Source organism: Megalobrama amblycephala, linkage group LG18, assembly GCF_018812025.1.
Source record: "Megalobrama amblycephala isolate DHTTF-2021 linkage group LG18, ASM1881202v1, whole genome shotgun sequence".
Classification (NCBI taxonomy): Eukaryota; Metazoa; Chordata; class Actinopteri; order Cypriniformes; family Xenocyprididae; genus Megalobrama; species Megalobrama amblycephala.
This window is the reverse complement of record NC_063061.1, coordinates 31,790,667-31,934,845: the sequence shown is the minus strand read 5'-3', so window position 1 is coordinate 31,934,845 and position 144,179 is coordinate 31,790,667. Positions and strand designations below refer to the sequence as shown.

The following is a 144,179-nucleotide window of genomic DNA, read 5'->3' as shown; positions in this document are numbered from 1 at the left end:
AGGAGGCCGGCAAATACTCTGGGTAGCACAGGTAGCACGCCAGGCAGAAGACCCTCCCATGACGCGAATTTGTGTCTGAACACACTTTGTTTAGACGCACGAATAGAGCAAATTTGAGGCTTGTCTGACTTCAAAATGTTCAGGCGTCCAACTAGACGCGTCTGACGCGATTCGCGTTCGGTGTGAACGCAGCATTAAACTGAAGTGACTGACGTCCAATAATATTTTAAAACAATTTTGAATTTAAACAAGAAAAAATGAAAAATTACTTTAATATCTATATCAAATGTGATTATATATATATATATATATATATATATATATATATATATAAAAACAAAAAACAAAAAAAAAAACAGAGATCACTGGGAAACCCAAGAAACAAGGTAGCAGAGACAGCAGAACCAAAGTCCCTTTCAAGGAAAGTCTGTTCACTCAGTGGCCATATTTGCAACACCTCCAGGCAGCTATTTCAGGCATCCAAGACCAAGTCCTATCTTTTTGAACGGGGGAATCCTGAAATCTCAAAAACTGCTTGGCAAACTCACAATTAAATAACATATTTCAAATAAGCAACAAAATCTGACACAAACTGTCCCATAAATGTTGTTTCTTATGCTCAAATAGCAATAACAATTTATTATTCAGAATAGATGAGCCAATGCACGTGCACACCTAAGCGCAAGTCTCAGGTTTCTATGGGAACCGGAAACTTCTATGGCAAGACACCAGACAATGATCACAAGAAAACTAGTAAGCTACATTTGACACCGAAGCTCAAAGTTTGTGTCAAAAAACAACACATTTCACTTTAAAGCACTGTATCAGAGCTTGATCTGTTTTGCCAAAAGCATGTGTTCTTTGTCTTAAGCTTTGTTAACCTGAAAACCTCTGCACTGATTCAGTACCTGGTTCACAAAAAGTGAATCCCAGTGAAGTTTTCCTTAAAGCTGCAGTCCGCCACTTTTCCTCTTTGTCACCTTCTCAGTTTGAAACCTGCAATTGCAGTCATATGCGGAATAGTTTAATGATGCAAAGACGAACTTCTGCATGCTCGAATTTCCTGCAGAAATCCACCTGGTCGCTCTTATTATAAAACATTATTACAAGCTTACTGTTGTAAATCGAGCTAAGATAATAAGATAGTTTTGAACACTGGCTGGTTATTCACTTGCTTAAAAATTGATTTTGATCATTTTTAACCAAAAAAAGTTACGGACTGCAGCTTTAATATAGTATTATGTTTTTTCCCCCAAATATCAATTTTTATATGAAGCCCAAATGAAATTGAATGAAAGTAAACCTCACTCCTCTGATCTCAAGAGATGCTCTAGCGACTGACATTAGAGGTTGCAGCTTTTAGCCTCCTTGAGCATCCAGCTCCCACACCAGAGACCCAGGTTCGAGGCCCGCACAGTGTGGGGCGAATAGGACCTGGGTAGAGGAGGTTACACCTACAAGCTGCAGGAGAGCAGTGATCACCCTTTAAAGGTGCCCTCGAATGAAAAATTGAATTTATCTTGGCATTGTTAAATAACAAGAGTTCAGTACATGGAAATGACATACAGTGAGTCTCAAACTCCATTGTTTCCTCCTTTCTTATATAAATCTCATTTGTTTAAAAGACCTCCGAAGAACAGGCGAATCTCAACATAACACCGACTGTTACGTAACAGACGGGGTGTACGCCCCCAATATTTGCATATGCCAGCCCACGTTTCCAACATTATAAAAGGCATTAGACAAGGGCAGCCAGTATTAACGTCTGGATGTGCACAACCAAATCATCAGACTAGGTAAGCAAGCAAGAACAATAGCGAAAAATGGCAGATGGAGCAATAATAACTGACATGATCCATGATAACATGATATTTTTAGTGATATTTGTAAACTGTTTTTCTAAATGTTTCGTTAGCATGTTGCTAATGTACTGTTAAATGTGGTTAAAGTTACCATTCGTTTCTTACTGTATTCACGGAGACAAGAGAGCCGTCGCTATTTTCATTTTTAAACACTTGCAGTCTGTATAATTCATAAACACAACTTCATTCTTTATAAATCTCTCCAACAGAGTAGCATTAGCCGTTAGCCACGGAGCACTATCAAACTCATTCAAAATCAGAAGTAAACAACATAACAGTATACAATACTCACATAATCCGACGCATGCATGACGAACATACATGAACACGAAGATCCATTTTGAGGGTTATATTAGCTGTGTAAACTTTGTTAAGGCACTGTTCAAGGCAAGCGCAAGCTCTGTGGGCGTGGACCACGGGATTTATAGGGGCCGCAGCATAAAATCGGTGCGTTCATAATGATGCCCCAAATAGGCAGTTAAAAAAATTAATTTAAAAAAATCTATGGGGTATTTTGATCTGAAACTTCACAGACACATTCAGGGGATACCTTAGACTTATATTACATCTTTTAAAAACATAATCTAGGGCACCTTTAAATGAAGAAAGATGACCTCAGAAACATAAAAAACTGATGACCTGTCACTCCTATGCTCTGATTTAAAAATTCTATCCAAAGCCTTAAAGAAAACTATTCATTTGTGTTTATCCAGGTCCATATCTCATGTTCTCACTGTGAGAATACATACCTTTTTGTTTGATTCATATATTTAATTTTGATTTGTTAATTTCTATATATCAACAAGATTTTCCCTTTCATCAGTTTGGGGTTGTGTTGAAGTCTTTTCACAGATGGAAGTGTTTGTGTGGTATTGATGTAATGTGGACCGAGAGTGAAAGTGAACTTAACAGAGTCAAATTTATACTGCTGGCTGTGCCTGAGGTCTCGCTCTGGTCACTCTATTGCAGAAACCATAAACTAGAACAATAAAAGGACAGTTTCCAGGAAAACTATTGGCGGCTCTTTGCAGTATTTTGTATTAAAATATTAGTTCACTTTAGGCTCCGGTGGGTTAATTAAGGTCTTCTGAAGCAAAGCAATACGTTTGTGTAAGAAAAATATCTATATTTAACAAGTAAAATATCTAGCTTCCGCCAGACTGCCTTTTCTGTCTTTTTTTCTGTCTGTAAGATTATGGGAAGGATCATTTAGTTAACGTGACAATAATTACAGGTAAAATATCATTTATTTCCAGTTTCTGTGGTTTCCAATTGGAATAAATCTTTGTGTGATATGAATCAGTGTGTGTTCAGGGTTTGATCTGAAGCTTTTACTGCAGGTCTGTTTAACAGCCTGAATGTCATTTTTGCAGTAACACTTTATTTTTATGGTCCCTTTTATACATTCTGTTGGTTGACTGTAAGTAACTATGCAACTACATGTCAACTAACTCTCATTAGAGTATTAGTAGACTGTCTGCTTAATACCTGCTGTTTATTTTAGATGGTCCCCCAACAGACTATAAGTAACTTTGCAAGAACATGTCAACTTATTCTAACCCTGCCAGTTTACGAAATTCTCTACTAACCCTCTAATGAGAGTTAGTAGACTAATAGGTACAATATAGGTACAATATTACTTAATATTAAAGGGACCATCAAAAAAAGTGAACTCATTTTTGCTTCTGCATGTGTCAAAAATATACTTTCATTATTGATTTACCACTATATACTTTATGGGGGTTTATGATTTACCACTATAACCACTATATGGTGGTTTACACACCCTGGCAGCACCTATGATGAAGCAAAACAAATAAAAAAAGTCAACAAGATCTAGGCTATATCCAGATCAGATGAAGGACCTGCGCCTAGACAGGACCACAGTGCAGCCCTGAAGTGTAAACCGAGATTGTGTCAACTAGACTCTTTCCAGTGGAGGCATGATTGACATGACAGCCAGTGGCACAGATCCTCAACAAACCTGTCTCCATACCGGCATGATGAATCTTCAACCAGATGGAACTGAAATAAATATTTTGAATATTCTGATCCCAATCTGATTTGCAACGGAAATGAATCAACACTGAACTGACTCAAGCTAAACAATGACACTATTTTTTTTTTTTATAATGAAAGTTACAATCACTTTAACTTTCAACATTATCAGTGGTAAAAGTAAAGATTCTCAAAGCTTTTAAAGTAGGCAAAGTTATTTATTAAGTTACATGTTTAAAAATACAGACAGTAGAATGGAACAACAGAAAAACTTAGCTGTAACAAATAATGCACTGCTGTGAAGGAGAGGCTGTAAAAGCCTTTCTTGTAATATGAGGTTATGCACTAGTGTGCAAGATCAGTCTGGTCTCATTGTTAATACGCAGGTATTAATATGTAACTTTCAAAGACACAAAATGTACATTTTTGTACGTTCAGAAAGGTGCTAAATTGACGTATTTATCATTAAAACAATATTAAGACGTATTTATAGCATTAAAACGTAAAAATAAACTAGTTGCTTTTTAACATCATTAGGATATTGACTGTTTATTAGCAAACATAATAAGCAGTAATTATGAGTTTATTGAGGCAAAAGTCATAGTTAATAGTTAGTTAATAGTGAAAATTGGACTCTAAAGTGTGACTGAAAAACCTAGCTGTAACAAATTGTGTATATATATATATATATATATATATATATATATATATATATATATATATATGTGTGTGTGTGTGTGTGTGTGTGTGTGTGTGTGTGTGTGTGTGGCAACCCCAAGTATAGTTTTACACATCAGCCCAGTCTATTCTGTAACGTGAGTGATACAAGTCTGGGTTTTTTGCACATTAATCTGAAAATAAATGTGGCACACCCATTTTTTTTTATGAACACCCAGAGTCCTTTTTACACAATAAAACTGGCACCCAGTGTCTGACTGGCACATATGTAAAGATGTGGGCAAGTATGCATGAAGAGAAAAAAGGACACATAAGGAGGAGTGATACACTCTTGTACCTAATATGGGCCAATCAAAGGCGTCTGCTGTCAGAAAGAACCAATCACATTTGGGCTGATTCTTGTTATTTGATCCTTCACATTCAAGGAAATCGAAACCAAAAGTAATTCCTTTTCTGATAAGACGCTATTTAAGATTGCTGTTACCAAAGCTTACAAGTTCAAATTGGTAAGTCCAGTAATGTCATTCTTATTTCATTTAACTTACTTTATATATTATATTACTTATTTAACTTACTTTCATAACGTTGCCATAGAAATGTCTTGACATTAGTTGTGTGGGTATGACTTTACTTGTGAGGTCGAAAATGTCCTCACTATTAAAAAATGACCTCACTAATACCGTGAAAACTGTTGAACACTGACTAGTGAGCCAGACCTCACTTGATAAAAATACTTCTTGATAAAAGATACTTTTCTTGTCCAAATCATGTTTCTATTTACATTGTATTTTACACGGGTTTATGTGAGGGTTTTGTTTCAGGGTTGGGTGAGAACAACTTCTTCTTTTATGGCGCATTCCCCTTATACGAGTTCCACCAATGACATAGAAAATATAATTTACCTGATATAAAAAACAAAAGAAATCTATGAGACACCCTCATTAATATAGTCAAACAAACGTTCACATGCCCGTGTGTTTCCGTGTGTGTATTTGGTGTATATTTACAAGGTAGTGCAAGGTATACTTGAGGCATTGGGCACAATTAATGAATAGATCATGTTTATTATATAATGTATTATATACATCTCTGTGAAATTTGAATATATACAGGTTTTAATTATATTGTCAACATTCATATCGAGGTCAACACTTATTCATTACCCATTTCCCCCAGTGTTGTAGCAACAGGCTTTTTGCGTTCTTCCCAGGAAACATGGGCGTAGATACGATCCGTCATCATGTTTTCTCCCCTGCTTAGCAGTGATGGGAAGTTCGGATCATTTTACCGACTCGGACTTTTGAGTCTCGTTCAGCAAAATGAACGAATCTTTTTTCGGTTCATTTCGTTCATTTTAGCAAAATGTAATTAAAACGTTACGTGTTACTTCCCCAACACATATACTACATATGCAAACGTTGATCACACTACAAACAATACAAAACTACAATGCTATAAGATTCAGAAATGATTAATTCATTCTTTACCTGGGTCTTCAGTTTATGATAAGCTGATTAAGCTCACCTCACCTCTTGTCTGACAAGTCTTCGGGTTTAAGTCATTCCTTAATGACGTGACAGGCAGTGCTAAACCAATGCATTCTGAGCCGGTAAGAGAATTGATTAGTTCGTTTCATGAGTCTTTCAGGTTTTTGAGTCGTTCCTTAATCACGTGACAGACCCATACCCTACGCTATTTCTGACATTTCTGTCACTGTTTTTGTTACTGTTTCTTGAGGATCTGTGGTGTGTTATTATTTTATAAATAAATAAAGCCCTGTTATAAATAAAATATTGATTAATTTATCTTTTTGTCTATCTTTAAATAAACACTAGGCTATATAATAATATAATAATCCAAGTTTACAATACAAAGTATTTATAGCCTATTGTTTATTTTTACAATTTTGAGTTTGCTGGTATAATTGCTTTTCCTAGGCAGACTTGACATATTGGTCTAATATATAAGAAGATTGCTCAAAAAGGACATAATGACATAAATTAAAAGCAAATAACATTTTGAATTTGAATTATTAATGTTAGTTTAAAACATTAAGGTTATGATAACTTCAGCTACAGTTGTAACCCAAACTGAAATAAAACTGGAGAGTTAAAGTTATTTACTTAGAAATATAATGTGCTTGGGTCACACAGCCTGACTGTATTGACTGCATTGGTTTAGCGTATGGGTCTGTCACGTGATTAAGGAATGACTCAAAAACCCGAAAGACTCACGAAAAGAACTAATCAATTCTCTTTCCGGCTCAGGCTGCATTGACTGAAACAGGTGAACTACTACTAGCAGTACAGAACCTATAGAATATTGCGCATGCGCGACTGAACGAATCACCCCCCGAGATGACTCGTTCTTCCCGAGTCACATTAAAGATTCGTTCAAAATGAACGAATCGTTCAAGAACGACACATCACTACTGCTTAGTGGTGAAGAGTACAATAGATGAGGTTACTGTTTACAAACAAATGCACAATGATGGCACTTCTGTATTCTTTTCACAACCCTAAAAATACCTGTGCAATATAGTCAACTATGGGCACTTTATTCAAATTATTTTGAAAATGAACTGTGGTGCATGTATCAGGTTTTAATGACTACACAAGTAAGTTTGAGTTTAGTTTGAGCAAACTTGTTTCAAAAAGGTATTTAGTGGTGTTCACCGCCATTATAACTTACATTACAATCAGCTGTGAGCAAAGTGACATATATCTGATGCAATAAAGTCACTGTTAATTATATAGTATATTTAAATAATTAGCACACTACACATAAGCAATTAATATTAAACTTAATTTACAACTATATTCAAGCTTCAGATTTTAAATTTTGATTTTAAATGGCTAAACTTAAATGTTTTCTGTTAACATTTAAATTATATTAATGCAATTGTATCAACTGAATTTATTTAATGGGGGGGTATGGGGGGAACAGTGGACTAAAGGTGCTATAGAGGATGTTTTGTTTTATACATTTTTGCAATATTACTTGAAACTGTCTTTACTAACTGATAAAAGACTATTTATTAGGTGCACTGACAGGAATAATATCAATATACATCATCTGTGCATGAGGTAGGGCCTTAAAAACATCAGCCAATCGTTTGTGTGATCATCCCTCTGGCTTGTCAATCACTGCCATGACGTTCCTTGTGCGAGACGTGCGCGGCTGCGCGCTCCAGTAACTTTCCACACTCCACAGGCGCCGCATGCAATGTTTTTGTCAGGAGTAATAACTGCAGATTATGAGTTACCTGCGGTGAATCCGACATAATGAATCCACTAACACGACGCAGCGAATGCCGGTGGTAAACACTTGTGTTCCAATACTCGTGCATGGGTTTTGGGAGGCGTTCCCTCGAAATGAGCTGTGAAGGAGGGGGGTTGTTCTTACGCATGCGCTCATTTCAAAAACTCAGTAACAGTCTTTGGTTTCTCAGTCATCGAAAACATCCTCTATAGAACCTTAAGCCGTTGGTTGCAATTTGCAACCTCACTGCTAGCTGCCGCTAAAACTTACACACTGATCCTTTAATACCACATTTTACAGATGTATTTAGCAATCAAACGTTTGGTATGGTAGCGCTTTTAGGCAAGTCACCTTTATTTATATAGCACTTTATCCAATACAGATTGTTAAAAGTAGCTTTACAGGGATAAACATGAAAATAACGATCCAATGATGCAAGCAGAATTTAGACTCCATTTGTAACACTGGGTGAACTTACAAACAAAGGGAGAGCTGGATCCAAACGGAATAAAGTTTAATAACAAAATAAACATAAGACCACAGAGACCAGAGAACTACTGAACAGATAACAGAATGAGCAGCACAGAACACAAAAAAACACAGGGGTTTAAATACACAGGGGCAAACAAGACACATACAGATACAATGAGAACAGAGAATTTATTACAACATAAAATTCCATACAAAACAAAAAATACAGAACGAGGATCATGACACCTCTGATTTAGAAGGCAAAATAATATTACATTAATGTACATAACTCTTTACTCCTAGAATTATATTCTATTGGGTTTCATATGTTATCTATGAGCAGATTTCACACTTAATTTTGCATTGTCTTGTTATGCGGGAGAGCATGGCAACACTGCATTACAGAATGAAATTGTTTATTAGAATTTATTATTTTTTTTGTTTTTCTTTTATGTCATTTATATTGTCAGTGTTTCTAATTTTTTTTTTTTTACTGATAATCACATTTAAATCACAGGAGAATGAGTGGCTATGAGGAGAGAGAGGAGGAGAATGTTGTTCACTACCAGAACCAGAGAGAAGCATCTCCAAAGCCCAGCCATATATCTATGAAGAGTGATGGATCCATGGGAGAACCCCATAACTTCAATGATGGATCCATGGGAGAACCCCATAACTTCAATGATGGATCCATGGGAGAACCTCATAACTTCAATGATGGATCCATAGGAGTACCCCATAACTTTAGTGATGAAACAATGAATTTTAACCTCAGGTGAGACAAAAACCAGTACTGGGGACAAGGGAAAGAATTATAACTTAAACATCAGTGATAAAGGGAGATCACCTTATTTATTGAGGTCAGTTTCTCAGTACCAGACCAAAGGAACATCAGACAGTGTTAAGTATCTAGCTGTGTGTCTATGAAGGGTGACAGTGACTTGAGTCTTTTGAATCCTTTCACCTAAATTGTTTGTTTTGTTCTCAGGGAACTATGGTCACAGTTGTTCCCTTTCAAGTGAATTCCATGCTGCATCTAACATTGATGTTACGGGGAATGAATACCCACTGCACTATACTGACAAATCCCTGTCCTAATGTGAATCTTTTCAGGTGACCTTGGTATATAGTTCAGGTCCAGGCTATAAATCCTTATAACGGTGATGATCAAAGCAAAACAAAGGTGTCTCTCTGTAGCCACCAGTGCTGATATGGAGCGATGGCACAGGCTGTCTCTTTGGTGGCCCGGAGAGACAGGTCTGTGGCCCAGCGCGGCTGTCATTAGCAGTGGTGGAAAGAGTACTGAAAAACTGTACTTAAATAAAAGTATTGCTACTTAAGAAGTTATTTATTTGAGTACAAGTAGAAGTACTGAAAAATAATTACTCAAGTAAGAGTAAACAATTAGTTTGCTGAAAAACTATTCAAGTTAATATGTTACAAAGTACTATTTTTCTTTACTTTATTATTTTTCTATTTTTACCCAACATGAGGTGATGTGAACGTTATGGAGCTCTAAACACTGAAACACACATTATACACTGATGTATAATGTGTTTCATTCATACTGGAAGCCAGAGGGTTATAATTTATCTTATAAACTGTCACGTTTGATGCTATGCTAAGCAAACATAGCTATCCCTGTTAACAGGAGCAATTGTTTTATAACTAATTTACAAAAAAATTAAGTCCATGTAAGAATGTTTTTTTAAGAAGGGAAAAAGCAAAGAAGGGTACTGAGAGGTTTGATCAAAGAAATAAGGGATTAAAACAGATAATAAGAAAAAAAAATTGGGGTACAAGTTAAAGCTGCAGTCCGTAAGTTTTGCCTCTTTGTCGCCATCTCTGTTTGAAACTTGCAATTGTTTTACCATTTTACGGGGGTAGTGCATCGGCATGGCTCCTCAGCGCAGATAAATCTAATGTTTTAAGGAGCAGAGAAGTATGTGTAGGCTGTCAGTCACCACACCAGAGTGGATACTGTACTTCAGAATAACAGATACTACGTCTTGGAAGTACGACCAAAATAATACGTTTCATCTGAAAATGTCATCTGAACAAGTAACATTTGTTCTGACCGACTGAAAAAAATTTTCTACAATCAATCTAATGGTGATTAAATGTAATTTAATCACTCTCTGGCTCTGAAGGATCTGAGCAATTTATAGATTATCATGACAGAATATGCCAATTAATGACTTTAAGATAGTTAACTCCACATCAGCTACATAAATTCATCAACTAACCGTTCAGAAATGTCCTGTTGCATTCTACATGTTGTCACTTCTTGTTGAGTCTCTCCATTATTGTTTGACTCTGGTTTGAACATAAAAGTTGGAACAGTTTCTGACATTTTCAGTGAGTCTGCATGAGGTAACATTAAAGGTCCCGTTTTTCGTGTTTTTTTGAAGCTTTGATTGTGTTTATAGTGTGCAATATAACATGTGTTCATGTTTTGCGTGTAAAAAAACACAGTATTTTTCACATAATTTACTTATCTGTATACCGCTGTTTCCACTGTCATAAAAACGGGCTGATGACTTCCTTGTTCTATGAAGTCCCTCCTTCAGAAATACGTAACGAGTTCTGATTGTGCCAGCGGTTCCTGTGTTGTGATTCGACAGCAGCTCTTAGCGCACCGTTCCCGGAAAGGTCACGCCTCTTACCATAACGTGGAGATGCACGCGCTCAGTGTTATTGTAAACATGTCTTTAGTTTTACCCTATCAATTTGAGCTGGAATCACACCCGGTGATTGGACTGCGGGATGAAAATAACAGCGTTTCTGTTTTCAAAAAACTGTTTTAGTGACGTCATTAAAGAAGGAAGTAGAGGGATGTAGTCCAAACTGGGCGTTCGATGTAGGCGACTTCTGTTAAATAAAATATCTCGCTTGGCATTGAACTTTGAGCTTTAAAATTTTACAGATTTTATTTATACTCTAACAACAACATTACACACTAACTAAAGTTTGAAACATGGGATCACGAAGAACGGGACCTTTAAAGGTGCTGTAGAATGTGTTTTCAAAAGATGTAATATAAGTCTAAGGTGTCCCCTGAATGTGTCTGTGAAGTTTCAGCTCAAAATACCCCATAGATTTTTTTTTATTCATTTTTTTCATTTTGGGGCATCATTAAATATGCGCTGATTCAGGCTGCGGCCCCTTTAAATTCTCGTGCTCCCCGCCCCCGAGCTCGTGACTGCCTTAAACAGCATAAACAAAGTTCACACAGCTAATATAACCTTCAAAATGGATCTTTACAAAGTGTTTGTCATGCAGCATGTCTAATCGCGCAAGTATGGTATTTATTTGGATGCTTACATTTGATTCTGAATGAGTTTGATAGTGCTCCGTGGCTAAAGCTAACATTACACACTGTTGAAGAGATTTATAAAGAATGAAGTTGTGTTTATGAATTATACAAACTGCAAGTGTTTAAAAAATGAAAATAACGACAGTCTTGTCTCCGTGAATACAGTAAGAAACGATGGTAACTTTAACCACATTTAACAGTACATTAGCAACATGCTAATGAAACATTTAGAAAGACAATTTACAAATATCACTAAAAATATCATGGATCATGTCAGTTATTATCGCTCCATCTGCCATTTTTCACTATTGTCCTTGCTTGCTTACCTAGTCTGATGATTCAGCTGTGCACAGATCCAGACGTTAATACTGCCTTGTCTAATGCCTTGAACATGGGCTGGCCTATACAAATATTGGGGGCGTACATATTAATGATCCCGATTGTTACGTAACAGTCTGTGTTATGTTGAGATTCGCCTGTTCTTCGGAGGTCTTTTAAACAAATGAGATTTATATAAGAAGGAGGAAACAATGGTGTTTGAGACTCACTGTATGTCATTTCAATGTACTGAACACTTGTTATTCAAATATGCCAAGGTAAATTCAATTTTTAATTCTAGGGCACTTTTAATTGGAGCTCCTGAAACTCCGCCCTCTTCTTGAGAGTAGCAGCTCATTTGCATTTAAAGGGACACAGTCACAAACAGCGTTTTTGCTCACCCTCAAAAAGTGACAAATTAACATGCTATTAAAAAAATTATCTTTAGGGTATTTTGAGCTAAAACTTCACATACACACTCTGGGGACATCAGAGACTTATTTTACATCTTGTAAAAGTGGCATTAAAATTACCCCTTTAATGTTAACAACATCAAAATTGCATGACTGTGTATTAGTGTTATCTAATTAGCATTATCTACCCAATAAATCATTAAAATGTCTTTCCTGTCCAGCAGAAAAAAGCAATCTCTGAATCCATTTTAAACCCATTCAAAACTCACAGTTCACGCCACATTTCAAAAGCCCTGCAGATATTTTTATTCTTGTTTTCGCATGGACCTGGTCGCATTCCTTTTTTTGCTGTAAGCCACTCCGCAGTCCGAAGTCTTTTTGCGAACGACACTGATTGAATGTCAAAGTGTAGTTTGAACGCCCCGCCCCCATCTGAACTGGATGTTTTGATTGGTTTTGCACTCGGGTCAGACCTGTCAGTTATTGACTGAAGTGCAGTGCTCCACCACAGTATAATGATTTGATCTGAGAGGGCAAGGAAGGGAGTGAAGCATCCATAGTAGGAGACGTTCAAAGTGATCAAAGTCATCATGCATCATGGGCTGATGTTGTGCCAATCAGGATTGGAATAGTTTCACACATTACACTGAGGCTTTCCTCATAGCATTGACCTCAGACTCAGCATGGAGTTCCCTCAAAAGAGAACTGATACTAGACCAGCAGTTATGGGCAGGTTACTCTGTAAAAAAAAAAAAAAAAACTCCTAAAAGCAATCAGAAGCAGGCAGGCCTTGCCCAGCTTTACACATGCTCTGCCTATGCTTGCGCCTGTAAATAATTTTTATTTTATTTTATTTGTTCTTGTTGTTTTTAGTCTCCCGCAACCCGCACACACACAAGTGTCTAACCACCCGAACGTGCACTCGCCCATCAAATTTGTCACATGGAGCACCTCTGTTCCTGCAGGAGCAAAGGTCGCTAGAATATAAGAGCTCATTAGTGGGTCATAATTTTTATGAACACACGCTTCACAGTTGAAACAAACATGATGAGATGTAATTTGAAGAATAAAGCTCATTCTTGCTTATCTAGGATAGTTTCTGCATAAAGAAGTTTGTTTTTTAATGGTTTTACTTCATGGCTTTACTAGAAGATCTTGCTTTCATTTATTCTTTGTGTTGTTGTTCTTGTGTCTGCTTTGTGAATAGAGATGATCAGCCTGGAGACCTTCAGGAGAATTCTCACCAAACAGTAATTAATGAACTAGACAAAGTAAAAGATCTACATAAAACCAGCATGAAGAACAAGTATGAGAGCTTATTTGAGGGAATCAAACTTAAAGAGAATCAAACCCTCCTGAACAGGATCTATACACAGCTCTACATCATAGAGGGAGAGAGAGAAGGAGTGAATGAAGAACATGAGGTTTTACAGATGGAGAAAACACCCACAACAAAGAACTCACATAACACTCAAATCTTCTGCAATGACATTTTTAACTCCTTACCTGAGCCAGGATGTGGTGAGAAAGACAAAATAAAAGTTGTTCTTACTAAAGGCATCGCAGGAATTGGAAAAACCGTCTCTGTGCAGAAGTTTGTTTTGGACTGGGCTGAGGGAAAAGCCAATCAGGATATAGATTTCATGTTTGTGCTTCCATTTCGAGATCTCAACTTGATTGGAGATCATCAGTACAGTCTTCACAGACTTCTACTGGACTTTCATTCTGAACTTAAAGATCTGGACTCAAAGATTTATGAGGAGTGTAAAGTTGTGTTCATCTTTGATGGTCTGGATGAAAGCAGAATGACACTGATGTTTAAAGACAGTGGGAAAGTTTCTGATGTGACTGAGACTTCATCAGTGAGTGTATTGATGTCGAACCTCATGAAAGGAGAACTGCTTCCTTCTGCTCTCATCTGGATCACCACCAGACCAGCAGCAGCCAATCAGATCCCCTCCAAATACATCAACCGTCTGACAGAAATTCAGGGATTCAATGAGCTTCAGAAGGAGGAGTATTTCAGGAAGAGAATCAGTGACGAGCATCAAGCCAGCAGAATCATCTCACACATCAGAAGAGCAAGAAGCCTCCACATCATGTGCCATATTCCTGTCTTCTGCTGGATCTCAGCCACTGTGCTTCAAAAGCTCCTGAAAGAAGATCAGAGAAAAGAAATCCCTAAAACTCTGACTGAAATGTACATTCACTTCCTCCTGATTCAGATCAACAAGAAGAATGAGAAGTATGAAGAGAGAGATCCAGAGAAACGCCTGCAGTCCAACAGAGAAGTGATTGTAAAACTTGCTGAACTGGCTTTAAAACAACTGATGAAGGGCAATGTCATGTTCTATGAGGAAGACCTGAGAGAGAGTGGCATAGACGTCACTGATGCCTCAGTGTATTCTGGGATTTGCACTGAGATCTTTAAGGAGGAATCTGCGATTCATCAGAGGAAAGTCTACTGCTTCATACATCTGAGCATTCAGGAGTTTCTCGCTGCATTCTATGTGTTTTACTGCCATCTGACAAAGAACATGGAGCCATTGCAGTTGTTTCTGAAAGATAAACATGAGAAGTACAGCTCTATGAAAAACATGTCTGCACTACTATCATCAGCAGTCGATAAAACCCTTCAGACTGAAAATGGACATCTGGATCTTTTTCTGCGGTTCCTGCTGGGTGTCTCACTGGAGTCCAGTCAGAAACTCTTACAGGATCTACTGACACACACAGAGAACAGCACAGAGAGCATCAGAGAAACCACACAGTACATTAAAGATGAACTTAAAGGAAGTTACGGTCTATCGGCTGACAGATCCATTAATCTGTTCCTCTGTCTGCTGGAAGTGAATGATCAGACTCTGTACAGGGAGATTCAGGAATTTGTGAAATCAGACAAACACTCAGAGAAGAAACTCTCTCCTGCTCACTGCTCAGCAATTGCCTACATGCTTCAGATGTTAGAAGAGGTGCTGGATGAGTTTGACCTCATGAAATACAACACATCTGATGAGGGTAGATGGAGACTGATACCAGCTGTGATGAACTGCAGAAAAGCCCTGTGAGTATTCATTCATAGCATCACAAAATAAACATTTGTATGTAGTTAAGATTCAAACTAATTTATCTATGGAACCATAACACAATTTTTATTCATAGAACACAAATGTGGAAATTATTGTATACTTTTTTTTTATATATATATGGGTATTGAAAAAGAAAGGATATAAATAGTTGAAGCCTCACTAAAGAGTAGGCAGTAGAAGCACAGTCGTGTGGAAACTGTTTATAATCTCATGGTCAGAATTCAAAGCACACAATTTTATATCCAAAACAAAGTTTTTTTTTGTTTTTTTGTTTTTTGTTTTATATATTTTATTTAGAGTTTTGAAGTTATATTAACAAACACAAAGGTATAAAACAATAACCAACATGAGACAACAAGGACACACATTTTCACACAATAAAGGGGGAAAAGAAAAAAAGAAAAAAATATATATCTGGATTGCCTCAGTCAGCAAATGTATACAAAATAATTATTGAGAAAAAAACATAATTGACAATATTCACAGTTGTTTTTGTAGATCAGTTATATCACCAAAGGAGAAGAGAATTAAAACTGATACAAAATCAAAAAAAAAATAAAAAAATAAAAATAAATAAATAAATAAATAGAAGGGGATGATTACAGAGTATATTATTTTTAAACTTCCAAAAGTCTCAAGAGAGGTCCCCATGTGGCTTCAAATCTTTTTTGTGAGCCAAGCTCACCAAAACGTAACTGTTCCATTTGGATAATATAAAGCATCTCATTTAACCATCTTTGAAAACAAGGAGCTTGTGAAGTTTTCCAATTGAGGAGTATTACCTTTTTGGCTGCGATTAAGCCTACCATTAGAGCGTGCTGATGAGTATGAGGGATAGTATCCATAACATTAGAATAGCCGAAAATAGCCAGATTGTGGTCAGGCTGAATGTTAATTCTGTATGCGCTTGAAAACAATTAAAAAATGTTAGACCAGAAATCATACAGAGTAAGGCAAAACCAAAATAAATGTGCCAATGTCCCCTCCGCCATCTTGCACCAATCACACTGAGCAGAAATGGAAGGAAATATTTTATTCAGTCTTGTTTTGGAGTAATGAATGCGATGCATAACTTTAAACTGGATTAATTTATATCTCGAATTAACAGAACAGCTCTTTATTCTCGACAGGCCTTCTTCCCAGATCTCATCAGACACGTCATCGTTCACGTCAGTAGACCAGGCTATTTTAAGGTGTTTGGTGCACATAGGTGTTGTAAAAGCATGAACAAAACGAGATACCAAATGTCTAGTTTCAGGATTAGAAGATAAAAGTTCATAAATAATATGGTTTTCAGGTTTATTTATAAAGTGTGGAATATTTTTCTTAACATAATTTCTAATTTGCAAATAACAGAAGAAGTGAGACTGTGGGAGTACAAATGTATTTTTAAGTTGCAAAAAGGACGCAAATTGATCTTCTATATAGAGATCTCCTATACAGCATAAACCTTTTTTTCTCCATCCTGAGAAAGCTCCATCAATCCGAGAAGGCTCAAACAAAGGATTGCATGATATTGGTGTATTGATTGAGACTTTTGGTAGTTTATAACATTTTTTGATCTGATTCAAAATCTTCAAAGAATTTCTCAACACAAAATTACTACTGCCTAATTTGCAGATGGATTTAAACTCTGTAAAAAGTAAAGTTGGGAGAGAAGACTCTGGCACTGACATAGCCTCTGCACGAACCCATAGAGGTAGCATATCATCCAGAATACCCATTTGCCACAAAGTGAGAGCCCTGGCATTTGCTGCCTAGTAATAATGCTTAAAATTGGGAAGCCCGAGGCCTCCACAATCAGTAGTGTTTTACAGTTCCATACAAATGAAAGAATAACTGAATCAAGTTGCTTAAAAAAGGTTGCAGGCAAATAAATAGGGAGATTTTGAAAAAGATATAGAAACTTAGGAAGAGTAACCATCTTTATCACATTTACACGGCCAATTAGTGATAAAGGGAGCAATTTCCAGCTTTCAATGCTTAGTTTTATTAATCATATCTAAAAAATTTAATTTAAACAACTGTTTAGGGTTCTTTGGAATTTTTAGACCGAGATATGTAAAGTGATCATCCACTATTTTAAATGGTATACTGCTCAAAAAGGTATCACTTAAGTTATTTGTTAGGGGCATAAATTCACTTTTACTCCAATTTATTGAGTATCCTGAAAGTTTACTAAAAGTGTCTATGTAATCTAAAATTTTTGGGACAGAAACCACAGGATCTGTCAGACACAGTAAAAGATCATCTGTATATAAACTTATCAGACTTTCAGCATTGCCCAATGAAATACCATGGATATGTGGATGGGTTCTAATTCCTACAGCTAATGGCTCGAGTGCAATGTTAAAAAGTAGAGGTGATAGAGAATCACCTTGTCGTAAACCCCGGTTCAGTTCAAAAGAACTGGATCTAATACCATTGGTCAAAACAGATGAGGACGGATGGAAGTAAACAATTTTGATCCAGTTGATAAACTTGTCACCAAATCCAAACTGTTTCAAAACCTCAAACATATATGGCCACTCAATCTGATCGAAGGATTTTTGGGCGTCTAGTGAAATAATGGCTGCAGAATTGTTAGCTAACTTACGATCTGCATATAAAATATTAAGAAGTAGGCGGACATTACAGAATGAAAACCTTCCTGGAATAAACCCAGTTTGGTCAGGATGGATAATCGTTGAGATGTGTTGTGCTAATCTGGAAGCCAATATTTTAGTCAAAATTTAAGAGGGCAATGGGTCTATAATTGGCTGGATCTGTCTCAGGTTTTCCTTTTTTTAGAACTACACAAATATTTGCTTCATACAAAGAATCAGGAAGTTTTTTCCCTTTAATTGAATCCTGTAGCATTCTCAGCATATAAGGGGCCAGCCTCTTACTAAAAGCTTTAAAAAATTCACAGCCAAACCCATCCGGGCCGGCAGCTTTCCCAGATGGAAAAGCATGAATTGCCTTTAATAAATCCTCAATTGAGAGTTCTAGGTCAGACCTAGAGGATTCACTAAGTTTTGGAAGACTTAATTTAGAAAAAAAAACTATCAATTTTAGAAGTATATAATTCAGAATAAAATTCCCTGAAACATTAATTTATCTCATTGGGATTAGTTATTAAAACGCCTGTTTTTGATTTAATCATGTGAATTGCCTTCTTAGCTTGTTCTCCCCTCAGTTGCCTTGCAAGCAACCTTCCAGGTTTATCCCCTAACTCAAAATTCTTCTGCTTGAGTTTGAGGAGAAGGTTACCTATCTGGCCATTTAGGATAGAATTATACTCATACTTTAATTTTAAGATTTTATTATAATCAGACTTTGAGAGTGACACTCTATATGCAGCACTGGCAATGTTTCCTCTATTTTCCTAAGTCTACTATTTAAAGCCCGCTTTTTAGATGACTCAAATGATATGATATGGCCTCGGATTACGACTTTAAAAGTATCCCACAAAATTGAATCTGAAACCTCTCCATTGTCATTAGTCGTAAAAAAACTCATCCATTTGTCCAGTTAAATATGAAATAAAAGTTGAATCTTTGATTAGCATTGGGTTGAAATGCCACGAGTAATTTCATTTTGGCAAAACACTTTCAATTTGGAACGTAACTGGGCTATGATCAGATATTAATATATTATGATATTTAGTATTACTAATATTGGAAACCAATTCGGATGTAACCAAAAAGTAGTCAATTCTAGTGTATGATTTGTGAACATGAGAGTAAAAGGAATAATCCCTATCTGTCGGATGCTGAAGCCTCCAAATGTCGACCATATTTCTAGATTTGATTAGATTGCTAAGTGTTTGTATGGAGGTAATTGTAGGTGGACATTGAAATGAGGCAGTCCAGAAAAAAAAAAAAAAAAAAAAAAATTCACATAAGACAGAAACATGTAGAACTCTTTAGAACTTAGAACTTCAACCCACCCCCTCCCACATCTGGCTTCCCCAAAATGAAGCACTTTGTCCCCTATTCGACCCGAGAACACTACTCGCATGTGAGTAGTAGGAGGATCCATCACGTCACTTCGATCGCGGCAATCCCGCTCGACTCCACTTCCAAGTTACAAACATTTCAGTCTAGAATTATTGACAATAATGCCGTCCATAAAGATACAGTTTGTAAACACTCTTAATGAAAACAAAAACTATAACGTGTCAACAGTCAGTATAAAGTATTTTAAGAGTGATACCAGTGTTGCGCATATGTCTCTACTCCTGTCTCAGCCTGGTCTCCACCAATTTTGCAGCCTCTACAGGGTCAGTGAAGGTCTTGAACTGTCCGTTGTGCTGAACACGGAGACGCGCAGGAAAGCGAAGACTGTGTGTCACCTTTAGCTCTCTCAGCTCGCGCATCACGTCACTGAACGCCCTTCGCTGTTCCATAATTTCTGCAGTGTAGTCCGGAAAGATATAAACCTTGTGTCCGTTGTATTCCAGGGTACGATCACGGCGAAGTCGAAGAATTAATTCCTTTTCCTGAAAGAAATGCACTCGTGCAATAATGATGCAGGGCCTCTCCCCATCTGATGGCTTGAGCGCACGGTGAGCACGGTCAATGACCAGCAGTCCTTGAAAATGAGTCTCCCCCAGTAGTTTTGGAATTAACGCTGCAACAAACTCGGTCGGTCTCCCTTTCTCCTCTCCCTCAGGGATACCAATTATTTTTATATTGTTGCGTCAAGATCGCCCTTCTAAGTCGCTGACCTTCGCTCTAAGAACTTTATTGGTCTTCTGCAAATCAGTCAAAGTCGCTTCGAGAGAGCATAAATGGCCTTTGTGGTCTCGTGTTTGACCCTCAACAGTCTCCACTCTTTCCGCAAAATCCCGTACCGATGTCTGTAGAGACCTAAAGTCTTCCTCGAACTTGTCAAATCTTTCATTTATGGTTGAAAGAATCCTGTTTGATATCTTTTCCCACATTAACGGTGTATCATCGTCGGCAGAAGCTTGACTAACGGCGGGATTAGCTTCGTCACAACTAGCCAACAGCCGAGGTCCAGAATTTTATGAGGTTTTTGCTGATTTTTAAGGCATTTTCGTGCATCAAGGTGTTGATCAATTGAGAGATATAACTAAATAGAAGTTCACAACAAAGTATATGAAATAAAAAATAAAGACGGCGTCTTGTTTCACTAATTTAAAAACTTGGCGTGGAGGAGCTCGATGAAACACGTCTACTCCATGCACACCTCAACAGCGCCCCCCAAAACAAAGTTTTACTTAGTACAGTGTTTCCCAAAACTGTTTCTGGAGTCAAACCAATGTCATTTGAGTTTAATGGCAGCAGTGATGAAGAGTCTCCAGCTGTGCTTCATCACATACTTTCAGCTCACCTGACTCTAACTCACATGCTTTTGTTAGGGTTTTCACACATCTAATGAATGAATCAATTATGAAGTGTTTTTAGAGAGCTTCATGTCATACAGTGTATTAGCTTTGGCAGTGGTTTTTCAATCCTGGCCCTGGACTGCACTGCACATTTTGTATGTCTGTCTTATCTGACACACTCAGTTAAGTTCCCTGACCTGAAGATCTGAATCAGGTGTTTTAAAAAGAGGCCAAACTTAAGTTTGTGCTTCAAAATATCCACGATTTATAATAATGTAAAGTGGAAATGTTATTTTGGGGTCTATGCCCCCAAAATGGGACTGACAATTAAGAAGTTACATAAGGAAGACATTCTGTACAATGAGGCTTCTCAATTAGAAGGCTGTACAATATTGAGGCTGTGTCCTTCCTATATCAGTCCTTCTGAGGACTAAAGACTTGTGTAGCATTAAACACTAGAACAGGGCTGGGCAACTCTGGCCCTCAAGATCTACTGTCATGCTGTGTATAGTTCAGGGATGCTCAATCCTGTTTCTGGAGATCTATATCCCTGCAAAGTTCAGCTCCAACCCTGATCAAACACAACTAAAGCTAAAAATTAAGATCTTCAGGAGCACTTGAAAATTATAGACAAATGCATTTGATCAGGGTTGAATCTGAACTCAGCAGATCGGTAGATCTTCAGAAACAGGATTGGGTACACCTGGGCTATACCAGTGGTTCTCAACCTGCAGACCGTCAGAAATGTAAATGTAGCCCACAATATACCAATCACATTTAAATAATAAATCCCAGTTTTACAATTTATTTTTGTTTTTAAATGAAATGAAAATAGATTAAATGAATATAAGTTTGAACTATAATGTTTTTTGTCATATAAAATCATTTTGGTGATCATATATTATTTTCAAACATGCGCAGACCTACTATATACTGAGTACTCGTTTTCTATGACATACTGTATATCAGGGGGTTGTGTAACATGAGTATATTGAACAAGAAATTTTCACTTTGATATGAATAAGTGACACTGCCAGCCATTTTAACACACTGTGAAACAAAAACAAATTTTTTATAGTATTTGTTGATTTTTGAGTGTGCCGTATCTGCCACCAGAAAAGACCACCTCTTCTGTGTGTGCAACATCTAGGCATAATAATAATATTATCTGATAATACCGTAACATTAAATCTGATTGGTTTTCATTGGAGACGTCATATGTAAATGATATGCAGCCCGTGACACTTGCACTTGGACCATAGTCTGGCCCACTGAGAAAAAATTTACCCTATACCCTTAAATAGGGCACTATTTGAGGGTAAAGCCATTTGTAGTGGTGTCCAAAAACATAGTGGACATTACCGAGTGCACTCATTCATTCAAAATAACGAGTGTACAACCAATGTACACTCAAAGGCGAGATAATACCCATAATGCACTGCGCCACGTGTAGAATGAATTCCATTGTCTGACTAGAGGATGGCGCCCTCAGCTAAATCATCAATCCACTTCCCAATGTGGTTATAACGTAATATCATACAGATATAAATTCACTTTTACTTGATTATTAAATTGTTTAATTAAGGGTCCATGCATGAAATCTGTTCTATTTTCTGTTCATAATTTTATATTTATATTTTCTGTTAAATATTTATATTTATATTTTTTGTTCATAAGTTTATATTTACACTTATGGAGTTATGGAGGGGTGGGACATTTCCTGAACACACGCTAAGCAGTGCCAATCACAACACATTGGGCCAGCTAAACTCAGCCTTTTTTCATGGCCACTCCTCAAGCCCCAGTTGGCCTGCTATTCTGTGGACCAAAAACCTTGGCCAGTGGCCCCAAGAAGGCTTGGTCAAGCCCCAGAAGTGACAGTGGAAACGATACTGGCCCTTGCATGCACTAACATGCTTGCTTGTGGCTCAACAATGGAAATTCGGCTAATTAGACTGTGCATTAAGGGTGCATGGCTGTGTCGTAAATGTTTCCTCCCCCACACAGCATAAAAAATACTTTTAAATTAAATTGTGGAAAAATACTTTATATTATATAATAATACTTTATATTATTGTTTTTCTATTAATGCAATATAGTAAATGACAGTTGTCTGTGGTATCCCAGTGGTAATGTGATAAATTTACAACAGAAAATGTAATACCTTTATATCCAAAGTCATTTTTTCTTGCATTATGAAATGAAATTGGGTGAGGACAGTGCCGATTCATTTTCCACTAATTCTTTTTGTGATTTGGAATATGCGAAGGATTGTGAGTTAGTGGAGGAAGTGAAGGATACCACTTGATGTGGATGCAGCCTTAGAATTGAGAAGCAACCAAAATATGCAGTGCTGTGGGCCCCCAGGACTGTTGAAAGACATGGTCATGTGCAGAATATAGAAAACATTTTTAACATCCATCTCCTCTTTGCACTGTTATCTTCTTTAATAGACTTGTTGGATGTGGTCTCTCTGATCAGTGCTGTGAAAGTTTGTCTTCAGCTCTACAATCATCAAGTACCTATTTGAGAGAGCTGGACCTGAGTAACAATGACATCCAGGATTCAGGAGTGAGGCTGCTCTCCGTTGGACTGATGAGTTCACATTGTCAACTGAACAAACTGAGGTTTAACCTTCACATTCACGATTAGACATGGACAATCTATGAGCAATCAATGTATTACTGGCTGATAACTGGGAATATTCAATTATTATTGTGTCAGTAATGGAGAGTTATTTTGTTATATTTTAACTGTTCTGGTGTATTTGCATTCTCACTACTTATAGATTATCTTATTTGTCAGGTGGTTTCAAAATATATATAGTATAATGTGAGACCTGTCATGTAGCAAATCTATTCAGTGTGGAAAACACTATCCTTTATAAATCAAATATAAATTGTTATTGCTTGGTTGCTATAGATACAAGGGTTCCAATACAATAGTATTGGTGGCTTATTGATAGTACAAGGTTTACTTAACATGGAAAGTATGTAAATGGTAAATGACAGTCAGATGTCAATTAATTTTGAAATTTTAATTACTGAATCCTTTGTTTTGTTCAGACTGGCAGGTTGTCGATTGACTACTCAGTGCTGTGAAAGTTTGTCTTCAGCTCTAGAATCGTCTAACTCACCTCTGAGAGAGTTGGACCTGAGTAACAATGACCTGCAGGATTCTGGAGTGAATCTGCTCTCTACTGGACTGAAGAGTTCAAACTGTCAACTAAACATACTGAGGTGTGACTTTCACATATTCACTATATACTCGTCTGTGTATGAACAGATGTTTTGTAGTAATCAAATTTCATTTTAAATTAGCATCATCTGATAGCTGTGAAGATTTTTAATAGTGTTTTTGTAACAAATACAAATTTGTGAGATGAGTAAAGAACCCTAGTGACTGAGCAGGTAGCTAAAAAAGAAGGCAGTGAACCAAACTGGGTATGGGACTCGCAGCACGGTAGACAGGAAGAGACAGACTTGAGGTAGGATTGCTGACAGAGAGTCGGAGATCCCTGGGACCGGAGGGATGCTGTCACTGGAACCAAATGAGCTGGAGAAAGGGAGCAGTCACACAGAGCAAAATACAAAAAATAACACAAACAATAGGTAAATGTAAGTTAAGAGCAGACAAAGTGAAATCAAGGCAAGTGGAACAGCCTAGGGCAGCATTTCTCAAAGTGTGGGGCACGCCCCACTGGTGGGGAATAGAGACATGACAAGTGAATCGTGACAAACGGGAGGAAATTTGGTCACTTTTGTGCCCATCTCTATTACCTTTGAGCGGTACGGTCCCACATAGCCTATGGGATTTTTATTTCTGTGCCCCTGAGAGTACGGTCCCACATACAGGATTTAGAATGTCCAGAGTTCAGAGACGTCACTTAACTGCAAGATTCAAACTATGCTTTCACGTTTTGCTGGCGCTGAGCCAGAGACTGACGCGCGCTCCACTTCTCATATATCACAACTATGCAGTGTTTTCAATAACATAATGTTTATTTTAAGTTTCAGACATAAGTGCTAGTAAAATCCATAAACATAAATATAGACATAAAATCCATAAGTACTAGAAAAACAATAAATATAGAGCTTGTAAAATACACACTGATGTCTATGGAAGCAGCATTAACAATCAATTCAAATTAGGGCTGTCAAATGATTAAAATTTTTAATCAAATTAATCAGAATTTTCAGTGGATTAATCAGGATTAATCACTATTTGCAATTACACCTGAATCCTAACCATTTTTTTTTTCTGAAATGCATACCAAAAGATAAATAACATAAATAACAGTTAATTTAGTCTTAGTCTTAGTCTTGTGCCAAATGTCCTTGTTAGTTTTAGTCATATTTAGTCATTCACATATCTTTTTTTGTTAGTTTCTTGATAACAGACCGCTGCTAACTATAACAGAGCGTTGCCATGAACACACAGGATTCTAACCGTAGAGACGGAGCGCACTATTTTCTTTAGCGGAAGCAATACAATCGTTTTTAAATCAATAAACTCCTTTTTAAATCATAATTTTGTGTCAAATTATTGATTTATTTGGTAGGTAGCAATGTAATAAGCGGGATCCGAACTCGTTCTGAATATTTTAAAGGTGTAACAGCTGATGAAAAAGCAGAGACGATTGTAGATGAAAATTAAGAGAGATTTTATCTTAGTTTTCATTTTATGCAAAACATTTTCGTCTCGTCTTTTTTCGTCAAATTCATGTTAATTTAGTCTTAGTGAGCGTTTTTGGACAGTGGTGCAGTCTTGCCATCGTCTCGTTTTAGTCATGAAAAAAAAGGTCGTTGACGAACATATTTCATCTTGTCTGACGAAATTAACACATTGATATTTGACTTGGTTTAATTCATTCCAGAAAATAATCAAAGCAATGTTATTTGATAAGTTACAGACTGATTTACCTGCATGGGTAGGATTTACCATACAAGCTTGAACAGCTCCAGTGAAATTGAAACTCCTTGTTACAAATCTTGCAAATAACCTTGTACTTGTTAACTGTACCATCATCATTCTTTTTATATTTGAATCCGTCAATAGGCCCACTTTGCTCACCTTGCTCCATCTCGCCTCTAGCTCCCAACCACTTCCCTGACTTTCCTGACCTGAATAATCTGTCATACTGCGCATGCGTGAAATGCGTAAAAAAAATTGACGTAATTAACAACAAACAACTAATTAACGTCGTTAACGCGCTATTTTTGACAGCCCTAATTCAAATATAATTTGCCGAGGTGTTTTATTCATATCAGATACATATAGTGTAACTATAAAGTTTACTCTATTTTTCTCCCAGATCACCGGCTACTTACTTACATGTATTTCAGGAGAAATTGATGAATTCACATGCTGTAAATCCGACTGACAGGACTTTGAACACTGCACAAACTAAGATGGCGGCACCCATCTCGCGTTATAAATCAAGATCATTTATAAAGGTTTTTAAACAACAAAACACACTCACTTACACATATTTGAGAATCGGAATATCAGATAGTTTATGACATGGTAAGCAAGCTTGTGAATATTTTTAATAAAAATGAGAAACGAAATAAAAGCCATATATCTGTCATACAGTGTTGGGGCCATTCACACAGAACATGTCTTTGCATCTAAAAACGTGAGAAGCAGTGCTCAGGAATGATTTTAAAAAAAAGTGCAGGGTAGAACGTGAGGGTCTTGAGACGTGCTTTTAAGACGTAATGCAATAATGACAATAATGGAAATAATAGAAAGAGGCAAATAGCAGAATTGATAGATACCAGTTTTGACATGGAAAAAAGGAAAATAAGATAATAATGAGCAGTGCCTCTGCCATGTTACAGTCAAATAAAACATTTGTCTTGCCAACTTGCTACTGTAAACAGAAGCTCACAACGCTTGCCCTGCCTCCGAGTTCTTCTGATTGGTCCACTGTTTTGGAACTGACATTGATGAGCGGCGCTACTTGTAAAAGTTTAAATTTTTTTAACTTGACATGGCGTCTTAAAAATGCGGCGCTCATGTGCGAGGCGCTGCAAAAGAAGCGAGACTCAAGCGTAAAGGTCATGCACGTCTATCAAGCGCGTGTTCACATAGAAAAACAATGGTAAAGTAACGAATTGGAATAGAAAAACGCGTTCTGTGTGAACGGCCCCTTATTGTGGCTGCGGTGTGTGACGTGAAAAGTAGGGGAAACGTTCTAAAAAGTTTGCATTAAAAAAACTCTGAATATCTTAATTTAAACTCATGCATGAAAGGGTTCATTACTAATTCAATTGAATTATTATTTTTATTTACTTTTGAACAAAGTCTTTTCATACAAAATGATAATATAATTGCACTTTTTTTTATTTGAACATTTCTAATGCTGCTATTTGAGGTTGTTTTTAAAATGTGATGTTAATAAAATAAATTGTAATAAATTTTAACAGATAAACTAAAAGCCTACTTTATTACCATTTTGTTGGGGCGATTGGGGACATGTGGGGCTCGTGGGGAATGGCAGAAAAAGTTTGAGAAACACTGGCCTAGGGTGACAAAAATAAAAACTAGGTATACTGGGCAAAGCACTAGACCAACTGAGAAAGCACATGGCAAACCAAGGCCATGTGCTTGCAGACATGACAAACAAAACAAACCTGGGAGATGGAATTAGGATTGTACAAACATTACATTTCAATTTTTTGTGAACAACCTTAGTTGTCAAAAATGTAAAATTCTCATTGATTCAGATTAAAAGACCAGAATATATTGTTGTGTATACATCTTTTAAAATTTTTCCCTAAATGTTAATCTTCTGTAGCATGTTCTTTTCTAGCTAGTAATGGGTTTATTATCTTAAAATCACACTGTTAAGGTCCTCCTTAGGTCAGGATTATTAGGTTATAATAGCATGAGCTTGACCAATTTGTTTTTATGATTGACATACATTTTCTCCCTCTGACAAGACAAATTTATTTTTAATTTTTTCAACAAACCTGCTCAGTTGAAAATCCACAACACTAAAGAACATGGGTAGGCAACTCTGGCCCTCGGGATCTACTTTTCTGTAGTGCTTGGCTCCAACAATAATCAAACACAACTAAACAAGCTAATCAAGGTCTTCAGGATTACCAGAATGCTAGGAGCATGTAAGTTTTATCAGGGTTAGAGTTAAACTCTACAAAAAAGTGGATCTTGAGAGCCAGAGTTGCCCAGCCCTGCTGTAGAATATACAGTGTTTTTAATTGTTTTCAAAGATCTGTGTGAATAGGGATCATTTTGAAAACATTTTTGTCATCTGTGTGCGAATAACGCAAACTTTTTTTTTTTTTTCATTTTTATTACATTGTTCAGGTAAACATATCTATTATCTCATCTTTCTGACATTGGTGTTGATTAGTTCCTCCTTTGTTTTTGTCTAGACTGGCCATCTGTAATCTCACTGCTCAGTGCTGTGAAAGTTTGTCTTCAGTTCTACAATTATTAAACTCTCATCTGAGAGAGCTGGACCTGAGTAACAATGCCTTGATGGATTCAGGAGTGAAGCTGCTCTCTTTTGGACTGAAGATTTTGCATTGTCATCTGAACACACTTGGGTAATTAAGGACGCAGATAAATATTTAATCTGATCAAATTAAATATGTAACTTGCTCTTGATTTCTTGAGAGCTTGTAACGTCACATCAGTAGATAGTTGCTTTATTTTCTGTAGTCTTTCACTGAAAACTTTTGGTCTTGGTTTTTAATAAATTATTATTAAATTATAAATTATAAAATTATTTTTACTCTGGGATGACACAGTACATGAATGAGGTGCAAAAATTTCACCATAACGTCTCTAAACACAAAATGAGGACTTGAACAGCTGGAGGGTATTGTGTGTGATGAAGACATAACAGTGAATTTGAATAGTAATGCCAATCAGAAGATAATTAGAGATTAGCCCTCAGAGATCCATCATAGCAGAATTGCAACTTTTGTATTAAGGTTATTAAATAATGCCTTATTATCAAAAGAAAAAGAAAAAAAAAAGGTGGGAATATTGAACACATTAACTTCCATAGCTTGTTAAAGTAATATTAAAAGGTGCCAAATAGCTGATGAATGAGGAATACATTAACCCTTTAGAACCTTCAGCTAAAATATTTTGGGATTTTTTTCAGAAAACAATTGGCTTTCAATAAATTACAATTCTTGACAATTTATATGTATAGCAAGGTTGTAAATAGAATTTAAATAGACAAAAAAACAAACAAAAAAAAAAAAAACAGGAATACATTTTCTGATTTTTATTTAAACTTGAAACTCCAACTATATTACATATCTTCCAGTATTTTTGTGACACTGGGTTGCACAGTTTTCATTTAGGTGACCTTTTTTTATACACGCACACATAAACATATGCACATATACATATGCTCATACATTTACACGCACGGATACGTTATAAAAATGCATAGAACACATGCGAAAGAGTCTCACTCATCCTCCTCCCAAGTCTCATCAAATATCATCCTAATTGCCCCTTGTGCTGTGCATTCATTCTTCGTCATGTTTTTGTTTGTTTCTTTTATTAATTATGCGATCCAAATCTCCCAAAACTGCACTCCATATCTCTCCATTAAAATCCTCCTTTCACTTGCTCTCCCTGAAAGCAGCTGCCATTTGCTGACAGAAAGCACAAAATCATGTTCCTGCTTCCAGTCAGTGATCTCACCATCATATTCATGCAGAATGTCCAATCTAGGCCAATATCTGGTCACGATGATTCTCAAATCTGTGAGTTAAAAGAAAATATAATCTGTGAGCATGCTCATATCAACTATTGTATTAACATTAATATAATCTCCACTCTTAAATAAAAACATGATTTTTGTGATCTCATGCATGTACATATCATTGCACATCACGTGAAGAAAATGTTGTATAGGCATTTTATATTTTAAAGTATAAACAGTACCAGTCAAAAGATTGGACACATTACTATTTTTAATGTTTTTGGAAGAAGTCTTATGCTTATCAACCCTGCATTTATTTGATTGAAAATACAGAAAACACAATTGTGAGATATTATTACAATTTAAAATAATGGTTTTCAATTTTAATATACTTCAAATATAATTTATTTCTGTGATGCAAAGGTGAATTTTCATCATGTTAACAAAAGCTTAATTGATGTGAAACTAGGCTATTTTACAGTAAACACCTCATAATCTGTCAAAAACAGTCCAAAGAAATCTTGCCTAACCTTTCATATTATTCAGAAACAATTGACATCTCTCTTTTCAAACAGATTATATAAACAGAATATTTACCTTACATTATTTAAAACCTGGCATTGTAACATTTCTTTAGTCATGTCTCATGTTTGTGTGATAAGTATTCACTAAGTTACAGTTCATTTTTTAACAAATATCAGAATGAACTTTTATTGAGATAGAGGCGGTAGATCATGCATCTTTATTTTGCAAAAAGCACATTTTGTTCTTACTGTGAGTACACTCAAATAAAAGTAGACATTCTGTAGTTTCAATTGATGTATTACATTTATCTGCTTGACAAAAATGAAAGCGTATTTAACTAGATTTTTCTGCTATGTGAGGAAAATCCAGCAACCCCAGAGTGTTGCAGAGTGCAGTAGAGGCTGTAATTATGCAGAACAATTAGGCTTATTAACAAAACATGCATACACACAAATAGTTTGGGCATGTTGCAGTGATAACAGCAATCTGACTGCAGCCCATATTTGAAACAGATAGAATGAGTGATGCACATTCAGAGGACAGTCTTAAAACTGAAACCAGAGAAATAGTGGAGTAATTATATCAAACACTATTTCCTTGCCCTTATATTCAAATTGAGTTTGGAAACAGTTGAACTGTTTTTATTCTGTTTGATTTCAGTAAAACATAGTGATAAGTGATTAACAAACTAATGTCATGTAAGTCCTTATTGCTGTGTGTGTTTGTAGATTGTCTGGCTGTATGGTGACAGAAGAAGGCTGTGGTTATCTGTCTTCAGCTCTGAGTTCAAACCCCTCACACCTGAGAGAGCTGGATCTGAGCTACAATTACCCAGGGGATTCAGGAGTCAAGCTGCTCACTGATAAACTCAACCATCCAAAATACCGACTAGAAAAACTCAAGTATGTGTGTGTGTGTGTGTGTGTGTGTGTGTGTGTTTACTGATAGCATCATACATGCAAAACGTGACACTTTGTGTTTTACAGTGTGGATCATGGAGGAGAATTCAGGATTACAGCAGGACTACCCAAATGTATGTCTACAATTACACACACTTGCACCTTTAGTGACTGTTGTTGTTGTGTTATAATGTTTCTCTCTTTTTTGTGTTCAGATGCCTGTAATCTCACACTGGATCCAAACACAGTAAACAATGAACTTGTTCTTTTTGATGAGAACAAAAAGGTGATATGTTTGGAAGAGTATCAGTCATATCCTGACCATCCAGAGAGATTTGATGAGTGTCCTCAGGTTCTGTGTAGAGAGGGTCTGTCTGGACGCTGTTACTGGGAGGCTGAATGGAGAGGAGAGGTTGATGTATCAGTGACATATAAAGGAATCAACAGGAAAGGCTGGAGTGACTGTCAGTTTGGACTCAATGAGTACTCCTGGAGTCTGAACTGCTCTGATAACAGATTCACTGTCTGGCACGATAAAAAGTCAACTGACATACGTGTCCCATCAGGCTGCATTAAAAGAGTTGGAGTGTATGTGGATATGTCAGCCGGTACTCTGTCCTTCTACAGCGTCTCCGACACACACACACTCACACACTTACACACATTCACCTCCCCATTTACTGAGTCTCTCTATGCTGGATTTTGGGTTTATCGTCGCAACTCCTCAGTGTCTCTGAGTTTGAAAAGCTTGTAAGCAAAAGCAGAGATGTTGCACATAAATAAATTAAATACTTTATACTTAATACTTTATACTAAATACTTTATATTTTTAACACACAAAAACTCACACAAGTTGGGTTTCTGTGTTTTATGGGGACTTTTCTATAGACATGATTTTTTATATTGTACAAACTATATATTTTATCCCCTAACCCTAAACACAACCCTCTCAGATGTCTTTTATTGTATTAAAACAAAACTTAACTTAGTATGATTTATAAGATGTTTTTCTCATGGGGACTAAGGTGTCATAACAAAATCAAACATTTCTAACCTTTTGGGGACATTTTATCCCCACAACGTATGGGGAATAACTGAAACGCACATATAAACTGAATAAATATATAATAATTCCACATACACACTAGCTACAATTGTACATGTATCTAGAATTTGTAACATTTCAATGTAACATTCTGATGCAGTGCTCTTAATCGTATGTGTAAATATGAGAATGTTAAAGTACTGAGCAGAACCAAAAATTATGAATATATCGTACCACTCCTCAGGTCCTTGCACTGGCTTCCAGTTACATTTAGAATTGATTTTAAGCACTGTTACTTAAGGTTATGATGGAATTTTTTAATTAATCATAACTAACATTTCTTTTTCCTGGCAGGAATAACATTTATATGCTTTTGAAACCTAAATGTCTTCAGACCTTGCATGGGACTAAGTCAGTGTGTGTCTGAATCATGTCTAAAAATAAGAAAAGTGACACTTAGGGACAGCTAGACAACTATCTAAATATAATAGCCCCATGATATTGAGTAATAACGAACTAATAAACACATGATTTGGGCAGATCTTGCTTTACCTAGTAACATGAGGGTTTGACATAATGAAGAACCAGTCATATTGTAGAATGCTTTACCATGTTCCGATCCTATATAAACTGTTGTGTTCTTGCTGGTGGGATTCTCTTTGATTGATACGATGTCCTACGGCCGTGAATAAAGCTTATTCTAAGGCATTGTCTGGAGTCTATTGGGTTATTGCTGCGCAGCAAGTTAGGGAGCACTAGGTTTAAAAGGGTCAAGACGTTGACTGATATATTATTGGGTGTCGATTAGGAGACGCCCCGGAGGATCAGGTATATTATTGGGTGTCGATTAGTAGACGCCCCAGGTAATGGGATTATTGAGTGTCGCCAGTAGGTAAACAGGTAAACTTAAGTCAGGTGCATAGGGGAAATCTACCACAAGGTACTGTTTATAAATCACTCAATGGCCTAGGAATATAAACCAGATCAGATCACTCAGATCATCAGGATCAAGTCAGTTAGATATAACAAATACCAATACTCAAAGCAAAGAGAGTCTGCCTTTAGCTATTATGCCAGCCACAGCTGGAACCAGTTTCCAGAAGAGTTTAGATTTGCTTCAACAGTAGTCAAGCCAGACTCAAAACACATCTGTTTAGCAGTGCACTTTAACACTATATGTCCGACTAATTGCATTTTATCTTAACTAAGTATCATCTTTTTTATCTTTTCAATATTTTTTTTTTTTATAATTGTTTTATTTATCCTTGTTTTTATTTTGGACTAGGAATGTCTGGTTGGAAGAGTTGAGAGAATTGGGAAGTGAAATGGTGAGAACACACCAATTTAAACTGGGTGTGTCTGCGCCGACATATCCAACCAAGCTGTCTTAATCTTACCATAACTGGTAACACTTTACAATAAGGTTGTATTAGTTAACATTAGTTAATGCATTAGTTAACGTTAACTAACCATGAACAACAACTCTGTTCAGCATTAGTTAATGTTTGTTAACGTTAACTCACACCCATATTAATGCATTAATTCACGTTAACAATGCAATTAGTTAACATTAGTTAATGCATTAGTTAACATGAACGAACCATGAACAACACCTCTGTTCAGCATTAGTTAATGTTTGTTAACGTTAATTCACGCCCATATTAATGCATTAATTCACGTTAACAATGCAATTAGTTAACATTAGTTAATGCATTAGTTAACATGAACTAACCATGAACAACACCTCTGTTCAGCATTAGTTAATGTTTGTTAACGTTAATTCATGCACATATTAATGCATTAATTCACGTTAACAAAGCAATTAGTTAACATTAGTTAATGCATTAGTTAACATGAACTAACCATGAACACCAACTCTGTTCAGCATTAGTTATTATTTATTTACGTTAATTCACGCACATATATCAATGCTTCTATTTACGTTAATAGCGCAAGTAGTTAACGTTAGTTAATGCATTAAACATTAGTTCAACTTTGTTAACGTTAACTCACGCATATATTAATGCACCTATTCATGTTAACAGCGCAATTAGTTAACATTAGTTAATGCATTAGTTAACTTGAACTAATCACGAACAATCTCTGTAAATAGCCTTAATGTTTTAAGGTTAACTTAGTGTACATATTTAGCTACATTAATTAATGTAGCAGTTGACAAACTAAGGGTGAACATTTCTAACTCACCATCTTACCTGAACATTAACAGATATGTTGTTCATGTTTATATGCACTTTACTATCATTACTTAACCTTAACAAAGCATTTATTAATGAATTTGTGAACCTTATTGTAAAGTGTACACTATTTCATCATTAACTGATGAGTTACTAACATTTGTAGACCCTTTATTAATATGACTTACCATTAACAAAGCATTTATTAATGAATTTGTGAACCTTATTGTAAAGTGTACACTATTTCATCATTAACTGATGAGTTACTAACATTTGTAGACCCTTTATTAACATGACTTACCATTAACAAAGCATTTATTAATGGAATTTGTGAACCTTATTGTAAAGTGTACACTAGTTCATCATTAACTAATGTGTTACTAACATTTGTAGACCCTTTATTAACATGACTTACCATTAACAAAGCATTTATTAATGAATTTGTGAACCTTATTGTAAAGTGTACACTAGTTCAACATTAACTGATGAGTTACTAACATTTGTAGATCCTTTATTAACATGACTTACCATTAACAAAGCATTTATTAATGAATTTGTGAACCTTATTGATTTCACGGAACCTTAAATGAGTGAAAGCCTTTCATCGCTTACTTTTTCAGAACCTTTATTACTAACATAACTTGTAAACATAGGCAATCTTTGCCAGCACAAAAAAAATGAAAATAAAAATACATTTTTTAAGAACAAAAACTTGTTTCTACACAGAAACATACCATGTGCAGCACTATCAATTCAGGCTTAAACAAAGGAAAAATACATTCCTGAAATCAAACATGGGGAAGAATGTATTTGGATTTTTTTATCTTAGTATTTTAAAGTCCTTCTTTGACTTTTTTTTTGTTTGTTTTTTTTACATGGAAATGAACTATTTTTTTATTGGAAGCAACTTCCCATCGGTTTTCATTGTTTGTATTTTGTCCGCAATTTTTTCGTCTGTCACAATTGCGTCTTGACATTTCTGCACAATGCTTGATAATTTCTCTCCCTTTCCATGTTTTTCATTAATTTCCTCATATATTTCTGGTGCAGCAATTGCCAGTTCAGCAATAGCTGCACTCTGCACGATCGTGTTCCGGTCCACACCGTATTTTCTGAAAGCCTCAGCCATGTTGCTTCCTCTTTTGAAAATCTCCAACACTGATTTGTACCGCTTTACCACCTGCCATGGTTCGGTAACTAAAATAGACAGTAAAAAAAGATTTTAAAAAGATTAAAAAATAAATAAAAATAAATGTCTGCAATTGTTAGCTTTCTAGTAATCACATTAAGAAGATGTTAATGTGTCAATGAGTATTTAATGGTGAACTACACAACAAATATACCAAGTTTCACATTCCTGATATAAAAACAATTATTAAATGATTTTAGTTTGCACAACCTACACCTTTGACAGAATTTACTCATCTGCTTGTTTTTCTTCTGTTTTTTTACTCTTTTCTTTACTTTCTTTGCCTTCTTCTTTCTTTTCTTCTTCTCCTCCCTTGAAGAGTCTGAACTAGATGACTCAGAGTCAGAAGAGTCAGAAGAGTCAGAACCAGAAGGGTCACTTCCTGAATACTCTTGAGAGATTTTCATTCTTTTGGCAATGTCTACAGGCTTATCCTTATTTTTGTCAGGCATGTTGTCCACTTTGATGGCTTTAAAAAAAAGAAAAGAAAAAAAAGAAAAAAAGAACAGTTAATACTCATATACTGCATGCCAGCATTTGTGACTAGTTCACATGTTAACTTCACTTCAAATGTCAAAAAAGTCTATATCAACATCACCACCACTTCCTGTTACATCTTCTTAATTCAGATTAAAAACATTTTAACACTAAAACAACACAAAACTTTCACAACAACTACCTTCTGACAATTGTTGTCTAAGGAAATCTCGTTCTTTTGTCAAATCTTCTATTTTCTCCTGCAGATACTGACATTTCACCCTCAAGGTGTCAGTCTCTGCCTTGGCTTTAGCCAAAGCTATTGAAACAGTTGGCGCTGTTTCAGTTGGTTTATCTAGAAAATAAAAGGATCTTAGTATTAATATAAAGAGCATGTTTCACTTGCTTTATTTATAGCAGAAAATCATCCTGAACACATTATGTAACATGACGTTACGAGAGAGAGAGAGAGAGAGAGAGAACATGTCACTCCATGAAACTGACAAACTGAGAATATTACTTGGTGAAGGACCTTCTTCCTCTTTAGTAGCACAACATATTTATAAGTGCCACAAACTAAGAGGTACTGAGTGAACACATCCATATTATAATACTATCAATATGTGTATAAAACATATATATACATATATACATATATATATATATATATATATATATATATATATATATATGAATGCATTTTATATATGTTCTTGTTTGCATGTTTATTTGTTTTTGTTTTGCTTTATGCAATGCTTTGGCAATATGTATCTAAATGTCATGCCAATAAAGCGAATTGAATTGAAAAAATTTAAATTGAGAGAGAGAGAGAGAGAGTTTTCATAGTTCAAAGTTGTTAAAATTTTAAGTTAAATTTTTCGTTTCGTTTCGTTTTCTCAGTTGTTGCTAACATTCAAACCAGGATCAACAATTTCTCAGTAGTTTCGTTTGAAAAACATATCCAGTAAGGTAGCTGATAAAACGTGCATAATTTACCGGATTTTTCTGTGCGTTCATCCCGAGACTGTTTCTTCTTCTGTCTCCCTCTGGTCTGATGACAAGAGTCTAAAATGTCATCTGTCTGTACACTCGCCATCATCAAACTTGCTTTGGCCTTCAACCGCCTTCAACACCTGCAAAGTCTACCAGTATCCACTAGATAACCTCTGGCCGCTCTTTTTTTGGAACGTGCTTAAGGATTGTGGGTAGTGTAGTTTTTCTTTTCTTATTTTATTTTATTTTTTTTTTTTAAACGAAGCTGAAATCACAATGACTGGTGGCTTCTATACAACTACATATAATCACTCAACAATTTCAAAGTTAATGAGAAGTTTGTCTTGTAGGATATTAAAATGTTATAGAGAGATTTTCCCGAGGGATTTTTAGTTCCGGTCCGGAACGTCACTTCCTGATAAAAAGCCTGCGCCGATTACAGATGCAACGGGGGGAAATTACGAACAATCCAGAGAAACATCATGTAAGATTTTTTTTTTATTATTATTATTATTATTATTATTATTATTTATTACAGCTTTTAACATGAAATGCATATATGGTACAACACTGTTACTGTTATTTATAGCTACTGATACCTTGCCCATAATACAAAAACTGCATAACATATCTTAATATAGCTAATAATGATAATATTTATTAAAATTGGAAATTACAGTTTTCAGTCATTAATGTATTTGTTCTGCATGTTGAGTATGTATAAATCATTTGTTGCATGCATACTAAATATACATTTATTTGTTAATATTATTATTATTTTAAATACTTTTACATTTTTTTTAAATGTATTTCTAAGGTGACATGGGTCGGTCATTAAATAAAAAACTGCTGTCAATGATTGAAGGACGTCAAACAAAGAGGAAGAAATTGAAGTTGATTAAATGGCTCCAGAAAAAAAAATTGCTTAAAGCAAAAATAAAGTGCAATTTATGTCAACATACAATGAAGCTGACTCATAAACCCAACAAAGCCGACAACTATGTTTGGTATGTATTATTATTATTATTTAAACTAACGTTTTAACCAGAGCTTGCTTGATTAAATTATCTTTTTAATCATTCATAATGTTATTGTCCAAACATATGGACAATTTTAAATGTCTGCTATAGTATTAGGAAAATTTTAACAAATATGACACAGGGTCTCACTAGAATGTTTATTATGATTAAAGGTCTTGTGCACGGAAGGGACATAAGGGAAGATTCAAATCAGTGAGATGTGGATCACTTTTTGCCAAGTCAAAGTGTAATTTATTCTCCTGGATGAAGTTCATATATCGGTATGTTTAAATAAAAAAAACATGCTATAGTCTAATTTAAAAAAAAACATGTTATAGTCTGTTATGTTTATAATTTTGAAGTTGACCAGAAATACCAACAGTTCATTTTTGTCTCTTTTGTTAACAAAGGTTTGCTCAAGGCCTTCAGTTGAGACAAATCGACATGATTGAAGACGGCATTGCTGGAAGCTCACGTACACTCAGCAGCATGGCCAAAAAGGTTCGAGCTATTTGTAAAGATTCTATACAGTCGTATGCCAGAAGGAAGGGCCTAACGATAGGACACCCCAGGGAGTTCGTTATGATTGATGAAAGCAACTTTCGTCACAAGCGTGTGAAGTTGTGTTTTACATTGTTCTCTGTAGCAAGTTCTCTAGGTAGCACACTGTTTTCTAATCGTGGTCCTGGTCTGGAGTACCCCAAACACTGTACATTTTGCAAAATTTGCCATTTTGCAAAAAAAAAAGAAAAAAAAAAGAAAAAAAAAGAAGATGCCTCCCTTATTTGATACCCCAAGATAAGGGCATAATGGTTGGACTAACAAACTGATGAGTTTAAAGTGTGTTAGAATGAGTAATAGACTGATGAGTGTTAGAATGTATAGAATAATTGCATTTTTTGTGAATCCATTTTGAATGACCTAAAAATGATTTTGAAAGGTTTGTATTTTTAAATATTGTATACTTGTATACTTGTTTTCCAGTATGGACGTGGAAGGTTCGCAAAGACTTGGCGTAGAAGAAAGTGGGTCTTTGGGATGCTGGGGGTTGCACCAGGAAATAGCAAGCCCATTCTAAAACTTGTTCATCAAAGGTCCCGAAATCACCTTATCCCACTTATTGTACAACATGTGCATCCTGGAAGTTCCATACTTAGTGATGAATGGCGTGCTTACAGAGGGGTCCTAACCAATCTTGGCTATAATCACTTTCCTGTGAAGCATAATCAGTGTTTTGTAGATCCAAGAACAGGCAGCCATACACAGAATCTGGAAAGAGCATGGTTAACTTACAAAGGAAAAATATGGCGTCTTAGAGGAAATAGGACAGAGGACCTACTAAAACAACATCTAAAGCTGATAGAGTGGACTTATTGGCTAGGAAACCGACACAGAAATGGTCCTCTTGGAAGACTGCTGAAGGACATTAATCGAAAATATCACCTTTAAAACACAAAGCTGAATAAATTCCAAAGGTGATTACTCACTATTTGTCCAGCCTAACTTGACCATGCTTGCTCACTCCCAGATCCTCCTTATTTTACTCTTTTGAAACACTCATTATTTTTTTCTTATTTTAAATAAATCAAAAACACTTTTACACAGTTGTGTAAATTAATTTCCAGTTGTCTTTTTATTGATTTGTAATACATCTAAATTGTTATACCACTGTTATGTATTGTAATAAAGATTATGAAAATTTAAGCTTTCACTCATTTAGAGTTCAATAAAATCAATAATGACTGCTTTGTAATGAACCTACAAATGTTAGTAACACATCAGTTAATGTTGAACTAGTGTACACTTTACAATAAGGTTCACAAATTCATTAATAAATGCTTTGTTAATGGTAAGTCATGTTAATAAAGGGTCTACAAATGTTAGTAACACATCAGTTAATGTTGAACTAGTGTACACTTTACAATAAGGTTCACAAATTCATTAATAAATGCTTTGTTAATGGTAAGTCATATTAATAAAGGATCTACAAATGTTAGTAACTCATCAGTTAATGTTGAACTAGTGTACACTTTACAATAAGGTTCACAAATTCATTAATAAATGCTTTGTTAATGGTAAGTCATGTTAATAAAGGGTCTACAAATGTTAGTAACACATCAGTTAATGTTGAACTAGTGTACACTTTACAATAAGGTTCACAAATTCATTAATAAATGCTTTGTTAATGGTAAGTCATGTTAATAAAGGGTCTACAAATGTTAGTAACTCATCAGTTAATGTTGAAACTAGTGTACACTTTACAATAAGGTTCACAAATTCATTAATAAATGCTTTGTTAAGGTTAAGTAATGATAGTAAAGTGCATATAAACATGAACAACATATCTGTTAATGTTCAGGTAAGATGGTGAGTTAGAAATGTTCACCCTTAGTTTGTCAACTGCTACATTAACTAATGTAGCTAAATATGTACACTAAGTTAACCTTAAAACATTAAGGCTATTTACAGAGATTGTTCGTGATTAGTTCAAGTTAACTAATGCATTAACTAATGTTAACTAATTGCGCTGTTAACATGAATAGGTGCATTCATATATGCGTGAGTTAACGTTAACAAAGTTGAACTAATGTTTAATGCATTAACTAACGTTAACTACTTGCACTATTAACGTAAATAGAAGCATTGATATATGTGCGTGAATTAACGTAAATAAATAATAACTAATGCTGAACAGAGGTGTTGTTATGGTTAGTTCATGTTACTAATGCATTAACTAATGTTAACTAATTGCGCGTTAACGTGAATAGCATTAAATGGGCGTGAATTAACGTTAACAAACATTAACTAATGCTGAACAGAGGTGTTGTTATGGTTGTTCATGTTAACTAATGCATTAACTAATGTTAACTAATTGCGTTGTTAACGTGAATTAATGCATTAAATGGGCGTGAATTAACGTTAACAAAATAACTAATGCTGAACAGAGGTGTTGTTCATGGTTAGTTCATGTTAATTAATGCATTAACTAATGTTAACTAATACAACCTTATTGTAAAGTGTTACCCCATAACTTAACTTTTCAACCGTTCACGCTATTGTAATAATACAACATGGGCTTTTATATATAGGTTATTATGGTAATTATGTGCCTTTCGACAGCACTTTCGGGGAGAGCGGTTGAAAGGAGGATTTGAATGGAGAGATATAGAGTGTGGCAGTTTAGGGAGTTCTGCATCGCATAAATAATAGAAGAAACAAACATAAACATGGCGAAAGAGTACAGAGGTGATTGGGATGATTTTTGATAAGACTTGGGAGGAGGCTAAGTTAGACTCCTTTGCATTTGGTGTGTGTATCTGTATAATGTGTCTGTGCGGCATATGTATGCGTGCATATGTGGTATATGTGTGCATGTATGAAAAAATTTCTCCTGAATGAAAACTGTGCAATCCAGTGTCACAAAAAGACTTTGAAGTTTGAAGTGTTAGATTCTTTTGATCAACATTTTCTTTTTTTTTCTAAATAAAAATGAAAAAATGTTTTTTTTGTGTGTGTATTTACAAACACACCATACATATTAATGGTCAATAACTAATTTATTGAAAGCCATTTGTTTTCTGAAAAAAAAAAAAAAGATACCTTGCACTGTGCTAATTTGTATTTTTTTTAAACAGAAGGGTCTCAATATCTCAAATAACTCAATATCTCAAAACTGCTCAGAATGCAAATAGAAACTTATAAGTCCAAGGTGGTGACTGGAAGCCATCAGAGGCAGACAGTGTGGTGATCACTAGGAAGCCGAGAGTTGCTTTTAGTGTGAACTCTTGCCTTGCCTACTGTCTAATAAATATTTGAGATATTCTAATAATATTTTTTAATATATAAAGTATTCTTTAAATTAAGAGAAATGCTTGTACTCTTACATCACATCCTCTTTTAGCTTTTCAATACTGTTTTTTATACCATTGTTACATATATTGTTTTTATGGTGGAGATGGTCCAATGGAAATGTTGTTAAATTATAATGTCAGAAATTGCAGGTAGCAAAAAAACAAGATGTTTTGGTCACTTTGATTCAAAAAATGCTATTTTTGCAGTGAGGAGGATTTTTTTTGAGGTTTGAAAATTACAATATTTTTATAGCAGAATATTCTCTTATGCAGGGGTGGTCAACTCTGGCCCTTAAGGTTCGCTGTCCTGCAGAGTTTAGCTCTAACCCTAATAGGGCTGCCCTCGACTAAAGATTTTTCTAGTCGACCAGTAGTCGTTCATTTAAGCCATTAGTCGACTAATCGCGCATTTATATTAATAAGCCATAAATCATAATAATGAGTCTTTAATCTTATGTATACATAGCCTAATCAGTGCTCAAACACATGCATAAAGCTTGCCACAGTGCACCGGCAAACGTAACGATTATGAAAGTGTCGTGAAAAAACAGCAAGGAGACTGTCTAAACATTTTAATAATTTATTGATAATGTTTTCTGTGTTTTCGGCTGCAGAGATTAAGTCAACAATGCTGACTCATCTCTCATCTCCGCAGTAGTGGACGCGCCTATATGCAAGTTTCATATGGATTACATAATCTGAGAATATTTATTTTCCATTTGAATTGGCTCGTTTAAAAGTAGACATTCCAAGCTATAGATATATTTATTGTGTCTGTGAGGAAAGCAGCCTATACGATGAGTTTCGGTTCATGCTTGTTACGAGCTCAAGTTCACCGAGACCGAGATCAGAAAACGCATCCTGATTGCTTTCATTGTTTTACAAAAGCACAACGTTTTGCTGTTATTGTGAGTTTACAGAAATAAAAGTAGACCCTTTACATTTGCATTACTCTTATGACCAAAAATGACGGAGTATTTTAAGTTAAGTGCAGTGATCACACCGGCGCCTCCATGTCATGCAGTAAACACGCTCTCCACACAAACACTTGGATATGCGCCAAATAATAGCGCAACATTTATCTATAGGCAAACATTAAAGAGAATGGACTAAAGTTGCGACTTACATGTTTCAAGTGATAAGCCATATTTGAGGTTGATAAATGAAAGGTGAATGTTTGGATTTCCTGCAGTTAATGATCTGTGCCTCTAGGACTGCGTGACCTCGCCACTTCCTGTGGAGATTTTTTTTTTCTGCGACTAACCGATTAATAAAATCTTGGTCGACCAAGCCTCTTCAAGTTGACTAACGGTTAGTCAACTATTAGGGGGCAGCCCTAAACCCTAATAAAATACACCCGACTCTAATCCTATAGAACAGGGATGGGCAACTCCGGTCCTGGAGGGCCAGTGTCCTGCAGAGTTTATCTCCATCCCTGATAAAAACACACTTGCCTATAACTTTCTACTAATCCTAAAGACCTTGATTAGCTGGTTCAGGTGTGTTTGATTAGGGTTGGAGCTAAACTCTGCTGGGCAGTGGCCCTCCAGGACTGAAGTTGCCCATCCCTGCTATAGAATTTGTTTAGTTGGAGTTATGGCTGTGGGAACTAGGGGTGCTGCAGCACCACCTGCTGACAGCTGCCTCACTGCACTGGAATTTAAGATGACTCAACTTAAAATAGTTGTTTTTTATTTTCCAATTTTATTTTAAAAATGATTAAGGCCCTATCCCAATTCTATTTTATACCCCTTCCCCTTCCCCTTCCCCCTACGCCTACCCCTTCACCTTACCCCTTGAAACAGAGTGTCAAGGGGTAGGGCTGAAAATATTCCCCTAAAAAATGGGACACCACTACTAGACCGTTACACGTCATCACACGTTTTGCTGTGCATTTCGATTTCAAGAAACGCTGCTCGTTTTCTGCACGAAAACGTATGAGTCTGCGTGTTTCCTCAGGAGACCCTGGTTGATACAGAACATACAATACTGATGAATAAGCACGCAAACTGAATGCACTTTTTGTTTACATCATGTAACATACACGTATTTATGGACGTAACACAACAAAACAATACATTAATCAGGTATGCGGCAAAAAGACAAGTTATCTGCCACCGGATTTGAATTTATGTTGTCAAATCAACGCGGGTTTCAATAAAATATAAAAAAATATGTTGTGGAACTATCATAAAGTAAAAAACATTAGCGAACTTTTTTCATAGCGATTTTAACAAATCTTTTTTCGGAGAACATAACCGTATACATGAACACAAGATTAAAGGCAACATAAAACAAGTGATTACTTATTACTAAAATACTGTTTACCATAAAAAAAAAATACTTACATTTATGGGTCTCTCTGCTCGCTCGGTCGGCCATGTTGGAAATTTATCATACCCCTTCATCTGAAGTGTGGTCCCGAAAAATCATCGTTTGAAGGGCTACCTGGCCCTTCCCCCTACCCCTTCCCCTCCAACCAAATGAGAATTGGGACACCCCTACCCCTTCACGTGAACGCGCGAAACAAAGGGGAAAGGGAAAGGGGAAGGGGTAGAATTGGGATTGGGCCTAAATATCAAATGTGATTTGTGACTTTGAGAAATAAATATAATTCATTGTGTCAGTGATCTCACTGTTAAAATTAGATTATTCAAATGAGAAAATAATAAGTAGTTCAAATGGTAGTCAAAGACAAATATCCGATTTCTTTAAAAATGCTCCAGATTATAAAAAAGCAAATTATGAAAGCAAATTCGTGTCTGATAACAACAGCACTTCAGTTGATGATGGTCTCACTCTTAGCATATCATGAATCTGCTTAATATGATCAGCAAATGTGTGTGATGTTAATGTTTACAGCAGCACTATATGAACACATGAGCCTAAGCACTCTGCCCTCTAAACTTTACAACTTTGAAGAAAATCAGGAAGGTGTCACATTGGGTGCAGGCAATGAGAGTTGAAGTGTGGATCTACTTGCAAACCTGTATGTATTAAATCAGTGGTTTTCAACCCTGGGTCATAGCGCCTTCCAACACAGAAGGGGAGTAGATTTCCGCTCAATGGCAGTGAAGACCACATTGGAGCCAGCAGATGAGATGACCATGGTGAAGGAGGAGTCCACCATGGAGCAGCTGGTTATGAAAGAGACCCCTGTGAAGTAGGTGGAGTGAAAAAGGAAAACCTCGGCAGACCTGGAGGGAGGAAAATCCACAACAGAGCCAAAGGTATGAAGATCCACAGCAGACCCAAAGGAACCTATCACTGTGCTGGACCTGGTGGATTGAAAAAACGAAGGCAGAGCCAGAGAAAGTGGAGACCAAGGTGGAGCCAGAAGAAAGAAGGGTAACACTTTATTTTAAGGGTTCAGAATAATGTATTAGTTATTTCTATTCTATTACGTTAATTGAACAATAAGCTAGTAATTATGTTTAATTACTGCTGGTTTTGTAGTTATAAATTGCTAAAATAGTGTAATAAAGACAATTTGACCCTATTCTAAAGTGAAAATTATATCCTCATTAATTATGGCATTATTGAGTAATATTTAAGTTTATTGATCAGAACAAGACAATAATTAATGCTAAACTGTCATTAATACATTACTAATAAAGATAATTTGACCCCTTGTTCTAAAGATAGGTTCTTATTTACACTATTTGTTTTAGTTATTCTGCAATGTGATCTCATGAGAATGTGTATTTTTACGTAAAGTGTGGTTCTACAACACGTACATTTACTTTCATTTTCATACACTGGAACGTATAATGTTGACAGCACTAAAAACTTTTTTGTGCAGGAGTGGCAGAGCCTTTCTCCCATCAATAGTTCCAATAACAATATCAATAACATTTCCTTATTATATCCTGAGCAACACATTGTTAAACATGAGTGGAATACGAACACTAAAACCAGCTGACAGGAAAATGAAAGATAAGGCAAATGGGTAGAGATAAATACACTAACACATTCACCTATAATCATACACCCTATAAAAACACATTTTTTTCCAATCTTTATCAAGATAAATGCTTACCATAGGCCATAATAAACTCACTGCATCAATGAAGTTCCACCAAAGGATATGTGCACACATTTATTTACATAGCTAATGCTGACCACAATAACTAAATTTGAAAAAATATTAATTTTATAAAAGTCTTAAAGGGTTAGTTCACCCAAAAATTTTATTTCTGCCATCAAGTACTCACTCTCATGTCATTCCAAACCCACAAGACCTTCGTTCATCTTCAGAACACAAATTAAGATATTTTTGATGAGATTTATTTATCTCCCAATAAATTACCCCCGAAATTACCACATTCAAGGTCCAGAGAAGTAGTAAAGACATTGTTAAAATAGTCCATGTGAACCTTAAAGGTGCCCTAGAATCAGAATTTGAATTTACCTCGGCATAGTTAAATAACAAGAGTTCAGTACATGGAAAAGACATACATTGAGTTTCAAACCCCATTGTTTCCTCCTTCTTATGTAAATCTCATTTGTTTAAAAGACTTCCGGAAAACACTCGGATCTCAACATAACACCGACTGTTACGTAACAGTCGGGATCATTAATATGTACGCCCCCAATATTTGCATAATGCCAGCCCATTCAACGCATTAGACAAGGAAAGGCAGTATTAACGGCTGGATCTGTGCACAGACAAGGTAAGCAAGCAAGAACAACAGCGAAAAATGGCAGATGGAGCAATAATAACTGACATGATCCATGATATCATGATATTTTTAGTGATATTTGTAAATTGTTTTTCTAAATGTTTCATTAGCATGTTGCTAATGTACTGTTAAATGTGGATAAAGTTACCATCGTTTCTTACTGTATTCACGGAGACAAGAGAGCCGTCGCTATTTTCATTTTTAAACACGTGCAGTCTGTATAATGCATAAACACAACTTCATTCTTTATAAATCTCTCCAACAGTGTGTAATGCTAGCTTTAGCCACAGAGCACAGCCTCAAACTCACACAGAATCAAACGTAACCATCTAAATAAATACTTTACTCACATAATTCGAAGCATGCATACAGCATGCATGACGAACATCTTGTAAAGATCCATTTGAGGGTTATATTAGCTGTGTGAACTTTGATTATGCGATGTATATATAGTCGAGAGCTCGTGGGCAGAGGAAGCGCATCTCTTAAAGGGGCGGCGCGCTGAAAAATCAGTGCATAGTTAATGATGCCCCAAAATAGGCAGTTAAAAAAATTAATTAAAAAAAATCTATGGGGTATTTTGAGCTGAAACTTCACAGACACATTCAGGGGACACCTAGGACTTATATTACATCTTGTAAAAAAACAATCTAGGGCACCTTTAATGTAATGAAGCAACAAGAAAAAACTTTATTCAACCTTTTTCTTCTTCCTTGTTGTTACGCAGTGTTTACGTCAGAACGTGGGTCAGTGTTGGCCAGCTCCTGTGCCAGCATCACACGCATGCGTCGTGGTGTTCACGTGAACAGGCATCGGCCAGTACAAGGCCAGAAGTAAACACAGAAGCGAGAAGACTGACAGAGAAGAGGAAAATTTGATGAATAAAGTCATTATTTTAGTTTTGTTTTGGCACACAAAAAGTATTCTCATTGCTTCATAAGATTAAGGTTGAACCACTGTAGTCATGTCGACAATTTTAACGTTGTCTTTACTCATTTTCTGGACCTTAAATGTGGTCATTTAGATGTTTTCTATGGGAGTTAAAAAACCTCTTGGATTTCATATAAAATATCTTAATTTGTGTTCTGACGATGAACAATGGTCTTATGGGTGTGGAACACAAGGGTGAGTAATTAATGACAGAAATTTCATTTTTGGGTGAACTAACCCTTTAAGGAATTTCCTTGGCACTTTTTCATTTGGCTGCTTTTGTTTTAAAAGACTATTTCCTTTTCTTTATGTATTCTTCTCTGTGTTCTGTAAAGATGTGCAACAAAATGCGTTATAAAGGCTATTTACAAATAAATTGAAATTAAATTGTAATATAATTTTTGGATTAAAGCATCTTGGAAAAAGTGTAAATGTAAAATTGATTGAACTCTCTAACAGATCCTATGAGTGAGTAATAATTAACAAAGGCAATACCGTAAAACAAGTCAATGTCAACATTATCATGAGTGCATGAATCCACTTTCCCTTGATCTAGGGCATTCTTTTACATGACAAGTAGTAAATCAGGTTAATAATTATATTTAATGTTTTTATACATGTCATTAAGTGTTGACACGTTTTGTGAATTTATTCAGTTTTACATCTGTTGACACAGGATGTTGTTGCACGTGGAGGAAAAATAACATTTAAAGGGAAATTTTGTGGATTCAACAAGTTGAACTCTATTGGCAACATTTGTGGCATGACATCAGTCACCACATAAAAAATTGTTATTTAATTTTAAAAATAAATGTAAGGCACTTACAATGGAAATAAATTGGCCAAACAGTAAATATTAAAACACAAACCCCCCGGTTTCACAGACGAGGCTTAAGCTAGTCCTAGACTAAAATGCACATTGTAGCCATTGTAACTGAAAGCAACTTGTACTGACATATCTTAAAATATGTCATAGCCATTGTTTTGTTTCAAGATGCACACCATTGATGTTTTTTTTTTTTCTTGGTCACATTAATAAAAGCTACTTAAATGCTGAACTAACCCTAATCCTGGCTTAGTCTAAGCCCTGTCTGTGAAAACAGGCCAAAGTTTCAATAGTATAGTCACAAGGCTTAAACATTATATATGTAAACATGTGGCGATAGGTAATGTATTTAATTTAAATAAAGTCACTCAAACATGCAAACAGACGTACATTTTGAGGTAATCTTTCCTCATAATCACACAGCCTGTTTTATTGCAATACATCCATTAAATACTATTAAAGTGTGAGATTTTAACCTGCACTAGACAGGGGCATGTCTAGAGGGGTGGCAACGTAATAGCATTATAAACACTGAATTAATACCAACATATGAAATTAAATTAGGGGGGTTCCATGTATGGACACTTCTCCTGGAAGAGTGCGCACACACATCAACCAGAGCGAGAGCAAGAGCACACCCATCAACATGCTTCTTTCAAGTTAAAGGAAGTCATCACCAGCACTGCAAAAGTCTTGCTCAAGAAAGATTTGTCACTTTGTATTTAGACCACGAAATAGTCACCAAAAATAGTGTGTTTTTGGTTATGAGTAAAGATAACCTTGCTTCCCAAAGAACCCAGTTTTAAATATGCAGTAAGTAGATTTTGAACAACACTGTTGGACATTGCTGATATTTGAAATCAACCCAACAATCCCACCCCTCTCTTCACTGCTCCGCCTCCAAAACTCACACTCAAATCCTAACCACCCTGCTCAGAGTCGGTCTTGAACCCTGGCCCAATCACTGCTGGCATGCGAGGCGAGTGCGCTACCACTACCAAGCTAGTGAACTGACACATTCTCTAGCGGTTGTCAGTGTGTAGTGCAGCATCAAGTAAAGACATTAATAATATAAATGTCCAGAATTCAGAATTCAGAATGAATTCAAAAAAGACATTGTAGTTATTACAGCAAAAATTTCAGTTAAGTTTTATTATATAAAATATTTTAAGTTGTGTTAAAAAGTATAATTGCATAAACTTATGTTATTAGCACAAAATCTACTGTTTTCCACAATGCAGTGCAATCCCTGATCAAAATTAAATAAATAAATAAACTGTATAGGGTTTGTTATCCTGAAAGTTTTTTTAAAACATGATTGGAAGGATTTTAGGATTTTAGGATAATTATTGGGTTGAAAATGTTGTTCATGGCGATCGTGTGTAGCAGCCTATAAAGTCTGCAGCCTATAATGATAAAGTACATAAGTGGGTCTCTACTCTGTACCATTTTATTTTGCATGGGAAAGGCTGGCATAGTAAAATGGAGTAAATCTGATCAAACAATGCATCTGATTCTGTTTGAATTCTTCAGTCATTGAATAATGAAATATTTAGCAATTAATAAAGTTTATGACAGAAATACTATGACATATAAATGATTTAGGCTAATTCCTTCATTATCTATACACTTTAAAATATTAGGTTAATAGAATAGCGATTTAAGTCTGAATTTATCTTTTGCAACTTCTCTTTTTATTAGTCAGTCTCAGATGCTCAGATATGGGGGTTGGGAGAGTTCAGTAGCTTCAACGGTGGGGGTGCAAGAATTCACCGGCCCATCGTCAATTATTCTTTACTTAAAGATGCCCTAGATTCAAAATTTGAATTTATCTTGGCATAGTTGAATAACAAGAGTTCAGTACATGGAAAAGACATACATTGAGTTTCAAACTCCATTGCTTTCTCTAACTTATGTAAATCTCATTTGTTTAAAAGACTTCCGGAAAACACGCGGATCTCAATATAACACCGACTGTTACGTAACAGTCGGGGTTTACGCCCCAATATTTGCATATGCCAGCCCATGTTCCCAACATTATGAAAGGCATTAGACAAGGGAAGCCAGTAACGTCTGGATCTGCACAGGTGAATCAACAGACTAGGTAAGCAAGAACAACAGCGAAAATGGCAGATGGAGCAATAATAACTGACATGATCCATGATAGCATGATATTTTTAGTGATATTTGTAAATTGTCTATCTAAATGTTTCGTTAGCATGTTGCTAATGTACTGTTAAATGAGGTTAAAGTTACCATCGTTTCTTACTGAATTCACGGAGACATTTTCATTTTTAAACACTTGCAGTCTGTATAATTCATAAACACAACTTCATTCTTTATAAATCTCTCCAACAGTGTAGCATTAGCCGTTAGCCACGGATCACAGCCTCAAACTCATAGAGAATCAAATATAAACATCAAAATAAATACTTTACTCACATAATTCGAAGCATGCATACAGCATGCATGACGAACATCTTGTAAAGATCCATTTGAGGGTTATATTAGCTGTGTGAACTTTGTAAATGTGCTGTAATATAATCGAGAGCTCGTGTGGCAGGGAGCACGCGAATTAAAGGGGCGGTGCGCTGAAAAAATCAGTACATAGTTAATGATGCCCCAAAATAGGCAGTTAAAAAATTAATTTAAAAAAATCTACGGGGTATTTTGAGCTGAAACTTCACAGACACATTCAGGAGACACCTTAGACTTATATTACATCTTGTGAAAAAGCATTCTTGGGCACCTTTAAAGTGCAGTCCAAGAAAAAAGTTAACACAATTATGACATTGACATTAATATATATACTAATTGCATTAGTACACACAAGGGCATTGCACAAGATTTTGGAAAATTGTGCTTAATGTTTTCTAAGCCAGTATTTATTTCCAATGCAATTTTCTGAAATAGACCCCCCACCCCCCTGCCCCCCATTTAAAAAATCCTGGAATCGCCCCTGACGTTAGCGTGCAGATCAGACAAGCCATTCACGTGACTGGAGGTTTCTGTGATTTTCCCTTCACGTGCTGTAAGGTTACCGACTGCTGAGAGAGAGAGACAAATCAGATACAGAGATAAACTTCTACTGATCCTGGAACATCCCTTTGTTTATGATTAACAATTAACACATTACTTTTCTTTATCTGAAGCAATATAAGTCATGTATAAAAGTCTTACAGGAAACTTGCAGGATATTCTTATAATATGACCTCTTATAAATCAAAAGCTCAAGGAAAAGTTGATTTCTCAATTCATGACCCCTTTAATTATGATTAACAATTAACTTGAATTACTTGTTTTACTGAAGCAATATAAATCAAGTACAAAAGACAGTAAATCAGGACACTATAAAAGGAGCATGAGAGGTGTAGGGATGACAGAGCAAGAGCTGGAAACAAACATCAGTGAAGAATGAAGGCTTTAGTATGTATACTGCTGCTGTTGGAAACCTTTGTATTTGTCATTCAGCAGCAGGTAAATGGAGGACTCAATGAGAATGAGATCAGTCAACAGATCAGCTCTGAGGACGGAAGACAGAATCCACCTCAAACAGACACTTTGAGAGCTGAAGCTTCAACTGACAGACAACAATACTGTGATCTGGGCATTCCTGACATCCATGCAGTACTGAGAGAACTGACCGCCACCGTTACAGAGCAGAAAGCAAACATCAGAGAACTGACCGCCACGTTCACAGAGCAGAAAGAAAACATCAGAGAACTGACCGCCACCGTTACAGAGCAGAAAGAAATTAACAGAGCTTTAGAGATGCAACTGAGAGATGAGATGAACAAGAAAAATGAAGGTACTTCACCAAAACGTTCACTCTTTTATCAATGATCCTCAAAGTAAAACAACAATGCAATACATTTTATAGTGTAAATGTTAGTGTAAAGTTGAGTGTATACTGTGTAAACTGTTTAGTCTGTCTATTACAATTAGTAGTATAAATGTCAATTAACAGAATCTTTATTCCTTCACAGAAATGTCAAATCTTACTCTGAGTCAAGTGGAGGAGTTGAGAAAGGAAAATAGAGGTGAAAGTGTGCCTGAATGATGTTAAATTCAGTGTATTCATTCTCAGTGTAATAGAGTAATATATCACAATATTGCTTATCGTTAGCCTCATAGCATAATTGCCTAAGTCATTTTTTGGCCAAATTGTGATATCTACCTATTGAAATATGATCTGGCCAATTATGCTATGAGGCTAACGTTATGTTTTTCATTAACAGACAGAGAAATAGCTTTTTCAGCTGGACTGATGCAATCTGGCAGTGGATATGTTGGACCTTTTACCACTGAAATCACACTAACCTACAAGAAAGTCTTCACAAACATAGGGAACGCCTACAACCCAGTTACAGGTAATTATCTATGAAATGGAGTCAAAATCTTCTGCTCCGTTCAGACCTCTCTGCAGTTGTGTAATGTGTTTAAGAGAATTAAATGATCTGCCATTTTTCAAAACTATTACACAGTGTGTTTGGTAATTGAACAATCATACAGGAAATGGCTGATTCTGTATCTTTTGTTATTTGATTCAGGTATTTTCACAGCCCCACTGAAAGGAGCGTACATGTTCAGAATCACAGTATTTGGTCATGGTGGAACTACAGCAATTGTATCCATTTATAAAAATGGAGAGCATGTGGTTGTAGCTCAGGATGCGGTAAACTCCTCTAATGGAGTTGTGTTGATCCTGGAGGTTGGAGATGTTGTCTATGTGAGGCTTTGGTCTGGCAGGAGGATATATGATAACCAGAATAATCTCAACACTTTCAGTGGTTTCCTACTGTTTCCCTTAAGAGAACAAGAGCTTTGCAGAGTGTGATTCCAATAATTCTGAACCTTCAGTGTATGAATTAAGATGAAGCTCATGAAGAATCATTAACAAATGAACCTGTATTAAAAAGGACTAATGTGTGTTTGAAATTTGCAATAGATTACTGTATAAGAGTCTGAGTCTATAAATGTAACTTTATATAAAGTTTCAGCACTGAGACAGACAGGATCCAAGAATCTCACATGTGACTCAAAAATGTTTTTGTTAAAGTAGTAAAAATACCTTTTTAAGTGTAGTTTGTTAGTGATCCTTGATCACTTTATCCTACAGAAATAAAAAAAGAGAATAAAGAGACATCTTGACATTTCTTTTTCCTCATATTTTTATGAATATTTCCCCAACAATGCTTGCTTTACTTTCGTTGTGCAAAAGTATTTTTTCTGTTTGTATATTCTAGTCCTTTTTTAATCTCCCACCATGTGACTATTTTTTCCAACATCAGCAAATCATTTGGGATACTCCTCCACAATACACTGAACGACACTGTGACACAAAGCTCTGGTAGGGTTAGGATCATGATGTAACATCTGATCCACAACTGCCCAGTGACTGAGCTGTTGTCTAAAAAAAACAATTGAATTGAGGAAGAGGGACAGCATATTGTCTTAAATTGTGAAAGATTCCTTTGCCATATCTCTAATTGTTTTGACAGATTAACCCTAATTATGGGACATTTACAATGTAACAATTAGTTGAAAAAAAAAATTCTTATTTTCTAAAGTTGTAGTCAGATTGAATTTTACCTTCATTTTTAAATGCTTTAAGTAACTTTCTGCAATGGATTGGTCTTAAAGGGGTGGTAGATTATGATTTCACTTTTTTAACTTTAGTTAGTGTGTAATGTTGCTGTTTGAGCTTAAACAATGTTTGCACAGTAATGATGCTCTAAGTTCAATGCAAAGGGAGATATTTTCTTTTACAGAATTCACTGTTTGAGTACTAAAACTAAAACGACTGGTAGGGACTACAACAAGCTTCAACAGGGTACAACAGGGTCAATTCAACTGGATTTGCACATAGATTAACATGACGGCACATGCTAGTCGATGAGTTGAATCAACTCCACAGCAACTACATACATTTATTCACTAGCCATTCCAAAATGTCCAGTTTCATTCTAAAAGTTGTAACTTCTTCCTGAGTCTCTCCATCAGTGTCTGACTGAAACACTTTAACCCTCTGGAGTCTGAGGCTGATTTGGGGCTTGGAGAAGTTTTGACATGCCCTGACATTTGTGCTTTTTTCAGTTGTTCATAAACATATTAATGACAAAAGTGTCATTACACTGTATTCAGCACAAACTAGGCTACCATAATATGTGAGGAATATGTATGTACATGTTTGTATTTTTTAAGGAATAATGTTTATGCGTGGTTATTGAAAAAACAAAAAACTTAAGTCACTGAAATAAGGCCAAAAAAAGTATATTAAATCTGTGTTCACAAGACTTCTGGGTATTGGAGGTTGTAGACTAGAGTTTTTGCTTCAAAATTATGTAAAAATTATAATGCCTACGTGTTCATATAAAACAATATATTGATTTAGTTTTTGTAAGACACTTTTTGTCAAGAAACACAGTATGCGTGGAGGCGTGAATCATCATGAATAATGGGTCATTTACACCTGAGAAGACAAAAGAATCACATAATGACCTGAAATGACTTGCATATTAATGAGGCCTTTCAGTCAGGTAGGCTGTGAAAAAACCCTCTGTAGTCATGTCTCAGCTCAATTTAAAATAATGGTATTCTATTATATTCTTTAAAATATCATGTATTTCTGTGATGCAAAGTGTCTGAACAATTATGTAACCTCTATGGCATTTCATATAGGCTTTTAGCTTAAAAGCATGCACATTTGGAGACATATTGATGGTTTCTTATATGTTTATGTCAATTTTCTATATTGAGGAGTAATATTTATTCAATATTTATTATCATCACTATGAGTGCTTGATACTGTGTTTTCAGTTCATACTTGCAGCCGGAGGACGCTCTGTACACCTTTAGTCCACAAATTATTCTAAAGAAGAAGAGGACATTTCAGGAATGGTGTTTTCAATTCATACTTGCAGCCGGAGGGCGCTCTCTGTACACCTTTAGGCCACAAATTCATATAAAGAAGAAAAGGAACCAGGAACTAATGGCATGTCTTCTAGAGATCGCTAACCATGGCTTTAACATCCAGATAAACACTTTTCAAGACAATAAATACACGATTGAGACAATGTATACAAGTATTGCCTCTGAATTTGCGTCTGAATAGCGCTGGCTCCGTGGGCGTGGCCGCATTAGCGGATAATGAGCTGAATCACAGACTTCTGACATGGCTCTCTTTTCATACAGATTACATAAACACAGAATGTTTGTTTTCGATTTGAATTGCATGATTTAAAACCTGACATTTCAAGGTTTTTTTAGACATAAGTGTCATTTTTTTTGTCATTAGTATTCATAAGTTACAGTTCATTTTCTGAGAACTATCAGATTGGACATCGTGCAGAGGGAGACGAGAGATCACGCATCATGTTAGTTTTCTTTATTTTACAAAAAGCACAACATTGTGTTTTTACTCTGAGTGTACACAAATAAAAGAAGACATTCTATGGTTTCAATTGATATATTACTTATGTCTCTATGACAAGAAATGACGGAGTATTTTAAGTCTGTTTTGCTGCAATGTGAAAAAAATCCTGCAAAATGCGCCGGCGCGTTTTCAGACCTCAGGGAGTTAAGGCTGAAAACCATTACTGACAATCATCATTTTGGCTGCGTGAGATTCTTCAGCTTTGTTGTTGTTGAGCAACTGATGGAAGTAGGGCTCGCTGCAGCCTACGGTGGATATCCAACTATGCCCACATCCAAGTGTAACATCAGAAACCACGCCTGTGATGGGAAATTTTAGCGAAGATGTCCTCCCCAACATCATCTCTCCTGATCAGAGTTTATAAAGAAGCATCAGTCATTTTTTTATTGTCCGCCGTTTGCTTAATGTGGTATATTCTCAGCATCAGGCCATTCCAGAATGTGTTTCTTTGGACACTGAGAAGGCGTTTGACAGGGTGGAGTGGGAGTACCTTTTTTTCCCTTCCAGCACTTCTTGCAACTAAATTACAATTAATCTCTTATACTCCGGTTGATTGCCCAGTGGTGAAACACATGTTGAGGATTTGGACCCAATTCAGGAAATAATTTGAATACTTCTCTTCTTAGCCCTGTTGCTCATAATCTTTTTTTTTTTCACCTTCAATGCAGAGTTGTTCCGACAAGGGTATAAAACGTTTCAAGGATTTATTTATTGATAATTACATTAACCCTTTAGAACCTAAAGCTAAAGCTAAAATAGCCCGTTTTTTTACATATGTGTTTTTTATTATAATTCTTGAAAATTATATGTATTATATATTATATGTTAAATTATTGACATTAATTATATCTGCATATGTTGGTTCTGTTCTGTTTAACCTAAGGAGGTTATTGCCGCTCTCACTGCTCTTATCTATGCTAGGCTGCATGGATGCACAGGGAGTTCTTGCCCAGAACAGAATCATACCGCCAATACAAACTCTATGCAGTTATCGGTAACACTTTATAATAACTCGCCCTATGAAGCATTAGTTAAGCACTAGTAAATATTCAATTCATCATTTATAAAACATTAAAGGTGCCCAAGAATGCTTTTTCACAAGATGTAATATAAGTCTAAGGTGTCTCCTGAATGTGTCTGTGAAGTTTCAGCTCAAAATACCCCATAGATTTTTTTAAATTAATTTTTTTAACTGCCTATTTTGGGGCATCATTAACAATGCACTGATTTACACTCGGCACCGCCCCCTTAAAACGCGTGCTCCCTGCCACACGAGCTCTCGACTATATTACAGCGCATTTACAAAGTTCACACAGCTAATATAAACCTCAAATGGATCTTTACAAGATGTTCGTCATGCATGCTGTATGCATGCTTCGAATTATGTGAGTAAAGTATTTATTTGGATGTTAAAGTTTTATTCTGAGTGAATTTGAGGCTGTCCTCCGTGGCTAACGGCTAATGCTACACTGTTGGAGAGATTTATAAAGAATGAAGTTGTGTTTATGAATTGTACAGACTGCAAGTGTTTAAAAAATGAAAATAGCGACGGCTCTTGTCTCCGTGAATACAGTAAGAAACAATGGTAACTTTAACCACATTTAACAGTACATTAGCAACATGCTAACGAAACATTTAGAAAAGACAATTTACAAATATCAGTAAAAATATCATGCTATCATGGATTATGTCAGTTATTATTGCTCCATCTGCCATTTTACGTAACAGTCGGTGTTGAGATTCGCCTGTTCTTCGGAGGTCGTTTAAACAAATGAGATTTATATAAGAAGGAGGAAACAATGGGGTTTGAGACTCACTGTATGTCTTTTCCATGTACTGAACTCTTGTTATTTAACTATGCCGAGGTAAATTCAATTTTTGAATCTAGGGCACCTTTAATAGACATTAGTAAGCCATTTATAAATACAGCTATAAATGCTTTGTTCTTGATTTATAAGCATATCTATAATGAGTTTAATAATTGTATTTTCATACTTTATTAATGATCAATCTATCATTTCTAAATTATGTATTACATTATTCACAAACCAGTTATTTATGAGTTGTCAGTGGTTCATAAGATCATTTAGGAAGTGTAAGTAAATGATTAATAAAATATTTAAACGTACATTTATGAATCTTATTATTTAGACATATAGTATTAGTTACTTAGTGTGTTAATAAATGCTGTATTAACACAAATTCCTAGTGTCAAAACTACCTCAGTATTAACTTGAAAACATTAGAGGACAGCATTGCAGAAGATCACTGAACCTTACAATCTCATTTATAAAAGCTTTACAAAGCATAAATAGTCCTCACTTTAGTTGAGCTCACAAAAATAGTTAACTGACCACTTCTAAATGTTTTATAATTACCTGAATTAATCATTAATTGCAGTACGAATATGTGTTAATAAAGCATTTAAGTAACTATTATTATGTCTAAATAATAAGATGTATAAATGAATGTTTAAATAGTTTATTAATCATTTACTTAAACTTCCTAAATGATCTTATGAACCACTGACAACTCCTAAATAACTGGTTTGTAAATAACGTAATACTTAATTTAGAAATGATAAATTGATTATTAATAAAGTATGAATATACAATTATTAAACACATTATAGATATACTTATAAATCAAGAATAAAGCATTTATAACTGTATTTATAAACTTAATACTAAGCTTACTAATGTCTATTAATGCTTTATAAGTGATGAATTAACTATTTACTAATGCTTCATAGTGTGCAATTATTATAAAGTGTTACCCAATTATCAATCATATTTGACGATAGTGGTCCTGACAAGAAGTGGAATAACTCGTGGCCAACGCATGGGATTTTGTTGTTCACAAAGGGTTAGTTCACCCAAAAATGTAATTTCTGTCATTAATTACTCACCCTCATGTCGTTCCACCTATAAGACCTTTGTTCATCTTCAGAACACAAATTAAGATATTTTTTACAAAATCCAGTTTATCTCCCAATAAATTACCCCCAAAAATACCACATTCAAGGTCCAGAGAAGCAGTAAAGACATCATTAAAATCAAAAAAATGAGACTACAGTGGTTGAATCTTAATGTTATTGTCACAGTTCCAGTCATTCTCGGACTCCATTTCCCATAATCCTCCCTGCCTATCACCTGCACTCACTCCACCAATCACTAATCACCACACCCAGCTGCTACGCATTACCTGGACTATATAAGCTGCTCTCTTCCTCACACACATCGCAAGGTCTTATATTACTACGGTTGCATTTCAGAGCGTTTGTCATTGGTTTTGTCTGCCTGTTATTGACCCAGTCTGTTTCCCGTGCACGATTCTCTGCTGCTTGCCCTCTCTCTTGGACTTGTGACTGATATCTGCCTGCCCTGACCTTCTGCCTGTTCTTTGACCACGTATTTGTCTATCCTCTGCCGTACCTGTTTGCCACTGTTTGACCATTGCCTGTTTGACCACGAGATCTGTTCAATAAAGCCTGCACATGGATCCCACGCCGTGTCCCGCCTCGTTACAGTTATGAAGCCATGAGAAAAAAAATGTCTTTATTCAACATTCTTCATTTTTGTTACGCAGTTGGCACATTGAACACAGTTCAGCACTTTCATGTTTACGTCAGAACTTGGCTCATTATTGGCCGGCTCCTGTGCCAGCATCACAAACATGCGTCGTGGTGTTCATGTGAACAGGCAATCAGCCAGTACAAGGCTGGCATTCTGACATAAACACGGAAGCGATTAACTGTGTAGAAGATTGACAGGGAAGAGGAAAAAAATTTGAATTGAAGTCATAATTTTTGTTTTGTTTTTGTGCCATAAAGTATTCTCGTTTCTTCATAACATTAAGGTTGAACCACTGCAGTCATGTTGACAATTTTAACATTGTCTTTACTACTTCTCTGGACCTTGAATGTGATAATTTAGATGCTTTCTATGGGAGATAAAAATCCTCTCAGATTTCATCAAAAATATATTCATTTGTGTTCTGAAGATGAACGAAGGTCTTACGGGTGTGGAAGAACACAAGGGTGAATAATTAATGACAGAAATTTTATTTTTGGGTGAACTAACCCTTTAAGGAATTTCCTTGGCACTTTCTCTCTTTGGCTGCTTGTGTTTAAAAGACTATTTTCTTTTCTTTATGTATTCTTCTCTGTGTTCTGTAAAGATATGCAACAAAGTGCATTATAAAGGTGATTTACAAATAAGATGAAGTTAAATTGTAATATAATTTGTTTTGGATTAAAGCATCTGCCAAAAGTGTAAATGTAAAATTGATTGAACTCTCTGACAGAACCAACCTACAAGTGATTAATAATTAACAAAGATAAAAACTCAGCTCATATTAGGGTACCATAAAACAAGTCAATGTCAACATTATCATTAGTGCATGAGTTCCCATAATCTATGGCATTCTTTTACATGACAAGTTATAAATCAGGTTAATAATTACTTTTAATGTTTTTATACACGTCATTTAAGTTGACAAGTTTTGTGTATTTATTCATATTTACATCTGTTGATACAGGATCTGTTGACACATGTAGAGGAAAAATAACATTGAAAGGGACATTTTGTGGATTCAACTAGTTTACCTCTATTTGCAACATTTGTGGCATGACATCAATCACCACAGAAAAAAACTTGTTCTTTAGTTAAAAAAAAAGTAAGGCACTTACAATGGAAATAAATGGGCCATATTATATAATATTTACAATGGAAGTAAATATTTAAACACAGTTTCAATAGTATAGCCACAAAGCTTAAAAATTATATCTGTAAACATGTGACAATAGCTAATGTATTTAATTTAAATAAAGTCAATCAAACTTGCATACGGACATACGTTTTGAGGTAATCATTCCTTAAAGTAGCACAGCCTGTTTTATTAAGTTAGGTCCAATAAATACTATTAAAATGTGAGATTTCAACTTGAGCCAGACAAGAGTGTCTAGAGGGGTGGCACGGGGATTATGATTGTGCCCCAACCAGACAATGCCCAGTGTCACTGGATCAGAGTGCTGTCAATCGCTGCTTGATTTGTGAAGTGTAAAAAAAAAAAAATCACATTTATGGAAACAAAATAACAAATGTAATATATAAAATATAATATTACAATTCTTTCTGCCAATAACACCTCAGCATACAAGCTTACCACAAGACAGCATGAACAATAAAATGCAAGATGTTTTTAATCTTGTCATGGTTCATGTTCACCATAAAAGCAGAAGAAATGGGATATTGTGTGTCTAATCTAAATCTAAAGGGCTGTAAAACATCTGATTACATCTGTTCATGGTTTCTATCTTAATCCTTGTTGTTTGTGTGCTTGTTTAGTGATTGTACTGTGGAACCGTCTCAAGGAAGTGTAGCAGAAGTTAATGGACAAGGAAGTGTACAAGAGGTTAGTAGTAAACATGGTTTGAACCCATTAGTCTAAATAAATGACCTGTGCATGTTTTTTGATAGCCACAATCCAATGACAGTATCTGTTGTGTGATGCCTTGTATAATATATATGCCTAATATAATATATGTATAATATATATGCCTTGTAGATACAGTTATATGTGTTGATGAAGCCTTATGTTTTAAAATAATGCTCTCAGACTCTGAGGATGACCGTTACAGGTTCGTTTTGTTTATTACACTTTTTTGTTTATTATTTTTTTAGTCATGGAATTTGTATATTTTTACATTCGTGCATAATGATCTCTTATTTGTAGAAAATGCATAGAAGTGTATGCACCTGTGATTAAAATGTACAGTATAGCCTATCTTTCTGACCTAGTGGAGAAATAGTAACTAATAATAGCAATTATTACTCCACTAGGTCTGAAATATATATTGTATGTTTTAATCCCCTGGATCACCCTAAAAAACATGATGATCTTAACTTTATTAATTATTAATTCACTATTAATAGTAAATATGTAAGGTTACATAAAATGTAACAAAGTAGGCTAACTATGTTACCTCAAATGTGTACTTAATGGTTGGATTCCACAACTGATAATATAAAACATGTAAATGACAATACAACATTTACTGTCGGTGTCATAATATTTACTAATGACTTAATTTGAGATTTTCTATTGCGCTTCTGATTTGGGTGTGAGATTCTCCAACTTTGGGTGCGCAAGATGTGATGGATTCAGTTGTCCAGTTGGCATTTTTACCCCAAAATGGCGTCCGTGCTACCAAAGCGCCACCTATTATCATGAAGTGCTTCGAGCGTCTGGTTCTAGCACACCTCAAAGACTGCCTCCCACCCACCCTGGACCCACACCAATTTCCTTACCGTAAAAATAGGAGCACAGAGGATGCAGTATGCACAGTGATGCACTATGTACTCACACACTTGGACAATAGCAACACGTATGTACGGATGTTGTTTGTTGACTTCAGCTCAGCGTTTAACACTGTCTTTCATTCCCTCCAAGCTGTCCACAAAACTTAAAGACCTGGACATTAACACCTCCCTTTGCAACTGGATTATGACCTTTCTGACCAACAGACCTCAGCATGTTAGGTCAGGCCACACCTGCTCCACCACCATCACACTCAACACTGGCGTGCCACAGGGCTGTGTGCTGAGCCCATTCCTCTACTCCCTCTACACCAATGACTGCAAGCCTGTGCATGGATTCAACTCCATCATTAAGTTTGCAGATGACACCACGGTGATTGGCCTCATCAGAGACAACAATGAGACTGCCTACAGGGAGGAGGTACAGCACCTTGCCGCATGGTGCACTGACAATAACCTGCTCCTTAACACCAGCAAGACAAAGGAGCTCATTGTGGATTTCAGGAAGAAAGCACGCATGACCCCATCCACATTAACGGGAGGGTTGTTGAACGTGTCTCCAGCTTCAAGTTCTTGGGAACCACCATCTCGGAGGACTTGTCGTGGACCACAAACATCTCTAGCCTGGTCAAGAAAGCTCACCAATGCCTCTTCTTCCTCAGGACACTGAAGAAGAACCAGCTGTCTTCAGCCATCCTGATGAACTTTTACCGGTGTGCGATCGAGAGCATCCTGACCAGCTGTATCACAGTCTGGTATGGGTACTGCTCAGTTGCTGACCGCAAGGCACTGCAGAGGGTGGTGAAAACTGCCCAACGCATCACAGGGACACCACTTTCTGCTATTGAGGACATACAGAGAAAACACTGTCTACGTCGAGCTTGCAGCATTCTTAAGGACTCCTCTGACCATGGGCTGTTTATCCTCTTGCCCTCTCAAAGGTGATTCAGGAGCCTCCGGACAAGGACCAGCATATTCAGGAACAGCTTTTTCCCTACAGCTGTCTCCTTACTGAACTCTGCCCTCTGACACCCCCCAACACCCCCCCTCCCACACATAGACTCCTCACCTCCTCCTCATCACTACATATGATTTACAAACAAGCAAAAACAACTGTAAACTTGCTATTACTTGCACTACTGTCTGTTCATCCAGAATCCTGAGTAATCCATTTGCACTGAAATATTTTCTATTTTCTATGCACTTTACTGTCCATTGCACTAGTGTAAACAATGTTCTATGTTCATAGTTTCTGCTTATAGTGTACATACACTTATACATAATCCATCTGTGTTCATAGTTCACTTATCTGTATATCATGCTGATAGTATTTAAAACCTGTAAATTATATCCATAATATTGCCTTATTTATATATTTATTGTACATTTGTAAATATTGTGAACACTGTATATTCTGTACTTACTGCTTATTGCACTTCTGGTTAGATGCTAACTGCATTTCGTTGCCTTGTACCTCACATGTGCAATGACAATAAAGTTGAATCTAATCTAATCTAATCTAGTGGGTGTTACCAAAAAAGCATCAGAGTGTCGCCTCTTGGCTTCTGTGCTCTGCCTTACGTAAACCTCACCCCAGACCAAGACGATATGTGTCTGCATCAGGTCAGTAACTAGTAGACATGTGTTCTTCCTATAGTACATAGTCAACCACAATGCCTATTACTGCCATATGTAATGTTGCTGCGAGGCCACAGCGTTAAATGTGACACGTGACACTTGTCGCAAAATCACCACCAGGTGGCACAAAGGGACGGTTTGCAACATTGCATAAGGCTGCTGTGACATTTGTACATTTAAGAACCTGTTGATCATTTTTTATTTAATTTCTTTGTAGTCTACTAGAAATATGAGAACATTGTTAGGTTATTAAGTTATGAACTGAAAAATGAAGAAACAAAAAATAGGCTAAAAAGAAGGCACAATTCAACTACAGAGGAATTAAAACACAGGGACGAAATATCCCAATAAAATGCCCTCATGTTTCAAATAATTAATAAAACACGCTAGTTTATTTTTCCCCCACATTTCAGCATGGAGCTCCATAAACTAGTCTAAACATTTTCAACACGGGCCTTAATAAAATCCTGGGATGGTTAAACTTATTAATTATTGCAGGTTTGAACAGAGAGATCAGTGTCTGTATTCGCTCTGTCTGGGGTGTAATTAAGACGACACAGTGTCAGTACTTAAAAAGTTAATAATATGAATGTGCTTTGGTCCTGTAGTGGCCTAATTGTTAGAGAGTCAGACTTGTAACCCAAAGGTTGCAGGTTCGGATCTCAGTACCAGCAGGAATTGTCGTGGGGGGAGTGACTGTACAGAGCTCTCTTCCACCCATAATACCATGACTGAGGTGAGCACCGAACCTCCAACTGCTCCCTGGGCGCCGCAGCAAAAATTGGATGCCCACTGCTCCGGGTCTGTGTTCACGGTGTGTATGTGTGTTTGTTCTCTGATCACTGTGTGTGTACTTGGATGGGATAAATGCAGAGCACAAATTCAGAGTATGGAACAACATACTTAGCTATATGTCACGTCACAAAATGAAAAGCACTCTTGTGGATGTGATGGTTACTGCTGGAAAAGAGATCTTCTATTCTGGGCATTTCATGGAAAGTTCATTCATTGTCAAGTGGTATAGCGTTGAACAGAAACATCAATGACATAGATTCAAATCCCAAACAAACACTTTTACTGAGATGTGTGTGTCCAACAGTTCTCTAAAACATTTATTTGTTACACCATTTTTTTTTTTGCTTACATTTATAAGCTATAAAATTACCATGAATTTCCATTTTACACCAAACAACAAAAATGATCCAACAGACTGAATTTACATTTGTATAACAAACAACAGTTCTTTAAAATAAATAAATAAATAAAAATAAACTTTATAGGGTTCGTTATCCTGATTTTTGTTTAAACACGATTGGAAGGATCCCAGGATCCCTGTGGAATTTAGGCTAATTATTGGGTTGAAAATGTTGTTCATGGCGAGTGTGACAAAGAATGACGAGTGGGTCTATACTATTCGTTTTGCATGGGAAAAGCTGGTTATAGTAAAACGGAGTAAATCTGATCAAGCAATGCATCTGATTCTGTTTGAATTCTTCAAGAATTCAATGGCCCATTGTCAATTGTTCCTTAAATAAAGCACAGTCCATGAAAAAGTAAACACAATTTTGACATTTACTGTACTGTTTGAATTCATTCTTAACCGCAAATTCTTGCACGAATGCTTACATTTTCTACATGTAGTTATGTGGATGTGATTTTTAAAAAATGTTCTTGATAGTATTTTTTTTATCTCCACATGGCGCAGTTGACTGCTACTCGCGAAAACGAGCTGTGATACATCCACTCCATAACATATGAAAATCTATGGTTATAGCACCACTTAGCAGTTAACAGCAGAAATAAAATGAACCGCGACGATATCCGACAAAAAACGCATTCTGGTTGAGTAGCATCTGAATGTGGAGTAGTGTATCAAATTAGTTAATTTAAATCTTTCATTTAAAGATATGAATAGCTTTTATAAACCGTAGTTCTGTTGTGTTTGTTTCATGTTTGTTCTGAGAATAGACATGACTCTTTTACTCACTTGAATTCCAACATGCAATATTCTAAAACAACATTCAAAAGCCACATTAAAGCAATTCTTAGGTAAAATCAAGCATCTAGGCATGCAGACTGCTTCTACAAACATTTGTGAAAGAATGGGTCGCTCTCAGGAGCTCAGTGAATTCAAGCATGGCATTATGGTGTGGGGTTGTTTTTCAGGGGTTGGGCTTGGCCCCTTAGTTCCAGTGAAAGGAACTCTTAATGCTTCAGCATATCAAGACATTTTGGACAATTTCATGCTCCCAACTTTGTGGGAACAGTTTGGGGATGGCCCCTTCCTGTTCCAACATGACTGTACACCAGTGCACAAAGCAAGGTCAATAAAGACATGGATGAGTGAGTTTGGTGTGGAGTGTAAGGCTTGATTTTCCTGCTAGACAAAAACAGAGATCAAGCATCCTGCAATAAAATAAAAAAACTCATGTGGAAAAAGATCTCAAAGAAGTAGTAAAGGACAACGCCCTGCCCTAACCCCAAAAGGACAACACCTCCCCCACCACACACACAAACACACCTTCCCTTCCCCCTGACTCAAGTCACTGAAAGTTATTCAAAACAAATAATGTAACTTGTGTATCTATTGTTTTTCCCTTTTTATGTTTGGTATAATTTTAAATGTCTCAGTGCGATTGGTAAAATGGTCTCAATTTCACAGCAGTCACTGGTATTATGAAGAAGATTTAAAACTAAGGAAAATTCTGTCCTCTCTTTGGGTGGTGCATTTTGTGAAAACCCACTCCTCTTCCCCCAAAACAGGTGTTGGTGCAGTAAATATTTATAACCCTTTTGTTCTGGTCTGTATATAAGGTAAATTGAAAAGCAGTCAGGGGGGGATTTTCTGTAGCCAGAGACCCCCACACAGTGATGGGCAAGTGTCTTCAAACACTAATCCACCACTGTGTGTTTATGCATTTCAATTGATGTTATGCATTAATTATTTCTGAATTGGCTTCTAATTGTCCAACTATGAAATTGACATTTTTACTTGACAAATAAAATTTTATATTTGATTTAATCTGGATTCTTCTGAAATCATTATGACCAGTAGGTTATTAGAGTCCATATTTACGCAAATCTGCATCAGGATAGATTAAAACTAAAGGCTCATTGAAAGGAGCATGTGGGCACATCATGGGACCTTTTGATTTTTGTCTATCAACTGGCTTAGCAAGTTGCAGTATCGTGACTAAGAAAACTGTGTTTTTGTATGAACAAGCATGTGGCGGTTCAACTCAAATGCATTAGTAAACTCTGCACCCTCTGACTAAGATCAGAACTGGTGAGTTTGTGATCGTGAAAAGAACTTAACGGCCGAAGTGACTTTGTGATATGGCCGAAGTGATATGGGTCCGTAATGAAAGAATAATTGAAAATATGAGATACCCAGATACCCAGAATAATCAAATATCTAAATTAATACATAACAAATGATTAATTTCTAATTGGAAACACAACCTAAGAATAAGAATCATTTGAATTTGGAGTCAGATTAAACGAGTGAAATTAAGTGAACTTCACTGAGGCGCTGAAAAGGCATACACGCGTTAACCTTCACCAAAAGATCCAGGCAAGACAAGATTAAACTTGTAATTACTTGCAAAAGAATTGCCTACAACATTCTAAAATCTGCCAGTTTAATGTGACATGTAAGCTATGTATCGTTTTGTTTTTTGTTTTTTTGTACATCGATTATTTTTCCAGTCACAGACAAGCGCTAAAGCGCTGAATCCGGTGGTGGCTAGAATCCAGTGCTGACTAGAACCACACAGCGGAGGAATAGAAAGTTGACAAACCATTAAAAAAAGTTTTGACTTAAGAACCACTTATATTTTCAAATATTTTCAATAAATCATGTTCCCATTCATTCCGGTAGCGAATTTTAAAATTAATTAAACTAAGTTATATTTATAAGGTAAAACTTTTACATTTTTTTGGCATTAACTAATGCCAATGCCTAATGCCAAAATGTTGTCTTTGTTCACCAAGTAATTTACTGGTCAGGCATTATTGTTAATTCGTAAGACTGTAAGGAGAAAATGACAGTTTGATGGATAATTTAAATATATTCTGTAATCACATTCAGATAAAGTATTAATTCCGCCATCACATCTGAGCCCGAAGCGCTGCTTGGATAGTTTCAAGATAGATAATTAATAATAGGCTACAATAATTTATAATTGTTCATATGTGTTTATTCTTGTTAGAAGAGTTTATTTTATTTTATTGATTATGAACACAAATTAATCATGACAAACCAAATAAATTTGAAATTAATTAATTATACCATTGATGAAAACAAGCTGATGCCAAGGTATTTAGGCCTATAATTATATGATATTTTTTCATGAAAAATCATGATTGTATTTATTTATTTTTTTCGAAAGTAAGATTAATGTAAGCAGCTTCTTGCAATACTCTCCTAAATGCTTAATAAAACCTAAGTGCAAACATTACCGCTTTAATGATGTAACGAATCATCATTCAAGCCGGGATCCATTTGCATGCTTTTATTAAAGAACAGAGCGGTCGTACAGGCAGGGTCAAACAGGGACAGACAGGTAAGGCAGAGACAGGCAGAATTGTGGTCAGAGGGCAGGCAATGGGTCAGGGCAGGCGGATATCACTCACATTTAAGTATTCCAGGCAAAGATCAAGAGGCAGGCAGAATAGGGTCGATAACGGGTAACAGCAGGTACAGCAACAGGTAGGCAGACAGGGTAGAAATGTTCACCGGGGCAAAACAAGACTTCGCGAAGTACTGGTGTGCATGAGAGTCTTTTATAGTCCAGGTAATGGGTTTCATCTGTGATAGTGATTAGTCCAAGGCACGGGATTGTGGGTAATGTAGTGCATATGGAAGTGCGTGTGTCAGTATTTGGGGGATGGTTCCCTCCGATGGCCAGAGGAGGGTATCACGGAGTTCGTCTCTGTGACAAATAGGGATGGGAATCGAGAACCGGTTCTTCTTAAGAACCGGTGCCAAGTGAATCGATTCCTTTGAACCGTTAGCATGCCGGCTTAACAATTCCGCTTATCGGTTCCTCTCGTTGCTAACGTGTCATGACGTCACACACACGCTGCGTTGTTTTGGTTTAGAACGCAGCAAACATGGCATCGAGGCAGAAGCGATCTAAAGTTTGGTTACATTTTACGCGAAAAGACGACAATACAGTCACTTGCAACACTTGTAAAAGTTCCATTTCGTCAAAGGGGGGGAACTACCTCCAATATGCAGAAACATTTGGCCACACAGCATGCAATTCATTTGCAGGACTGTCGCGTGTTTGATACACTACTACACAACGACACCACCAGCGAGTTAAGCACCAGCGGAGCTAACAGGATGCCATCTGTTATTAATGCCGAAGGTACTGTTATTAATGCCGAAGGTAATGTGTTAATGTTAATGTGAGCGCTATTTCATTGTGTAAACTTTTACTATACGGATGAGCTATATTTACTATCCAAATGAGCACTGTTAATATTCCAAAAGACACAAGCTCTTCTTTGACTGTTTTCAGTCTGTGTTTTAGTTTTTATGGCACATAAATGGCAGTTTTATTTATTTATTTATTTTTGTCTGGACCAATGAATGTGATATACTGTGAATGTGAATACTGGTTGAGAAACAAGGCTATATGTCCCTGGAATTTACTTGAAGAAGTAGCTCACCTAATTTTAGGTTTGTTCTGAGGTTGCTACACATAATGTGCGTATACTCTGTTCTGTGTCTTCTGATCAGATATTAAAGCGAGTTAATACAAACAAACAAATTTGTACTTATTACCTCACCCAATGAGAATCGATAAGAGAATCGTTAAGGAATCGGATCGATAAGCAACATCGATAATGGAATCGGAATCGTTAAATTCTTATCAATTCCCATCCCTAGTGACAAATGACCATATACAGTCGTTTTTACTGTCGACAGCATCTTATCTACTTTGAGTGGCATGGGAGAGATTTGTTGCCCCAACGAGTTTATAATAGCATATTTTAACTATATTTTCAAATGGATAAAGAAAAATAACTGTCAAAATAAGTTTAAATGCTGGCTTTATTAAACTATGTTTTAAACATGTGAATAAACAGTCTCATATGTCTATTTAGGCCTACTATTTATTAATTTATTGTTCTATTTTATTTTACATTTTTACATTTAACATGAATAATCAAACATTTAACATAAAACAAGTATTGCACAACAATTTTAAATGTCTACTCATTTGTCCATTTTAAAATGATTTATTCATTTCCATTTTTATGTTTTAATTAAATTGATTTATGCTATTCCTTATTCTTTCGGTTTATAAGGTGTCACAACAAATCCTGCATTTCTATCCTAACATACATAATATAATAGCCATAATAATGTCAGAATTATCAAAGAAATTCAATATGCAGACGCAGATTATCTTGAGTTTGCATTAGTTCAAATGCGCGTTAAGGTGATGGAAACAATTTATTGGCATATTTATGTTGTGTTGTGACCATTTGTGAGTAAAACACCATGGCATTATGCATTAGGCCCAACAAAGTCTGACAAACACAGTCCTCGACATAGAAATCAGATGTTTAAACTCATAGTCATTTTGTGCGTGAGCACGTGTCAGGAAATGAACACAGAGAGAGGATCCAAGTGCAAGTAAAACAGGATTTATTGACAGAATACGCTGTACAATAACTTCACTCCAAACAGGACAGTCGTTGCAGTCACAAAGACGAGCTGACGCCGTGATGTGTTGAAACAGATGAATCAGGTGGCGCAGGGCTACAATGGGTATCAGAAGCCAAGGAATAATCCAACCCAGACACGGGCACAAGACGGAGATCCAGAACCCCAGGATAACAGGAGGTGAAACACAGAAACACGACAGCGGGACAGCCTGCAACGAACTGACAAAGACACCATGTAGACACACACATTAAATAGCAAACACTGAACAAGACACGGCTGGCAGCACATCACAATCAGACAGGTGGGTGACGCCCACACAATCACTCACTCAGTGCAACACACACCACAACCACACGAGGTCGAGTAAGTAAACCCATGAACCGTGACAGTACCCCCTCTCCTACGAGTGCCTCCTGGCGCTCCCAGGAGAGCCTACCTGTTGACGATATTCATCAATAAGAGAGTGATCCAGGATGTCCCTGGCAGGAACCCAACTCCTCTCCTCCAGACCGTAACCTTCCCAGTCCACCAAGTACTGGAATCCGCGTCCCCTTCGCCTAGCGTCCAAAATACGACGGACCGAATAAGCAGGTTCCCCATCTACGAGTCGCGGCGGGGGAGGAACCGGGGCTGGCGGATTAATGTTAGAATGAAAAACGGGTTTAATTTTGGAAACGTGAAAGACGGAATGAATTCTGCTGTACGCTGGTGGTAATTTGAGGCGGACAGTCACCGGGCTAAGAATCTTGGTGACCGTGAACGGGCCAATGAATTTGGGAGCTAATTTGTTACTCACGGAGCGGAGCGGAATGTTCTTGGAAGAAAGCCACACTTTTTGACCAACGACATATACGGGAGGCTTCAGCCGGTGGCGATCGGCCTGGGCCTTGGTGCGCGCCCCCACCTGAAGGAGAGTCTCTCGGGCTCTTCTCCACGTGTGACGACACCTCTGGACAAAGGCATGAGCGGAGGGGACCGCGACTTCGGATTCCAGACTAGGAAAGGCAGGTGGCTGGTAACCTAGACTACACTGAAAAGGCGACAGGCCCGTAGCCGACACTGGTAACGAATTGTGTGCGTACTCCACCCAAGGAAGCTGCTGACTCCAGGAGGAAGGATTCTGAGCAACCCGACATCGCAACATTCTCTCCAAATCCTGGTTGGCTCTCTCAGCTTGCCCGTTCGTCTGGGGATGGAACCCAGATGACAAACTAACCGTCGCCCCCAGTAAACGACAAAACTCCTTCCAGAATTTGGAGGTAAATTGGGATCCCCTGTCAGAAACCACGTCTACCGGGAGGCCATGGATACGGAAGACGTGATTAATGACAGTAACCGCTGTCTCCTTGGCAGTGGGTAATTTGGGCAAGGGGATGAAATGCGCCGCCTTCGAGAACCGGTCCACTACGGTCAAAATCACCGTATTGCCCTGTGAAGGAGGGAGGCCTGTGACGAAATCTAGCGCTATGTGGGACCAGGGTCTCGAAGGGACAGACAGCGGCTGAAGGAGTCCCTCAGGGGACGATTAGAAGTCTTACCACGAGCGCAGACAGAGCAAGCCAAAACAAAATTGTGAACATCGCGAGCCATGCAGGGCCACCAAAATCGTTTGACCAAAAAGTTGGTGCGACTAACCCCTGGATGAGAAGCCAGATTGGAATCATGGCCCCATCGGATAACGTCTGAACGCAACCCCTCTGGCACAAATAACCGACTCTGTGGGCACCCGGGCGGAGGCGTTACCCCTTCTAAGGCCGTGCGGACCTTCGACTCGACCTCCCATGTGAGTGAAGAGACAATGAGTCTCTCAGGAAGAATACACTCGGGAGTGGACGGGCGCTCGGAGCGATCAAAAACGCGAGAAAGTGCATCGGGCTTGATGTTTTTGGACCCGGGACGGTAAGATAGGGAAAAATCAAAACGACCGAAAAAAAGAGCCCACCGAGCCTGCCTAGAGTTAAGTCGTTTAGCGGATCTAATATACTCAAGGTTCTTATGATCAGTCCAGACGATGAAAGGTACACCCGAACCCTCCAACCAGTGACGCCACTCTTCCAAAGCTAATTTGACCGTCAGCAGCTCCCTGTTACCAATGTCGTAATTACGTTCGGCAGCAGTTAAACGATGTGAAAAGAACGCGCAAGGATGCACCTTATCGTCCGCTGCGGAGCGCTGGGATAGAACTGCACCTACCCCCACCTCTGACGCATCAACCTCCACCACAAACTGACGTGAAGGATCAGGGGCGACAAGAATGGGAGCCGAAACGAAGCGGCTTTTGAGGTTGGAGAATGCAGCCTCAGCTGCATCCGACCACCTGAACGCCGTTGCGGGGGAGGTTAAGGCAGTCAGAGGAGCGGCTAGTTGGCTGAAATTGCGAATAAAACGTCGGTAAAAATTGGCAAAGCCCAGAAACCTCTGCAGGGCCTTGCGGGAATCTGGAATTGGCCAATCCACCACAGCCTTAACCTTGTCAGGATCCATGCGCACCCCCTCGGACGATACGACGTACCCCAAAAATGGAACAGACTGTGCATGAAAAACGCACTTCTCCGCCTTGACAAAAAGCCCATTCTCTAACAGCCTTTGGAGCACTCGCCTGACGTGTTGTACGTGTTCCTGGAGAGAAGAAGAAAAAAAAATCAATATGTCGTCCAGGTAGACATATATGAACTGATCGACCATATCTCTCAACACGTCATTGACAAGTGCTTGGAAGACGGCGGGCGAGTTGGAAAGGCCGAACGGCATAACCAAGTATTCAAAGTGCCCTCTAGGGGTGTTAAAAGCCATCTTCCATTCATCCCCCTCCCTGATGCGGACCAAATGATAAGCGTTGCGCAGGTCCAATTTCGTGAACAGAGACGCGCCCTACAGCCGCTCAAAGGCAGAAGACATCAACGGCAAAGGATAAGTATTCTTTACCGTGATGTTGTTCAGTCCTCTGTAATCAATGCACGGCCGCAGAGAGCCATCCTTCTTACCCACGAAAAAAAAACCTGCCCCCGCGGGAGATGAAGAAGGGCGGATGATCCCAGCTGCCAGAGAATCAGAAATATATTTCTCCATGACCTCCCTTTCCGGATTAGAAAGTGAATATAACTTGCCTTTGGGCGGAGAAGATCCTGGAACTAAATCTATAGCACAGTCATAGGGACGATGCGGAGGAAGAGAAGCAGCCCAGGACTTACTGAACACTTCCTTCAGGTCATGGTACTCCTGGGGCATGTTGACAGGTTCACCGGCTCCTCCTGCAACACAGAACGAGACACAGACGAACAAGCAGACAACAAACAAGACGCATGACAGTGTTGGCTCCACTCCACCACGGATCCCTGGCCCCACTCAATCCTGGGCTTGTGCTTCACCAGCCACGGATGTCCCAGGACGATAGGATGGTGAACGGATCTGGAGAGGTAAAATGACAATAGTTCAGTGTGGTTACCGGAAATTATGGCAGTGACGGGTTCCGTGGCGTGTGTGATGGTGAGTAGTTTCTGTCCGTTGAGGGCAACAACAGATATGGCGTGATCCAACGGGCGAATGGGAATGTGCAACCGAGTGGCCAGCTCAAAGTCCATTATGCTTCCCTCCGCGCCCAAGTCGACCAGGGCCTGGCAGGTGTGATGTCCGGATACCCATTGCAGTCTCACCGGGAGGAGCGTCGCAGACGAGGATTTATCCAAGGCTAGACCGCCCGACAGTAACCTCGGTCCTACTGCCGGACCTTTGCCTTTTACCGGGCAGTCCTTAAGAAAGTGTCCAGCTCCACCACAGTACAGACAGAGTCCTTTCTCCTTCCGGTGTGTCCTCTCCTCCCGGGAGAGCCGAGCTCTCCCCACCTGCATGGGCTCGTGATCGAACGGGGGACCGACCGTGTGCTCACTGCTGACCCCCACAGCATCCAGTTCTTCGAGACGCGCCACAGGCTTCCTGCGTTCAGTGCGTTCGTGCAAACGGCCATCCACTCGCAGCGCGAGCTCAATCAGTCCGTTAAGAGTGGGAGGTAAATCCAGTGAATAGATCTCCTGCTGCACACGGTCGGCCAGCCCATGCAGGAACACATCCCACTGCGCCTCCTCGTTCCACTTACACTCCGCTGCCAGGGTGTGGAACTCAATGGCGTAGTCGGAAACAGGTCGAACTCCCTGCCGCAGGTCCGCGAGCTTGCGAGCAGCCTCCCGTCCCGCCACCGAACGGTCGAACACTCGCCTCATCTCCTGCGACAGGGACTGGAACGAGGAGCAGCAAGGATGATCGTTCTCCCACACCGCCGTTCCCCATAACGCCGCTCGTCCCGTCAATAACGTCATCACTAACGCGACTTTAGACTCCTCAGAAGAGAACGTGTTAGGTTGCAGAGAGAAATAAATAGAGCATTTAGACAGAAAAGCTCTACAAGCATCAGGTTCTCCACCATACCTCTCTGGTGCAGGAATACGAGGCTCTTGTGGCGTGCTGGTCGATGAGTGGGGAACGGGCGGTGGGGCTGGCGCAGTGGGAGATGAAAGATGTTGTACCTGGGTCGAGAGCTCGGCCACCTGCGCCACCAACGTTTGCACGGCGCGAGCAGTGGCAATCACCTGCTCGTCCTGCTGATCCATCCGTTGAGCGCTCCTGCTCAAATACTCCTGAAGATCCGACGACCTTGTTAGATCCATCTTGGTCAGTTCGTTCTGTCAGGAAATGAACACAGAGAGAGGATCCAAGTGCAAGTAAAACAGGATTTATTGACAGAATACGCTGTACAATAACTTCACTCCAAACAGGACAGTCGTTGCAGTCACAAAGACGAGCTGACGCCGTGATGTGTTGAAACAGATGAATCGGGTGGCGCAGGGCTACAATGGGTATCAGAAGCCAAGGAATAATCCAACCCAGACGCAGGCACAAGACGGAGATCCAGAACCCCAGGATAACAGGAGGTGAAACACAGAAACACGACAGCGGGACAGCCTGCAACGAACTGACAAAGACACCATGTAGACACACACATTAAATAGCAAACACTGAACAAGACACGGCTGGCAGCACATCACAATCAGACAGGTGGGTGACGCCCACACAATCACTCACTCAGTGCAACACACACCACAACCACACGAGGGCGAGTAAGTGAACCCATGAACCGTGACAGCACGTTCATGTGGAGGCATGTATGCGTTTAACCACCCGTATTTCATCAGTTCTTCTGCGTCTCCTCACAGCATTTTAATAAAACGATGTCCAACAACACAAACAGTTCTCTCTGAAGTCTCCATCACAAGTTCCCTTCCAATAGGCTATATAATGCGAAGTATGCGACTTGCATGCTTAAGTTTAAGAAAACATCGTCATCGAAGTTTATAGGTTATATAAAACATTGAAGTTTATATGTATTCTTTATATCACAAGTTTTCAAACCCTGTGTCACGAAACTTAAAAATGGGTTGACAGGAATCATATAGTTTGTGTAAGTTAGCCTATGTTAAAAAATAAAATTAAAATAACAAAATTTGTTTTCATACAATCATAGTCTAAAATGAATAAATAAACAAAATATATTTGACTTAACTGATTAACAAAGCGAAAGAAAAAACTCAAATGACAAATAGTAGCCTATGCTGCTGAGTTTGATTCATTTTTGCGAGGCGCGGGGCTCCACAGTGCATCTTGTTTTCTTTATTTTGCAAAAGCATAATGCCCTGTTTTTAGTGCTGAGTGTACACAAATAAAAGTTAACTTTGTAGTCGAATGATGTCTTAATCATATCTGTAAATTACGGAGTATTTAAGTTGTTTCTTCCTGTATAAGGAAACAGTTGAAGTGCTCGCGCCGGCGCCTCTCGTGCGCACACACGTCTCTCGTCTAGCACTACAAACTTGACATCATAGCCTTTTCATCATCAAAATAAAATACAGTCACCCAAACATATAAAAATGTACACTGCTCATTTTAAATACTCCGTAGTATCCTATATGTGGCATTCAGCGTGACCACCGCTGAAACTGGTCCTGCCAAGCACATTTTTGCTTATGTGAAGAGGATGATTTTTTTCGTCGATATGGAAACGGGAGTGAAGTACAAATCCTAGTTTACATAATAATTGATAATTCAGCATCCAATACATTGCTAATATGGAAACATTTGAATTCGTGCTAAGTGAGAGAGGTAGGCTGCGTGAGAACACTGGTTTTTACTTTCAGATTCGCTTCAAATTAATTTTTGGCATTTTGGCTTGTTTATAGCTACATATAAGTTTTTATTCTTGTTCTATATATGTATATTATATATTTTAGTATTCTTATGCTTGGCTTGGTTTGGTCGCGTCAATTAAAAAAAAGAAAAAAAAAAAAAAAAAAGGGTTGCTCTTTAAAAAAAGATTTGACAGCCACTACTTTATATTTTGCTTATGTGTCTGTAAACACAAAACACGGCATGGACCACTTTTGGTGTTATATGAGAGGGAGATCCCCATATGAGGTTCTGGATCCGGCTTGTTCCAGCACAAATTAAGCCCTGCCACTGTTCAGTCAAATCAAATCTGTTATTTGGCTTTCAGTCACATGCTTTTTAATTATATATGAAAGCTGCAGTCTGTAACTTTTGGAGCTCTAGCGGTAAATAAACAAAATTGCAGGCATCATACTGCGCAGGCAGCCTACTCCGCGGTGCCGACTCAAACCAGTCTTCCAATATAAACACTTATTATAGGTGTACCATAGTGATTCAGGATAAGACAAAAACACGGTTTGGAAAATGGATTCATAATGTTCTCGCTCATTATATAAGTGTTGTACATTTTAAATAGAAAAAAAGTTACGGATTTATTAATAATAATAATAAGAAAAAAATAAGGACGTGAATAATACATATTATTATTATTATTATTATTAAAACAGAATAATAATCAGGGGGGGTAAGGGACCTGGATAATGGATAGGGGGCGCTGGCCCAAAAAAGGTTGAGAACCACTGTTCTAGAAGAATGGTCAAAAATTCCCATAAACACACTCCTAAACCTTGTGGAAAGCCTTCCCAGAACAGTTGAAGCTGTTATAGCTGCAAAGGTGGGCCAACTCCATATTAAACCCTACAGATTAAGAATGGGATATCATTAAAGTTCATGTGCACGTAAAGGCAGGCATCCCAAAACTTTTGGCAATATATTGTTATCGTGCTTCATGTTTTCTAAGCCAATATTTATTTCCAGTTTTCTGATTTCCCATAGCCCTTCTGACCGGTTCCCCCCATTTAAAAAATCCTGGAATCAACCCAGGAGCTAGCGTGCAGATAAGACAATCCATTCACGCGACCGGAGGTTTCTATGATTTTTCCCTTCACGTGCTATAAGGTTACCGACCGCTGAGAGAGGAATCAGATAAAGAGATAAACTTCTGTTGAGCCTGGAACATCCCTTTGTTTATGATTCATAATCAATTTTAATTACTTTTCTTTATCTGAAGCAATATGGGTCATGTACAAAACAGTAAATCAGGACACTATAAAAGGAACATGAGAGGCTGTGGGGATGACAGAGCAAGAGCTGGAAACAAACATCAGTGAAGAATGAAGGCTTTAGTATGTATACTGCTGCTGTTGGAAACCTTTGTGTTTGTCGTCCAGCAGCAGGTAGATGGAGGACTCAATGAGAATGAGATCAGTCAACAGATCAGCTCTAAGGACGGAAGACAGAATCCACCTCGAACAGACACTTTGAGAGCTGAAGCTTCAACTGACAGCCAACAATACTGTGATCTGGGCATCCCTGACATCCATGCAGCACTGAGAGAACTGACCGCCACCGTTACAGAGCAGAAAGGAAACATCAGAGAACTGACCGCCACCGTTACAGAGCAGAAAGAAAACATCAGAGAACTGACCGCCACCGTTACAGAGCAGAAAGAAAACATCAGAGCTTTAGAGACACAACTGAGGGAACAACAGACATTTATCCTGGAAGAGCTGAAAAAAAAAATTATGGTACCTCACCAAAACATTCACTCTTTTATCAATGATCCTCAAAGAAAAACACAAATGCAATACATTGTATAGTCTAAAAGTTAAAGTTAAGTGTATACTGTGTAAATTGTTTAGATTATCTATTAGAATTAGTAGTGTAAATGTCACCTGGTCTTTTTTCCTTCACAGAAATGTCAAATCTTACTTGCTTGAATGATGTTAAAATCAGTCTATACATTCTCAGTGTAATACAGTAATACATCACAACATTGCTTATGTTTTTCATTAACAGACAGAGAAATAGCTTTTTCAGCTGGACTGATGCAATCTGGCAGTGGATATGTTGGTCCTTTTACCACTGAAATCACACTAACCTACAGGAACGTCTTCACAAACATAGGGAACGCCTACAACCCAGTTACAGGTAATTATCAATGAAATGGAGTCTTAAACCTTCTGCTCCATTCAGACCTCTCTGCAGTTGTGTAATGTGTATAGGAGAATTAAATGATCTGCCATCTCTCAAAACTATTACACAGTGTGTTTGATAATTGAGCAATCATACATGAAAACAGCTGATTCTGTATCTCTTGTTATTTGATTCAGGTATTTTCACAGCCCCACTGAAAGGAGCGTACATGTTCAGAGTCTCTGTATTTGGTCATGGTGGAATTCAATCAACTGCATCCATTTTCAAGAATGGAGAGCACATGGTTGTAGCCCATGATGTTCAGGCTCAGAAAGTGATAAACTCCTCAAATGGAGTTGTGTTGATCCTGGAGGTTGGAGATGTTGTCTATGTGAGACTTTGGTCTGGCAGAAGGATAGCAGATAATGAAAATAACCACAACACTTTCAGTGGTTTCCTACTGTTTCCCTTAAGAGAACAAGAGCTTTGCAGAATGTGATTCCAATAATTCTCAAACTTCAGCGTATGAATTAAGATGAAGTTCATGAAGAATCATTAACATATGAACATCTATTAATGAGGAATAATGCGTGTTTGAAATTTGCAATAGATTACTGTCTAAAAGTCTGAACTGTCTATAAATGTTACTTTATATAAAGAGTTTCAGCACTGACAAACAAACTGTCAATACAAACACTTGAGCATTAAGTTCCAATGGATTTAATACAATGTAAAAAAATAAATAAAATAAAATAAAATAAAAATCACAGAATAAGGCAGAAAATACAGTACCTATCAAAAGTTTGGAAACATTACAATTGTAATTGTACTATTGAAATATGTCTCTTCTGCTCACCAAGGCTGGATTTATTTAATCAAAAAATGCTGTAAAACAGTAATATTGTGAAATGTTATTACAATTTAAGGCTACGTCCACACAAAGCCTGAGCTTACCCTATTTGATCTTTTTTTTCCTCGTCTCAAGAAATATCTGGGTCCACACGAAACCACTGAAACGACTCAAAACAATGTAGTATACATGCCAGATCAGTATGTGGCACTGTAATTCTGCCACAGAGATACACTTAAAACAGAGAATAAGACTTGGAGCATGCGAATAAACCTTGCGTGCTGTATACAAACTATAGTAAAGCTTAGAAATAAAGCTTTACTTTAATGAAGCTTTAGGCACGGTAGCTTCTGCAGAAGCATATAGTACTCTATTGTTGTTGTTGTTGTTGCTGTTTTGTGCTGTTAGCAGTGACTGACTAGGGTCAACACATGGGGTGATGACATCATCGTTTCACAAAATATACGGATTGGCTGTACACACGAAAACGCAAAGGCGGCGTTTTCAGATTTATCCACTCTGGGACCCGGTTTCAAAAAATAGTGGTTTCACCTTCCGAAAACGCCAGATCCGTGTGGACGAAATGCCTATCCGATACAAAATTTGTGTGTAAACACAGAAACACGTCTCTGTGTGGATGGGGCCTAAAATAGATGTTTTCTTGGTGAATATATTGTAAAATGTAATTTATTCCTGTGATCAAAGCTGAATTTTTTTTCAGCATCATTACTCCAGTCTTCAGTGTCACTTGATCCTTCAGAAATCATTCTAATATGATGATTTGCTGCTCAAGAAACATTTCTGATTATTATCAATGTTGAAAACAGTTGTGCTGCTTCATATTTTTGTGGAAACCATGATACCATTCAAACATTTGTGGTAAGATTAAAAAAAAGAGAGATATGAATACTTTTATTCATTAAAGATGGATTAAATTTATCAAAGTGACAGTGACAAAAATTGCAAATAAATGCTGCTTATTGAACTTTCTATTCATCAAAGAATCCAGAAAAAAAAATGTATCATGGTTTCCACAAGCAAATCATCGTATTATAATGATTTCTGAAGGATCATGTGACACTTAAGACTGCAGTAATGGTGTTAAAAATTCAGCTTTGCATCACAGGAAAAAAATTACTTTTTAATTTGTAATAATATTTTGCAATATTACTGTATTTCTTACTGTATTCTTTTGATTAAATAAATGCAGACTAGGCGAGCATAAGAGACTTCTATCAAAAACATTAAAAAGGTTGTCAATTAGCACTACATTATTACTTTGTCAATAAATACCTTGAGATGGCTTGAAAAACACAAACCATATCTTGTCGCATTTGTGTGTTTGTCTTCAAGTTTCATCAGTCAATACGTTTCTGCATTTTATACAGCTGCTGCTACAGCGAATAGCTGGGCCCAATTAGCCATTTTCTTTCCCCGGTGTCATGTGACTCATTAGTGTTACAAGGTCTCGGGTGTGAATGGGGAGCAGGTATGTTAAATTTGGTGTTATCGCTCTCACTCTCTCACTGGAAGTTCAACATGACACCTCATGGCAAAGAACTCTCTGAGGATCTGAAAAAAAGAATTGTTGCTCTACATAGAGATGGCGTAAGCTATCAGAAGATTTCCAAGACCCTGAAACTGAGCTGCAGCACGGTGGCCAAGACCATACAGCGGTTTAACAGGACAGGTTCCACTCAGAACAGGCCTTGCCATGGTCAACCAAAGAAGTTGAGTGCACGTGCTCAGCGTCATATCCAGAGGTTGTGTTTGGGAAATAGACATTTGAGTGCTGCCAGCATTGCTGCAGAGGTTGAAGGGGTGGGGGGTCAGCCTGTCAGTGCTCAGACCATATGCTGCACACTGCATCAAACTGATCTGCATGGCTGTTGTCCCAGAAGGAAGCCTCTTCTAAAGATGATGCACAAGAAAGCCCGCAAACAGCCCGCCATTTGCTTTAAAGCAATTCACGTTTGTGTCATTTTGTTATTTTAGTGCTGGTGTGCCATGGGATTTTTTTTACTCATCAAAACTGTGCCATGGTAAGAAAAATGTTGGGAAACACTGCTCTACATGTACCAGTTCAGCAGGCATTTAACCACTACCTTTAAAAAGCGTGAAGTGCTGTGGAGTGAGCTTTTGAGGTTCTGAAAAGTCAAGTCCCTTTATTTATATAGCACTTTTTACAATGCAGATTGTGTCAAAGCAGCTTTACAGTGATAAAGAAAATGGTGTCAATGCAGGCAGATCAAAGCACTGCTAAATATCAAATGTCAAGTGTCCCCAACTAAGCAAGCCAAAAGGCGACAACGGCAACTAGGTGGTGCTGAAAACTAGGTGGTGCTCTATTTTCTTGAAAGTCCTTGAGGTTCCTTTCCTTTATGCACCAGAATTTGTGTCATGCTATACAGTTCTGCATTTTACATCTGTTTAAAAAATGAAGACATCATGGATGTAGAAGAGAGGATGAACTTGTAGTACAGGCAGTGGATGCAGGGCAGAAGAGAGAGACAGAATGGCATTTATGTGTTATGCACCAGCACTGGCAGATTACGTTTGTTTTTTGTCATTTTGTTGTGAGTGAAAATATGATTATTTATTAATTTATTCACAAACTTCATATGTTTATTTGTACAATATCTTAATTAAAACTTCGGACCCACTTTATATTAAGTGGCCTTAACTACTATGTACTTGCATTTTAATTAATCATTTGATACAATGCACTTATTGTGTACATACATGTTTTTACATTGTACTTATATTTTAAAAACACCTGCATGTAATTACATCTGTAATTAATTTCTGTAATTACATTCATAATTACACTGTTGACCCATCCCTTACACCTTACCCCTACCCTTAAACCTACCCATACCACCAAAGCTTACCCTAACCTTACCCGTATCCCACCTCAATATCAGCAAAAGTGTTTTGCAATTCAATATGAACCCAATAAGTACATTGTACTTATTTTTTGATGTAAGTACATAGTAGTTAAGGCCACTTAATATAAAGTGGGACCAAAACTTCTATTAATCTCACTATTTTATGACTACATATTCACTAATCTCTCTAGAACAGCCAGAAAGTGATTTTCTCATGCATCCATTGTCAGTGTCAAGAATGAAGTGTGATTATTTTATTCCTAGATGAAAGAAACAAAACTAGACTTAACTTTCTAATTATAACTGCGAGATTGTCGCGAATGGAATCATGATAAATGATTCTTGTACAGTGGTAATGTCTTTGATGCAACCAGCGGAAAAGCGTCGTCAAACATTCCAATTTTTATAAAAGATGAAGTGATTGAAAGACAATTGCCAAGGTATTGGAAAGTTGTTTCACATATTAAAAAGATAGATAGTTTCTTTCTGAAGACAAGTGTGTTAAATCTCGCATTTAAGTTTAGGATTGACTAATTTGATTGTTTGATTTTTACGCTACAACAGAAACAATGAAATGTTTCAAATGTGGACAAGGAGGACATCTTGTCCATGTGTGTCCAGAGAATATAGAACATGAAACAATTCAAAGTGAATATTGAAGGACAGGGACGAAAAGATAAAGATGAAAGTGAAAATCAACAGGAAAAAGACAAGGTGGGTGAGGGTGGTAAACCAAGAGCTAATCAGAAAAACAAAACTGAAAGACAGTAATGAGAAAGGAATAGGAGAAGAGAAAATTGAGAAAGCAAAAGATACGTTTGGTCCTGTTGTGGAGGTAGAAATCCATAAAGGCATTGATATGACTGAAGATGACTTATAACGACACATTATAATGGAGGGATGGGTGCTCAGGAGGCTGATGAGGGGCTGGAGAAGGGGGTGGCCAGGATGGCTTAGGCAGGACTGGAAGCCTCCTAGGCGGTACCGACAATACAGGAAGCCAGAGAGGCACCGGCCATTCAGGGAGCCAGTGAGGCTCGGACGCTATGGCTGGGGTTGTACATTTTCTCCCAAATTTTCTTGGGAGGAGCAGACACTGGAGCTGGCTCATAGGTTGGAATGGGCTCATGGGCTGGAGTGGACTCAGGGGCTGGTGAGGATCTGTGTATGGTGCAGACACACATAAATGTTAGAGCCATTATGGATAGTGCAATGCTCTCTGGGCTGAAGTATGGGGTTGAAGCGGACATTGGAGAGCATACTGGAGCAGACTCTGTAGGGATGTGCAGATCCAACACTCTGTAGGGCTGGATGGTATGACGATATATATCATTACCACGGAATAAAATGTCTATCGTTAGAGACTTTGCTATATATTGCAGTATGTAAATATATTGCATTATTGACACTTTAGAGTTATGAAATGCATGAATGAGAATATAATGAGTGGGACGTGCTTGATGTTAAAGTGTCATGAAACCATTTAACACAAAAAGAATAAAGACAGTTTATTTTTGTCCATTCTTTGAATGTTCAATCTAAATCAGTCTTTTGTGTATCAGAATAATCGCGTTCAGATAGGCTACACCACTGTATCAGTGTCTAGTTTGCACATATAATTCATTTGAAGAAGACTTGATGACATATGTGTGCATACACCGTGTTGGTTCATGTTTGGTGCAGGAGAATATGTGAAATATGTCTATAAAAACTTTAAACACAGATACTTTATTCTGCATATGATCTATAATCCACGTGGTTAGTGTTGTTAAACTCATCATGGAGCTCCGCAATGAATAACAATCGTATTTTTGATGTGTTCGTATTCAAACTCCAGTTCTGACTGCATCATGGGCGAAACACAAACAACACTCATGTGCTGCTGTAATGATGGAAACACACGCGGCTTGCGTGTCCGAACACAGAGCAGGCAGAGATGAATGAACAGCACTTTTGTGACATTTGAATTATCCGCTGTAATGCGATCTCATGCGAACATATTTTCCATTTGTGCTGGTAGATTTTAGCAAAACAATCCACATGCACCCAAACCTCTGCTCTGGTCGTGTTGCAGGAAAACACATTTTTGTGTTGTAGCACTGAGGAAACAAACACCAACGATATGTCTCTGAATGACAGCAGAGACAGAGGCGAGAGAAGTGATACTTCCTCATGCATAATATTGCAATTATAATCTTATGCATACTACAGCGCAGTGATTGGATTGAATGAGCTTTTCGTCATGAATAAATGCAGAAACTGTTGATGTCAGCATGTTCGACCAGCCCATACTGGAGTCAATCAGCACTCTGAATCCTGCCAGTGGTACACGATGACGTCAGATTTTGTGACGTTGCTCCGACTTTGCTTTTAAAACCGGAAGATAGAAATCGCTCTGAAAAATGCAAAATAACTAACTTCAACTTTTAAATAAAATTAATGAGTATCTTTAATGTTTTCAATGATGTGCAGCCTATACATATCTGTTCACAGCTCAAAAAATGCGAGAAAATTTCCAGACAAGATTAAAGACCCCATGAGCACTTACTCTATGCTTCAATTCAGTGTTGTTCAGTCCAAAGTCTGTTTGAAATTATTACACAAGTGTCTTTTTTCTGTCTTTAAGATTATGAGAAGGATCATTTAGTTAGCGTTACCATAAATCAAGCATTCTGCGTTAGTTCAGGTAGGCCTCGTAGTCAAGCTCCGCTATCAGCTGATTCATAAATTCCAACCCTACCCATATCAGCTGATCTAAAATAAGGCGCATTACTTAAACGCAGCTTCTGTCTCTCTGCTTGCTTGGCTGCTTCCACTGCATGCTGCTTGCAACCCTCCTCCTCCCCAGCTCCTCCTTAAACTTGTGTCTAACTTAATCAGTGTCATTCTGTTGTCATTGATGCATGCTCTGTTCTCAATAGGGGGATTTTCTGCTGCTCTCCCAGTTAAAAAATGGGAGATTGTCCCCAGAAGCTGCTGCTGCTCCCGGTCTTGGCTTTCATGGAGCTCATGAAAAGGACGGTGAATTTAGAACAGAGCCATACCGCCAAATTGTAACTTTAGCAAAATATGACAATAATAAAAAAAATTGACTAAAGTTTGTCTCTTGTAATTTTTGACTTAAGTGGTTCTGACTGAATTACAGGAAATTTATTTCCAGTTTCTGTGGTTTCCAATTGGAATAAATCCAGATTCAGAAATAATGAACTGTTTATTTGTTTACACAGTCATTCTTTTTGTGATATGAATCAGTGTGTGTTCAGGGTCTGATCTGAAGCTTTTACTGCAGCCTGAATGTCATTTTTGGGGTAACACTTTATTTTGATCTGTTTAGTATTTTCTTTCTTTAATTTACCTCGCTCACAGAATAAAAAAACAAAAACAGAAAATACAATAAACTATATATATATATTCCCTGTGTTATACCCTGAGGGTGCACCCTTTAAATTACTTTTCATTTACAGAAATCATAATCAAAATCAACGTGAATACAAATGAAACCAAATTTCAGTGATATGACATGTAACCCACACTGAAATCAGTGTCCAGTTTCAAAGTTTTTATCAATTGGAAGATTGATCAGTCTTAAATTTTCCCAAATGTGCTCCTGAAATGTTTCAGTCCCATTAAAAAAATTAAAAAAATACAAGGAACCAGTCTCTGGGAATGTGTTCTCTCTTACTTGTCTTAAGAAAAATAATGGAATGGAAAAATTGTCCTTTCCTCTAGGTTTGTGATCCTTTCAGGGTCGAAGTGGGAGGCTCGCCATCGATTAAGGAAATCCAACTTGAAAAATGTTCACACAGAAAAAAAAACCTGGCCTGATCACAGACCAGAATATGCATTCAATATTGTATCAATAATGATTTACAATTATACATAACAGAGGAAACAAATAAAATACATCCATGAATGCCATCATCATAACAAGTGACATTATATTCAAATACCTGTCCATTCACGTTTTTCACTCTCTTTTTTTTCTTTCACAGGCACGCACAACCAAAATGTTCGCGATCCGTAGGCAAAGGGTTGGAGCTAACAATCCAAGAGGGGCGGCGCTAACAATCCAACAGTAATGCCGCGTTCCAGGCAACCCGTGTTTTTCCAACCTTCTACCTGTGAAAGTGCACTGGAACAGCAGTCAAACCCATGACTTCCCACCCGTGAACTCGTACTAGATCGATGTACTCCCAGCTACGGGTTCTGACATCACATAGCCCGCAAAACAACAATGGCAGCCCCTACGGATCAGTGTTAATTTCGTTAACAAAAACTATGACGAAAAATGTTCGTTGACGACCTTTTTTACCATGACTAAGACGAGACGATGAGAGACGACACCAACACGTGCGATATCCTTGACGAAAAAAGACGAGACTGAAATGTGGCTAAAAGACTAAACACTTTACCAAAATCAGTCTTTTGAAATCACTTTTTGTTTTTTTGACAAAACATTACAGACTGTCTTTACGCGCGCTCACGCTTACGGTTGCCAGATTTCCAGAATTTAAACCCCCTATCAGAGCTTTTCTGTTAAAAGAACACGTTTTACTTAATCTTTGCTATCTGGCAACCACGAGCCCTCTCTACACTGAGGAAGCGCGGATGATCTGAAAACAGACAAGTAAGCTGGAGTTCAGCGTTCTTCATTTGAGATTTTCTACTTAAATTAAAGTGTCTATTGCACTGCTCGTTTACTGACTAAATCTGGGACCAAAGTGCAGGCTGATATCCAGCAGTGGTTCTCAAACTGATGTATGCGAAAAGGGCCGTTCATTTTATTCTACTGCACCTTTAAATAACATGTATTTCTAGCAGGTTAAATGTCGTATACGACATTCAATCAAATTACCTCATCTTTCGCGGTCGAAACTGACTGCACCCACACAAGCCAGCATCACGCTACATTAGTGCTGTTCTCGACAATATAACGTTACCTTTGTGAAAGTGGGGATTTAACTCTTACTAGCATGAAGAACAAATATAGACATACATAAGAACAAACATAGACATGTAGATTTAAGATTAAAACTCACTTTGATACAAAAACATACCCTTCTGCGAGTTACTGTTTTTAATGTTGATCATATTACACCAGCAAGAATATTGCCCGAATATAATATAATATATAATTTTCTGAATATTGATTTTGTACAGTTCAACAAACAAAAGGGTAACATGTACATTTTAAACAGTATTGTCAGTATTTTTGCTCTATTTTGCAACGAAAGCCACAGCAGAACTGCAGCACACAAGCTGTGTTTCGTGAACGAATCTGTGGCTTTGAACGAATCGTCAATGATTCAATGATCCATTCATAAATACAGCCGCTTGCTTTGATACTGAAAGAATGAATGACTCGATGATTCACTCAAAAAACAGTGACTTGCAGCCACCTACTGGCTGTTTTAATGTAATATTTAAAACTATCATTTTGTTTTTATCATCATTGTATTTATTACATTTTAAAAATATATATATATATATTTAAGGCAGTATTTATTTTACAAAGGTATTTATAAAGGTAAAAAAATGCACTGGAAAAATCGATTTAAGAAGGTTATTGTCCCTTAATAGAAATGTATAACTGCCGTCTAAGTGGAAAAGAGGGTACACAGAAGGATGTTAAATCCCTCAGGGGGTACGACACTAAAGTTTGAGAACCACTGAAAAGGGATATGTAGAACTGCACAAGTGCTACTGCTAAGAGTGCAATTTCAATACAGCCTCTTACCTTGATTCAAATTTTCATAAGCTTACATGAATTGGTCTAAAGAGAAAAATTATGACTATTTTGTCTAAAGACTACATATAAAATAGCTATCAAAATTAATGTTGGTAACTGTAGTTTGACTAAAAGTAATGACTAGACTTGACAAAAATGTGATGACTTTTCGTCGACTAGAACTAGACTAAAATATGAAAGACTAAAATGACTAAAATGTGACTAAGACTAAGGAGCATTTTCGTCTTAAGATAAAGACTAAGGCTAAATCAAAAATGGCTGCCAAAATTAACACTGCTACGGATGCGGTGTTTATGCAAGTGCAGGCTAAAATAAAAGTTATAACAGCTTCTCTTGCCTTATGCACCGTTTTCCTCCTCCGTTTCCCTCAAATAAGCAAGGATAAGCACCTTTGGGGATAGAAATAATTGTTAATGAGCATAAGCCCCGTACGGTCCTGTTTGGCTTGACTTGCCTGGAACGCTACAAAGTCATGAGTCGTGATTTGAAGTCGTGACTTATGGGCTCAAAAACCTGCCTGGAACGCACCATAATCCAACAGTTTTACTGTTGGATTGGTTGTTACTCATTTCTTAACTGAATTCAGATATAAATATTTACGTATATTTGTTCATTTATAAAGAATTTCTGACAATATACAGGTCCTTCTCAAAAAATTAGCATATTGTGATAAAAGTTCATTATTTTCCATAATGTAATGATAAAAATTAAACTTTCATATATTTTACATTCATTGCACACCAACTGAAATATTTCAGGTCTTTTATTGTTTTAATACTGATGATTTTGGCATACAGCTCATGAAAACCCAAAATTCCTATCTCAAAAAATTAGCATATCATGAAAAGGTTCTCTAAACAAGCTATTAACCTAATCATCTGAATCAACTAATTAACTCTAAACACCTGCAAAAGATTCCTGAGGCTTTTAAAAACTCCCAGCCTGGTTCATTACTCAAATTAATAATAATTAGTAAGTTTTGGAAGATCATTTTTAGTCCATCTCTGCAAGACAGACATTTCAGGATAAGAGATGGACTAAAAGTGAACTCAAACACCTTACTGCCAGATTCTGGATAAATTCTTCAAACAGTGGTACAAGAGGATGTGGTGCTGGTCCATCAGGAGTCACTCTCAATCTGTCTGTTTATAAGGCCTATAAAAACCCAGTCTTCATGTATTTTATAACACTTCAGCTTGTGATTCTTATTAAGTGCGGGTCATTTTTTAGGATTCTTTAGCTAACCCAAGTCTCTGAGATCCTGACACCTTGCACTTCTGGAGACTCCAGGTAGGTTGCAGTTCTGGAAAATGGTGGCGCTGGAGACTAAAGGGTTCCTGATGGTTTCACACTTAATTCTTAATTATTTTGCAGTTAACATGTGTCTTTTCTTTTCCACCTGTTTTTGTCTGACCCCGCTGACCCAATGAGCATTTTACTGTCCCTTGGTCATGCTTTAACTTTGCAATTTCTAGTATTGCATTAGTATTGCGTCCTTCTCATGAGTATTTAATAATTTTTGACTTTTCAGTCTGAGTTAAATCTCTTTTTTGGCTCATTTTGCCTGTAAAAGAAAACCTGCCTAATAATTCTGCACACCTGAATATAAGGCATTTTTCATTTCCAGCCTTCATGAACAATTATATATCACTTATAAATGATTAAAAACAATATTAATAGTAGTTATTAAGATTGATGTGGATTGGAATTGGTAAAATGTGCTTGGAAAAAAAAATATGATCAGAAAATCAACTTGCCTAATAATTCTGTACACAGTGTATTTTATTTGTGTATTGATGTTTTTCTTTTTAATTGTCAACTTAGGCTATTTTGGATCATCAGTCATGCTCAGTAAACACCGTCTGTCACAGACACAAATTGTATTTTTAATTTCACCAAGCTGATTGCACTAAAAAAAACCACAGTCTTCATGTTTTCAGTCCATTTCAAGTTTGATTTTGACGTGACATAAAGCGGTGATATCTAACTGGGTGATCTGTTTACTTACTTTCCAATTAGTCTTCCGTTTGACGCCATCATTTGTTCAGTCAAACTGATGCGCGGAATGCGCACGTCAACAAGAGGCGGGATTTATCGCACAAATCAATTACATCCAATCATCGCAATGGAGACATTGCCTCCTCTCAGGTGACTTTCCCCCATTCATTCTCAATTACCCCCCACAAAACCCACCGCACGCCCGGGGTCTAATGATTTTCTATGGTTTTCTATGAGAGCAAAGGGAGGCATGACTCCTGCTGTAACTTTACCTGCAGGTGTCGCTGTTGGGCAGTGTTCCTTTAGAAATACGAGTGACTTGCGCTCTTTTTAATGTCATAATTTGTAATATTTGTGTTGTTTTATATGTAATATGGATTATTTTCTCATCCTTTTTTTTTTTTTTTTTTTTTTTTTTTGAAGAGGCACTGCCTCCCTTGCCTCCTCGGAGGAAATGCCCCTGTATGATAGATAGGCACATTCCAGGATCAGTCGTTCGATGGGTCTGGTGTCAATAAAAGCTTTTATTGGACTAACAAGGAAGTTTTCAGTTCTGAAACTTACAGGAAATTCTTTATAGTACCATAACCTCTTATATGTCAAAAGCTCAAGGAAAAGTTGATTTTTTTCTGATTAAAAATGAACTGAAATTACTTTTCTTATCTTTTTTTTATCAGAAGCAATATAAATCAAGTACAAAAGACAGTAAATCAGGACACTATAAAAGGAACATGAGAGGTGTAGGGATGACAGAGCAAGAGCTGGAAACAAACATCAGTGAAGAATGAAGGCTTTAGTATGTATACTGCTGCTGTTGGAAACCTTTGTGTTTGTCGTTCAGCAGCAGGTAGATGGAGGACTCAATGAGAATGAGATCAGTCAACAGATCAGCTCTGAGGACAGAAGACAGAATCCACCTCAAACAGACACTTTGAGAGCTGAAGCTTCAACTGACAGCCAACAATACTGCAATCTGGGCATCCCTGACATCCATGCAGCACTGAGAGAACTGACCGCCTCCATTACAGAGCAGAAAGGAAACATCAGAGAACTGACCGCCACCGTTACAGAGCAGAAAGAAAACATCAGAGCTTTAGAGACACAACTGAGGGAACAACAGACGTTTATCCTGGAAGAGCTGAAGAAGAAAAATGATGGTATCTCACCAAATCGTTCACTCAATGACCCTCAAAGAAAAACACCTATATAATACATTGTATAGTGTAAATGTTAAAGTTGAGTGTATACGGTGTAAATTGTGTTTTCTATTACAATAATCAGGGTAAATGTCATTTAACAGAATCTTTATTCCTTCACAGAAATTTCAAATGTTACTCTGAGTCAAGTGGAGGAGTTGAGAAAGGAAAATAGAGGTGAAAGTGTTCTTGAATGGTGATAAATTCAGTGTATTAATTCTCAGTGTAATACAGTAATATATCACAATATTGCTTATGTTTTTCAATAACAGACAGAGAAATAGCTTTTTCAGCTGGACTGATGCAATCTGGCAGTGGAAATATTGGTCCTTTTACCACTGAAATCACACTAACCTACAAGAAAGTCTTCACAAACATAGGGAACGCCTACAACCCAGTTACAGGTAATTATCAATGAAATGGAGTCATAAACCCTTCTGCTCCATTCAGACCTCTCTGCAGTTGTGTAATGTGTATAAGAGAATTAAATTATCTGCCATCTTTAAAAACTATTACAGTGTGTTTGGTAATTGAGTAATCATACAGGAAACAACTGATTCTGTATCTCTTGTTATTTGATTCAGGTATTTTCACAGCCCCACTGAAAGGAGCGTACATGTTCAGAATCTCTATATATGGTCATGGTGGAACTCCAGCAACTGCATCCATTTATAAGAATGGAGAGCAGGTGGTTACAGCACATGATGTTCAGGCTCAAGATCGGTTAAACGCCTCAAATGGAGTTGTGTTGATCCTGGAGGTTGGAGATGTTGTCTATGTGAGACTTTGGTCTGGCAATAGGATATATGATAACCAGCATAACCTCAACACTTTCAGTGGTTTCCTACTGTTTCCTTTAAGATAACAAGAGCTTTGCAGAGTGTGATTCCAATAATCCTGAACCTTCAGTGTATGATTTAAGATGAAGCTCATGAAGAATCATTAACAAATGAACCTGTATTAAAAAGGACTAATGTGTGTTTGAAATTTGAAATAGATTACTGTATAAAACTCTTTACAAATGTCTGAGCTGTCTATACATGTAACTTTATATAAAAAGTTAAATAATACCTTTTATAGTTGTAGCTTGTTACTGATCCTTGATCTGTATCTCTTTATCCTACATAAATAAATAAGAGAATAAAGAGACATTGTGTTATTTTCCTTTCCTCATGTTTTCATGAATATTTCCCCAACAATGCTTGCTTTGAAACACTCATGATATCATATTTATCAATCAAATTTTGCAATCAAAATAACAGATTATGAGTGAGGATCCATTTGCAGTTTTATTAACTAGCAAACACAACAATGGCAAGGACGAGGCAGAGGCGATAACAGGGACAGGCAGGGATCAGGGCAGGCGGCAAACGTACAAAGTCCAGGAACAGGCAAAGGTCAGGGCAGGCAGCAGAGAATCAAACACGAGGAACAGTCCAATCAAACACAGGTATAACAATCCACAATAAACGCTCAGAAATGATCACTGGGGCAAATCAAGTCTTCATAACGTGAGCGTGTGTGTGAACTGCTTATGAAGTATGTAGGTGCATCCCAATTCGTGTACTTATGCACTATTCTAAGACGTTTTTAAGTATAAATAGTGCAAGCAGTGCGTTCACACTGAAAATCCCAAAAAGAAAAAGTACACTGTAAATACCCGGATGATGCACTAAATTAACAGAAAAAAATAAAGTGTGGAATGTTGGACACTTCATGCACTCAACTGATGCAGCTTTAATTACGTAGTGGAGGGTGTTACACCTGTCAGCTGTCAGACTCTGATGTTAAATGACAAAATAACCTTATACAATTCACGCACTACATAGATGAGTACATAGTGCATAAGTGCATAGTGTATAGTGCGTCATTTGGGACGCAACTTGTGTGTGTCGTGGTGCAAGTGCGTGAAATCAGTCCCAGGAATGAAGGCGTATGGGAAATGCAGTCTGAATTGAAAACAGTCAATATACAGGTGATGGCTCCCTCCGGTGGTGCAAGGAAGGAGGTGCAGGAGCCTCACTTGTAATACATGCATAACACAAAGGACAAACAGAATATATAAATCTTGTTTATTTTCAGTCTCTTACCAAATTCTGATACATTTTAACACTGTTTAGGTTATGTAATTAAACACCTTCACCTTATTTTTTATTATTCTCAGTTTAAATCTAATCTAAATTATAAATCTAATCTAAATTAAGTAAATCAAATTTAATCTAAATTATAAGCACTTTAAAAAAAACTTACAATCAGACAGAAGACTTTCACTTTATGAGGAAACTAATATGAGTTACCCTAGCCTGCATATGGTCCCCCAGTGGCTAGAAAAGGCGATGGGTGTAAACCGAGCACTGGGTGTTTTGCTTCGCGTTTGAAAAAATGAAAACTCAGACGGCCCAATCTGGAATCTTCCCTATATGTCGTCATAAGGGGAAAGGTTACCTCCCATTTCTCTACTTTGCGCGCCCATGAGAAAATGAGCTACTACAGTGAGATTCGAGCACAATAATTTTTTTTTCATCGAGAGACATCATGCCTTGTAAACGAGCGAATCATGGCAGTGGCTCAGTGTTTGGATGTACAAATGAACACCTTAGTATTTTTTTAGTTCCTTCATCTGAGCCTATGAAGAAACAGTGGGTTAATTTTGTTTTCTCATAGTTTTGTATGTCTGCGCCACACATTTCATCGACGACTGTTTCCTCAATGTGGGCCAATACAGCCCTTACTGTCGCTAATGTAAAGACAGATAGCATCAAGTGTGTGTCTGAATAAACACACTGTAACGCGAGTGTTGTACATTTCTTTACGAGGCTGAATCCAGTTTCTTATTCGCAGCTTCTTATTGACGCTATCCGGTCCACCTTAAAAAACGCGACGCTTCCACGTTTGTAGCTTCTTATTCACGCTCAATTTATACAGTGCGGTTTTTCTGTTTTTCACTCTTTTTAAAGGTATTGTGTTGCTTTTTGTGTATATTTTCAAAACTAAAGGAAAATAAACTATTTTGAAATGGAAATAACACTGATATATCAGCGAAAATAGGCTGCAAAAATATAAAGGCTCATAAAATATAATAGTTTTCTTTGTTTATTGAACATTTCATCAGCTCAACTTGACTTATTCACTCTTTTTATGTTATTATTGTCTATTTTGAGAAAAAAAATAATAAACTCTTCAGAAATGTAAATAACTCCAAAATATCAGTGAAAATTACTGTAGAATTACAAAGGTATATAAAAACAATTACATCATTCTTTTTGCAGGTCATCCTTTGAATGCATTAATGAATAAATTGAATAAAAATAATTCAAACAAATATTACAGATTTCAATATCACAAGGTAACTACCTGCTCCAGCTTGGATCCAGCCTCGGATGACTTCAGATGAAGGATTCCAGAACATCAAACATGGATGATTATACAAAATGATCATGTTGTCATTGCTTTTCATGCACACTACTTTTACTTAACCCTCAGGGGTCTGAGGATTTTTGAGACCCTGGAGAAGTTTTGACATGCCCTGACATTTGTGCTTTTTTCAGTTGTTCATAAACATATTAATGGAAAAAGTGTCATTACACTGTATTCAGCACAAACTAGGCTACAATAATATGTGAGGAACATGTATGTACATGTTTGTGTTTTTGAAGGAATAACGTTTATGCGTGGTTATTGAAAAAACAAAAAACTTAAGTCACTGAAATAAAGCCAAAAAATATATATTAAATCTTTGTTCACAAGACTTCTGGGTATTTGAGGTTGTAGACTAGAGTTTTTGCTTCAAAATGAGGTAAAAATTATGCTGTCTGCTTGTTCATATAAAACAATAGAGAGATTTAAATTTTCTAAAACATCTTTGGTCAAGAAACACAGTATGTGTGGAGGCGTGAATCCTCATGTATAATGGGTGATTCTCACCTGAGAAGACAAAAGAATCACATAATAATGATCTGAAATGACTTGCATATTAATGAGGCCTTTCAGTCAGGTAGGCTGTGAAAAAACCCTGTGATCATGATTCAAATCGCATCATGGTGTAAATCAAACATACAGAAAAAACAGCAATACTGTGAAATATTATTACAATATAAAATAATGGTATTCTATTATATACTTTAAAATACAATGTATTTCTGTGATGCAAAGTGTCTGAACAATTATGTTACCTCTATGGCATTTCATATAGGCTTTTAGCTTAAAAGCATGCACATTTGGAGAAATATTGATGGATTCTCATATGTTTGTCAATTTTCTATACAGAAGAGTAATATTTATTCAGGATTTATTGTCATTACTATGAGTGCTGGATACTGTCAATTCATACTTGCAGCCGGAGGGAGCTCTGTACACCTTTAGTCCACAAATGCCTGAGCACTAAAGAAGAATAGGCAATCCAGGAACTAACCGAACTAACAGAGGACAGAGATCGCTAACTATGGCTATTCAAAACACTTTTCAAGACAATAAATACACAATTGAGACGATGAATGCATGTATTGACTCAGAATTTGCGTCTGAATAGCGCTCCCTCTGTGGGCATGGCCGCATTAGCGGATAATGAGCTGAATCACGGATTTCTGACATGGCTCTCTTTTCATACAGATTACATAAACACAGAATGTTTGTTTTCGATTTGACTTACACGATTTAAAACCTGACATTTCAACGTTTTTTTAGACATAAGTCTAATTTTTTTGTCATTAGTATTCACTAAGTTACAGATTGGACTTCGTTCAGAGGGAGACGACAGATCACGCATCATGTTAGTTTTCTTTATTTTACAAAAAGCACAACATTTTGTTTTTACTCTGAGTGTACACAAATAAAAGAAGATATTCCACAGATTAAAATGGTGTATAACTCTTAATTGTATGTGCAACATTAACGGAGTATTTTGAGTCTCTTTCACACTGGTAAGAAAAAAAACGCGGTGGTATCGCCGGCGATACCCTCAGACCTCAGAGTGTTAAAAGAAGTAAATACTACAATTTGTATAATGTTCTGATATCATCTCATAAAAGAAGACTATTGTGTTTTTGTCACATAGAAACATGAACTTGCTGTAAAGCTTCTTTTGAAATATGTATAGTGAAAAGCGTTTTACAAGTGAATGTGAATTAAATTGCAATTAACTGAAAGAGCCCTTGCATTGTTGGTTACTGTACCATTTTTAAGTTATGGACCCAATCTCACACTACAATTTGGAGAGCCATTATATTGTTGGCTCATTTGGGGTGCTTGACTATCATCATTCAAATTTTTAGACTTTTTTACTCTAGCGTTATGATGCTATGGACCCATGAATTTGACAAATGTGACAATACATTTACAGGAGAAATTGCACCATTAGCCCAATTGGAGGCGCTATATCTCAGCTGCCTTTGAGGGTGCGTTAAAAGTTGCACTGGAGCCTCATATCAAATGCACTTGACTGTCAACATGCACAATTATTATGGACAATTTTACTGTAGCATTTTAAAGTTATGGACCCATGAATTTGACAAATGTGACAATACAGTTAGAGAAATTGCATTATTGGCCCAGTTGGAGGCGCTATATCTCAGCTGCCTTTAAGGGTGCGTTAAAAGTTGCACTGGGGCCTTATTCCAAGTGCACTTGACTGTCACCATGCAACATTATGAGCAATTTTACTATAGCATTATTAAGTTATGGATCTATAAATTTGACAGATGTGACAAAAGTTTCATGAGAAATTGCACTATTGACCCAATTGGAGGCTGTTATGTGGTTGTGTAGTTTTATTTTTAAAGACACATAGGTGGCGCTGAAGCTCTGAATTGGTGGAAGCACGATGACGTCACTGAGTTTCCGGCATAAATAGCGTGGATGGCGACAGTGGAGTCTCTCTCTCGTTGGGCTGGTTTCGCCGGTGTCTCTCTCTGCGATTCCTTTGCTGCAGTCCCTTTTGAACATCTATCGTCCGCTCTCATGGGGCGCTTAGTCTGTGTTTTGTTGTAGTTTAGTTTGTATTTTTGATCTTTCATTGTTTTGTTCGATATGTCTTCTTTATATGGTTAATGTTTAATTTTAACAGTAACGGGTAGTGGATTTGCTTAAAAAGGTCACTGTTTATTAATGTAGTAAGTATAGTGAAGGAAGCAGAGGCCCGGAAGACTCACTCCTTTTGCTTTATCGGAAGCTAGGTAAGAACTATTGGTGAGAATAGCCAGGCAGGCGTTCTTTGTTTCTTTGGCTGTTTTTCCCTACCTGTTTACTGTTAATTCTTTTGTTAATATTTTGTCTAATTTTGTTTGTAACATTATTTATGAATTGTTTATTTTATTTTTTCTATTATAATTAAACGAGGGTGATTTATTGTCCTGAAAATGTCTGTGGCTCTTGCATGTGTGCGGTCCATGTCCTAATTGGAGTTATTATTTTGAACGAGCTGTTAACTCAGACATGGGCCGTAACAGAGGCGCTATATCTCAGCTGCCTTTGAGGGTGCGTTAAACGTTGCACTAGACCTTTATTCCCAATGCACTTGACTGTCACCATGCACATTTTTACTGTAGCATTATGAAGTTATTGACCCATGAATATGACAAATGTGACAATACAGTTAGAGGAGAAATTGCATTATTGGCCCAATTGGAGGTGCTATATCTCAGCTACATTTGAGGGTGCGTTAAAAGTTGCACTAGAGAATTATTCCCAATGTACTTGACTGTCACTATGCACATTTTCAGACATTTTTACTGTAGCATTATGAAGTTATGGACCTATGAATATGACAAATGTGACAATACAGTTAGAGGTGAAATTGCATTATTGGCCCAATTGGAGGCGCTATATCTCAGCTACATTTGAGAGTGCGTTAAAAGTTGCACTAGACTCTTATTCCCAATGTACTTGAAAGTCACTATACAAAATTATGGACAATTTTACTGTAGCTTTATGAAGTTATGGACCCATGAATTTGACAAATGTGACAATACAGTTGCAGGAGAAATTGCATTATTGGCCCAATAGGAGACGCTATATCTCAGCTGTCTTTGAGGGTGCGTTAAAAGTTGCACTAGGGCCTTATTCCCAATGTACTTGACTGCCACCATGCACATTTTCAGACATTTTTACTGTAGTATTTTAAAGTTATAGACCCATGAATTTGACCAATGTGACAATACAGTTAAAGGAGAGATCTCAGCTGCTCTTGGAGTTAAGTTGCTTTTGTTAAATTCATAGGTCCATAACTTCATAATGCTACAGTAAAATTGTCCATAATAATTGTGCACGTTGACAGTCAAGTGCATTTGATATGAGGCTCCGGTGCAACTTTTAACGCACCCTCAAAGGCAGCTGAGATATAGCGCTTCCAATTGGGCCAAATAATGCAATTTCTCCTGTAACTGTATTGTCTCATTTGTCAAATTCATGGGTCCATAACTTTAAAATGCTACAGTAAAAAATGTCTGAAAATGTGCATGGTGACAGTCAAGTACATTGGGAATAAGGCTCTAATGCAACTTTTAACGCACCCTTAAAGGCAGCTGAGATATAGCGCCTCCAATTGGGCTAATGGTGCAATTTCTCCTGTAAATGTATTGTCACATTTGTCAAATTCATGGGTCCATAACTTAAAAATGCTACAGTAAAAATGTCTAAAGATTTGCAAGGTGACAGTCAAGTGCATTGGGAATATGGCTCTAGTGCAACTTTTAACGCACCCTCAACATTAGTTGAGATATAGCACCCCCAATTGGGCCAACAATGCAATCGCTTTTCTAACTGTCACGCTTTGTCAATTTAATGAGTCCATAGCATCATAACGCTAGAGTAAAAAAAGTCTAAAAATTTGAATGATGATAGTCAAGCACCCCAAATGAGCCAACAATATAATGGCTCTCCAAATTGTAGTGTGAGATTGGGTCCATAACTTAAAAATGGTACAGTAACCAACAATGCAAGGGCTCTTTCAGTTCAATGCAATTTAATTCACATTCACTTGTAAAACGCTTTTCACTATACATATTTCAAAAGAAGCTTTACAGCAAGTTCATGTTTCTACGTGACAAAAACACAATAGTCTTCTTTTATGAGATGATACAGAACAGATCAGAACATTATACAAATTGTAGTATTTACTTATTTTAAGTAAAAGTAGTGTGCATGAAAAGCAATGACAACATGATCATTTTGTATAATCATCCATGTTTGATGTTCTGGAATCCTTCATCTGAAGTCATCCGAGGCTGGATCCAAGCTGGAGCAGGTAGTTACCTTGTGATATTGAAATCTGTAATATTTGTTTGAATTATTTTTATTCAATTTATTCATTAATGCATTCAAAGGATGACCTGCAAAAAGAATGATGTAATTGTTTTTATATACCTTTGTAATTCTACAGTAATTTTCACTGATATTTTGGAGTTATTTACATTTCAGAAGAGTTTATTATTTTTTTTCTCAAAATAGAGAAATTTTATGAGCCTTTATATTTTTGCAGCCTATTTTCGCTGATATATCAGTGTTATTTGCATTTCAAAATAGTTTATTTTCTTTTAGTTTTGAAAATAGACACAAAAAGCAACACAATACCTTTAAAAAGCACGAAAAACAGAAAAACCGCACTGTATTGAGCGTGAATAAGAAGCTACAAATGCGGAAGCGTCGCGTTTTTTAAGGTGTACCGTATAGCGTCAATAAGAAGCTGCGAATAAGAAACTGGATTCTGCTGTTGGCGCACGCGATATCCATATTTCCAGATTGCAGAGCTTGATGTAATTGTAAAAAGATTGTAAAAAACTTTTAAGATTTATGAAATATAAAATATGTAAACAGATAAATTATGTTGGCATGGTAGCACATTTTCCACAAAGGCACCTATCTGAAAAGGTATTTGTAATAATGGCAGATGACTAATTTAGTTGCGCTGGTTAGTGTCTATAGCTGATAATTATATATATAATATACGATAGCAAATCAGAGCGACATGAAGAGCCAACAATGTAGGCTAGCATTAGCTACATGATAATAACTTAAACAGCATACATAAACCAACTAAAGTACCGTATCCAGACACAATGTTTTAAACTAACCATTCGGAGATGTCCTGCTGTAGCCGCTGAGTTGCAACTTCTTCATCCGGATCAGATTCTGGGTCAAACTGAAACGCCTGAACGACTGCGTGTCTACGAGCCATTGCGAAACATCCACTGTCAACATTAGCGCATGGTACAGTGGCTGCGAGCTAGTTAAAGCCACACCCACCCTCCGCCTTGCCCCCGCCTCTCTCCTCCTCATTAGCATTTAAAGCTACAGACCCAGAAACGGCACGTCCTGAGGAAAGCTCATTCTGGGACTGGCTTGTAATGGCTGAAATTCTGCACCAAGGCTGAATTTCGGGAAAGAGACCTCAGATACAGTACTAGGGACCACTTAGGCCTATATAAAAGCATCCAAAAAGTAGCATGTCATAGGACCTTTAATGCCATGTGAGGCAGAGTTTAGTTATAAAGTTATAAGTTCATTTATTGATTACAATTAGTATTTCTAGCAGTATATGTATTCTACAAACACTCTAAACAAATATTAAATAAAGTCTAAATATCAAAAAGTTATTCAGTCAAGGCAATATCAGATGATCAAATGATTAAGGTGGTCAATTCAGATTTTATTTACCATGAACCCATGTAACCTTCAGAATCTTTTCACTACAGAATTGCATGTTTTTTTTTTTACTGTGCAGCTATACTTAAAAAAAGTTCTGCTTTAACCAAATTACAATAAAAAAATTGGGTATTCCAAAAGGTTTAATCAGCAAAGATGGGAAGCATCCTCAGGTATACATCACTGGAGAAAACACTCCAAAGGCCTTAAAGAAAAACTGTCAGTATTCAAGATTATGTTCTTGAGATAGTCTCAAAGAGTGAAGTCCAATTATTTGTAAAAGCTGTACTTAAGATGGGACATCCTCCTATAATATGAGAAATTAAGCTAGCCTCAGTGTGTAAATTACTGTTTTTTTCTCTTCTTTATTTCATGTAACAGTTAAACCAATGTTGTACACATAGCCATGTATCATTATGTGTAGCAACAGCAGACTTTTTCCTGACCCTATGTCATCCTCATCTTGTTTTTTTTATGGTAAACCAATGCATTTACTGCCTAACGCTAAAGAACCATGCTAATATAATCAAGCATTCTTGAGGAATGTTTTTAATTTACAGCATGCAAGCTGATCCACACAGTGTGGAATGGATTAAGAGTCACTAAGCACCAATCATTAAATAGCTACCCATTCACATGTTGGAATTTTATAAAATGGCGGCACAAACTAACTCTATGTGCAGCTTAATTAATAAACTGTATTAAAAAGGTTTTTTTGTTGAAATACAGCTCCAGCAATCTATAGCCTATCTTGTAATAGCATACAAAATCTACCCGCATCCTTCAAACATGAATAGAACTTATTTGTAAAAGCTCAATTAAGAGACTCACTCTGCAAACTATTTCAACAAACATTTATGAATATAAATATATGAACATATTATAACAATATTCTTGTGAAACATAACACACACACCTGATAAGTTTGTGGTTTGTGTCCACGTGGACCAGTGAGTGGGGACCCTTGACAGAATATGTTCTTCTAGCAACACAGCCTAAACGTGTTATTCTCTCCAAGATCCCTGCAGAATCCACCCTGTGCATGGATGCTGAAACCTGGTCCATCTGACATGGTGTCCCATCGCTTGCAGTTCACCCTTCATCATTCTATAGCCTATATGCGGCATCTTCAATTTAACTGAGCACACAAGATTGTCCAGCTCCTCATCTGTGAGATTGCTGTATGATCCCGTAACTGATAATCCATACTCACGCATCCGCTGATACACTGTCCTTTTGCAGACACCCAGGAGCTTAGCTACACAGGGGATGGGCAACTGCATGTTGATTAGGTTTTGAAGACATTCTTTAGAAATTACAAGTTTTGGCTGTCCCCTATCACCACCCAGAACCTCTGCATAGGTAGCAGCTGGATAACTCTCCTCTTGTAAACGAAGAAGTCTTAATAAGTCAGATAAAGCACGAACAACACCTTGAGGCAGTTCTACTACATTGGCAAAAGAGCGAACAAGTCCCACTTCGTGACTTAAAACAAAGTGTAAATAATCCAAATCCACAGGCTGACGTCGCAGAACTTCCTGAAGCCTTCTCAGCATTCTCTCCATGAACTGCCTCACAATCAAAGGTTCCTGTAATTAACATTAAAAAAAAAAAACACTCTAATGTGATGACACATGTATCAGTGCTCAAGTTGCCATGACAAGCTACTCTACCTTAGATCTGCCATACAGCTATAGAAATGTTGAATTGGCGCACATTTCATTAAATATTAATTACATTTAAATCAAATAATTTAATGTTAAAAACCACTCTTTCCAGAAATTAGCAAATGCAAAACTTAAATTTTAATTTCACATTGTTATAGAGAGCTAAGCAGAACTCAGTGCAATTCATGAGATAACAAAAGATGTATTGAAATAAACTTGTCATTTCCTTGGATCGTCAGAGCAAAAAGCCATATATAAAACCTAATAGGCAAACATATTTTGATTATTAACCCTCTGGAGTCTGAGGCTGATTTGGGGCCTGGAGAAGTTTTGACATGCCCTGACATTTGTGCTTTTTTCAGTTGTTCATAAACATATTAATGACACAAGTGTCATTACACTGTATTCAGCACAAACTAGGCTACCATAATATGTGAGGAACATGTGTGTACATGTTTGTGTTTTTGAAGGAATAACGTTTATGCGTGGTTACTGAAAAAACAAAAAACTTAAGTCACTGATATAAGGCCAATAAAAGTATATTAAATCTGTGTTCACAAGACTTTTGGGTATTGAAGGTTGTAGACTAGAGTTTTTGCTTCAAAATTATGTAAAAATTATGCTGACTACTCTTTCATTTATAACAATATACTGATTTAGTTTTTGTAAGACACTTTTTGCCAAGAAACACGGTATGCGAGGAGGCGTGAATCTCCATGAATAATGGCTCATTCTCACCTGTGAAGACAAAAGAATTGAATAGTAATGACCTGAAAAGACTTGCATATTAATGAGGCATTTCAGTCAGGTAGGCTGTGAAAAAAAACTTCTGTGATGTCTCAAGCTCATCATGGTATATGAAACATACAGAAAAATTTTATTACAATATAAAATAATGGTTTTATATTATACTTTAAAAATATAATGTATTTCTGTGATGCAAAGAGTCTGAATATAGGCTTTTAGTTTAAAAGCATGCACATTTGGAGAAATATAGGATTCTCATATGTTTATGTCAATTTTCTATACAGAGGAGTTATTTTTTATTTAATATTCATTGTTATCTCTATGAGCGCTGGTGTTTGCAATTCATACTGCAGCCGGAGGGCGCTCTGTGCATTTTAGTCCACAATTCACCTAAGAAGAGATGATATTCCATGAATGGTGTTTACCAATTCATACTACAGCCGGAGGGCGCTAAAGAAACAAAAACTCACTTAAAACTTATCAATAGAAGAAAACAAACAGGAATTTACTGAATGTCTTCCAGAGATCGCTAACCATGGCTTTTTCATCCAGATAAACAATTTTCAAGGCAATAAATACACGATTGAGATGATGAATGCATGTGTTGTCTCTGAATTTGCCTGTGAATAGCGCTGGCTCCGTGGGCGTGGCCGCATTAGTGGGTAATGAGCTGAATCACGGACTTCTGACATGGCTCTCTTTCATACAGATTACATAAACACAGAATGTTTGTTTTCGATTTGACTTGCACGATTTAAAACCTGACATTTCATGTTTTGTTAGACATAAGTATGAATTTTTTGTGATTAGTATTCACTAAGTTACACTTCATTTTCTGAGAACTATCAGATTGGACTTCGTTCAGAGGGAGATGAGAGATCACGCATCATGTTAGTTTTCTTTATTTTACAAAAAGCACAACATTTTGTTTTTACTCTGAGTGTATACAAATAAAAGGAGATATTCTATAGTTTCAATTGATGTATTGCTTATGGCTCTATGACAAAAAATGACAGAGTATTTTAAGTCTGTTTTGCTGCAATGTGAAAAAAAACCTGCAAAACGCGCCGGCGCGTTTTTAGACCTCAGAGTGTTAACTTACAGTCCTCTGTTGGGGTCGCGAATCTGCCATCTCTCTCAACTTCAGCAACACCTCCCTTGACCTGAAGCAATATTCCGGGTTTGTGCTTGTTGTCGATTCTGGTGCTCATGTGACGGCACTGGATTCTGCTGTGCTGGGTGTGATGCTGCTGAATGTTTTGCGTTAGCACGTTTATGAGGCCTTGTGCAGCAGCAATAACACTGACCGCGAACTCCTAAAGAAAAAGAAAGGAGACATCACAGGGCTGGAGACTTAACGCTAACTACCATTAAATACAGATAGAAGCACATTCGCGGCCCTAGGAGTTACTGTGTAACGTTACCTGCGTTTAAGCCGAACTAGCGGCTCAAAGAGAGGCTCTCCGGTGTGTGTGTGTGTGTGTGTGCGTGCGGTTGGGGATGTCAGTAGTGTAACTTACACAGCCGAAGCCCTGCTGTTTATCATGTCAATGTTAACGTCACAGGCTATGTTACTGTTAGCCACTGTTGTGATGTACTCATACTTAGCGGCAACAAGTATATACCGACAGACACCTAACGTTAATTTATTTTTTTGCCAAACCGGACTTTTAGCCTTGTTCGGTGCATATGGTGCTTGACCGGTGTTTATTTTTGACCCTGCATTAACCACAGGTTAAGTTAGCCAACACGGCTAATGTTAGTAATTTACATGTTCCAGTCGACGGCGAAAAAAAACCAGCATAACGGCCGTTAAAAGTTAACCAAACCGGCCAGGTTGCACGTGAATAAACATGTAAATGGCAGAGAAAAAAACAGACTTACTTGCGGCTTGGAAGTTCCCGGTAAACTGGACATTTTGTCACGCCACCATGCCAGAGGCTTCAGAGCTGACGACGGGTTCCAGTAAAGTGACGCAGGCCTACTTCTTCAGTATACCTATATGCAAATTATATGCAAACTACGCTCTACTTACCCCTCCTCTCAGACCCCTCCCCCAGACCCCTCCCCTCTCCACGGCAAAACAGTGACAGAAAGTTGAAACTGAAAATCAGTGACATTGAAAAAAAACTGACACTGTAAAAAAAATCTGTCACTGAAAAAGAGTGACATGAAGAAAAAATCTGAAGATTGTCATTGAAAAATACAAATAAATCCCAATACAATAAAAGAATAAGATTGTAAGATTTTAATTCTTTTATTTTTTCAGTGCCAATACTTGTTTCAATGCCAATACAACTGTTTTCAATGCAAATGTTTCAATGCCAATGTTTCCTTTTTCAGTTCTGCTTTTGTTTTCAATGACAATTTTAATTTGTGATGCCAAATTTTAAAGTCACCATTCTGGCTCCATACCAAAAACGCGTCATCCCTGGGGCACTCTATTGCATCCAGAGTTTATGCATGAGTTTAAAATATCTGTAAAAAATAAAAATAAAAGATTTGAACAGACTCCAAACAGTGCGTTCAGGTTAAACTTTAGTTTATGATTGCACAAAATCATAGAAATTCCCTTTGCATTAAAATATATGATTTTAAACATATTGTATGGGATTAACTTATGTTAACAATATTAATAGAAAGTTTTGTGGGGAAAAAGCAAGTTCTTCCACCCGAAACTTTGTGCTATACAGGCCTATAGGCGCCACTGTAGCTATAGCCTACTCCGACTCAATTCAATAATCACTCGTTGGAAAAGATGAACTGACTGACTGATTTTAGTAGACAAAATATAACTCGATATTGCATTAGCCAACAGTGCTCCAGAGCTCAGCAGTTGTTCTAAACATGTTGTTCTAAACATGTTATTCAAAACTATCACTCTCTGGGACCGAATGGATACTGACGTTATGTTATCATTGAAAACCATTAATTAATCCATTTAAAAACACTAAACTGAACATTAAATAAATTAAATTGCTTACCGTTTTGCAGCTGATCCTTTCTCTCGATCATGAAATGTCGACTGCAGGATTCTCCTCAGGATTTAACCGCCAAAACTCTTTTTCAGGCGGCTGAATTCCTTAATTCCAGCGGTGGCCCGCCTGTGACAAACGAACTCGGGCCGAAAACAGATAACGAGCTTTCAGTCGTGATCGGCCCGTTCAGAAAAAGCCGTCTGTCAGCCGTACAGTCCACACGGCTCTGGCCCATTATCTTTTCACAGACTCTGAAATTGAGTCGATGTTGGCGCGTTTAAACCTGAATCGGCCCAAAAGTGCTTGTTATTTGGGGGCCCGCCTATTACGAAACGAACTCGGGCCGATAGATCTATACCGAGTTATATGGACCTGCCGCGAGTACAACTATTTCAGCCGAGACCGGCCCATAAAGAAAACGCTGTCTGTCAGCCAGATGCGTACAGTCGGCAGAGTTATGGCCCATAATCTTTTCATCGACGTCGACAGTGAGCCGACAGCGCTTTTCTGCCGGAATCGGCCCAAAAGTGCTTGCAGGGCTCTCAAGTTTTGAACTGAGTTCAGAGTGAGATTTCGGCGGCGGCGGCGGCAGCGGCAGCGGCAGCAACGGGGGTTTGGGTGGGGATGGGGGTCTGATATGAAAAATGACACAAATTCGTACAAATAAAAAAATATTTATTTAATTCAGCATTTTAGTGTGTATGTGAGTGAGTGAGTGAGTGAGAGAGATAATGGTAATATATCATACACATTTTATTTTATTTATTTCCTCAACATTATAATGTGAAACAATAAAACATGGTAACCATATTCTGACTCTAGTGTACATTATATGTACATTACGTTCTGCAGTGTTTTTTCCCGCTCGCTGCATGAGCTTATAATGCTTGTTCTTTAGGCCGATATTTTTTGTTTACACATATTGTTTAATGTTTTAAACTGAATGAAAACCTTAAGATAAAACGTAAACTTGTTGTGTATATTACCTAATAATAAGTTTGTTCAGAAATGGTGATGACAACTTGAATAAAATTTTTTAAAACGTCTCTCATTTTCTCAAAATAATCGTTTAATAATTTAATAATAATTTAAAGCTGCTGTCCGCGATTTTTGGCCTCTAGCGGTTAATAAACAGAACAGCACGCGTCTTGCGGAGGAACATTCTAGCCGGAGCTACTTTTCTCCGTGTATGTCTATGGCGAGTCACGCAGTTACTGTGATACTCTGCGGCGGGTCCTACCAGTCATGTCTGAAATAGTCCGAATATAAACACTTATTATAAGTGTACCATAATGATTCAGGATAAGACAAAAACACGGTTTGGAAAATGGATTCATGTTGTATATTCTCATTATATAATTTTTGTAAATTTTTAACACAAAAAGTTGCGGACTGCAGCTTTAAATACACGAATATTCATTTTTTTATTAGCCCAAATATACGAATACAATATTTGGAAAATGCCATCCCTACTAGCTAGGCAAGTTCACGTAAAGTACTCTGGACAACTGTTAACTAACCTACCAGCTGCCTGGACACAAAGATGACTTACTGTACTCATAGTGTATGGTCCCATCAATCACGATCAGTCTGTAGCCAGATGTGAATCAATGTGACTGACAGATGTCCTCTTCTAACTACTTAAGTGAGCACCTGAATCAGTGAGCGAGCCGTGAATCACAGAATGTATCGTTGGAATCAGAACGTAAACATTGTTGTGGCGGGAATATCTAAATCTTACCCGGATACAGCAATTCTATTTTCTGGTTGGCTGTCCGGTAGCTATATTTTTTTATTAGATTAACTGGTGCGTGGCAGGGCCTTCTGAACTCTATGGGAACTCGCTTGATTCCTCTAATAGCGGCGCAACTTGTGCGTTATCCTGGAGATTTCTCTGCGTGAGAAATACAAGGTGTGGCGTGTGAGCGTGTGAACGGGTTGAAATGCGTGTGTCTCACGCCCAATGCGTGAGACTTGAGAGCCCTGTGCTTGCTATCTGGGAAGTGATGTAAAAGTTTTCAAAAATGCTTTAAAAGTGTATCAATATGATATATGATTGTATATAGTCGTGTTTAAAGGTTTATAATATGTTTTATGTGTTAGACGGAAGGAATTTCTTAATGTGAAATGCGCGCCATGCGGTGCTAGTTTGCTTACACTGTGCATAGGCCCTAGGCTGCATTCCACTCCAGTTTTAGACACGCACTCGTGAACTTCCCTACACACTTCCCTCGGGGAATCCCTGCCGCCATTTTGAAGTGCGTTCCACTTCGTGAAGTGGACGAGGGAAGTTAACATGGACAGAATTTTAACCGAGGGACGAAGGCTGCGTTCCAGTTCGGTTTTTAAATGCCCTTCCCTCGCTAACTTCCCTCGGTCTCGTTGACTCGGATGTACGTCATTGTTTACGTCGCACGAGTGTCCACTTCTGGTGGAACCTTTGCAATGGGCTGAACTGGAACGTCCTAAGCCCTTGATCACTTGGAATCCGCAAAGGAGCTGATTTATTATTTATTTTTTGCTCTTACAAATTTGTTTACTATAGCATTCTATATGTATATATGTGTGTTTTAAATGTTTAAAAAATAATTAATATATCATAGAATTGTTTGTGGTAGGGTAAATTAAACGCGATATGCGGTGACGTCATAATCGTGTTGCATTGTGGGTTATGGAGCTGCCTGAAGTGTACATGTGAAGTAGACTCTGGCTGCATTCCACTCCAGTTTTAGACACGCACTCGCGAACTTCCCTACATACTTCCCCTCGGGGGAATCCCTGCCGCCATTTTGATGTGCGTTCCACTTCGTGAAGTGGACGAGGGAAGTTTACGTGGACAGACCCTCGCTCCCTCGATTTTAACCGTCTACTTCACATGTACACTTCAGGCAGCTCCATAACCCACAATGCAACACGATTATGACGTCACCGCATATCGCGTTTAATTTACCCTACCACAAACAATTCTATGATATATTAATTATTTTTTAAACATTTAAAACACACATATATACATATAGAATGCTATAGTAAACAAATTTGTAAGAGCAAAAAATAAATAATAAATCAGCTCCTTTGCGGATTCCAAGTGATCAAGGGCTTAGGACGTTCCAGTTCAGCCCATTGCAAAGGTTCCACCAGAAGTGGACACTCGTGCGACGTAAACAATGACGTACATCCGAGTCAACGAGACCGAGGGAAGTTAGCGAGGGAAGGGCATTTAAAAACCGAACTGGAACGCAGCCCTAGTGTTGGATTGAGCACATGGTGAATTAGCATGTATGTTCTCATGTATGTGCAAATGATTTATACAGAGAGTTTGATTTAATTTGAAATGATTTATTTGGACAATGACATTAATGTTTCATTTTGGCTTTGTTGTTACAAGGCTGTTTTTTTTTTTCTTTGTGAGAATTGTGTTCCTGAATCCTGTCCTTGCTGAATATTCGTATTCCGGTCGGGACTGGCGAGCCATTCCATCCTCTCGTACCTGGAAACAGAGAAAAGAGCGTGAAGTCTGCCGCACTGGTAGGATCAAACAAAAGAGCGTGAAGTCTGCCGAACTGGTAGGATCAAACTATTTTTGCTTTGATTTTTTTTTTTTTTTTTTTTTTCCCGAGTTTTTTCTACCTGGATCTTCAGTGGATAAAACATTGTTTTTTTTCTCTTCTGGATTTAATTTTTTCTTCCACTTTTTGATGAACATTGCTTTATACTCTTGAACTTGAAATTGAGACACTGAACTTAAACACAACTGAACATTTAGACTGAGTTGAATGCAAAAACTGAAGCTCATTGTGAAACAGATTTTAAAAGTATTTAAAATCTGAATGTCTTTGAGGAACTGATTTCAAAACTTAGACACTGATTTTGAAATTGTGTGTGAAATTTATTATTATTTTACTGTTTTTTTTTAATTTTTATTCTGAATCTGAACCTTGATTTGGGTTTTGAATTTTTATACCCTTTTGATATTTTGGGTTTTATTATTCAATTCACTTGTTATTTCATTGCCAATTTAAAAGAGAAGGATTGAAGACTAAAAATCAATCAAAACCAAATACTACATTCTTTTCCCTATTGATTGACTTTATTCTTTATTCTACTTTATTCTGTGTGATTAATTGATTAGAGACTATTACTAGATTATACTATTATACTCATTACTTACCTTTGCTCCTGTGAGACGATCCTTATCTTCTGATTCTGGTCCAAAGGAATCCCCAGTGGTTAATGTGGTTCCTCAAGTGTTTTATGCAGTGACCTAGAGTTAGTTAGAGGAGTGCTACACGCTAGTAGGACCGCGTTACACACATTTATAACATGTGAGTTAAAAACAGCTCTCTATTTGGCAGGTATTGTATTAAAGTCGCCCTTTTTATTCATACAGTTATAACTGCATTATTAATGATTTATAATGCATTTGTAAATGACTTATTACTCATTAACAAACACCTTTATAAACCCTTTACAAAGGGAACCTTAATGTAAAGTGTTACCAGAGAATCTAACACTTCAAACTTCTAACACTCCCTTTTTGTGACACTTGGTTGAACAGTTTTCATTCAGGAGAAATATCCCAATCAACTGTGTACTCCTTCGCCATGTTTTTGTTTGTTTCTTCTATTATTTATGCGATCCAAAACTCCCTAAACTGCCGTGCTCCATATCTCTCCATTCAAATCCTCCTTCCACCTGCTCTCCCTGAAAGCGGCTGCCATTTGCTGACAGAAGGCACAAAATTACCACAATAACCCATATATACCGAAAAGCCCATGTTGTCTACTGTCTGTAGCAATTTGAATTATTACGATAGCGCAAAGGGTTCAAGAGCTACGGTAACATGAATACAGCTTGGTTGGATGTGTCACCGACAACACATCCAGTTTTAAAGGGTTAAACGTGAAATAACTCGTGACCAACACACGGGATTTTGTTGTTCACAAAGGGTTAGTTCACCCAAAACTTTAAGTTCTGTCATTAATTACTCACCCTCATCTCGTTCTACCCATTATGAAATCCGGTTTATTTATCTCCCAATAAATTACCCCCAAAAATACCACATTTAAGTCCAGAGAAATTTCATTTTTGGGTGAACTAACTCTAAGGAATTTCATTGGAACTTTTTCCTTTGGCTGCTTGTGTTTTAAAAGACTATTTTCTTTTCTTTATATTTTCTTCTCCGTGTTCTGTAAAACTGAGCAACAAAGTGCGTTATAAAGGTGATTTACAAATAAATTGAAGTTAAATTGTAATATAATTTGTTTTGGATTAAAGCATCTGCCAAAAGTGTAAATGTAAAATTGATTGAACTCTCCGACAGAATCTATGAGCGAGTAATAATTAACAAAGATAAAAACACAGATCATATTAGGGTACCATAAAACAAGCCAAGGTCAACATTATCATTAGTGCAAGAGTTCCCATAATCTAGGGCATTCTTTTACATGACAAGTTATAAATCAGGTTAATAATTACATTTAATGTTTTTATACACGTCATTTAAGTTGACAAGTTTTGTGCATAAATTCATATTTACATCTGTTGATACAGGATCTGTTGATGCACGTGGAGGAAAAATAACATTGAAAGGGACATTTTGTGGATTCAACAAGTTTACCTCTATTTGCAACATTTGTGGCATGACATCAATCACCAGAGAAAAAAACTTGTTCTTTAGTTTAAAAAAAAAAATGTAAGGCACTTACAATGGAAATAAATGGGACCAGTAGTAAATATTTAAACACAGTTTCAACACTCAAAAAAATAACTCTTTGAACGAACATAAAAAAATCATGGAAAGGATTTCCACATGATTAAGTTGCTTTATTTCAGCATTATGCAATTCTGTTATTCCAATTTCCAATGTACTTACGTTGGGTCAACACAACCAGCTTAGTTTTTTTTTAACATTAAAGGTTTATTTTTACTCTATGCAAAATCCTTTACTAAGGAAGAATCTATGTAAAATAGTTATGTCCAACTTACTCAATTCAATCATGGACAGTGGTTCCACAAGTAAAATCCAATAGAATCAACCAGCATCAAAAAATAATTTTTGAGTGAATAGTATAGCCACAAAGCTTAAAATTATATATGTAAACATGTGACAATAGCTAATGTATTTAATTTAAATAAAGTCACTCAAACTTGCATACGGACGTACATTTTGAGGTAATCATTCCTTAAGGTAACAGCCTGTTTTATTAAGTCCAATTAATACTATTAAAGTGTGAGATATTAAAGTGTGTCAACCTGACAATGCCACTGGATCAGAGCGCTGTCAATCGCTGCTTGATTTGTGAAGTGCAAAACATCATAATTATTAAATCAAAATATAATATAGAAAATAAACAAATATATTATATAAAATATAAAATTGTAATTCTTTCAGCTAATAACACCTCAGCATACAAGCTTACCACAAGATAGCATGAACAATAAAATGCAAGATGTTTTTAATCTTGTCATGGTTCATGTTCAATATAAAAGCAGAAGAAATGGGACATTGTGTGTCTAATCTAAATCTAAAGGGCTGTAAAACATCTGATTACATCTGTTCATGGTTTCTATCTTAATCCTTGTTGTTTGTGTGCTGTTTAGTGATTGTACTGTGGAACCGTCTCAAGGAAGTGTAGCAGAAGTTAATGGACAAGGAAGTGTACAAGAGGTTAGTAGAAAACATGGTTTGAACCCATTAGTCTGAATAAATGACCTGTGCATGTTTTTTGGATCTTAGAGTTATGTTGTTGTGCTTTTTATAAGACACTACACAAAAAAAATAATAGAAATTGATAGCCACAGTCCAATGATAGTATCTGTTGTGTGATGCCTTGTATAATATATATGCCTAAAATAATATATGTATAATATATATGCCTTGTAGATACAGTTATATGTGTTGATGAAGCCATATGTTTTAAAATAATGCTTTCAGACTCTGAGGATGACCGTCCAGGTCATCTGTGATCTGCATGATGCATCATGTTCTATAGGATCATCATGTTTTTTAGGGTGATCCAGGGGATTAAAATGTACAGTATAGCCTATCTTTCAGACCTAGTGGAATAATAGTAACTAATAATAGTAATTATTACTCCACTAAGTCTGAAATATATATTGTATTGTATCTATTAATAGTAAATATGTAAGGTTACATAAAATGGAAATAGTCAAAGTAGGCTAACTATGTTACCTCAAATGTGTACTTAATGGTTGGATTCCACAACTGATAATATAACACATGTAAATGACAATACAACATTTACTGTCGGTGTCATAATATTTACTAATGACTTATTTTTGAGATATTTTGAGATATTTTCTATTGCACTTCTGATTTGGGTGTGAGATTCTCCGATTTTGGGTGCGCTGGATGTGATGTGATGGAATCAATGGTCCAGTTGGCATTTTCACTCCAAAATGGCGTCTGTGTTACCGAAGCGCCTCCTAGTGGGTGTTACCAAAAAAGCATCAGAGTTTCCTGGATTCTGTGCTCTGCCTTACGTAAACCTCACCCTGATGTGTCTGCATCAGGTCAGTAACTAGTAGACATGTGTTCTTCCTACAGTACGTAGTCAACCACAATGCCTATTACTGCCATGTGTAATGTTGCCACGAGGCCGCAGCGTTAAATGTGTCACGTGTGTCACATAATGTGTCAAAGAATGTGTCACAAAAATCACCTCCAGGTGGCACAAAGGGACGGTTTGCAACATTGCATAAGACTGCTGTGACATTTGTACTTTTAAATACAGATTAAAAATAAATAAATAAATAAAATGACTGGTTGTAGTAGTAATAATAATAATAATATTTATTCTTGGCTAATTATTTATCATGTAAGTGTTTAATGTTCCAGCCATTTGACTACTGTTACAGTGACGGCAGACAAATGCTTGAAACTACATTCAATAATTCACTGATGTATTTCGACAGGTCCGACATGCACATTGAAACATTTATTCCTGTACAACCCAGATCTCTGTGCATAACATGCAGAAAAAGAGTCCATTAAATTAAGAAATTGTGGATCATATTTATTATTAAACCATTTCTTTGTAAGTGAATTAAGAAATTGTTAATCACTTTTTATTACATTTTTCCTTTTTAAATTAATTAAGAACCTGTTGATCACTTTTTATTAAATGTTTCTTTGTAGTCTACTAAACGTGAGAACATTGTTAGGCTATGAAGTTCTTATGAATTGAAAAATGAAGAAAAAAAAGGCTAAAAGGAAGGTACAATTCAACTACAGTGGAATTAAAACACAGGGACGAAATATCCCAATCAAACACCCTCATGTTTTGAATTATTATTAAAACATGAAAGTTTATTTTCCCCCCGCATTTCAGCACGGGGCTCTGAAACTGGCCCTGACATTTTCAACACAGACCTATATAACTATCGCAGGTTTGAATAGAGAAATTAAGACGACACAGTGTCAGTAAATTAAAAGTTAATAATATGAACGTGCTTTGGTCCTGTAGTGGCCTAATTGTTAGAGAGTCAGACTTGTAACCCAAAGGTCGCAGGTTCGAATCTCAGTACCAGCAGGAATTATCGGTGGGGGGAATGACTGTACAGAGCTCTCTTCCACCCACAATCCCATGACTGAGGTGAGACCCTTGAGCAAGGCACCGAACTCCCAACTGCTGGTATAGTAAAACGGAGTAAATCTGATCAAGCAATGCATCTGATTCTGTTTGAATTCTTCAAGAATTCAATGGCCTGTTGTCAATTATTCCTAAATTAAAGCGCAGTCCATGAAAAGTAAACACAATTTTGACATTTACTGTACTGTTTGAATTCATTTTAAACCGCAAATTCTTGCACGAATGCTTACATTTTCTACATGTAGTTATGTGGATGTTTATGTATGATTTTTAAAATGTTATTGATAGTATTTGTTTTATCTCCACATGGGGCAGTTGACTGCTACTCGCGAAAACGAGCTGTGATACGTCTACTCCATAACATATGAAAATCTATAGTTATAGCACCACTTAGCGGCCAACAGCAGAAATAAAATGAACCACGACGGTATCCGCTGCAACAAAAACGCATTCTGGTTGAGTACCATCTGAATGTGGAGTAGTGTACAAAATTAGAGTATAAATCCTTTAATTTAAAGATGTGAATAGCTTTTATATACAGTAGTTCTGTTGTGTTTGTTTTATGTTTGTTCTGACAATAGACATGACTCTTTTACTCACTGGAATTGAAATATTTTAAAACAACATTCAGAAGCCACATTAAAGCAATTCTTAGGTGGCTTTCTATGCATTTGTTGTGTGTACTTATTGCAGTAGTACACACAAGGGCATTGCACAAGATACACTATATTGCCAGAAGTATTGGGACACCCCTCCAAATCATTGAATTCAGGTGTTCCAATCACTTCCATGGCCACAGGTGTATAAAATCAAGCATCTAGGCATCTGCTCCTACAAACATTTTTGAAAGAATGGGTCGCTCTCAGGAGCTCAGTGAATTCAAGCATGGCATTATGGTGTGGGGTTGTTTTTCAGGGGTTGGGCTTGACCCCTTAGTTCCAGTGAAAGGAACTCTTAATGCTTCAGCATACCAAAACATTTTGGACAATTTCATACTCCCAACATTGTGGGAACAGTTTGGGGATGGCCCTTTCCTGTTCCAACATGACTGCGCACCAGTGCACAAAGAAAGGTCCATAAAGACAAGGATGAGCGAGTTTGGTGTGGAGGAACTTGACTGGCCTGCACAGAGACCTGACCTCAACTCGATAGAACACCTTTGGGATGAATTAGAGCGGAGACTGTGAGCCAGGCCTTCTCGCCAACATCACTGCCTGACCTCACAAATGTGCTTCTAGAAGAATGGTCAAACATTCCCATAAACACACTCTTAAACCTTATGGAAAGCCTTCCCAGAAGAGTTGAAGCTGTTATAGCTGCAAAGGGTGGTTTTCCCTTCACATGCTATAAGGTTACCGACCGCTGAGAGAGAGGAATCAGATAAAGAGATAAACTTCCAATAAGCCTGGAACATTTCTTTGTTCATGATTCACAATCAACTTTAATTACTCTGCTTTATCTGAAGCAATGTAAATCAAGTACAAAAGACAGTAAATCAGGATACTATAAAAGGAACATGAGAGGATGTGGGGATGACAGAGCAAGAGCTGGACACAAACATCAGTGAAGAATGAAGGCTTTAGTATGTATACTGCTGCTGTTGGAAACCTTTGTGTTTGTCGTTCAGCAGCAGGTAGATGGAGGACTCAATGAGAATGAGATCAGTCAACAGATCAGCTCTGAGGACGGAAGACAGAATCCACCTCAAACAGACACTTTGAGAGCTGAAGCTTCAACTGACAGCCAACAATACTGCGATCTGGGCATCCCTGACATCCATGCAGCACTGAGAGAACTGACCGCCACCGTTACAGAGCAGAAAGGAAACATCAGAGAACTGACCGCCACCGTTACAGAGCAGAAAGGAAACATCAGAGAACTGACCGCCACCGTTACAGAGCAGAAAGAAAACATCAGAGAACTGACCGCCACCGTTACAGAGCAGAAAGAAAAGAACAGAGAACTGACCGCCACCGTTACAGAGCAGAAAGAAAAGAACAGAGAACTGACCGCCACCGTTACAGAGCAGAAAGGAAACATCAGAGAACTGACCACCACCGTTACAGAGCAGAAAGAAAACATCAGGGCTTTAGAGGCGCGACTGAGAGATGAGATGAACAAGAAAAATGAAGGTACCTCACCAAAACGTTCACTCTTTTATCACTCTTTTATCAATGATCCTCAATACATTGCATAGTGTTGGAAACTTTTTCCTCGTCGAAGCAGAGACCAGGAGACATTGGGATATCTTTCAAGCAGAAGTTAATCTTTATTGAGAAACGTGCTGTGTGTGTTGCTGTAGTCATCCAAGTCTAACTAAGGGATTGTACTTGGTAGTTCATATACATTCAAGGGGGAGGGATCAGTCCATTCCCTACATTTCCCAGCCATGATCTAATCAGCATAACTGTGTCATTCAAATGCATAGGTGCTAATCCAATCAGTCGGACAGTATCGTCCATACCTTTACATTATCATAGAGACAAAAGGACTGCTGTATCTTGAGTTTGTCCTGCCAAATGGTCAGGAAGAGCATGAAGACAAAAGGTTAATTTCACAGACCCCTGGGCTGCCTGTCTTGATCTCCTTATTATCTTTACCTCAAAATGTAAAATACATTGTACATAACCTTTTCAGTTCATATACTATTACACTGAAACCTAGTACAAATTTGTAATCCCACAATAGTCTAAATGTTAAAGCTGAGTGTATACTGTGTAAATTGTTTAGATTATCTATTAGTAGTCTAAATGTCATTTAACAGAATCCTTTTTCCTTTACAGAAATGTCAAATCTTACTCAGAGTCAAGTGGAGGAGTTGAGAAAGGAAAATAGAGGTGAAAGTGTGCTTGAATGATGTTAAATTCAGTGTATACATTCTCAGTGTAATAGAGTAATATATGACAATATTGCTTATGTTTTTCAATAACAGACAGAGAAATAGCTTTTTCAGCTGGACTGATGGAATCTGGCAGTGGATATGTTGGTCCTTTTACCACTGAAATCACAATAACCTACAGGAACGTCTTCACAAACATAGGGAACGCCTACAACCCAGTTACAGGTAATTATCAATGAAATGGAGTCATAAACCCTTCTGCTCCATTCAGACCTCTCTGCAATTGTGTAATGTGTAAAAGAATTAAATGATCTGCCATCTTTAAAAACTATTACACAGTGTGTTTGGTAATTGAGTAATCATACAGGAAACAGCTGATTCTGTATCTCTTGTTATTTGATTCAGGTATTTTCACAGCCCCACTGAAAGGAGCGTACATGTTCAGAGTCACTGTATATGGTCATGGTGGAACTGGATCATCTGCCTCTATTTATAAGAATGGAAAGCACATGGTTGTGTCATTTAATTATCAGGCTCAGGATCGGGTAAACTCCTCGAATGGAGTTGTGTTGATCCTGGAGGCTGGAGATGTTGTCTATGTGAGACTTGGGACTAACACGAGGATAGCAGATAGTGAGAATAACCACAACACTTTCAGTGGTTTCCTACTGTTTCCCTTAAGAGAACAAGAGCTTTGCAGAATGTGATTCCAATAATTCTGAACCTTCAGCGTATGATTTAAGATGAAAATCTTTAACATATGAACGTCTATTAATGAGGGAAAATGCATGTTTGAAATTTGAAGTAGATTACTGTATAAAAGTCTGAATCTATAAATGTAACTTTATAAAACAGTTCCAGCACTGAGACAGACAGGACCCATGAATCTCTCATGTGACTCAAAAGTGTTTTGTTAAAGTAGTAAAGAATGTTAAATACATTTTTAAGTGTAACTTGTTACTGATCCTTGATCTGTATCTCTTTATCCTACAGAAATAAATAAGAGAATAAAGAGACATTGTGGCATTTTTTCCCTTATATTTTCATGAATATTTCCCCAACAATGCTTGCTTTGAAACACTCATGATATTATATTTATCAATCAAATTTTGCAATCAAAATAATTGATTATGTGGTGGCAGTTTCCATTCCATTCCAATTTCCAATGTGCTTGTTTTATTTATAACTAGGACAGCACATTTACCAGATTATGTATTATGTTTGATGCACAACAGTCACACATACATTACACAAAGGACAAACTAAATGCATAAATCTTGTTTATTTTGGTCTCTTACCAAATTCTGATACATTTTACCTTTTAAAACAACCTATGGACATTTTCTTCAGGTGTGGAAAGGGGGATGTTGAGTTTGGTGCACAGCCTTATTACACAAGTCTTCACAAATCTGAAATCATATTTATTTATTTTAAACTTGTTAGGCTATTTGTGGCGAGGGGGGGAGTGGTTCAGCGAGGTCTGCAACCGGAGAGAATAGCGGGAGACGCTTGGTAAGTGAGTGGGTTGGATGCAAATCACGAACACCTGTTTCTCGTTCTAGTGATTGGCGCGGAGACAGGATAAGACGCTGTGAGAAGCAGGAGTGTGTGAGAGAGAGGGGAACTGCTGACTGAGACCCAGCGAGTTACTTGGAGTGAAGCCCTTTGTGGATTGTGTTTACCGAACCTGGAGTGAAGCCCTTTGTGGATTATTTGTGTTGCTGTTATCGTGCGTTGCACGGCCTTTCTGTTGAACATTCGTTTCAATAAAAACTCAGTCAGCAGTTGTTCGCCGTCCCTGTCCTCTTCCTTCCCATACACGAACGCGAACTGTGTTACACTATTATATTATATTATATTATATTATAATATATTATAGATAGCTAGGCTAGTCTAGTGGTATACCAGCTTTAATAACATGATCACTTACGATGGGCCTTTTGACCAAAATCTATAGGCTACGCAAAGCACAGCAAAACAAATACTTCCCTTTAAGTAAAAAGTTCCCAACTATTAAATAATCAAGTAAACAGTCAGTAATAAAATTAGAACAAAGAAAATAACAATAGGATAAATAAATACAACAGATACAGTTCTTTAAAATTTAAGTAGCCTACAGTTTTATTTTAACATTAACGTAAGGTGACCAGATTTTTTAAATGAAAACCGGGGACATTTCCTATTTAAGGGTCAAAATATAATTGAAATCTCACATCATTATTACATACGAAATGAAAAACGGGGACAAGATATTTTGTATGTTTTTGTCTTTTTATTGTTGTGGGTTTCTAATTCAATTAGAAATTAGAAACTGAATTACTGTAATTCTAATTCAGTTCTTTTCAACAATGTACAGAGGACATTAAGTGGCAAAGAAGTTAACAGAACAGAAAAAGGAACTACATCAGCTGATTTCATAGCATCTTAAACGTGCACTCAAAAATATTTGTCTAAATTTAAGTTTTATGTATTTGAATTAAATAAAAAAATCATCCCTTTGGATTGCATAGTTTTCATATCATAACTGATAAACTTAACGTGATTAATATTTGTCAGTCATACATAAATGAAATAGGTAAGTTTTATGTAATAATACACATGCAAAATGCTCATGGTAAATTAACACTGCCTAGTGTTCATGTGTGTGCATACTACAGAGTTAAAAGTAGCATTGAAGCAGTGTTGGTGTTAATGAGATTATTAAGCGATGATTGAGCATTAGTGATGAGCATTAGTCAGTTCTAGTTTTTGTTGTTTCTGTTTTCTTCAGTGATCCTGCTTGTTAACAGCAGGTGTTTATAATGCTCAATCATCACTTAATTATCTCATTAACATCCAACACTAATTCAATGGTTCTTTAACTCAGTAGTGCGCAAACATATAAACACTAAGCAGTGTTGATTTAAGGGCATTTTGCTGTGTACTATTACATAAAACTTATCTATTTTATTTATGCATGACTGACAAATATTAATCATGTTAAGTTTATCAGTTTGTTTATTTTAAAACTATGTAATCCAAATGGATGAAAAAATATGTAATTAAAATACATAACACTTAAATTTAGACTGAAATGTTTTTGAGTGTGAAATAGAAGGAATAATGTTAAATGTAAACATATTTACAATGAAAATGCACAAAACAAAATGCTCAGTCCCATGTTGTGATCAGTTGTGTGATCATTTCACTAGTAAAAGAAGCAACTGTAAATCCTAGTCTGCATATTTCTCAGATGAATGGATTTTTTTCAGGATTGTCTTTGGCCAGTTTCTCCATGAACTCCTGGCAGGGGAGGTTGAAATTTGTCCTCACAGTAAGCATGGCTTTGATAGTAGAAACAGTGAATCTGTTTCTTGATGCTGTCCATGTATCGTTCATCAGAGAGAACACTCTCTCGACTGGTGCATTACTTCCTGGCAAACACATGACAACTGATGACAATTTGGACAGGTTAGTGTGCTGGATGTCATTGTCTTGAAAGAAGGTGAACACTGTGCTCCATCTCTGACAAAGTGGTGTTTCATTTTTTTTTTCCATTTTTCAAGTGATTCCCCCTTTAACAACTCTTGCAGGCAAGTGACCTCATCAAATAGTGCATCCTCATTGATGGTCACATTTTGACATTTCTCCTGCAGTGTGGTTGCTGCCTTCTGAATTTCTTCACGTTGAATTTGCCTTTTCAAAAGGAGACATTGCAGGTCTTTGAGATCATCGGTGTGCTTGCCCCATGCTTTTATGTAGGTTACTGCAGTTGTGAAGAATGATTTAGATGTTTTGAGAAAAGACTCTTTAGAAATTGCTCCATTTTCCATACGCTCTCTGAGTAGTCCTCTCACCAAAACAGGAATGAAGTTTTCATCACATCTTGCTGTCAGTTTGGCCTCAAAGTTCCTTAGAACTGCAGCAGACTCAACAGCACAACGGTCCTGTCCTTCCAGCATCTTAATTGTTTCATGGAATACAGTTAAGTTCCCATGTACAAAGGCCAGCCAAAGTTCAGTCAGTGGATCTTCAAAGATTGTTCGTACGTACACAGGGCATTTGTCTTCTGAAAGAAAAAAAGATCTTAATGGCTCATATATTTGCAGCACTCTTTCAATTGCAGGGAGCATGGACAGCCAGCGAACATTACTGTGTCCAAGTATGTTATGGTATTCCTGCCCAACAAACTCACAAAAGCTCTTTAGTCTTTCCACTCTGACTGTGAAAAAATGAAAATATCCAAAAATCTTTGTGAGCAGGTACTCAACATCAAGAGGAATCATATCCAAAGCTGTTCTGGCTGTGTTATGAATGATGTGGGCAGGGCAACCTAAACCAATTACATCCCTCTGCAGAGCGTTTTTTATTTTTGTATGGACATTGACCCTACCAAGCCTATTCAGTCCTCCAAAGTTGGTGTTTGTGTTGTCTGCAGAGAATGCTACCACTTTGTTTTCAAGGTGAAATTTTTGAATAACCACCAAGACCTCAGCTGCAATTTCCTCTGCTGTTTCCCCTTTCAGTTCAATAAAATCCAGCAGTTTTGTTTCCACAGACATGCTACCATCATATGTCTTGCAATATCTGACAACCACTGGCAGCAAGCTTGACATGTCCATGGTTAGACGCATCAATGGACAGGGACACATATTCAACCTGTTCTAGGTCCTGTGTTACCAGAGAAGTTGCCCATGGTGCAAACACGTTACTCACAATAACTTCACATTTTGTCCTAGAACATGTAAACTTTGGCTCATAGAGCTTCCGTGTCAGCAGTACTGTGCAGTCCATTGATCTATAACTTGTGATTGTGATGCACAGTGTGGTATGCAAAAACACCCTCCTTCACAGCTAAATCATATTCTTGTTGAGAGGGCTCTACCTTCTTAAAGAATGTGGTTACTGAGGGCACACCAACACGGGCAGTCAGAGAGACTCTATGTTTTTTTGTCTGTTGATGCTCTACCACTGCCGTTCTCCCTCCACTGGCAACTGAAAACGAAAGAATTGCAAATGGTGCAATGAACCGTTGTATCATCCAGACCTGGGCCAAGAAATGGAAATTCTCTCATCATGTTGTCATTAAAATGACATTTCCGTTTCTTGGAAAGGGCCATGGTCCTTTCCTCTGCCTGCTCTTGGTCAAAATATCAGCAACAATCTTCTTATTCTCTTCTAAAAAGGCTTCTCCTCTTATCTTTTCTCATCACATGTCCTTTTCTATTTCACACCTTCATTCTTCCCTCCTTAACCTGACACATTCAAATTAAATGGGTTAATGTAACATTTTCTTCAGCATTCAGTATGTACTATATCAGGGCCCTTAGAGTGGGGTTGGGGTGAGGGAAAAGAGGGTGGCAACAAATAGAAAAATAGGGTGGCATGGGCACAAAGTTACACAATATTGTACTTATTATTAAATAGAATTATACTATTGTGATTAATAATTATTATTATGTTTCCAGTTATTTATAAGAAAAGTAGAAAAAGTAACCATTGCAAATAGCAAAATAATCAAAACTCTATTATGACAAAATAACATTAAAAAATACAAAAACTTTACAACAATATAACAAGTATGAAAACATGACAAATATACTGTATTTACCTTATTTAACATTTTCTAATTGTATTTATTATTTTCATTTTTAACAAACTGTAAACATACTGTATACAGCCATTACAACCAGTAATTAAAACCAATGGCGGCTGGTGCTAAAATAAAAAAATAGAAATGCAGGATGTGGTGCTGGTCCTTCATCACTCTCAAGCTGTCTGTTTAATGTAGATTTTATAACTAGCTTGTGATTCTTATCAAGTTAAATAACCATTTAACAATTGATATAATGTATCATTACTTAATTCTTAATTATTTTGTTTGTGTCTTTTCTTTTCCATCTACCCCGCTGAAACAGGGAAAATTCAGTATTTAAAGAGTATTTAATAATTTTTGACATGAGTTAAATCCATTTTGCCTGTAAGAAAACCTGGCTGAATATAAGGATCTTAAAAAAAAAAAAAAAAAAAAAAAAAAAAAAAAAAAAAAAAAAAAAAAATCACACTAGGCTTGCATTCTAACATTGTAATATTACAATCTAAAAACAAAATATTTTTAAAGCAGAACTTAAATACACTAAACTAAAAATGAAAATAAATAAAAACAATAGCACAGACTATTTTGATTACCCAACTTTACAGCTTTCATTAAAAAAATACACTTAGTTGTAGGTTCGAAATATGGCATAATGTTATATGTTCGCCAACAAAAACAATTTAACAAAAAAATATTTTTAGCAAAATTTATATTTTAGTCAGAATTATTGCACTAGCGCGCATGCGCGCGGCGGCGCTCGTTCACGGAAGTTTGTGCTTGCTGAAGACTCGTCCACTCCAGACTGCAAAATGGATATATTTCCTCGACTTTCTAACATTTATAGATGGAGAATATGTCTGTGAAATGTAAGTTATGCACTGAGGAAATTATTGGATGTCAGTTTAGCTTAAAAAGTTATTAATAGAGGAATGTTTGTTTCCACCAATCGCTGCAAAAGTTAAAGTTACGTATGATGACGAAGGCACTTTAGTGCTAGCCCTCCCGGAACCCATAGCAGTGCCTGCAGTTCGAAAACAATTTTTTTTTTTTGAATGGAAGTCTATGGGAGCAAGAGGCGGTACTCCACAGAGCGTGTTTTTACAGTCTATGGACTTGACGCAGAACAAAATGGCTAGTAGTGACTGACAGCTAGCATAACACTGTGGTTGAATGTGATTGAAAAAAATCCATCCCTTTCGCACTTTGGTGGTGCGTCCCCCTAATAAAGAAACCGGCCCTGATTAAAAATTTTAAAATGTCTTTTAAATGAATATTATTTTCATTTGTTTAGGCTATATCTCTGTGTACTTTGACCCACGTGATAGATGAGAATTCTGCGTTGTGACTACGGCAGTAACGTTAGCGGGAAAGTTTAAAATTGTGTGCAAAACAATCCCGCACCCTTGTTCAGGCCCTGTTAGTACATACGAATCGTATTACTTTAATTTAACATTTTAGTTATGTTACGGCCCCGGTCTAGGTCAGGACCGCAACATAAATGGCACAACACGAAATGGCCGTTAAAGTACTCATTTTTATTTTCTTAATTTTCCTTAGGCTCTTTGCTCAGTCTTTTTGTGCGGCAGCAGTTAGAAATAATAAAAAAACATGAAGAGTACATAAACAAAAGAACAGAAGCAAATAATCAGGGGTGAGCAAATGCCAAAATAATAAACAAACAATACTCTAACTTCCCATTAATTAACTAACTTCCCTGTGCATCCAAAAGTAAAGAAAACAAAATACAACAACATAACCTCACTCCTTAACTAAACCACAAAACAGGAGAAAAGGTGGTGGCCAAGTGGCCTGCAAAAATAAGACACTCACCCCCTACAGCTTCGCACATGGTTTACAAACATGTCAGACAATGAAGTTCAGGACACAAGGCTCTCGCAATGGTTTACAATACTCTCTTAGATTATAACTTGATTTAACAGCATTTCACTAAGAGCTTCACACCAGAATTGACACATGAACAACAGTAATCAGGGAGAGAGACACACAGAAGAGATCATTGCAACAAAGAGTACAGCGGAAGCGAGAGCAAAAGTGAGAGCGCCCTCCAGTGAGATCCAGAAGAATTTATAGTCCAGGTCTCCTCTCTGGTCCAATCAACGAACAGTAACAGTCTCTCATCAAGCCATAGGCCAATCCTGTTAAAGGAGAGACACACATACACAGCGTACACAACATACAATACGTCATAGACGTAACAGTTAGTAGTACCTTGATAACTCGATAACTTTGTATATTTTGATATATGATGAAAACTTGATTGATGATGCGGTCTCTCATGTCTCGCCGAAAATTCTTCATGGATATTAAAGAAGCGGGGCGCGACCACATAATCAGTGTAAGCTCGCAGCCCCCTCTGTTGGTGAAAATAATTACTACATGATTGCTCTCGTACTCCGCAGTCCGCAGGCTATATTGATCGGGCTTTTGACCGTGTATTTGCAGGTTGTTTTGATTGAACGTGCTGTAAAACGGGGACATTTCCGGGGACAGACAATCAAAAACCGGGACTGTCCCCGGAAAACGGGGACGTCTGGTCACCCTACATTAACGACACAGACAGCAGCGGCTATATTAGGTTGCTTTCACTTTAAGAGCTACAGTAATGCACAGATCCAATACTGACACAAGACCCAAACTGTTTTTCTGTTTCTTTACTTTTTATGGTCCGTAATTAAACACCTTTACCTTATTTTTTTATTATTCTCAGGTTAAATCTAATCTAAATTATAAGCACTTTAAAATATTACAGTCAGACAGAAGACTTCTCCATGGTCTGTTTCAGACAATGACTTAAATTAATGCCATGTGTGGCAGAGTTATAAGTTCATTTATTTATTACATCTAGTATCTCTAGGAGTATATACATTCTACAAACACTTCCTACAATCACAAATATTAAATAAAGTATAAATATCAAAAAGTTCTTCACTCAAGGCAATATCAGCAATGGTTCAGGTGGTCACAAAGCAGCATCGTCTTTATTAAAGAACAATTAACTCATATACAGAAGAGGTATACTTGTTACAGGACAATTGCATATATTCCACAACAAGACATATTGATCACTACTTAAATGAAATACTGTTAAGTATGGTAATGTTTCTACAATACATTGTTATGAATATACACAAATATAATTAAAAAAAAGAAAAAAAGAAGTAATCACATCCCCACATTTCTGGCAGAGTAAAGCATAAATACAAACACATAATTCAAGTCTCCTTTCTGCATTGTCGTGCAAAAGTATTTTTGCTGTTTTTATATTCCACTCCTTTTTCGTTTGCTGTAGAAGCGAGTAACACCCTTCTCCCACCATGTCACCATTTTTTCCAACATCAGCAAATCATTTGGGATACTCCTTCTCAATACACTGAACGACTCTGTGACACAAAGCTCTGGTAGAGTTAGGATTACTATATACCACAATATAGTTTATGGTGGTTTACACACCCTGGCGGCACCTATGATGAAGCAAAACAAATAAAAAAGTCTGCCAGATCTGGGGCGTATATAGATCACAAACTTTGTTGCATTAATTTCCTGTTATGACTGTAAAGATGCTTTGAAACAATCTGTATTGTAAAAAGCGGTATATAAATAAAGGCCACTTGACAGGAAAACATAGGATTTAATCTGAACACTAGGATAATGAAAGTTACAGTCACTATAGCTTTCAACATTATCAGCGGTTAAAACAATGATTCTCAAATCCTTTAAAGCAGACTAAGTTATTTATGAAGCTACATGTTTAAAAATAAAGTAGAATGGAAAAATATACTTTATATAAAAACAGCTGTAACAAATAATGCACTGCTGTGAAGGAGAGGCTGTAAAAGCCTTTCTTCTAGTAAGAGGTTATGCACCGGTGTGCAGGAGTGGCAGGTTAAAGGTGCCATCGAACGTTTTTTTACAAGATGTAATATAAGTCTAAGGTGTACCCTGAATGTGTCTGTGAAGTTTCAGCTCAAAATACCCCATAGATTTTTTTAACTGCCTATTTTGGGGCATAATTAGAAATGCGCCGATTCAGGCTGCGGCCCCTTTAATTGCTCACGCTCTCCGCCCCCTCCCAAGCTCTCGACTCTATCATTGCATAAACAAAGTTCACACAGCTAATATAACCCTCAAAATGGATCTTTACAAAGTGTTCGTCATGCATGCTGCATGTATGCGTCGGATTATGTGAGTATTGTATTTATTTGGATGTTTACATTTGATTCTGAATGAATTTGAGGCTGTGATCCGTGGCTAACGGCTAATGCTACACTGCTGGAGAGATTTATAAAGAATGAAGTTGTGTTTATGAATTATACAGACTGCAAGTGTTTAATAATGAAAATAACGACAGCTCTTGTCTCCGTGAATACAGTAAGAAACAATGGTAACTTTAACCACATTTAACAGTACATTAGCAACATGCTAACAAAACATTTAGAAAGACAGTTTAAAAATATCACTAAAAATATCATGTAATCATAGATCATGTCAGTTATTATTGCTCCATCTGCCATTTTTCGCTGTTGTCCTTGCTTGCTTACCTAGTCTGATGATTCAGCTGTGCACAACTCCAGACGTTAATACTGGCTGCCCTTGTCTAATGCCTGGAAAATGGGCTGGCATATGCAAATATTGGGGTCATACATATTAATGATCCTGACTGTTATGTAACAGTCAGTGTTATGTTGAGATGTCTTTTAAACAAATGAGATTTATATAAGAAGGAAGAAACAATGGTGTTTGAGACTCACTGTTTGTCATTTCCATGTACTGAACTCTTATTTAACTATGCCAAGATAAATTCAATTTTTAATTCTAGGGCACCTTTAAAGCCTTTCTCCCAGATAAACAGTTACCTTTCCTTATTTTACCCTGAGCAACACAGTTAAACATGAGTGGGATACCAACACCAAAACCAGCTGACAGGAAACCAAAAGATAAGGCAAATGGGTGGAGATGAATATACTAACATATTCTCCTCAATGCATGTTTAAACAAATAGCACCTAGATTGTACATCAGGATACTTTAATATAAAGTTCACCACAATTCAGTTCAGTTTATAATGTTAGATGAGACCAAACATGACAGTGGATTGTTAGAAAATACTAGTAGATCTGTCATCATTTATATAAGCGAATCAGCTCAAATTAAATTAATTAATTCATAGGGAATTTTAAAAAGAGTCACTTAGTTTACAACCAAGCAACTGAATCGTCCAGCGTTCATTTGCTCGGGCCGTAATAAGCTCTTTGTTACAGTAGACAGGAGACAGACACAGATGTAACAGGTAACGGTTGCTTTATTTGACCACAGTAGAGCAGGGTGAAACACACAGGTAAGTGAACTGGTTGTAGATTGACTTGAGCAGGTAATACGAGGTATATTTACTGTCCTTTTCTTTGCAGGTAGATACACGCTGGAGCTTGGAGATCGCTGGAGAACTTGGGAGCTGACGGGAACACACTCACACAGCACACGAGGCACACAGAGGGAAGAGACACGCTGGAGACAGGTGAGTATGCGGAGAGGAGTCCTTAAGGTAAGCATAACATTGAGGGTATGCGAACGAGACCGGACGTGGAGTGCTGTGTGCGTGTGTGCTTTATAGTGCTGTTGATGAGTTGAGTGATGAGGTGCAGGTGGCGGTGATCAGTACTCTGGAGAAGGTGCACGCTGTGATTGGGTGATGTTGGAACCTGACGTGTCTGTGACAGTACCCCCCCCTCCATGGCCCGCTCCAGAGGGCCGAGGACCCCGACGCTGTGGTGGTCGTCCTCTTCCCCGCGGTGCCGGTTTCTCAGGGTGACTGTCGTGGAAGTTCTGGAGTAAGCTGGGGTCTAAGATGTCGTTCTTTGGGACCCAGGAGCGTTCCTCGAGGCCGTATCCTTCCCAATCCACCAGGTATTCAAGCTGACCACCACGACGCTGGGAGTCCAAGATTTCACGAACCTCGTACGCAGCTCCGTCCTCCAGGATGAGTGGAAGGGGGGGTTTGGCGGGAGCCACGTCAGGTCCTGTGGGAAGAACAGAAGGGTGGTGAGCTTTGAGGAGTGACACATGGAAAGTGGGGTGTATACGATACCCTGGTGGAAGACGAAGTTGATAGGTGACTGGGTTGACCTGCTTGACAATGGGGAATGGGCCAATGAACCTGGGACTCAGCTTTCTGCAGGGCAGACGCAGTCTGATGTCGCGGGTGGATAGCCAAACCATCTGACCAGGCTGGAAGACTGGGGTGTCAGAACGTCTGAGGTCGGCTACCATCCTGCGTCTGCGCAGGGCTCGTTGCAGTTGATGGTGTGCTGAGTCCCAGACCCTCTCGCTCTCTCGGAACCAGTAATCCACTGCTGGAACGTTGGAGGGTTCCCCATCCCAGGGGAACAGTGGGGGTTGGTAACCGAGTACGCACTGGAACGGTGTAAGCCCTGTAGTTGACTGTCGGAGAGAGTTTTGGGCGTACTCGGCCAAGGAACTGGTTCCAAGAGTCCTGGTGGTCATGACAGAAGGTACGGAGGAAGCGGCCAATCTCCTGTACCTTCCTCTCCGTCTGCCCGTTCGACTGGGGGTGGTATCCGGAAGTCAGGCTGACGGCCACACCTAGGAGGGAGTAGAAGGACTTCCATACTCTGGATATGAACTGAGGCCCTCGGTCGGAGACTATATCCTCTGGTATTCCGAAGTATCTGAAGACTTGGTTGAAGAGTAGTTCGGCGGTCTCCATCGCAGTGGGTAATCCAGGAAGTGGAATTAAACGGCATCACTTTGAGAAGCGGTCAACAACAACTAGGATGGTGGTATTTCCTTCTGAGACAGGGAGATCAGTAATGAAGTCCACTCCTAGGTGTGACCATGGGCGATCTGGAACGGGCAGCGGAAGGAGTTTCCCAGCTGGCAGATGACGAGGAGACTTGGAGATAACACACACTCCCTACAGCCCTGCACGTACCTTCTGACATCTGCAGCCATCCCTGGCCACCAGAAGCGTTCTTTTAGCAACGAGAGGGTCTCATTGACCCCCGGGTGACCAGTGCCAAGTGACGTGTGAGCCGAGTGAATGGTGGGAGTGCGTCGTGTCCGTGGAAGGTAGAGCAAGCCAGGTGGACAGCCCGGCGGAGGGTTCATGGAGGCATTGGAGGAGGGAATGGTCTCTTCTGACCAGGTGATCGGGCTCACGATGAGAGAGCTAGGGATGATGGGTTCTGGTTCCTCAGTCTTTTCCTCTGGAGCATGTAGGCGGGAAAGAGCGTCTGCTTTCACATTTTTAGTACCAGGACGAAAGGAGATAGTGTAGTTAAAGCAGGAGAAGAACATGGCCCAGCGAGCTTGTCTAGGGTTCAATCTCTTTGCTGAACGAAGGTATTCAAGGTTTTTATGGTCCGTCAGTACCAGGAACGCATGTTTGGCTCCCTCCAGCCAATGCCTCCACTCTTCCAAGGCAAGCTTGACCGCAAGAAGTTCCCTGTCACCGATGGAGTAGTTGACTTCCGTCGGGCTGAGCTTGCGGGAGAAGAAGGCGCATGGATGGAGTCTACTTGGCGTCCCCTGCTGCTGTGACAACACCGCTCCCACTCCAGTAGTAGATGCATCCACTTCAACGATGAATTGTTTCTCTGGGTCTGGATGTACAAGTAAGGGAGCGGTGGTGAAGGCTTCCTTGAGCTGGTTAATGGCGTTGGTGGCTGCCGGGGTCCAGGACAGAGACTTGGGCTTATTGCGGAGCAGGCTGGTAAGTGGATGGGCGATGGAACTGTAACCTTTGATGAATCTTCTGTAGAAGTTGGAGAAACCGAGGAAACGCTGGAGTTCTTTTATGGTGGTGGGTTCTGGCCAGTTGGTAATGGATTCCACCTTCCTCTCGTCCATCCGGATGCCACTGTGGTCGATGTTATAACCCAGGAACGAGATGGAAGGTTGGTGGAATGTACATTTCTCTGCCTTGAGGAACAGGTGGTACTGGCGAAGACGGGTGAGGACCTCCGCAACGTGTTGCCGATGTTCGGCCTGGCTCCGGGAGTATATGAGTATGTCATCGATGTAGACTAGGACAAAGCGGTGGAGAAACTCCCGGAGCACCTCATGAATACGGAGGGGGCGTTGACCAGTCCATACGGCATGACCAAGTATTCGTAGTGGCCAGTAGGAGTGATGAAGGCGGTCTTCCACTCGTCCCCCTCACGTATCCGGATGAGGTTGTAAGCGCTGCGGAGGTCCAGCTTCGTGAACACAGTGGCACCACGGAGATGTTCCAGGGCCGCTGGGACGAGAGGAGGATTTAACTGGGACGAGAATTTAACAGTTATCCTGTTGAGTGCGCGGTAATCAATACATGGCCGCAAGCCTCCGTCCTTTTTGGCCACGAAGAAGAAACTGGAAGCAGCAGGGGAAGTAGACGGCCTGATGTAACCTTGGGCGAGGGCTTCCTTGATGTAATCTTCCATGGCCTTCTCCTCCGGGATGGAAAGAGGGTAGATCTTTCCCTTTGGCACTGGTTCACCCGGAAGCAGGTCGATGGCACAATCCCATGGCCGGTGTGGAGGCAGCTTGGAAGCCCGTTGCGGGCAAAATACATCGCTGAAGGAGGGGTAACACTTGGGGATTTCGACAGAGCGTTGTTCAACTGGACTTTCGATGGACGTGGCGCAGAGAGAGAGGTCAGGTGATGGAGATGGTGGAACAGGCAGTTCCGTCAAACAGCGAGTGAAGCAAGTGTCGCCCCACTTCAGGATTTCGCCCGTCTTCCAGGAGATAGGGTAGGGTTATGCTGCTCCAACCAGGGGCGCCCCAGAACCACGTCAGCGGAGGAGTCCTCCAGAACCAGCAGATGAGCCTCCTCTTGATGAAGTAAGCCGACTTGAAGGGTCACAGGTCCAGCCACTGTGCGGACGCGCTTACGGCTCAGGGGTCAGCCGGTTATGGAGCAGATCTTGTAGATGGTCGGAGACGGAGTGGTCTTGATACGTAGCTGGCGACAGATGGCACCTGAGACGAAGTTGCCGGCGGACCCCGAGTCGATGAGCGCGACCACTGTAAGGGAGACATTGGCGGCAGTAAGATTGACGACAGTAGTGAGTGGTTTCATTTTACGAGTAGCAGGAATAATGGCACTCACCAGGGGTCGCGGCGGTCGTGTGGGGCATGCGGCAATCACATGCCCCGGTTCACCACAATAGAGACAGAGACGAAGGGTTAGCCGGGGACGGCGTTCTTCAGAGGACAGACGAGAGTTTTCTACTTCCATGGGTTCCTGGGCTGGTTCTGGAGTGCTGACGGGTTTGGATCGGCAGAGTAGCACGTTGGAGAGGGACTGGTCCTGGTGCTCTTGGAGGCATGCCTGCATGCGAGTGGCGCAGCGGATGGAGAGCTGGATGAACTTTTCTAGGCCGATGGAGTCCTCGCATGCAGCGAGTTGCAGCCGCACCCGAGGTTCTAATCCTTGACGATAGTTTGTTATCAGGGCTTGTTCATTCCATCTGCTGAGTGCTGCAAGCGTTCTGAATTGCAAAGCATAATCGTAAATGGACATTGATCCTTGTCTTAAATTATAAAGTTTCTCACCAGCTGAAGAGTCCGTGATCGGTTTCCCGAACACTTCCCGGAACTGGGAAATAAACGCTGAGTAGGATTGGGTTACAGCGCCCCGCTGGGACCAGATGGAATCGGCCCACTTCAATGCTTTGCCGCTGAGCTGAGAGATGATGAACGCTATCTTTGAAGTGTCATTCGGGTACAGGTGCGGCTGCATCTCCAGGACCAGTGTGCATTGCAGCAGAAACCCGCTGCAATCCTCCGCCGATCCTGAGTAGGGTGCCGGTTTGGCCATGGGACTGGTGTATGGCAGCAATGAAGGAGGACTGTTGACATCCGCTGTGGTGTTCGCTGGTGCTCGTGCAGGTGAAGGGACAGTGACTGGAGATGATGGCGGTGGATGGATGGTTAAGGTGCGCCGAAGCGCATCCACAAAATCCTGAAAGGGGTCGGGCTGGCTCATACTGGGTCTGCGGTGTTGGTCCGGTCTTCTGTTACAGTAGACAGGAGACAGACACAGATGTAACAGGTAACGGTTGGTTTATTTGACCACAGTAGAGCAGGATGTTATGGATATGAATATCCAACTATCATGAAAGCACTATTTATTAGCAAGGTATCAATAGATCGCAGTTTAAGGCATTACATTTATAAGCACATAACACAAGACAATTCTCTTTAAAAATCTACAGGAGACTTTGATTTTTCTAATACAAACTAATATCTAACACAAACACACACATTCATACAAGTTCCAGAAACAAAGGAAGTGAGAAAGAAAGTTTTAAGAGAGAATGCAATGATGAGCATGATTAGTTAAGATATGAACTAATCATGAACTAATGAAGAGTGATCCTTAACTACGACAGGAGTCATAAGGATTCATGCATGAAAACAGAAGCCTTAACTATGTGTTAATACATGTTTGATAATTAATGCATTAATTAACATTTAGGATAAACTAAATCAAACAGTCTCTATAAGAAGGACTAATAAATATTTGGACTTTGAAATAAATTTAAACAATTCATTATTGTCAGAATTTAAACTACTGACATCAGCAGCTTCATTATAAACATTACTGAAAGGCACAGGATTAGTTTGTCATTATTTTCACTGATCCTCCTTATAAAACATATAAAATACTAAATACACTAATAATTTATCTTAAAAACGTCTTAATATGTTTTGTGACATTCTTTCCTACCAAACTAAAATACTGTGACTTACAACAGTTCCTGGGGAATCGGTTCCCAAAAAAATAACCAAACAGGAAACATGAACTAAGGTCAGGGAACGTTTGCTGGGATCAGATTCAGAAGTTCACTCTCCATCCAGACGCAGGCCGTGATCATACTGTACCTCCATTCTCTGACTTTTTGAAAAGTCACACAACATCACTTAACTGGGCTGAGTACTTATATAGTTGTGTTAGTACATGTGTATTTGATAGTAAGTTAATGATAAATCATGAGTTGAATTTGGTAAGTAGTTAACAGTGAATTAATTACGATGTGCCCCCTCAAGTAAAGTCATGATATAAGTATGCATTAACAAGCCATTAGTTGATGTTAGTATATGGTTAGTTAATAATGAGTTAATTATGATTGTGCCCCCTCAAGTAAAGTCATGACATAAGTATGCACTTACAAATCATTAACTAATATATGAATAAAGACTAAGAGTGCCACCCTTATTTCTTTACACCCCGGTACAAAAAAAAACAAAAATAAAAAGCATTTGTATTTTATTTTTATTTATATAATTAAACATATATGGACTTGAAAGCAAGCCATAAACATACCTGTAAAGACACGCATAAGGCACATTCACATATAAAATCGCGCGCGTCAAAGCATATACATTTAAACGACAAAAATACAAATACAGTTAATAACTGCACATAACCTCCTGAAAATCCCAATAAAACATACGTGTAAATATGTCTTTAATTATTAATTCGGCTTACCAAAGCAGTCAACATTTATTAGTTTAAAATGCCAGCAACACAACAAACGCGCCAAGAGAACACCTAGCGTGTGCCACTAATGAGTGTCCCGCCAGAAACAAACCCTACATACTTTAGTTCCGGGAATAAACTATGACTATTTAGCTATGACTAAATGTAAATGAACTATCCATGGGTTTCAAAGACGTCACTTCTGCTATTCCCGCCGCCATATTTATGTCCGAGATGGCAACTAACATAGCAGCGCTTCATTGTATTGATGGTCATCTTTAGCTTCAGCGCGAGTGCTCAAACAGCAACATAAAACATTATCCACGATTGTGGCTGTCATATTAATAACATTTTAATTGTCTACACTATTGTATTAAAATATTGTGAATTCTAGTTGATGTGTTTTGGCGTTGTTACAGAAAGAACGCATATACAACAGGAGCTATCTGACAACGTTACTAGTTCAAGTTCATGCGCGCATGATTTTGTGCAAATATAAGTTGTAATTTTATGTTTATCTTGTATAAATATATATGAATTACCATATATAGGATGTGTTCCATTGAGTTAATTAACCTAGCAAAGCACTTCAGTTTACGGGTGTTCATTCAGCGCATGTAGCTCAATCAGTAATGTTATTATCAAAATGAGATGATTTGAGGAAAAAATCTGTTATTGTTCATGATCCTTATTATTAACCAAACCATGCATTTACGAAGGTTATATAAACTGAAGGTTTACTCAACGGAACACATCCTATATAAGATAATTGAGATATTTATACAAAATAAAAATATTACAACTAGTTTTTGCACAAAATCACGCACAGATGAACTTGAAGTAACATAGTCAATAACTCCGAAACACAGCATACGGAAGCCCTGAACCGCATGGTGAAAAAAAAAAAAAACTTATGGGGAGGAAAAAAACCCCCGAAAACTTATCTCGTTATTTCAACATAATAAGTCGTTATAACGACATAATATCTCGTTATTTCAACATAATATCTCGTTATAACGACATAATATCTCGTTATTTCAACATAATAAGTCGTTATAACGACATGATATCTCGTTATTTCAACATAATAAGTCGTTATAACGACATAATATCTCGTTATTTCAACATAATAAGTCGTTATAACGACATAATATCTCGTTATTTCAACATAATATCTCGTTATAACGACATAATATCTCGTTATTTCAACATAATAAGTCGTTATTTCAACATAATAACTCTTCATTATCTATCAAGTATGATAAAGGACGTGCACTTAACAATGTCCTCAGTGGTGCAACGCTAAAGTATTGGACCGCCAGTCTAGCTTTTACTGCGATCGCCGCGGTTTCGAATCCGCCTTTTGCCGAGTTCGTTCTTCTCTAGTTTCACATCACATATCAAAAAAGGCATTTATTTTCAATAAAAATTAAAACTATGTTATAAAAGTGCAAATAACCTGTATAACGAGTGTTTAATAACATTAAAAGTATTTATTGGACAGGGTTAGCAGCATCTTGAAATTATTCAGTAATTTAAAAATAAAAAATATTAAATAAAAAATAATTTTAAAAATCGAATAGTCTTTTCACTGTAAAAAACAAAACAAAAACAAAAAAATGCAGTTTTCTTGCAAATTAATTTGTTGTTCATATGTTTAATATTAATGTAACTATCAGCGCACTAAAGTTATTATAAGAAGAAGGTAATTCGGCCCGCATATGGTTCATTTCTTTCCAGTCTGTCCCTCAAACTAAAATGAGTTTGACACCCCTACTGTAGATGCTATTTACACTAAGTGAAAATACCGATACATCCTATTTATACTAAATGACAATAGCAGCATTTTCACGATATGCTATTTATATAGGTGAAAATAGCGATATATTCTATTGACACCATGTAAAAGTAGCCTATCAGTTCTTTGCAAGAAGTGTAAATAGTATTTAGATGCTGTAGGCTGGTATTGGCAGATACTATTTGTACCTCAGTATTTTTGTACAGGATGCAATAATATCATATAGAGTGATTATATTTATTAAAATTATTAAATGGATGCTGCATTATTGGGAGAATAAAACCCCTCCACTTTCCCTACTTAATGAACACTTTTAATATTATTAAACACTTGTTCACATTTTATTTCCACTTTTTGAACATTATTTTCATTTTATTGAAAATGTATATGATGAGAAAATAGGAGTGAGCTCTATTATTGGGTGAGCTCTGCAAAATGCTGATTCGACCCTGCAGCGATCACTGTAAAAGCCAAAATCTGAAACCCTTCATGATATTGTTACGCCACTGAATACATCGAATTACAACTGTCCCTTTTTAAACTTCAGTGGCCCAACCAGACATTGGAGCTATACTGTAAAGAGTGTTTGTCAACAAGGGACGCTATTTGCACTTACTGTAAATAGACACTCCGTGTCCTATTATTTCAATATATTAGCACCTATTTTGATTTTTATATCTTTAGAAAATATTACAAAGCAGTTTGTTTGCAAGCCCAGAATAATAATTTTAAAAAAAACCCCGCTTAAAAACGTTTTTGGCCCCTGGACTAGTGCATCTCTATGTTTTATTACTTCAAATCAGATTGGACACCGGGCTGTAAGTTTGACACCCCTGACATTTGCACTGTAAATTGTTTTATTTACTATGGTCTAATAAATTTAACCTCAATAAAGGTTAGCCTGGGATGAACGCAAATTCCCATGATAAACCTCTGGGATTTTGGAGCACCAAATTGTAACAGTAGTTCAACATAACTATTGCATTCTTTAATTGATTCCCTGTCTTATTCTGCCCTCTAGTGGGTAATATCGAACATGCTGCTAACCCTGCCCAATAAATACTTTTAATGTTATTAAACACTTGTTAAGCAGGTTATTTGCACTTTTATAACATAGTTTTAATTTTTATTGAAAATAAATGCCTTTTTTGATATGTGATGTGAAACTAGAGAAGAACGAACTCGGCAAAAGGCGGATTCGAAACCGCGGCGATCGCAGTAAAAGCTAGACTGGCAGTCCAATACTTTAGCGTTGCGCCACTGGGGACATTGATAAGTGAATGTCCTTTATCATACTTGACAGATGATGAAGAGTTATTATGTTGAAATAACGACTTATTATGTTGAAATAACGAGATATTATGTCGTTATAACGAGATATTATGTTGAAATAACGAGATATTATGTCGTTATAACGACTTATTATGTTGAAATAACGAGATAACTTTCAACATAATAAGTCGTTATAACGACATAATATCTCGTTATTTCAACATAATAAGTCGTTATAACGACATAATAAGTCCTTATTTCAACATAATAACTCTTCATTATCTATCAAGTATGATAAAGGACATTCACTTACCAACGTCCCCATTGGCGCAACGCTAAAGTATTGAACCGCCAGTCTAGCTTTTACTGCGATCGCCGCGGTTTTGAATCCGCCTTTTGCCGAGTTCGTTCTTCTCTAGTTTCCCATCACATATCAAAAAAGGCATTTATTTTCAATAAAAATTAAAACTATGTTATAAAAGTGCAAATAACCTGTATAACGAGTGTTTAATAACATTAAAAGTATTTATTGGGCAGGGTTAGCAGCATGTTCGATATTACCCACTAGAGGGCAGAATAAGACAGGGAATCAATTAAAGAATGCAATAGTTATGTTGACCTACTGTTACAAGTTGGCGCTCCAAAATCCCAGAGGTTTATCATGGGAATTTGCGTTCATCCCAGGCTAACCTTTATTGAGGTTAAATTTATTAGACCATAGTAAATAAAACACTTCATGGCCAGATGACTGGACCTATAAACACTTATTCTATCCAATAGCATTTTGAGGACAAACAATAGAACCCATTAACTATGTAAATGTGGTCTTGAGAGAAAAAAACATTTGCAAGCCTTTTTTAAAAATTGTTGAAAGTGATGTTGTAATTCTGCAACAGTGGGCTTTACAGGGTTAAGGCCATTTCTACGGCGATATTTTAATGGCAAACATCGAGAGAGCATCCAAGTGATGCACGAGCACAATCCACTAACACGACACAGCGAATGCCAGTGGTAAACACTCGTGTTCCAGTACTTGTGAACGAGTTTTGGGAGGCGTTCCCTCAAAATTAGCTGTGAAGGAAGGGGGGGGTTGTTCTTACGCATGCGCTCATTTCAAAAACTCAGTAACAGTCTTTGGTTTCTCAGTCGACGGAAAGATCCTCTGTAGCACCTTTAAACCTTTGTTTTTTTTCTTGATATTTTGTGACTTTCTTATTTATCATCATGAGCATGCAATGTTTCAACATGCTGGTGTTTTTTGACATATACAAACAAAATGAAAATCTTTGACAGACACAGATAGTAAAATAAGCTCTCATTTATATATTCAAGATATCTGAAATACCTAGCTTTTAACCAAACCTTTTATGTAGGATTTTCAAAGGCAGCTTAACAGAGGCAAAAAATAAACAAACATTTATTTGATGTATGTTTTTGTTATGTTTTGTTTCTCACTCCCCTGTGAGTGAATGAGCTTTCACACTTTTGCTGTCAAAAGATGGATGTCAAAAGATGGTAAAATAGAATGGACATCTACACCCCCACAACAGCAGGGAAGACTGCCAGCATCCATGGTTATCAAGAACATTCCAGGTCCGACACGATTTGCCATCTCAAGAGTCCACGACATACACTCAGCTTTTGAGCTGTATTTACAACCAATAGAGAAGACTATCCTGGATATGACCAATCTGGAGGGAAGCCGTGTGTTTGGTGAGAAATGGAAACCACTTGATCTTATTGATTTGAATGCTTACATTGGATTGCTAATTTTAGCTGGAGTGTACAGTTCAAAGGGAGAGGTAACTGCCAGTTTATGGAGTACAGAGTGTGGAAGGCCAATATTTCGCTCCACAATGTCTCAGGAAAGATTCCACATAATTTCTCGGGGCATTCGTTTTGATGACCGTGAAACCAGACCCAGTCGACGTGAGAGGGACAAATTAGTGGCAATCAGAGATGTGTGGGATAAATGGGAAGAAATTCTGCCTCGTCTTTACAACCCTGGGCCACACATTATAGTGGATGAACGCCTTGAACCATTCAGAGGACGCTGTCCTTTTTGCCAGTACATTCCAAAAAAGCCAGCCAGATATGGCAAAGTATGGGCAGCCTGTGACTCCAAGTCCAGTTATGCCTGGAAAATGCAGATTTACACAGGCAAGCCATCAGGTGGAGCACCTGAGAGAAACCAGGGGATGCGTGTGGTTCTACAAATGAGTGAAGGGCTGCAAGGTCACTGCATAACCTGTGACAACTTCTTTACATCGTACAACCTTGGTGTCAAGCTACTCAAGCGAAAGCTGACTTTGATTGGAACAGTGAAAAAAAAAAAAAACCTGAGGTACCCAGAGAGATTCTGAACATGGAGGGAAGAAATGTGCATTTGTCAAAATTTGCTTTCTCTGAAAATGCAACAGTAGTTTCCTACTGCCCCAAAAGAAACAAGAATGTCCTTGTGATGAGTACAATGCACAGAGATGTATCACTGAGTGCAAGAGAGGACCTGAAGCCAGAAATGATACTGGACTATAATTCCACGAAAGGAGGGGTTGACAATTTGGACAAAGTCACATCAGCCTACAGCTGCCAGCGCAGGACTGTCCGTTGGCCTCTGGTGGTCTTCTACAACATCTTGGACGTGTCAGCATATAATGCCTTCGTCCTGTGGTGTGAGATCAACCAAACCTGGAATGAGGGCAAAGTGAACAAACGTTGGTTGTTCCTGGAGGAGCTGGGAAAAGCTCTTAACACATCGGAGATCCAGAGACGCGCCTGCCCACCTCGATCACCAGTGGCTGCAGCTTTGGTTGAGTCAGTGCAAGCAGGTGGAGCTGGAGTCAGACCCACAGAAAATGAAGGAGTGAACACAGATGATAGGAAAAAACAGAAGAGATGTGAGGTGTGCCCATCTAAGCGCGACAGCAAAACCAGCACCATGTGTGTGAAGTGCAAGAAATTCATATGCAGAAAGCACACACTTGCTGTGTGCTCATCATGTCAGAAGTAACTTGACTTTGTGAAATGAGTTTACAAAACAGCCAACTTAGGAAAAGTAAATATTTTCATTATACAGCTACATTTAATTGTTCAGTTATTATGTTCTAAGAAAAAAAAATGTTTATGCAAAACAAGTCAGCATACTGTTTATTTTCAAATTTTGTCAAAACAAAACAGTTTTTAAAAAATGGTTAAACATTTTCATTAAATCATATCTTCAGATATATATTTTTTTTGGAATATTTGACAAATGTTGATATTAAAAGTTTACAGTTTGTACCTGAATCTTTGTTGTTTTTCATAGTGTGATTTTTGAGGAAATTTTTTAGTTAAATAGGAATTAGCAGAGCATTCGACCTACCTTCTTTTATGTCTACACCCAATATATGTAAACAATAATGAACGACATTGCAGCAAAACTCGTGGAGTCAAGGCAGAAGTGCTCTCCAACCGAGTCGCCGTCTCTAAAACACATTAGGCAGAGAGTTCACCTCTCATAAACACACATGCCATATCCAGCAAGACAACTAACAGCGCGTTCTTACCGTCTCGAGCACATATACATTATATTGTTAGCCTTTATTATTATTATTATTATTAAACACTTGGGGTTTTTTTTAGTATACAAGCTTATTTCAGCATATATTTATAAGTGATTTTCTTAACCTATTTCAACCATTTTACATTTAATAATTGTTTCACTGAAACATCAACTGACGTTACTTCAACCATATTTCAATGTTGAATTTCGGTCATGTGTTGACTGGGCTTCAACCATTTAGCATTCAACGTTGTATCAACGTTGTTTCACCGTTGAAACATCAACTGACCTTATTTCAACCACATTTCAACATTGAAGGTCGGTCATTTGCCTGCTGGGATAGTGTTTGACCCAATTTTCCTGTCAGTGAGTGTTGTGACAATTTAAATCATTCCAATTTTACTTTAAATAATCTGCAGGACCACAAGCACAACCACTTTAACATTTTTTTTTATTTAATCTGGCAGGCACTTAAAAAACATAGTTTTTTTTAGCATTTTAATCATTCCTATAATCTTGTAAATATTTGTTAGAATAGCTATATCAACAATTAACTGAAGGTGAACAATAACATATTATGGGTCATTCTACGAAACGGGTGCCATTTGGGTCCGCAACATTTGGTCAGATGCATAAGGCATAAAAAAATGTCCCAAAGTCTGTTTCTAAAGCTTAAAGTTATTAATTCAAGTGTTCTTTTTGACATAATATATGATCAAATGTTTTTTTTGAAGATTAGCATACTATTTTTAATAATTTTTAATTATTACATAGCCAATTTCACATGTCCGTGTTAACCAACATGACATTTCCATCTAAAATATCACCAATTTTTTTTCAAACATATACTATTTTCAGGATTATATGTGTGTCCCTGTTTAAACAAAATATATTTATTCACAATAAACCTTATGATTTGTGCACGTCCCTCAGTTTGACTTACCACCCTGTCACAATAACTTGTTTTATCTATAAATAATGCACTGTTCCTTTAAATGACATCACAAAGCCTACATCATTTGAGTCTTATAGACACCAACAACAAAAGCAGGCAACTATGAACTTTTTTTTTCTATTTGGAAAACATTAGATTTTAAAAAACTATTTCTTGTTTTACTACTCCAATGGCATACATATTGTCCATTCTTGTAGAGGGTGTATGGGTGTGGTTTGGGTGAGGAAAGTGTGGTGGCAAGAGTGGGTTTGTGGGATGTAGGTGTATGGCTGTGGGAGGTTTGGGTGAGGGGGTGTCAATGAGGAAGGGGGGGTGTGTAGGAGTCGTAGGAGATGTAGGTGTGTCACAGTGCAGCTCTTTTCATATAGTGATGCTGTGTTTCTGTGCGACTGTCAATCTGTTCTGTCCCCTCAGTCACCCACAATCCCTACTCCAACACAAAAAAAGCTACACTTTCAGATCTTGCCTATAGTCAGCCATGCTTTTGAGAATTGTATTTAACAGTAAGTGGGAAACCGAGTTTTGAGCAATTTAGGTAGTTGACTTGTGATTACTTTAGCCTGGAAATTTGCCAGGAGTCGACAACAGCATGTCTTGCCTTAACTGTAAAATTGTCAGAACCGATAAAAGATGTTAATGAAAAACAAATGTGAGTTTACATTCTCTATAACAAGTAGTGTTTAATTATTTTACAAACTCCGGCATCACATTATTAATTTTGTAGCTTTGGTGCTTGTTTATAGTTTTAAAAGAATTCCATCCCTGGAAACAACTGAAGTATATGTAAAATAGTACAAAGTGTTAAAGAAAACAAATAAAATCATAATCTGTACATACTAAATGACATCAATCAGTGCTCAATGACTCAAACATTCCAGAAGTTATATTTATGTATGTGTAACTTTTCTGAATGGGAATTAAATGAATATAAACTTGTGTATCAGATTATTAAGATATTTTTGATTTTTTTCTAGTATTTTTTCATTACTGATGACATTAAAATTATTTATTTTAGAAATGCGGTGTTTGTTTTATTTGTATTTAAGTCTATTCATAACCCAAACACTTGTTAAAAATGAAAGTTGATTATATATGGTCATACAACTATGGTGAATGTATTTCTTCAGACAATTTTATCTCATTTTAGTCAGAGCATGCTACAGATTCATGCTTTATTTTATGCTATAATTTATTTGTGAAACCAGTTTTATCATTTTGTTTTAGACTCCTCTCAGATATATTATATCATTAGCAACTAGAATAATTTAAGCTGTACCATCTAGCCTGCTTGACAGTGATACTAAACTACCCTTGAATTTAACCTTGTCAGTAAGTGGAACAATCTGATTAATTTGTAATTTGGTAAAATAGGCTGCGTTTACACTTGGCATTAACATGCAACCTGTATACGGATGTTGTCCACATGCACATTGAAAAGACAAGTGTAAATGCACGTCTGATTGGAATGTTATCCGATCAGTGTGTCCTGGTCCAGAGGTAGTTGAGGACGCATTGTGATCGCATTTCAGTGTAATGTAAACGCAATCCAGCCATCATGTCTGCATTCGCAGGTCGCACCCTCTCTCGTGAACGGTCAGAAAAAAAGACGGAGAACCCCCGTATGGAGACTATTGAGACTTCTACCCTTATCTTTGATTTGTAAATTGTCCCTTGACTGAAAATGCTTTTCAAAAGAAAACCCATTATTTCAGGTTGACATTGCACCGGGCCATTCTCTGCAGACTTATTTAAATATTGCGCAGGAAAGACCAATCCGATCGGTTACCTAGATAGAAAAATCAGTTGATGTTGCCAAGTGTAAACATGCTGTGTTCTGATTGACTGATGATCCGATCTGCTTTATCAGATCACG

At 37.5% G+C, this 144,179-nt stretch overlaps 6 protein-coding genes and 1 pseudogene across 7 annotated transcripts in view; 5 read left to right on the top strand and 2 right to left on the bottom strand.

Annotated features, from left to right (window-relative positions):
- Window positions 1-36, bottom strand: part of LOC125252300 — a 19,069-nt gene extending 19,033 nt beyond the window's left edge. The window contains exon 1 of the mRNA XM_048165486.1: window positions 1-36. This exon is cut by the window's left edge and continues 306 nt beyond it. The gene's annotated coding sequence lies outside the window, so the exon portion shown is untranslated.
- Window positions 37-4,914: 4,878 nt separating this feature from the next.
- On the top strand, window positions 4,915-32,616 carry LOC125252396 (NACHT, LRR and PYD domains-containing protein 3-like). Its single transcript, XM_048165654.1, has 9 exons — window positions 4,915-5,044; window positions 8,788-9,045; window positions 13,525-15,381; window positions 23,195-23,368; window positions 23,807-23,980; window positions 28,145-28,318; window positions 30,693-30,866; window positions 30,951-30,997; window positions 31,079-32,616. The coding sequence occupies exons 2-9, from the start codon at window positions 8,792-8,794 to the stop codon at window positions 31,615-31,617; spliced, it is 3,393 nt and encodes a 1,130-aa protein (XP_048021611.1). The 5' UTR covers window positions 4,915-5,044; window positions 8,788-8,791; the 3' UTR covers window positions 31,618-32,616.
- Window positions 32,617-34,579: 1,963 nt separating this feature from the next.
- On the bottom strand, window positions 34,580-36,877 carry LOC125252099 (coiled-coil domain-containing protein 106-like). The gene is made up of 4 exons (XM_048165133.1): window positions 36,766-36,877; window positions 35,972-36,124; window positions 35,507-35,761; window positions 34,580-35,300 (listed from the first exon to the last, which is right to left on the bottom strand). Exons 1-4 carry the CDS (start codon window positions 36,866-36,868, stop codon window positions 34,990-34,992), a joined length of 822 nt encoding a protein of 273 aa, XP_048021090.1. The 5' UTR covers window positions 36,869-36,877; the 3' UTR covers window positions 34,580-34,989.
- A 118-nt stretch (window positions 36,878-36,995) lies between these two features.
- Window positions 36,996-39,519, top strand: LOC125252098. Its single transcript, XM_048165132.1, has 4 exons — window positions 36,996-37,769; window positions 37,955-38,062; window positions 38,192-38,282; window positions 38,766-39,519. Exons 1-4 carry the CDS (start codon window positions 37,585-37,587, stop codon window positions 39,228-39,230), a joined length of 849 nt encoding a protein of 282 aa, XP_048021089.1. The 5' UTR covers window positions 36,996-37,584; the 3' UTR covers window positions 39,231-39,519.
- An 11,915-nt stretch (window positions 39,520-51,434) lies between these two features.
- Window positions 51,435-92,135, top strand: LOC125252765 (heavy metal-binding protein HIP-like). Of its 2 annotated transcripts, none has more exons than XM_048166330.1 (4): window positions 51,435-51,878; window positions 52,057-52,110; window positions 52,309-52,440; window positions 91,763-92,135. In XM_048166330.1, the coding sequence occupies exons 1-4, from the start codon at window positions 51,485-51,487 to the stop codon at window positions 92,041-92,043; spliced, it is 861 nt and encodes a 286-aa protein (XP_048022287.1). In that variant the 5' UTR covers window positions 51,435-51,484; the 3' UTR covers window positions 92,044-92,135. The 2 variants fall into 2 exon arrangements, with proteins under 2 accessions (XP_048022287.1, XP_048022286.1); XM_048166329.1 differs by lacking the exon at window positions 91,763-92,135 and adding an exon at window positions 52,621-53,189 and having other exon boundaries at window positions 51,436-51,878.
- Window positions 90,714-118,573, top strand: LOC125252766 (multimerin-2-like). The gene is made up of 4 exons (XM_048166331.1): window positions 90,714-91,139; window positions 91,302-91,355; window positions 117,754-117,885; window positions 118,066-118,573. Exons 1-4 carry the CDS (start codon window positions 90,767-90,769, stop codon window positions 118,365-118,367), a joined length of 861 nt encoding a protein of 286 aa, XP_048022288.1. The 5' UTR covers window positions 90,714-90,766; the 3' UTR covers window positions 118,368-118,573.
- A 20,739-nt stretch (window positions 118,574-139,312) lies between these two features.
- On the top strand, window positions 139,313-140,820 carry LOC125252299 (annotated as a pseudogene).
- Window positions 140,821-144,179: the final 3,359 nt, after the last annotated feature.

Bases quoted from the DNA above. Each gene is read 5' to 3' on its own strand.
- LOC125252396 (XM_048165654.1), top strand. From the start codon at position 8,792: ATGAGTGGCTATGAGGAGAGAGAGGAGGAGAATGTTGTTCACTACCAG. The intron at 9,046-13,524 runs GTGAGACAAAAA...CTTTGTGAATAG, and splicing joins ACAATGAATTTTAACCTCAG to AGATGATCAGCCTGGAGACC. The intron at 15,382-23,194 runs GTGAGTATTCAT...CTTCTTTAATAG, and splicing joins ATGAACTGCAGAAAAGCCCT to ACTTGTTGGATGTGGTCTCT.
- LOC125252099 (XM_048165133.1), bottom strand. From the start codon at position 36,868: ATGATGGCGAGTGTACAGACAGATGACATTTTAGACTCTTGTCATCAG. The intron at 36,125-36,765 runs GTAAATTATGCA...TTTATTTTCTAG, and splicing joins TGAACGCACAGAAAAATCCG to ATAAACCAACTGAAACAGCG. The intron at 35,301-35,506 runs GTAGGTTGTGCA...TGTCTATTTTAG, and splicing joins GAGTAAATTCTGTCAAAGGT to TTACCGAACCATGGCAGGTG.
- LOC125252098 (XM_048165132.1), top strand. From the start codon at position 37,585: ATGGGTCGGTCATTAAATAAAAAACTGCTGTCAATGATTGAAGGACGT. The intron at 38,063-38,191 runs GTATGTTTAAAT...TTGTTAACAAAG, and splicing joins TGGATGAAGTTCATATATCG to GTTTGCTCAAGGCCTTCAGT. The intron at 38,283-38,765 runs GTTCGAGCTATT...CTTGTTTTCCAG, and splicing joins TCAGCAGCATGGCCAAAAAG to TATGGACGTGGAAGGTTCGC.
- LOC125252765 (XM_048166329.1), top strand. From the start codon at position 51,485: ATGAAGGCTTTAGTATGTATACTGCTGCTGTTGGAAACCTTTGTATTT. The intron at 51,879-52,056 runs GTACTTCACCAA...ATTCCTTCACAG, and splicing joins GATGAACAAGAAAAATGAAG to AAATGTCAAATCTTACTCTG. The intron at 52,441-52,620 runs GTAATTATCTAT...TATTTGATTCAG, and splicing joins CGCCTACAACCCAGTTACAG to GTATTTTCACAGCCCCACTG.
- LOC125252766 (XM_048166331.1), top strand. From the start codon at position 90,767: ATGAAGGCTTTAGTATGTATACTGCTGCTGTTGGAAACCTTTGTGTTT. The intron at 91,140-91,301 runs GTATCTCACCAA...ATTCCTTCACAG, and splicing joins GCTGAAGAAGAAAAATGATG to AAATTTCAAATGTTACTCTG. The intron at 117,886-118,065 runs GTAATTATCAAT...TATTTGATTCAG, and splicing joins CGCCTACAACCCAGTTACAG to GTATTTTCACAGCCCCACTG.